Source organism: Lipophrys pholis (genome assembly GCF_963383615.2).
Source record: "Lipophrys pholis genome assembly, chromosome: 19".
NCBI lineage: Eukaryota > Metazoa > Chordata > Actinopteri > Blenniiformes > Blenniidae > Lipophrys > Lipophrys pholis.
In genome coordinates this window covers 23,006,529-23,149,966 of record NC_137647.1, presented here as the reverse complement: position 1 = coordinate 23,149,966, position 143,438 = coordinate 23,006,529, and the positions used below count along the sequence as shown (strand labels likewise).

Here is a 143,438-nt window from a genome sequence, read left to right as displayed (position 1 = left end):
ACGCTGCTATGAAACGTTTGATCCTCTAAAAGTTCGACTTCCTGAAAGATGAAGCTGATTGTTCCACTATTTCTCTTTGGACTCTTTATTTTGGTGCGACGCAGTAAAATCACTCAGCAGTTCAAGGAAAAACAGGAAAAGTAATCCAACTTCATCGTGAAGTAAAAGTATCCTGATTGAACTATGTTGTTAAAAGAAGTCTCTTCCCTCATGTCTGCAGACGGTCATTAATCATTTAGTAAATACCCAGCACTTTATTTTGATAGTGTTCTCTGCTGATTACATTACTAAAATATTTCGGGTCTAAATTGTGGAAACTGGTAAAGAAGTTCAGAGTTCATCAGGCTGGATGAAAACATATGAACGTGCCCCTGTGAAGCCGCGGAGGCGTCCGGATTGTGAGCTGGAAGCAGGAACCGTCGTCCTGTGAGGGAAACAGCCGCAGACTCCTTGATGAGTCTCTTCAGATCAGATCCGATCCGGTCCCGGAGGAGGACAAAGGCTCAGAGGAACCAGCTGAGAAGCTTTGAGCGGCTCCGCGTGGCTCCGCGGCTCCACGCTGAGTCCAAAGTGTCCCGGTCTGCAGGCCGGCCGCCCCCTTAATTCAGTCTGACGCTCGCTGGACAGGAAAACACTGATCTGAGTCCTGAATTAAATCCTGACTCAACCTGCTGCTCCAACATCTTTTATTCCCTGTTTGATCCACCAGCTGACGTCCAATAACACAATAATCTGACTTTAGCCATCAGACACACCAGATCCCTCAAAATCAGAACGTGTTACTTCTCTGCTTGTTGAGAATAATCTCATTTTAATCTCATTAAAAACTTAGAAACAGACTGAAGCTATTTTAATAACCAGTCATCATTGTTATAATGTAAATGGAATATAATCAATATAACAAGAAGTGAAAAATCATTACTGATCATCAACGTGGTGTGTTTAAATTCCTCTTTATGTTGCATTTAATGTTTGGATCTTCCTTTTTATGTATTTCATCTTCACCTTTCACTAAAAGTAAAACACATAATAAGTAAAACACATAATAAGTAGTCACTGTGTTTTATGATCCAGGACTTCAGTGAACTGCTTTAGTTGTCCCACAAAAACATGTTTATTGATCGATAGGAAGACTTTTTATTTGGAGTGCTGTGTGAGCCACAGAACTGATATTGAACCTCTGGTCTCCACTGATTGACGATCATCCGTGGTAATGAAATGATGTGTGTTTCCCCTCAGTGAACACAGACAGCGAGACCGCCGTGGTTAACGTGACATACGCTTCCCGGGAGCACGCCAGACAGTAAGCCTGATTTATTTTTTTTTTTTTTATTCTCAAATGACCTCTGGACACTTTGTGAAGAGGGGGAAAAGGCCTCCAGTGTGGAATGAATAGAAGACGGAAGGAAAACTCTTGTAAACAGTCGTCACCAAAGAGAAACGCCTGAGAGAGAATGTGAAGCTTTTAAAAGCACATACAGTGAAACTTGTTAAGTCCGTGCTTCACTCCCCTGTGTGGAGAACACAGTCATTAAAACACAGTTAGATTTAAAATCAGAAGGATCAGTCTTTACTTTGCTCCAGTGTTTCTGCACACGTTCGCCCTCTGCTGTTCATTTCTAGGTACTACACGAGGATTTCTGGGTTTTCATTTACTTTAAATCAGAAGCGTCAAACTCGTTTCAGTTCATGATACGAAGATAAATCATTTATCAACAATTCAGAAAAATCATTAAAATACACATTTGTGTGGATCCTCTTTAATCTGCTGCTTAATCAGGTTCAACCTTCAGTTTTCTCTGGACTGGTAATGATGCTGTACAAGCCTTCAGATAATATCAACTCCAACATTTATTCAAGTAACTTAGTAAATAATCTCAACTAATTTTCAAATAAGTATAATTTCAGTTGAATCCCATTGTTGCAACACAAAATGTTGTGAAATCACCAAAGCTGCAGGAACTTGTGATGGATTGTTGGTGGATTTGGTTTTCTGAGCCGCTTTGACTGATGGTCTGATCTGATTGTCGTGTCCAGAGGCCAACACACAACAATAAAATGAGAAATAACAGCTCCGTCTACCGAGGAATTGAAGTCCTCACTGTGTCGGGTCCTCCTGCGGGCCTGGAGCTGCATGTTTCTACTGTACTCTTCTACATATCAGAAGAAGAGTTGTTCCTTTACTGTTCCGTCACTTGATTGGCCGTGAGCCCAGAAGCAGAGGTGACCTGCACGGTCCCACCTCAGGACGTCTTGGTCCTGCAGCCTGGTCACTGGGGGGGGGGGGGGGGTCAGTGTTCTGGGAGGAGCTTCGACCTGCAGTGACCAGGGTCAGCGTGGCGTTCCTGCAGCAGTAACGGTTCCTGTCCTTCCCTCCGCAGAGCCATCCAGAAGCTGAACGGATACCAGCTGGAGAACAACGCCCTGCGGGCCTCCTTCATCCCCGAGGAGAACGCAGAGCTGGAGGGGGGCCAGCGGGGGCCCGACAACGGCCGGCGCCCCGGGTACGGGCCCCGCGGCGGGCCCCGCGGCGGCTCCCCGAGCTCCGGGATGCCGGCCAAACCCCACACCGACATCCCCCTGAGGCTGCTGGTGCCCACGCAATACGTAGGAGCCATCATCGGGAAGGAGGGCGCCACCATCAGGAACATCACCAAACAGACGCAGAGCAAGTGAGTCCAAACCTGACGATAGAGGACGGGACTGAAACAATACTTTTACTCTGGAAGTCCAGAACTGAGGGACGTCATGCAGTTTGTACAGTTAGAAAACATAAAAGTACATTTTTAGTTATTCTTTCTCTTCATGCGAGCACACTATGTCTGCTCATTAATATCTCTGGGTATAATATCTACATATATATATATATATATTTATTATTCTGGACTTATTTCCCCGCCTTCATGGACAAATATTCCCTATCTTTGCATGTCTAGGCGAGTGTCTTTTTTTATTGATGGGATGGGACGGGGGGTGGGGGGGCAGTTAAGTTCATTGCATGTCTAAATGTATATATGTATATTTAAAAAATAACTAAAAGTCAATGTCAATTACGGTACAGATCCCTTGTACTATGCCTGTCATCATTTCGGAATGATAAGAACAGTAAAACAAAAAGACGTGAAGCATAAAGCAGTCTCATCCAGCTGAGCCTGACTCTCAGTCCATCTCTGATCTTTGGTTTCAACCTGCAGGATCGACGTGCATCGCAAAGAGAACGCCGGCGCGGCCGAGAAGCCCATCAGCATCCACTCCACGCCCGAGGGCTGCTCCGCCGCCTGCCGCATGATCCTGGAGATCATGCACCAGGAGGCCAAAGACACCAAGACGTAGGTCTCCGCCGTGGCGCCGCACGCCGAGCGGCGGCGGCGAACTCTGCAGTGACGACCGCTTTGTGTTGGCAGGGCTGACGAGGTCCCGCTCAAGGTTCTCGCTCACAACAACTTCGTCGGCCGCCTGATCGGGAAGGAGGGACGCAACCTGAAGAAAGTGGAACAAGACACAAACACCAAAATCACCATCTCACCGTAAGAAACGCACCATCAACCCAACACAACTAGTGCCGGGTGCCAAGTCTACACACTGTGTGTGTGTGTGTGTGTGTGTGTGTGTGTGTGTGTGTGTGTGTGTGTGTGTGTGTGTGTGTGTGTGTGTGTGTGTGTGTGTGTGTGTGTGTGTGTGTGTGCAGTCTGCAGGACCTCACCCTGTACAACCCAGAACGAACCATCACAGTGAACGGCAGCATCGAGGAGTGCTGTCGGGCCGAGGTGGAGATCATGAAGAAGGTCCGGGAGGCCTACGACAACGACGTGGCGGCCATGAATGTGAGTGCGCACGCTCCGAGGGTCGAACCGCTCCTCATCGGGGCAGCATTTATTCTTTATTTCTATCGGACTTGTATTTATTTGTATGCGGGACATGTCGTCAGTATTCCGATGTGTTCAGCTATGCCACTCCAGTAAGTCGTAGAGGATCCATGAAGCTGTTAGAACTCGTTTCAGGATTGTAAAATACAGATAAAATCCTTTTATTCAAACTAGAGACAAGTTGATGAATGTGTGCGATTCAGGCTTTTATTGTCTATGAAATGGTTTATAATCGATAAACTGACAATAAAAAGTCACAAAATTAATACAGCCTTTTCCCATCAGCGTCGTTTGAATTGAAAAGCCGTTGATCTCAGTTCCGCTCGTCACGGAAAGATTTCAGAGGTTTTCCTTCTTTCCAGCAACAGACGCACCTCATACCCGGACTCAACCTGAGCGCTCTGGGCATCTTCCCCCCGTCCTCCAACATGCCCCCCCCTCCCTCTGGAAACGCAGTGGGTGGCGCCCCCTATGGCTGCTTTGGGGTAAGTGAACGTTCACATATAACCTGAGGAAGTGGAGGACTGTGGCAGAGAAATGAGTGTGTGTGTGTGTGTGTGTGTGTGTGTGTGTGTGTGTGTGTGTGTGTGTGTGTGTGTGTGTGTGTGTGTGTGTGTGTGTGTGTGTGTGTGTGTGTGTGTGTGTGTGTGTGTGTGTGTGTGTGTGTGTGTGTGTGTGTGTGTGTGTGTGTCCAGGCTCCGGAGCAGGAGACGGTCCATGTTTACATCCCGGCGCAGGCGGTGGGCGCCATCATCGGGAAGAAAGGACAGCACATCAAGCAGCTGAGCCGCTTCGCCGGAGCCTCCATCAAGGTTCACGTCTTCTCTACGTCAGAGTCACGACTCCGTCAGTCTTCAGGGTGTCGGAGGCGTCAGAATCAAACTCTTCATGCTGGACGGTTGTGCCGTTTATCAGCTTGAGTCCATTCAGTTTGACCAGTGACATTGTTCTCCTCCAGATCGCACCAGCAGAAACTCCTGACTCCAAAATGAGGATGGTGATCGTGACCGGACCCCCCGAGGCTCAGTTCAAGGTGAAGACGCTCTGCTGCTCTGCAGCTCTGCTGCTCTGCTGCTCTGCTGCTCTGCTGCTCTGCAGCTATGCTGCTCTGCTGCTCTGCCGCTCACTCACTCACTCACGCCGTCTTCAGTCTTCACTCACTGTGGTTTATTCTTCTTCTACAGGCACAGGGACGCATCTACGGCAAGCTGAAGGAGGAAAACTTCTTCGGGCCTAAAGAGGAGGTCAAACTGGAGACTCACATCAAGATGGCGGCTGCTGCTGCAGGGAGGGTCATTGGCAAGGGAGGGAAGACGGTGAGCTGCAGCCGCGAGCTCCACAGCGTGTTACACAGCATGTTACACAGTGTGCTCCAGAGCGTGTTACACAGCGTGTTACACAGTGTGCTCCAGAGCGTGTTACACAGCATGTTACACAGCATGTTACACAGCATGTTACACAGCGTGTTACACAGCATGTTACACAGCGTGCTCCAGAGCGTGTTACACAGCGTGTTACACAGTGTGCTCCAGAGCGTGTTACACAGTGTGCTCCACAGCGTGTTACACAGCATGTTACACAGCATGTTACACAGCATGTTACACAGCGTGTTACACAGCATGTTACACAGCGTGCTCCAGAGCGTGTTACACAGCGTGTTACACAGTGTGCTCCAGAGCATGTTACACAGTGTGCTCCAGAGTGAGTTACACAGAGTGCTTCAGAGCGTGTTACACAGTGTGCTCCAGAGCGTGTTACACAGCGTGTTACACAGCGTGTTACACAGCGTGTTACACAGCGTGCTCCAGAGCGTGTTACACAGTGTGCTCCAGAGTGAGTTACACAGAGTGCTTCAGAGCGTGTTACACAGCGTGCTCCAGAGCGTGTTACACAGTGTGCTCCAGAGTGAGTTACACAGAGTGCTTCAGAGCGTGTTACACAGCGTGCTCCAGAGCGTGTTACACAGCGTGTTACTCAGCGTGTTACTCAGCGTGCTCCAGAGCGTGTTACACAGTGTGCTTCAGAGCGTGTTACACAGCGTGTTACACAGCGTGTTACTCAGCGTGTTACACAGCGTGCTCCAGAGTGTGTTACACAGTGTGCTCCACAGCGTGTTACACAGCATGTTACACAGCATGTTACACAGCGTGTTACACAGCGTGCTCCAGAGCGTGTTACACAGCGTGTTACACAGTGTGCTCCAGAGCGTGTTACACAGTGTGCTCCAGAGCGTGTTACACAGCGTGCTCCAGAGCGTGTTACACAGCGTGTTACACAGTGTGCTCCAGAGCATGTTACACAGTGTGCTCCAGAGTGAGTTACACAGAGTGCTTCAGAGCGTGTTACACAGTGTGCTCCAGAGCGTGTTACACAGCGTGTTACACAGCGTGCTCCAGAGCGTGTTACACAGTGTGCTCCAGAGTGAGTTACACAGAGTGCTTCAGAGCGTGTTACACAGCGTGCTCCAGAGCGTGTTACACAGTGTGCTCCAGAGTGAGTTACACAGAGTGCTTCAGAGCGTGTTACACAGCGTGCTCCAGAGCGTGTTACACAGCGTGTTACTCAGCGTGTTACTCAGCGTGCTCCAGAGCGTGTTACACAGTGTGCTTCAGAGCGTGTTACTCAGCGTGTTACACAGCGTGTTACTCAGCGTGTTACACAGCGTGCTCCAGAGCATGTTAGACAGTGTGCTCCAGAGCGTGTTACACAGTGTGTTACACAGCGTGTTACTCAGCGTGTTACACAGCGTGTTACTCAGCGTGTTACACAGCGTGCTCCAGAGCGTGTTACACAGTGTGCTCCAGAGCGTGTTACACAGCATGTTACACAGCGTGTTACACAGCGTGTTACACAGCATGTTACACAGCATGTTACACAGCGTGCTCCAGAGCGTCTTACACAGCGTGTTACACAGCGTGCTCCAGAGCGTCTTACACAGCGTGTTACACAGCGTGTTACACAGCGTGTTACACAGCGTGTTACACAGCGTGTTACACAGCATGTTACACAGCGTGCTCCAGAGCGTCTTACACAGCGTGTTACACAGTGTGTTACAGAGCGTGTTACACAGCGTGCTCCAGAGCGTCTTACACAGCGTGTTACACAGTGTGTTACAGAGCGTGTTACAGAGCGTGTTACACAGCGTGCTCCAGAGCGTGTTACACAGCGTGCTCCAGAGCGTGTTACACAGCATGTTACACAGCGTGTTACACAGCGTGTTACACAGCATGTTACACAGCGTGCTCCAGAGCGTCTTACACAGCATGTTACACAGCGTGCTCCAGAGCGTCTTACACAGCGTGTTACACAGCGTGTTACACAGCATGTTACACAGCGTGCTCCAGAGCGTCTTACACAGCGTGTTACACAGTGTGTTACAGAGCGTGTTACACAGCGTGCTCCAGAGCGTGTTACACAGTGTGCTCCAGAGCGTGTTACACAGCGTGCTCCAGAGCGTGTTACACAGTGTGTTACTCAGCATGTTATACAGCGTGTTACACAGCGTGCTCCAGAGCGTGTTACACAGTGTGCTCCAGAGCGTGTTACACAGTGTGTTACTCAGCATGTTATACAGCATGTTACACAGCGTGCTCCAGAGTATGTTACAGAGCGTGTTACACAGCATGTTACACAGCGTGTTACACAGTGATAGATTAGAAGAAGTCTAACGCCACCTGGTGGTTGTGCAGGTGAACGAGCTGCAGAACCTGACGGCAGCAGAGGTGGTGGTGCCCCGAGAGCAGACGCCGGACGAGAACGACCAGGTCATCGTCAAGATCAACGGACATTTCTATGCCAGCCAGGTACCATTGTCCCTTAAGCTCACACACTCACGCACGCACGCACTCACGCACGCACGCACACACACGCACACACACACACACACACACACACACACACACACACACACACACACACACACACACACACACACACACACACACACACACACACACACACACACACACACACACACACACACAGCTTTTCCACTAAAAAGAACCAGGTTCTAGTTCAGGGCCGGTTCTCAAATGAGCACCGCCAAAGAACCGCTTGTTTTTCCACCGTTACCGGAGCCAAGTGAGACCTACGTCATTGTGTCACTCCAAAACGTGATACGTCGCTGATTTCACCAATGTAGAGCTCATACAGGAACCAGGAGACGGACTGTAACATTGGTTGAGTCCGGGTCGCTCCATCTAGTCTGACCTGAACCTCGGAGCAGACCAAAGAGCAGAAAGAAAAGAAAACAATACGTCTCCTCGTATCTCTATTGGGTTTTTATTCACGTCCGTCTTGCTTTAACCCCGGAGTGGCCAGAGAGAACAACAACAACAACAATAATAATAATAATAATACATGAATGATCTTGGGTCTTATTTTCCACTATTCCAACATTCCATAGTGAAGTTCTGCTCCTTTCACTTTATTTCTGGACGTGTCTGAATCAAAAGCTTCAACATGGAGGAATGGAGGTGTAGAACGATAGAACGCTGCTCTACAGCCGTTTCCATGGTAACCTACATAAACACACTGATTAAAGTTCTGTTTCACATGAAGCCATTAAAAGGCTCATTTTATTGCAAAAAAAACTCCAAGCTTTCGTTTACAGTAGTTTGTAGTTTGTTTAGTAGTTCCTGATGAACCAGAAGTCTGGTTCATTATGAAGAAGTTCTGTGGGTAGAAAATAATATTGGAGCGTCTCGTAGCGAAGCGCAACGCAGCCTCATGCAGACCTCAGCCTGCGCTCAGAACATGGAACAAGATCTGGAAGTGAAGTTAGTTAAAATGATGAAAAAAAACAAAATAGAAAACTGCTTCTAAATTATATCCGACGTAGCTGACTGACAGCGGAGGAGCTCTGCAGCGCTCTGGAGAGCCGCAGCTCCATGATCGCGGATTAAATAATCTCGTTCCCTCGTGTATATTAAATTCAGGGAACGACTGATTATGTTGTTATTTTTATTTTTTCTCTATAACCACTCCGGGGCTCCGTGTTCGCTGTAGTTTTCAGAAAGCCGGTTCGGCGTCTCTTCCGCCTCATAGGCAGCGATACCTCCAGCGATAACTCCGCCCCCCGCTCTGGCCCCGCTCTGGCCCCACTCTGGCCCCACTCTGGCCCCGCTCTGGCCCCGCTCTGGCCCCGCTCTGGCCCCTGATAGGCTAAACCGGTGGTGGAAAGACAACAAACTGGTGCTAAAGGTGCGTTTCCACCGCACAAAAAGTGCAGGAATGGACTGGTATGGTGTGGTCCGGTACGGTTCGGGTTTCCACCGCAAGAATTTGGGATTTTCCAGAAAATCCCGCTCCAAAGGTGGAGGCTGTTCCGTCCCCCCCTCCATTGGGGTACTCAGGACCATGGAACAGGTCCTGTTTTGAGGAGCTGATTGGTCAGTGAGTTACTACACGCCCTCAGTATTTTAATATGTCGGCTGTATGAATCCTCTGTTGTTCACATATTCAGCTTTGCACTGGTGGTTTTTTTGTTTCGTTTTTTGCTGCTCAACTTTCATGTTGGTCCCTAAAGAGCAGACGTGAGGCAGGACGGAGACCGGGACTCTGGAGCAGACGCTACAGCTGTAATCGATGCTCTACCGAGTCCACTCGTCACGTCGCTGGCTGTTCCTCCATTGCGTGAACCTCCGCGTGCCGCCTGGGAGCTCCGGTTGCCCGGCACTGGTCCAAATTCCGAGCCCGAGCCCCGGTGTCTGTCCTGGCATCACGCCCACGATCTCTGCCTCCATGAGGAAGTAGCAGCCGTCACAACCAGCGGCGCGACACCGGCACCGACCGGCTTTGTGGCTCCGGGTCACAAAGCCGGGGCGACGTCCGCTCTCCGGGAACCAACAAGGAGGTTCAGCTGCAGCTCTGTGGCTGCAACAAATAAAAATAAAGTACCTAAAGTAGTGCAAAGCGGAGGATGTAAACAACAACAGAGGAGTCATAAGGTCCAGGTCTGTCGCCCCGGCTGAGATTACTGTAGCAACGTCACAGATCTGTGGAGCTCTAAACCCCGCCCTCATTTTAACCCCCGGCGGTGGAAACGCCACCCAAATTTCGGTCGGGGTCTGTTTTGCCGTACCGCTCCGAACCGCTCCGAACCGCTCCGTTCCTTCCCTGCACTTTTCTGTGTGGCGGGAACGTGGCTGAAGTCTGGCCCTGGTTCTGAACTGGCCCCTGGTTCTGAACTGGCCCCTGGTTCTGAACTGGTGGAAAAGGCCTCTCTCACTAAACCAGCGGTCTGAAACCTTCACGACCAAATGAGCCGTTTTCACAATCTTCCAACAACAGGAATTTGTTTGGAGCCACGAAACATAGAAATTCTCTGAAAAAAAAAACAACAAACAAAAGTTTCGGTGCATTCATGATGTGTCACAGTTTGATTTATTTCATTTCATTTTTAGCTGTTGAAGCTATTTTTAGAGATTTCTTCACTTTTTTCCACGATTCACAGTCGCTGTTTTTCCTTGTTTAACCATACTAGTGTTTTTTTTCTTTTCTCCCTCCATTTATCCTGATTCCTTTCAGTACCTTTAGCAATTTTAGCATGTTTTTTTGTAGCCTGGAGTTTGGACCGTTCTTGAAAATCAGTGTGGGGATGAAATAAAGTGAAGATGCTTCTGAAAGTGTCAGGGACCTGTGTTGTGCTCACCATCCTCTTCCTCGCTTTCCCCCCCCCTCAGCTGGCTCAGAGGAAGATCCGGGACATCCTGACCCAGGTGAAACAGACGCAGAAGGGGGGGATGGGCCCCAGCCCCCACCCTCAGGGCTTCACAGAGATGGGCAGCCCCTCACAGGGACTGACCCAGGACCACCAGCCACGCAGGAAGTGAGGGCTCCCGGGCCCCCCCCCCCTCCTTCTCACACACTATGGGGGCACGCCCCCGCCTGACGGACAGACACACGAGACATGCATGGACGGATAGACGGACGGACGGATAGAGGAGAGCGACACACGGACCCAGCGATAGACAGGGAGAGATATACAGAGGGAGCAAGTACGCCCGATAGTCACAGAGGAAGATCGGCATTTAGCCAGAAGTGCAAGGAAATGAGTCAAAATCTAAAGATGAAATGAATTTAAAAAGGAAAAAGAAAAAAAAAGAGGAATAGGACAAAACAAGTTGAGAAACGAGACCAGAAGCCAGGCCAGAACAGAGACTGATTGAGGATGGAGGGAGAAGGGAAGGAGGGAAGGAGGGATGAAGGCCGGCGTCCTGGTGTGTGGCGGCGCGGCTGCAGCGCCGCCCGCCTCCTGCCCCGACACACCCACAGCCAACTAGTGCTGGGCAGGACGGGATTCGAACCCACACACGGTAGCACGGGGCCCGGCGGGCCTTCTGGCGCCCCCTACAGACCTCTCCAACCATCTGCACTCAGTCCTATATTTTAAGGGTGTTTTTTTTAACACAGATATATATGTATAGAAATGTTTTATTCAGAGCTATTAATGATAGAATGCAGTGAGGCAGAGCCGGGAGAGAGAGGTGGGAGCTGCTGCAGCGACGGGGGGGGGGGGGTGTGGCGGGGGGAGGGTCCTCCACCCTCCTCCACCTCCTCCCTATAGAGACCAGAAGAGGGGCCGCAGATGTTAACACTGCTCTTTTAACAACTCTCTGGATAGCAGGGAGATTTGAGAAAAAAAAAAAAAAAGTAAAAGAAAATGGAAGGGAAAATATGAGGTTGTAAATATAAAATCTTCATGTAAATGTTAAGAAGCGCTGCGCTGGGGACGGCGGGCGGCGCAGCGAGAGACAGCAGGGGCGCGAGGTCGCGGCTGGTCCTGCAGTTCTATTGCAGCGGCTCAGCTCACACAGTCCTGGGAACAAGCCCTTCCAGCAGCCATGCTCGCTGGACAGCGGCCCGCACCTCCAATGGCATATTTTATATATATTATATATATATGATATGTGAGTTAGCCCGGCCCCTCAAGTGAACGTGTTGAAGGCATTGAGATGGCGACGGCGAGTCCTGCAGTGTTGGACGGCCCAGGTCACATGACGAGCACATCTAACTTTAACGTGCTCGGGTTGATCAGAATGTGACCGAACCATCTGGAGAAGCAGCTTTCGACTCGCCGTCTCCCAGAGCTCATCGCCTTGAGCTGTGCACCGGGAAAATCAGAGCGAAGGGCAGCAGCTCCCCGTCTCCCTCTCTCCTCACCTGCCTGAGGCCTGTGGGCGGAGCCTCCAGGCCCTGCCTGCGTATTATAATGAGGGGCGGGGTCACAGCCTGGACACTCCCGCCGCTATTAGAACAGATTAGAAAAGACATGAGAAGAAAAGAAAAAAAAAAACCTACCTCAGGGTAAAGTTACCTCAGTATTCCTAACTTTGTTTTTGCTTGCTGGTGTTTTTATATAAGAAGACAAAAAGAAAAGAAGAGCTGATAGTGCTGAATATTTTTTATTTTTTTAAGAAAAAAGTATTTTTTTTTTTAGGTATTGTCTTGTTGCTTTGGTTATTTTTTTCTGTTTTTTTTGGGGGGGGGGGGGGGGGGTGTAGGGTGGGGGGTGGGGGCGTGGTGACGGTTGAATGAGTTCAGGATGACAAGGAGCTGTGTTTTTATTTTAAAGGAAAGAAATGCATTTCTCCAGAGGAAAGTTGGTCTTTTTTCGGGAGAGGAAACGTGCTCTCTGTCCTCCTGAAGTGCGACTGGAGATGAATGGAATGGGAACTTGGCCAATGGGGGGGCGGTGTTAACTCGAAGGGGGTCTGCAGGACATGGGGGTGGGGGGTGGGGGGGGTCAATCAATGAGGAGCTTCACCAGGTTAGAGTGTCTCAGATGATTATCCCATCTTGACATGTGTGAGTTCCCTCATGTGGCGGCCCGCCGTGTGCCTGTTGGACCCCGTGACTTCAGTCAGAAGCTCCTCACAGGAGAGGGACGCTCCGGGGGGGTGTCATGGCGTCTCCCAGCTGGAGGCCGAGCGCAGCGCTGATCCGTGTGCAGCGACAGAGGAGGTTTATTCACACTACAACCAGCTCCGACTCTCAATGTGAATATTTATTACCTGTGCACTGACCGCCACGCCTCAGACGCTCCCTGTTGGCTGTGTGTGTGTGTGTGTGTGTGTGTGTGTGTGTGTGTGTGTGTGTGTGTGTGTGTGTGTGTGTGTGTGTGTGTGTGTGTGTGTGTGTGTGTGTGTGTGTGTGTGTGTCCACTCGATTTTGTATTTTTTTTTTTTTTTTTTTTTTTTTACACCTTTCGTGTCGTCGGGGGATGGTTTGGCGAAACCTTACGAGAAAAAAAAGCAGAAAAAAGTAGGACGAGAAGCTATGGCCACTCCGTCTGCAGAGACGGAGACAATCTGAGAACCTTTTGGACAAAACCGAAAGCAGGAGAGTTTCCAAACCACAACAACGACAACAACAACAAGAACAACAACAGAGCCATGCCATGAATGAAAACCTGTACATGAGATGTTTAAAAGGTGGTGGCGACACTTTTGTATTTTTGGAGAAAAACAAAAAAAAAGAGAGAAAAGGAAAGACGTGCAGGGAAGGACGAGGTGGTCACAAAAGGACACTGCCAGTTAACTTGTTAAGGTGTGGGCTTTCATCGGCTTCATTCTCGGCTCCACCGTGTCCCTGCTTCCATTTTGCCCCACGAGGACCAAACTTCAGGACGCGCTTGTCCCGTGAAGTTTCCACCTGGACGGATCCCGACCATAGAGCTCGGCTCACAGCCGCCAAGACGCACTACTTAGGAATCACTATTCAGCCTGCAGGAGCCTTTAGGATTGGGGAGGCTTCGTTCTGTTCGATTCGATTTTTGGTTTTCTATGATTTTGACAATACAGCAAGCTTTATTTGGACATGACATCTGGGGACGTACTGTTGCACTAATTGAGGAAAACATGTCAACAACAACAACAACAACAACGTCAAACTTACCAAAATGACTGAGAAACCTGATGCAAATCTTTGATGACAAAAAGCGGCGGAGCATGCTGGGGGGAGGAGGAGGAGGAGGTCGGGACGGGGGAGGGGGGGACCGACAGCCTCTCCTCTCTCGCCGCTTCCCGTCCTCCCGCCGCCGCGGCGACTCCTCGTCCAGCGGCTCCGCTCGCGGGAGAAGGACGACTTTACTTCCTTTTCTTGAAGACAAAAGAGAAAAGTCATTTTATTTGAGGAGTGGGTGGGAATGTCAGGGTCCCTCGCCCTCTCTTGCGCTGGTCTCCATTGTGTTCGTTTTGCTCACTTCTGTTCACGACATTTCAATTATTGTACTTTGTTTTTTTTTTTCTTAAATCAACTTTCCGACTGTCTTTTTTTGAAAACTGATAATAGAGATTTTTCTTTTTTTTTTTTTGCTTTTAAATACACGGATCTGTTAACAAAACCGCTACTAAATATGATTTATTACTAACGTGTAGCTCAGTACATGGCAGTACACGCTGTGCCAAACACAGAAGAGAGGCTCAGTCCAGGCGCAGTATCGAGCCTGTTACACTGAACTAACCTGGAGAAGCTCCGAGGACGTGTCCTCAGCCCGTCTCATCCTGGTTTTCCAGCTTCAGCAGCGACTCAGAGCTGAACGGAAACTCCAGGCTTCCTCATCCTCACAAATCTTAGCCACAGTTCCCACGACGGAGATTCTCTCGGCTGTTTTTGTGAAGTGAAGCGATCTGTCCTTTCTTTTATGCAAACCCAGTGATTGTTGAGAGTTTTTATGGCGCAGTGGACGGAGTCCGGCAGTGTGAGGCGCCGTCACGTCGATGCCGCGCTTCACAATTAGTCTCTAGCGGCGTAATAAAGACCACAGCAGTGTTTCTTTGCTTCAGGGTTCTAAATGTCGATTTGACATAATAATAGGAGGACGTCTCCAGTCCCGCCACCCTGTGGCGTCTCGTCCGGGGGTGTCAAACTCCCAGTGGGAGAAAGCAGTAGCATCAGAGCTGATGACAGTTCATATTAAACCCACTTTTTGCTGATTTAAACCTGAAATCGTCCCTGATTTTCTTTCGGCACTGAGGAGACCCAGCACCTTATGCAAACAGTGAAACCACCAGCTGCAGTCCCCTTCGTCCAGTAAAGAAGGGGTTATTGTGTCTTTCCAGTAGTTTTAGGAATAATCCATGTCACCCTGCAGCCGCTTTGAGCCGCATGTTTGACACCCCTGGTCTAGTCTGAGCTCACACGGGTCAACTGAGAGTCGTGAGGGAGAAAGTGATCAATGTTCACCTTTGACCTTCAAGCTGAACTGCTGTCGTCGTGAAATCGCTCGGCGGTCGGACCTCAAGCAGCCAACGTGCATTAAGAGGGGAACAAACACGCAAACGCCCCCGCTGGTACCGTCTCCGCTCTTAAGACTGAAAACGTAAATTCAAAGTGCCAGCTGAGTGGAGCTCGGCAGGTCGGCTGGCAGCGTGGAGCCGGGCGCCGACGCCGGGTCGCCGCCAGTCCGTCAGGTCACTTTGTACCGAAACCAGCACATCTCCTCCATGTGGATAAGACCAGCACCACCTCACTGCCTCTGCTCCCTCAGCGCCGGGCTCACGGCCCGGCTCAGTCTGAAGCCGAAGCGCCCCGGGGGGGAAGAGACGAGAAGCAAAAAATAAAAAAAATGATTAAAAGAATATTAAGAACTGAACAATAAACCTCTTGACACATAACTAGGAACGCTACCTCAAAGCAAACGCAAACTCAGCTAGAAGATTGTCACTGTTTCCTCGGACAGAATCACCAACGCGCTGACAGAACGGACGGACCGTCTGTGGCTCACAAAAGTTGATTTTTACACATTTTGAGTTTAATTTATTTTCTGGGTTTTCAGATTTTACCTTTGCAGCTGACAGGACTGTGTAAAAACAAACAAACAAAAAAAAAATGAATTGATAAAGACAAAAAAAAAAAAAAAAGACAGAAAAGAAAAGAAGACAGAAAGCGGATAGGACGGCTCGGGGGGGGGGGGGGCGAGAGCCGCCGGGGGAGGCGAGGCCAGACGGTCCTCGCCGGTTCAGAAACAGAGAAACAGGAGGTCCGGCTCCTTTTCACCTTCAATCAGAACGTTTCCCGCCGCGGCTCAGTCCATCCTCCCTCGGCCTCGCCGTCATCTCACCACACCTGTAACCATGTAATCATTTTGTTGATCTACCTCTTAGGAAAAGAAATAGGTAAATGGTAATTTTTGTTTTGTAAAAGGACACAAAAATAACAAAAAAAAACAAAAAAAGAAATTGCTCGAAAGAAATCTAGGTAAAGAATAACTGGGTAGCGGCATCTCCATATACTGTAGTGGATAGTCTATTAAAGGAAAAACCTTTTACTTCTTCCAAAGATGATTTTGTTTTCTTTCTCCGTTCTTTCGTTGTTTTTCAAAGGATTATGAGATGGAATGATATACTGAAAGGGGGAGACAAAACTTACCATCTGTTTTTTTAATTTTCTTCTTTTAAAAAAAAAAAAAAAAACCTACATAACTGAGATTTTCATTTTATTTTCTTTATTTCATTAAACTCTCATTTTAACTTTGCAATATTCTCCTTGTTTTGTTTATGTCTCTGATTTTTCTCTCTATTTTTTTATGACAGCAGATTGTATGTCTTGCCTTCGGGTGCAGTTCGCGTTATTTCTCTGTGACACGCCCACACGAGTGAGCGCGCCCAGCGAGGACCTTCTACACTGATCCACCGTCTAGATTTTCACTTCTGATGAGTCATTTGAAAAAGCAAAAGGACCTGTCGTTTTGTCTGCGGGTGGACGGAGGGATGGCCCCCGGACCTGGGTCGGGGGTCGGGGGTCAGGGGGTCAGAGCAGGTGCCCCGGTCCGGGGTCCTGGGGGTCCCTCCCTCCACCAGGCGGCGCCTTCAGTCTTTACAGTATATGGACTTTCACCCTCTGCCTGCTTGATTCCTTTAGTCCTTATCAACACTTGTTTTGAACTCCTTGTAAACGAAACAGAGCATAGATATGAATGTGTTATTAAAAGATGAGAAAACGGACCGTTTCTGCTGCGTGTGGTGATTTTGTGTGGCGGACATCAGGAACACACGTCTGTTTCATTTTCAATGGGTGCAATGGGAACTGGGTGACGGTGCTCAGACTGACACCTCCGCCACCCGGAAACAGGTAAGCGGGAGAAGATGGACGGATTTTCAATATTTAATTAATTAGTTTTTGTTATTTTGTATTATTCATATATTCACTTAAATAAGCTGAGACACAGAATCTATTTCTATTTTTTACACAACTTCAATAGGATGACAACCACATGGTGAATTAAATAGTTGAATTCAACATTGGGATGTTTTTTGGACATGATGACAATTTACCACATTTCTGATAAACAAGAAACGAAACAGCTGATTAACGATTCAGCTCAGAAATATGAAAAACTGTGTCGCCATATTTCATCACAGAACTTAAATGTTCATTGAAGTTCTATTAAAGAGAAGACGGTTTGTCACGTGTGTCCAGGCAGAGGTCATTTGTGAGTGAGACATTTATTCTGTGTAGAAAATATTGTGAAATATGATGATTGGTGAGACGCAGGGTTTCCTCCAGGACCTGTCTTCATAAGCGTCTCATGTTCAGTTCAATTCAACTTTATTTCTATTGGGCCAAATACAACAAATAGGGAGTGAGAAAGGAAAGAAGCTCAGTTTAGGTCCTCCAGCAGCTTCACTGGAAAAGTGTCCAGGATGTCCTCCAGCAGCTTCACTAGAAAAGGGTCCAGGATGTCCTCCAGCAGCTTCACTGGAAAAGTGTCCAGGATGTCCTCCAGCAGCTTCACTAGAAACGGGTCCTGGATGTCCTCCAGCAGCTTCACTAGAAAAGGGTCCAGGATGTCCTCCAGCAGCTTCACTAGAAAATGGTCCTGGATGTCCCCCAGGAGCTTCACTAGAAAAGGGTCCTGGATGTCCTCCAACAGCTTCACTAGAAAAGGGTCCAGGATGTCCTCCAGCAGTTTCACTAGAAAAGGGTCCAGGATGTCCTCCAGCAGTTTCACTAGAAAAGGGTCCAGGATGTCCTCCAGCAGCTTCACTAGAAAATTGTCCAGTGTCCCCCAGCAGCTTCACTAGAAAAGGGTCCAGGATGTCCTCCAGCAGCTTCAAAACCCTTTTCTAGACCCTTTTCTAGTGAAGCTGCTGGGGGACACTCTGGACTATTTTCTAGTGAAGCTGCTGTCCTGAACTGTTTTCTCACTCTCCATGTTTCACTGTTACAAGTTACTCGTGCTTTTCGCTCTGTCTCCGTCCTATTCTTGTCTTTCTTCCTGTCCTCTAACTCCCAACCGGAACAGCAGAAAGTCTTCACCTCGTCTGGTTCTGCAGGGTTTTTCCTGCTCAGCTGAGTTTTTCATTTCCACCTTGAGATGTCTGTGTTGGATCTGTTGCTGTTTGAACAAAATTGAACTGAATTTCCATAAAACCCAATGAGACAACATCAAATCTTTACTGGAGGACAAATGACCAAAGGCCACGTTATCATGCCAAAGCAACTGAACTTTATTTACACTTCTTTTCACCCGTAGTGCAATGTGTAGTACACAAGTATTCAAATCAAAGTGAAACGCCTAAACTGTGACAAACCACGTTATTTTTTCCACTATGATCTATTGTTCCAGGTAAATATACTTCTTCTGTGACACAGCTATACTCAGTACAGTACGTAGTAATCTAAACTTTTTGTGTCAAGACTCTCACAAAAGCTCGGCGATGAGCGATGATATGTCGACAGTGTCAACACAGTCTGTGCAAAATTTACAAACTATGCAATCACAAATACTAAAGTGACGATATTGATAGAAAATCAAGCTCACAATGGCGGAATTAAGTCTTTTTTTCTTTCTTTTTTTTCGTTTGTGGGACAAAAAAAATAAAAGATGCAGAAACATTACAAGGTGAGTCGCTTGTGCAATGAAGCAAAATGACATTTATATAGTAGAATAATATAAGTTATGCAACCGAGTGACGCGCAGGACTTTTATCTGAGAACAGTTGTGAAATCAAGTTTTAACCACTGTACTGTACAATACTGCAGCTCAGACCAGTGGAGTACTGGAATCCACATTAAAGTGGCTGTTTACACTTCAAGATACTTCCTACGGATGTAGAAGCTGAAATACGACCGTTTCTACAGACTGTCTGTTGTCTGCGTCCTAAATGAGTCTCCATATCGCCGTCCTGTGTATCTTCTACTGTCACTCCCATCAGTCTCTACCTTCACGTCCTTCACTCGCCTCCGTCTCATTCACACAGTGAAGTCCCAGGCTGGAGGGACGCTCTGCTCGGACACTGGAGGAAGAGGAGACATAAACTGCTCTGACACTGGAGGAAGAGGAGACATAAACTGCTCGGATACTGGTGGTTGTTATAAAATCACCCGCAATGATTTGTTTATCTGTAAACAAAAACGAACCATCTTCTGGAAACTGGTCCACAGGTGCATTTTGATCAAAGGAAGAAGGTTTTAACCTTTTGGTGGTTCAGGATCAAAAATAGTTGTTACAGTTGTTTTGTTAGACATGGTCACATGATCACCTGTCGCTTTAAAGGGGACATATCATGCTAAATCCACTTTTTTAGCCCTTAAATGCATGTTGTTGTATATTTAGAGTGTTTAGAAGTACAGAAAAGTTCAAAGTAGTCTCTTCAGGTGCTCCGTTGATATCTTTATATTCTGTTTTGGTCATATTTTGCGATCCGTTTCGATTTTTCTATTCTCTATTACGTTTTTTGAACAATGACGTCACAGTATTCTCAGCGGAACTGCCAAATTAGGACATCGACATTTCGAGCAATCCGCCATTTTTGTTTCTCGCTGCGATTTTGTAGTCCAACCGAAGTTACGAGAGGATAAGTCGAAATGTTCGGTTGTTGGATGTAGTAACCCACAAGCTTCGTTACACCGTCTCCCAGCATCAGAACCTTTTCGAAGTGCCTGGTTGAGTTTTATTTTTCACAGAAATGTACCCACATCTGTGGGTAAGGTCATTTTTGTGTGCGCGAAGCACTTCAAGGACGACTGCTTCAGCAACCTCCGCCAGTATAAAGAAGGATTTGCCGAAAGACTTGGTCTGATTGAGCGGTCAGTTCCTTCTATCTATGGAGACGACGAACAGAGCACTTCGGTAAGCTGTATATAACGCTAAAAAGTGTGATGATAAGACGTCCCTGTCATTGTTTTGTTAGCATTAGCAGTTGCACCGTCTTCATATGTTAGCGCTGTGTGCTCGTTTTAGATTATAATGTAACTTCTGTGTTAAATAGTCGTTGTAATACAGGCAGTATTGTAGTAGTGGGCATGGATGGAGAAGTTAGTGTAAATATAGTAACACACCATTGCGTTACATCCATATGAAGACGTTGTTCTGCAGGTGCATCATCGTCATTTTCATCTCGCTCCGCCGGGTCCGACTCTGGCTCCAACATGTATGGCTGGATGGACAAATCTTCCCTTGTTGACATTTTGTAAATAATGTGTGAATATAAAGTTTCTGCGCCGCTAGATAATTGTATCTGTTCTATCAAACTACAAAGATGGCCGAACAGGGTGGAGTTGAACCGAGTGTCACCTCTGCAACCTGGAGAGGAGGCGGGGTATGAAGTGTGTCATTTGCATTTGAAGAGAACGCCCCAAAACGAGTTGCTCTCAGAAGCACATCAGAAAAGGGGTTGAAAAGGGGCCTGTGGAGCTCTAATAATGAGGAATTCAGACCCAAGCATTGCAGTTCCGCTTTATATAGACCACAACTGTATGATTTATATGTAAAAAGGAAGGATTTAAAAGCATGATATGTCTCCTTTAAATGACAAGTGCATTGTGGGAAATGGGTTTGGAGCATGTTTTGGTTTTGAGAAGTGTAGTTTGTTGTTCCATTGTGTGTGTGTGTGTATGTTTCCTCCACCAACTCCACAAACCACAAGCATCTTTCCTCCACCAACTCCACAAACCACCAGCGTCTTTCCTCCACCAACTCCACAAACCACCAGCGTCTTTCCTCCACCAACTCCACAAACCACCAGAGTCTTTCCTCCACCAACTCCACAAACCACCAGTCTTTCCTCCACCAACTCCACAAACCACCATTGTCTTCCCTCCACCAACTCCACATCAGAATCAGACAGACATCTTGTTACCAGGAGACACGAGGCAGAAGTCAGTGAGTGAAACTCCATAATAATCCATAATAATTCTCAACTATTGTTTGGAAGAAGGTAACAATATAATCTTACCTTGTGTTCTTTGAAATTATGAACTAAACTCATGTAGAGTTACTAAATAAACTAAATAAATGACTAAAGGCAGTTGAACTGGATGTGGATTATGGAGGTCAGAAATCTCCGACTGCTCTTGCTGCTACGGAGGTGTAAACTGAGGAAGATGAGGAAAATGGCAGATTTGGCACAGAGATTGTGGCACTAGCACATGACAACCAGGCTGGTTTAAGTCTTTAACACTGACGTGTTCCTCGAAGCTCACAGGATCATCACGGAGACGTTCTTCAGGGTTGGAAAAGCCAAATTGAAAGGTGAGAAATCCAGTGAGACGTTCAGGTGGAGGTTAAAGAGCACTACTGAGAAGCTTCACATCACATCTACATTAACTAATCACAACTGTTCTCAGAGATTTATAAAACTCCTTTTTAAAAGGTACAACATGAACACTGACACATCCCTGTATCGTCCAGCCTGCGCTCCGTCCAGATCCGTGAGCACCGTCACTCAGACATTAGCCTTGTTTCTTGATACTTAATGAGCTTTAAGGTGGTTTTAGCCTGTTCTGAACTAAATCTTGTAAACGTGACACTGATGTTTGTATCATCGTACAACGAAAAGCTTCCTCACACAATGGCACAGACACACACACACACACACACACACACACACAGACACACACACACACACACACACACACACACACACACACACACACACACACACACACACACACAGAAAAAGCATCACGCTTTGGCACAAAACTGTGAAGCACCAGAGTTCAACAGTCGAATCAGTGAATGTGGAAACAAGAACGGAGGTGAGCAGTGCGGTGTTCGTGTGTAAAAACATCTTTTCGCCACATTCTCTCATCATGCCAACATCATCATCATCATCATCATCATCATCATCATCATCATCCTCATCATCATCATCATCATCAGCGGTAAACATGGCGGAGCCGCTCCACAACAACACACGTGCTCCCTGGATGTGGGTGTGGAAGAACCCCTCAGCTTCAAAACACACCCTGCAGGTTGGACTGAAGTACGATAGTGGCGTGAGTAGCACATTTACACCAGGCTGCGACGTGACGACATGAGTGTGTGTGGCGTTTAATTCTTGATCTCCAGGATGGAGGGGTTGTGGTCCAGGATGGCCAGAATGATTTTGTCCATGTACTGCCTCAGACGCAGGTTGATCTCCTCCTGCTCCTTCAAGGCGTCGACCAGCTGAGGCGGACAGGAGGAAGAACACGTTAGCGCCGCAGTCCAGCTGAACGTCCGCCAACACTCCGTCCAGCTGAAGGACTCACCTCGTCCCTGGACGCGTTGTCGATCTCGGCTGCCAGACACTGAGCCTTGGTCTGACAGGAAAACAGGTTTTTAGCTTCGTACAGACTCAGACTGAGGATCTGAGCGTTCAGGTCGTCGTTCTGGTCCCGCAGCTTGTAGTTCTCCTGAAAACACACACACACACACACACACACACACACACACACACACACACACACACACACACACACACAGACACACACACACGCACACGCACACATCATCACAAGGTTCGTCGCCACATTAATGTGAGTGAATGTGATCCTACGATCAACGACTAAAAATATTGGTTCAAGGTACTTTGTACTGAAATATGTGGGTTTTTTTGTCATAGTTTTTAAGTAATGTTAAGATAGTCAGGGTTCAGTAAGTTCGGGCTGATTCAGAAGTATCCAAACATTCATGACCAGCAGAGAAACTTTCAATCAAACTCTCAATCTATTGATATGAAGTTTATAAACGGTGCTAAAACTGGTGCTTTTATGACTCGAACAACATTTCAAATAGAAACTGAAAACATTCTATTCCCATTGTCAGTTATCGTAGTAGTATTTAGTATTTTCTTGTAATAAGTGTCTGCTTTCTAACAGTTGTTGGCTGTTTCACTTGTTTTCGTGGTGTTGGTTGTTTTCGCTGTTTGAGTTGTTTAAGAAACTTCGGCTGATTTCATTTAAAGTTGTTTTAGTGTCAAGACTTGCTCCAGTCCTGGTTAAGTTCCAGTTTTAGTTTGAAACTCACGTCTCATCTGTTTCAGGTCACTTGTCTTCCTGTTTGCCTTCCCTCAGTGTCATTATCTGACTCCTCTCTGACGTGTTTCACCCATGTCCCTTATGTGTTTCACCCATGTCTTCTCGTCCCTGATGTGTTTCACCCATGTCTTCTCCAGCCTGATGTGTTTCACCCATGTCTTCTCCTCCCTGATGTATATAAGCTCACTCCGTCCCATTCCTGTTGCCAGATAGTCTTTGTACCTTGGTGTCAGGACATCCAGTGTTTCTTCCTGTGTTTTCCGAGCGTTTCCGTGTGTACTGATCATTTTTAGTCTCTGTAACCTTCCTTTTGGACTACTGTTTGGATATCTTCACTCGATCTGTTTGAAAGCTGATTTTTCAAATTAAACTTTGGACTCTCAACCAATCAGTCACCCCTTCACGACAAGACGTGACTCCAATCAAGAAAAACATTCCACTTTTCAAAAGCATTGAATTGAAGCAATAAATACATATGAACTACTCCAGCTTTATTTTTAATATGCTCAACCCTGTTTTAATGCATTAACACTAAATAAAATAAAGTCTACACTGAGATGTAGTCCTAAATGCTGCTTCACTTTTGACTACTTTTCACTTTCGCTTTTAACTCTTCACTGTTTTTGTCCTCCACAGTCTTCAGAATAATTAAATTCATATTTTATAGTTTTACCCGAGTTGCGACATGGTCACTGCAATAGATCATCTGTTTTTGTTCTTATTTTAACTTATTTCTAAACGTTTTAAACGAAGAAATGTCTTTCATCCTGCACAGGTCTAACAACACAGCTCTACTTTTATCTGTTACGACTGAAGTGAAGCTTTGAGGAAGACGTTAGAATGAAGCAGAAGTGGAGCCGGAGCACTGAAGTCCTGCTCCGTCTTCCTTCTGATGCTTTAACATGTGAGACCGTCGTCAGAAGAGAAGTGCAGTGTGACACAGTGAAACATGAACGTGTGATGACCTGCTTCAGTCTCTTCACTTCATGTTCCATTTCCATCTCCCGGGTCTTGGCGGCCAGGCCTTTTCCTTGCCCAGGATGCTCCATTTCCAGCTTGAACAGTTGCAGATATTCCAGCTCCCGACGCAGATCATCAATCAGCTGCAATAAAACCTTCACTTAATAAACGGCCAAACGTTTGTGTCCGTTCCTTGATTAATCTTCAGACCACAGTGGAAACTCCATTTATCTCTATTAATTTCACCTTTAGTTTACTCTACTGTCTGATTGAAATCGACACCTGACCAAAGCAGCAGCTACGACACAACTCAAAAAACAACAACATAAAACAAAGTTTCCTCAATCTGACTTTCTCTAAACTACCATCCAAAGTAAAGAAGAGCTCCTCACCTCCTGCATGGCCTCTTTCTCTTTCTTAAACTCGTGGCGGTTGTGCCAGAGTTTGTCCATGATCTTCCTGTACAGGTCCATCTCGTCGTTCAGCCTCAGACTGGTGTCCTCCAGCTTGTCCGTCATCCTCTGCTTCTCCTGTACACACAAAATAAATCCTTTTTATATTCAATTAAGTTCTACTTATTCAGCTCAAATTACGGAGACAGAGAGACAGAGAGAGCTTCCTTTAAATACTTTAATACTTAAATCCTGTGTAGATTCAGCTGTGATGAATGGATGAGGATCACACTCACCTGGTCCAGTTTCTCGGTCTGAGACTTCAGCCTGCACATGTTTATCTTCATCTCTCCGTTCTCATCTTCCAGCTGCTGTATCCTGCGTTCACACGTGTCAGGAGAGTTTGAAATGCAAACACTGTGAAACACAGACTGAACACTACTCTGAACGTACCTCGCACGACTACTGAAGGTGCACACGATTGTGTAAAATTGAATTCTAATGTGAGGTGATGGTGTGTTCACCTGTTGCAGAGCAGGTCGATCTCTGTGTTTCTGTCTCTCTCCATCTTACTGTAGGCCTCCCGGTGCCTCTTCATCTCCTCCTCCAGACTCTGATCGGCCTTCGTCTCCGTGTCCCTCACCTGCTCCTCCAGTTCGTGGATCCTGAGGAAAACAAACGTGCAGTCAACCCAAACAACGATTCCTTTTAAATGTCGACCTTTGATGTCGGGACAAAAGCAATGACGCAGTGAAGCAGGGACACCCAGTGTGGTCCTCATCAACTTCGGGCTTCATCCTGTCGGAAACGCTCGCAGACTCTGTCCTGCAGCTTCATCTTTCTGGTGGGAGCACTTCCTGCTTCTGTCTGTTAACCAGAGGCATGGAGAAACTGACGTCCTGTCCCTCTTTACTGAGCTCCGAGTACTGACTGAACCCAACCACGCAGAGACTCTGTTTCTGAAGCTGACAGCAGCTGAAGTCTTTCTGAAAGCAACCTGAGCAGCTTCACACGCTTCACACTGAACACACTGCAGGAGATCATGTAAAGACGCATTTCAGACACTGGTGGCACAAAACAACACAGGGTTCATAAGTGAAACATGATTCTGTCTGAAAAACAGGAACGTACAGAATCTGGTTCCTAGAAATCATGGAGAGAAAACTGTAACTGTTGTTTACCAACCTGTGGACCAGGTGTGTGTCGGGTGTTTACCTGTGGACCAGGTGTGTGTCGGGTGTTTACCTGTGGACCAGGTGTGTGTTGGGTGTTTACCTGTGGACCAGGTGTGTGTTGGGTGTTTATCTGTGGACCAGGTGTGTGTCGGGTGTTTACCTGTGGACCAGGTGTGTGTTCTCCTGCTTGAGTTTGGACTTCAGGTCTCCGTTGGCCAGGCAGTCACTTTCCAACTCGGTCACTTTCTTCTCCAGATAGCTGACCTACAGGAGAAACCCAGAATCAAGTCAAAGATCACAAAGGTAAAAAATAAATAAATATATAAAACTACAGCATTTCTAGCTGTTTCATCATATTTAGAATGTTATACCTGTTTAATCAATTTGAGTCATTTAAGACTTTTTAACTTTTGTAGCAGTCATTTTATCAGTTTTATACTATTTAGCCACTTCTTGCCATTTACTCCATTTCAGTTGTTTAAGATATTTTGGCCATTTTTCACTTTAGTTAGTATTTTAGCTGTTTTATGTCATTTCATCAGTTACATCCATTATTTGTGGTTTAATGTACTCTCACATATCAAACACATGGCTAATCCAGCATCAACACTGCAAGATATTTGGCACTTGCCAAGATTTTAAATCATATTTTTAGACAAGACAGGAAATTTGACTTGTTTTAAAAGTTATTTACTTCGTCGTTGATTTTTTCGGTATAATCCTGAATCTAGATTTAAAAAAAAAAAAATCTTATTTCAAGAATTCTTATCAAGTTTTAGGTAATTTTCTTCTCAAATTTAGTTTTTATATCTTATATTTGTGCTACTGTTTTTGCAGAGAAACATACCTAAAATAAAAAATGTACTCAGGGTGATGGTTCTGAGTGAATCCACTGTGCAGCTGATGAAGATTTTACTAGACAAACTATTAAGTCCACTCCCGGGCGGGTCGCCTCGGCGAAGTTGAAAGACCTGAAACACCCGATGGACTCGAGTGCGATCACTGACGATGTGTCCAAATGCATCTAAGGCTCTCTCCAACTATCAACTTTCTGAAAAGTGTCTGGTTAGAGGAGTCACAATTAAAAGTTTTTTTACTAATCAAATTAGAAATATGATAAAAAAAAGTGCATTTCCAGATAATTTAGTGAACTCTTCATGGAGCCACTGCAGGAGGACTGTAGACGCATGAATATGCATCACATGTGATCGAGACGTTGTTCTGTTCATTTGATCAGAGCAAAAAACAAACAACTGCTCTTCCTGTTTTCCACACAGAAAACTTTAACCATGAACGCAGTTCACTGTGTCATTTACAAATACAAAACAATATTTACTGAATACTGTTGATATTGTAAATATTATGCTACCATGTGTATTTTTCCCCCCATCTGGTTCTCCTGTATTTCCATGTCATATATACATATATATTTATCTAATTATCTACTGACAGTTTGTGTTTTTGTGTGCCACTATATTGACGATCTTTACTTGTAGTATTTGTGCCTTGTGAAGCTGCTTTGATCACCGAATTTCCCCATATGGGATTAATAAAGTCTGATCTCATCTAAATACAAACTGACATCTTGTCAACGCTTCACATGACCAACAACATGACAACATGAATGAGAACTCATGCAGCTGGAAAGAAAAATCTACAAGTGTAAGACCTTTGTTGTTATTATTATTATTATTATTATTAGTAGTAGTAGTAGTAGTAGTATTAATAATAATAATAATAATATTATTATATATTTTTTTTTAATAATAATAATAATAATACAGTTGTGTTGCTGATATTTCATTAATAAAAGTTGATATTATTCATTAGATGGTAAACGGTAGGTTATTGTGGGGTTGTCTTGTTAGAGAAAATACCAGCCATGATCACTGGTGATAAGATGGAAAAACTTGTATTTTTCACTTGTGAATTACATGTTGCTGTTTGAGGCTCAGGTGAGATGGGGAATTGAACCCTCAACCTCTCGACTGGACATGAACCCGCTCCACCGACAGAACCACGAGGCTCCAGTGAAAGGGTGCAGGTGGTTCTGAAAGCTCCGATGAGTCTTTATACCAACATATGTTTGAGAAGTCCGCTGATATGAGCCTCTTAATCTACAGACGTCGTCCTTAAGGCTTCATGCTGGGATGAATATTTCCAAACAGGAAGTTGTTTGTGCCTCATGACCTGCTGGTGTTTTTCCAGCCGTGTGTCGGTGTTTACCTTCTCGGTGATGTCCAGGTCGCAGGAGTCGATGCTGTCAGTGAACAAGTCCTCGGTGCTGCTGCCCTGACTGGAGCCAAACACACTGTGGTTGGCCTGGAACAGCTGACTGTGTTACAGAGAGAGAGAGAGAGAGGGAGAGAGGGAGAGAGAGAGAGAGAACCGACTGTGACCTCGACATCCAGCTTTGATTCAGACATTGTGCTTTAAACTTTGCGCTCACTCACCGGCCAAACGCAGTGCTGGAAATCTTCCTGTTCGGACTGAAACACGCAGAAAAAAAGCAGTCACTCACTTTCAGAAAACAATTAAATGTCATAGGTTGGGGAATTTGTTTATATTGTAGGGGTGGTTGTAAAAAGTGTATATACCCTACGTCCATGTTTGTTTGTGTTTAAATAATTGTTGTTGTCTTACATGTACGAGGACGACGGATGGAAAGTAGCTCATGGCTAAATCTGGCACATTTACATAAAGTAACTGTACTGAGTGTCTATTGATGTGCATTGTCCTCTCCAAATAAACTATTAAATAAATAAAATCAATAACAACAATACTACAAAGCCTTGTACATGTCTACATAGCGGTTGGGTTTTCTGTCAATGGCCTAAAATCTCCCAAACCAAACATATTAAGTTGGCACCCGAAGACTTTTCTAGTGAAGGCCAAATGAAGCTTCGTGAACCACTCTCTTTATTTTCTGAAGCCACTAGATGGCGCTGTCTGTTGAACAACTGTTTGAAAATACACTGCATTGTGCCAAGGCCTTCAGCCTCTATCTTAACACAAAGAGCGCCATCTGGTGGAGTCTGGAAATAAAGAAAGTGGTTCATGAAGCTTCATGAAGCTTCATTTGGCTATCACAACTTCACACCTCGTTATGTCAATAATCCACTGGACTGTTTCCATTGAAAACTCGATGAGTTGTTTTGTGAGCACGATATTGGTTAAATAAAGCAGTGTTAGCCGAGCAGACTCATCTCCTTCCCAAATATTTTACACAATGTCTTTTTGTGTTGTTCTGGATTTACTGTGCATCTGGCAGAGTGTTGAAGTTGACTCATCATTTAAAATGCAGTGAAATAAGTTTGTAAGAATTGTGAAAGTTAATTGTGTTTTATTAAAGAAATGGTCTGATGGAGCTGACAGTTTCAAATGTTTCGGGGATTAAAAGGCTTTTTAATTGTCGTCTTGATCCACAATGTGTTCTGGGAAAATAAATGCAAATGTTGTGCACCTTTCATCCCTTCCAATGATGAACAAACACACACAAAAACATGTTAAAATCTCATGGAACTTTTTGAAAAGAAACAATCTGATGACGCTGAGAAGTGACCTATGTTTACAGTTTGAACAGGTTGAGAATGTCCCTGTGTTTAGTGGATGAAAATGAACAATCCAGTGAATCATTTGGACTTTTATAATCAACTCTGAGTCTGGTTCTGCAGGAGTTTTACTTCCCACCGTCTCCTCGGCTTCATGTGGAATTGTTCTTTTTTTCTCTGTAAAAGTTCCTTGAAATGACTTGAGTTGTATTTGTTGCTTTAGAAATCAAATATGATTGAACATAAACTCACCGCAGTTTTTATTCTTATGTCCGACTGATTTAGTCATTTTGAGACTTCTTATTTGTTTTTGCCTCATTATATCAGTCACAGTAGAAGCAGTAATACTCAAAGGAGTACAAGGTGTGGAAACAACCTTAACACATTTTACATAAATATAACGAGAAATTGAAACTAGTCAAAGACATTTTGTGAAAATTTTTTAAAAATTGGTTTTGTTTAGTGTATGCGTGTGTGTGTGTGTGTGCGCGCGCTACCTGTTGCCCTTGAGGTTCCTGAGCCGAGCCTCCAGGTCGTTCAGCAGGTTGACCTTCTTGCAGCACTGAGAACAGTAGATATCCAGCAGCTCGCTGTTGTACAGCTGGTGGATCCTCTGAGGAGTCTGACCAGCGCTGCAGCCAAACCACCGCAGAGCAACACGCAGAAACATCAGTAAGTGTGGGGGCGATGAGCAGCTTGTGTTTTCCACATTCACAAACATTCCACTCTCTTCATTCCAGCTTCATCATTTCACCATTGAAACTCAATGTGTGATTTGCAAAGAGAAATGTAAACAACTCTCAATGAGGAAGATGAGAAGTATGAGCTGATCCTGTTTTAACTGTCATGGCCGTCTTTACAAGCTGACTTATGAAGGTGAAAGGTCAGACTTGTTTTCTGACCAATCTCCTCCGACATGTAGAGAAAATACGAGGCGTGCGTTCATCCATGTGATTCCAGCAGTGAGACACACCTGGAGTCTGAGAAGCCGTTGGTCCGGGGGTCTTCTTCAGGACAGGGGCTGCTGGGAGTGAACTCCACGTCTTCGCCCTCGCCGTAGTCCTCAAACTGCTCCTCCCTGGAGGAGGAGGACGACGGTGGGACACGGAACACAGAGGACAGAATGCTGCCGGCGCGCCGCTCACTCACCTTTCCTTCTGCGCCGGCTTCAACGAGGCAGAGCTGCTGCTGTTCTCCGCGCCGCTGTCCATGTCACACTCGCCGTACGAACTGCACTCCGGGTAGGGCCGCGTGCACATGATGATGGGGGGGCCCAGCTTGGCCTCGCCGTTCTGCACACAGACAGGATAGAAGTGAAGCTTAAGAACACGAGAGGAGAAAGAAAGCATCATCACCTGAACGCGTCACCCGGGGCTGTCAGCTCCTTAAGACCCGGCCAATGAGCGCTGATCTGAAGAAATGAGCCTGAGTGCGTTTGATTTACCGGTAATTCAACCGGACCAATGAAAGTAGTTTGATTAGTCCACTCTGACCTGTTCGCTGATTTCCTTGGTCTGATGTGACGAGGCTAAATGTATCGGCAGCATGAAGCTTGTTAAAGTAGAGACTTATAGTCCAGAAATGATGGTGACCCGAACCCAGGATGGAACTACAGGAGGAACTAAGTACCTGCACGGATACTTCTGGTGGAACCTGGTTGTCAGATCAGTACAGTCACAAGTGACAGACGTGTTGTTTCATCAGCAAAGAAAACTGCATGTTCTCCCTCAGCGGCCAGGTGGCGTCCCGACAGGAGTGGAAAACATCCCGGACAGGCTCCGGTTCGTCTTCTCATCTTAGCAGCTGTTTGTCCAAACTGCATCTGATCAGTAGTAATTACATTTTCAGACAGGAAGTGGGACATAGGGTGTCCTACATGTTCAGCTGTGCAAAAGTCGGGAAATATGAGACAGAGTCTCTGTCCACATGAGACAAAATGATCTGTTTTCTCGTTCTTAGAACAAATTCCGTTCACGCTTCACTACGAACACGGATCAAAACGATGTAATACATAGGCCAGGCCTGTAGGTGGAGCTGGAACTCCGCCACAGAATTATACTAAAAACAGAATCCAATTGGAGAAATCCAACATCTGGCCTTATTGAAGCAACTAGCATCTTGTTGTTCTGTGACATCACGGAGAGGGAGGCGGGGTTATCGGGTCGAGAGGTGGGGCGATGATATCATCATTTTCAGCAAATGTCCGTCCACTCGTCAAAGCCGAGGTGGCGTTTTGCTGTTTCTCCACTCTGGAACTCGTTTTCAAAACATCCCAAAGCGATGCGGTTACATGAAACGGCGTGGTGGTGCGGACGGAGCCAGACGGAGCCCGACGGAGCCAGACGGAGGCGTCGAGTCGAGCGTTCATTTGCTTCCAGCAGCTTCACATGCAGTGCATCAACCAGCGGCGGTTTGTAACGTCCACTAATCGTCCATGAGCACAGACACAGCGGCCAAAAAAACTAAATCCCATCAAACTGAGGGCCGCTGAACCACGGTCAGGAACCTGGTGCAGAAAGTGGCGGCCACTGCTCTGCCGCTCGTGACGTCGGTGTAAGAAGCCAGTAGGACGCTGCGCTGGGCGCCGGTATGTCCGGACAAAGTGTCTTCCATGAACATCGGCCGGTCCTTGTTCCCAGCGCTCACTGCCACTAGCGGGCGTTTCCCTGCGTGGAGAAGGAGCAGGGCGGTGTGCAGCGCTTGACTCTGAGACGCCACACAGCTTGCTGTCATCAAGCAGCAATCCCATGAATCCAGCGCAGCGACCACATGACGGAGCTCCGTGTCCTCAGGTGGGATCCCACCGAGGTGAAGCTGGAACCACGGCTCCGGATCCTGTTGCCAAAACTCTGGCAACTTGACAGAACCAGGACAAACCGTGGGGCAAACGGCTTCCTCGCCAGCCGCCATGGCGACGCTGTTAGCCTCCAAAACATGAATATTTGATGACGTCCCCGACTGGCTTCACCAAACTGAAGGATGGAAAGGTCAATGTTTCCTCTTTAGAAACTAAAGAGCAGCTTCAACACACTGAAGTCAGGTGTTTGTTTAACACGTGACGGCGTCCCGACACTACTGCGTTCAGTACGGCAAAGTACAGCAAAGGCTTTTCTACACACATTACCCAGAAGTACTTTCAGCGCGGGTACTGTGATTACTCAGTTTACCATCACTGTTCACCACAGAGGCCTGACCAGAAGGTTTCACTACGATCTGGATCACAGATTGGAGCTCCTGAACGAACTGCAGCAGTTTGAGGCGTAGCTGTGGACGGAGGTTCAGCGACATGAACAGGATTCATTCAAACACTCGGTCCTGATCAACTCGTCCGATTGGACTGATTCAACTCGTATGAAGACGATCCGTCGTCCTGCACATCAAACCAGAAACACTCAGACGGAAACATTCCTCACATTACACATGATTATACACACAGGCGACGCCACGCCTTTATTTCGCCCTTCCCCCAACGATTCTGTTGCTTAGCAACAGAAGAACAGTCAGTCTGATCTGTAGCTGAGACACACAGACCTGTACTACAAGGTTCTACAATGTACTACAATGTACTACAATGTTCAGCATGGATCAGATTTACTGTTAATTCCCCTCAGAGACACGTGATGCTGATCTGATCACAGATGACGTAACGTGCGGAGGTCGGTTATGAGTATTTAAAGGATTTCATCAGTCCAGTAAAGGATTCTGATTGTTCTATATCAGTATTTTAGTCAGAATCAGAATCACAATCCTTTTATTATGTATATGCTGCCATACACAATGAAATTGCAGTTGAAAGTCCAAAAAGGCATAAAATACTTTTCTGCCTTTTAAGAAAGTACAAACACATAAACTCACATAAACATTGTAGAGGAAACACTTTGAAAGTGCAATATGTCTTGTTACCATAAAGAGTGAGAGCAGAGGATTATAAGCAAAAGCACCAAAATATACCTGGTAAATATATCCGTTGTCGGTGACGGCCGACTGGCCGAGACCACGAGGACCGACAGACATCTTCAGGATGTCCTCACAACCTGCCGAGGGAGGAAGAGAGGAATCAGCTGAAATATACAAGATGTGAAAACCACCAACACATCAGACTGGGGGGGGGGGGGGATATGGCTCCAGTCAGTCCGACAGTCGGATGTGTCTCACAAGGAAAGGAGAGACAATATGAGGTCAGTCGAGGGGCAGAGGGGCGTCACCAAGCTGCCCCCATGTTGGAGACGCAGACTGAGGACCGGGTGACCTCCGGCGCACTACAGGTGTGTCTGGTCATCCGGTCTCCAGGTGGAAGGCCGGTTCGCTGTCCAACCACAGTGTTGACATGTCCATAACCAATAAACAAATCTGTATTCCTCACCTTTGATAGCAAACACTCCGTGACAAAAGTCCTTGAAGTTGATTTTTCCGTGACGGTTTGGATCCAGGTAACTCGTCAGCTTCTTCACCTGCGGAAGAAAAATACAAAGTTCACTAACCTGGTTTGTCTCAGTGACCCTGAAGACATGATCAGACCTGGTCTCAGCTGTGGGCTTTCAAAGCTGGTGAATGTTACTTACTTACTTATTTATTTATCTATCCATTCATTCATTCATTCATTTATTTATTCATTTATTCATTTATTTATTTATTCATTCATTCATTCATTCATTCATTTATTTATTTATTTATTTATTTATTTATTTACTGTACAGTGGAATCATCATTCATCACAGATATTGTGATAAGGACGTAGTTGTAGTACTAATCTACTTATTGATTGGGGAAATCAGAGTTTTTGGGGGGTAAATTCTGGACAAAACAAATTGATGATGAATAATTTTTTAACCGTAGTAGAATTTGTTGAGTTTCCTGGATGTGGTCGTGTGTAAATGACCCTGAAAAAGAAGCTGCTGGAATGAAACAGAAATGAAATGTAAATCCGAAGCTCCTGCAGAGCTCCGGCTCACTGGCTGCTTCTTACAGCTCGGCACAGCTTCTCGATAACAAACAATCAACCCCAACCGCTCTGCTCATTGGCTGGTGGCAGAGATCCGGTCGCCATGGCGACAAAGAGCACAGATCCGAGGGGAGCGACGCACTCAGGCCCACGATGATGAAGCAGCTTCATTTTATTTTTGGTATGATGTGTCCCGAGAGTCAAGCCAACGTGAAGGAAAACCCCCGGATGTTTTTAAATCAGAGTCAAAGCAGATCCAAGGAGGAAGGAGCCTCATCCGACGCTCCGTCACATTCCTCCGTCGTTCAGCGCTCCCTCTGCAGAGCGGCTGATCACACGTCACAACGCTTAATCCAGGATGATCTGGAGCCTTGATGTGGGAGAAACCACCGCATGGCTTTCAATTATAGCAGATGAAGAATCTGCTTCACACAGTTATAAATAAACATTCCTCCACTATATAGATAAATGTACCTGCACAGTGCGGATCAATAATAATAACAACGATCAGTTCCATTTAAAGGCCTGAGCTGTCCGTGGTTTGATCTTTAGAGCTTCTGAGGAGAAAACGTCTCAAAAGACTTTGACTCATTCGTCCAGAGAAGTAAAACTCATTTCCTTTATATCCAGATGAACTTTTCAATATGGGAGGATGTGATTTATGTTCTATGTTGTATGCAGCGTGTGATATTAATATTAACCTCTTTATCGCTCAGAGATACAGCAGGACGATGATGAAGAACTGCGGTTTGCTTCAATAACTTCAGTAGATGAAACGTCGCCACGATTCAGAGACGTCTTTGAGACGTGATAGAAATATTGGTTTATTCACATTTTGCTGATTATTTTGGATTATTCTCAACCGTTTTCCATGAAAATGTTTGATGCACTTCAAAATAAAATACAAGATTGATTCAAAGATTCATACTCCTACTCCATCCAACCACCCACCTTCTACATAAACTTTCTTTTTCTTTCATGTCAATGCAAAGATCACGACTGACAAACTGTTCACTGCTGTCACAAGTGTCTCCATGGTTCACAGTAACAGTCATTTCAGCTCTGACCTCTGGTCCATTAGAACCAGCAGTTCATCTCTGAGCAGAACAGTCAGGATGTAGTCGCTCTCTACTGTAACTCTACTGCACTTTGCTTCACTGGTTATCTTCACTGAGAGACGGTCCATGGACTCCTCCCATCATCCTTCACTTCTACCTGCACAGTCACAAGTACAACCGTCAACTTCAAACTCACTGAGGTTCAAATAGGAACTGACCGGCTTCTGCTCACTCAATCCTAGGATGTCTATACAGTACGTATGGAAGTATGTGTGTATATATGTATATACATATGTGTGTATGTATGTAATTTATATTAAATGACCTTATTACTCTATATATTTACATAAACAAAACTATATATTTCTAATACAGAAGGATTATCTTTAGTGTTGTGCCGATACCGATACCAGTATCGGGAGTGGGGGCCGATACCACACTAAAAGCTGGTATCGGTATCGGCAGGTACGAACTATTAACTCGGCGATATGCAGCGCCGTGTGTTTTTCTCTCTCCCGACTCTCACTCACTGCTGCCCCGACTCCTGATCCATGTACGGTGACGTAGTCAGTGCATTGCCAAGGAAAGCCTCATCTCTATATTATTTGTTATTTTAATTTAAATTAAACTGCGGTTGCAGTACTGCTTTACATGTATTTACCAGAACATGGATATTGCACTTATTGCATTTTTTGGCATTTGTGAGCTAAAACTCAGGTTTGAGAAAAGTTTATTGTTTTTTCAGTTCCACCCGTACCAGCTAGGAAATAAAAAAGTTGTCCTACATTTACTGTGTTGGTGTTTTTTTCCTGTTTCACAAAGGTTTAAGCAGCCAGATGAAGCCATGATAGTAATGATTTATACAACCAAGTGAGTATGCAGTTCTTAAAAATTGGAAGAAAAACAGGCCATATCTTTTTTAAAACACTGCGGTACAGGCAAAGTATCGGTATTTGCAAGTATCGGTATGGGCCGATACTAAGCAACCGGGTATCGGGACACAAAATTGGTATCGGGACAACACTAATTACCATAAAATGTGACTATGGAGTGTTGGAGAAGGGGTCGGATTAAAAAAGTTTAAAGATTAAAAAAGGCATGTCAGACTAGAAATACGACTTGTGTTTGTATATCAGTAATTTTAGGTGTGGGTACTCTTGGATATGATTTACTGTAAATATATTTTCATAAAAAACAAACGTAATTCTTTTTGTAGATGATCAACAATGGGGTTTATATATGTATATGTATGTATATGTATGTATATATGTGCTTGTGTTTGACATGTCTGAAATCAATTAATTAAAAAAAAAAATTAATATGGGAAAAAAGAAACATCCTTTGGAATATGTACTGCTACTTTTTTTCTCTGACCTTATTTAAAAGGTGATTTTAAACATGTTGGAGTAATTGTATTCATAAGCATGGTAGATGACCGGAGTAAACAAAAGTAAAATACAAAATCTACTCCTCCATCAGGGTGTAGAATCCATCCTTATTCTTGTACATCTTGTCTCTATGTCAGTATCACAGTTTTGTTTATTTTATTTTGAGACCTTGTGCAGGACCTGTTTCAGTGAACGTATGACCTGATTTGGTAGAAAGACTGTTGGAAGTAAAAAAAAAAAGAGCTTTCAGTCATCATGTGACTCTCAGAGCTGTGAGAAGGACAGTGGACTGTCGTAGGTTTAAACCATGAATACAAACCAGCATGAGTCACTGCGCATCAGAAACACAACAACAACAACACAAACATGCTTCTTGGAGTCACTCTTGGTCATATCATTAGTACTGGTCGTGTGGGTCTGTCTTTATAAGTAGAACTGAGCCCAGACGTTTGTGTCTCTGAATAATTTAAAGACCTTTGTGGTTCCAGTGTTCCAGAGCTCAGCTGCTGTCTGAGGTCCCGGGATCCTGATGATGGGAATGTGTGAACATTCATTCAGTCTGCGCTCTCTTTATAACTGTATAATAACGGTGTTGCTCTCCTTCTCTCAGGTCCTGCGGAGGTTTCTCACCCTTATTATTTTTCACTGACGTCACGTGATCACACTCATTATGAATTATTGAACTGCAAAGGCTCATGGGTGAATTCTGCCATTTATCATATTCTACAATAAATGTTAAACAGGCTTCACATCGGTGTTTTTGTCATATCGCGCGCGCGCGCGCGCGCACACACACACACACACACGCACACACACACACACACACGGGCCTGCAGTGTGTTTAATCCAGATGTTTTCAGATTGAGTGTTGAGATGTTGGATGATGCCTGATGTTCTCTCTCTCTCTCTCTCTCTCTCTCTCTCTCTCTCTCTCTCTCTCTCTCTCTCTCTCTCTCTCTCTCTCTCTCCCTCCATCCTCTCACCTCCTCTCCTTGACCGAAGCGCAGACCGAGGTCCACCAGCTGCTCCACCCGGATGAAACCGTCCGCATCCTGGTCGCAGACGTCGAAAACCTCCTTCAGTCTGTTGACGAACGTTAGGATGTGTTCGCGGTGCGGCGGCGCGAGGCCCTCCATCAGGGACGCCTTATTCCAGCTCGCTCTCACACACGGCCGCTCCGAACGCCACCATCACACCGCCGAACACCGGGCCGCCGAGCACTGACGGAAACCACCGAGCGCTGACGATCCGAGCACGAGGCACTGCGTCACGCGACAGGAGCTCATTAATAATCCAGGTGGGCGCCACGCGCCCCGTGTGTGACGTCAGCACGCTCCCGCCGAAGAGAGACGTCCTGAGTGGATCCGGTCATAATCCAGAGACAATATTTGATTAAATAGATATTAAACCATCCCTCCATCCTACATACCGTTTTATCCTGCTCAGGGCATTTTCAAATAAATAACATTAAAATAGGAATTATCGCTGAACTTTAATTTAAAAAAATAAATAAATAAACGAACATCGTTTTCTGAACAATAATTAAATTAAATCAAAATCAGCTTTGAAAATAAAGCAATTACTGACTATTATTATCATCATTATTATTATGGACTATTTTTTTTAATGGATTTTTCATTTTGATGGACTCCACTGAACTGTTTTAGAGTGATGCAAGGAATTCTTCTTATTCTTATTATTATTATTAGAGAGACAAAATGTTAGTGACATGTTATAGTGAAACATGGAGAGTGACAAAGGAAGAAGCTCAGTGTGGGTCCTCCGTCAGTCCAAACCTCCAGCAGCTTCACTAGAAAATGGTCCAGTGTCTCCTGCAGCAGCTCGAACTGTAGGATTTATTAAATAGAAAAGTCTTGAGCCTGACCTTAAAGAGACTGTGTCAGCCTCCATAACTGAAACTAGGATCTGGTTCCTCATGAGAGGAACCTGAGAGCTGAAACCTCTGCCTCCAATCTAATTTAGAAAACCTAGGAACCTCCAGGGGGCAGAACTCTGAGAACCAAGTGTTCTTCTGGGTGATATGGGACCGACAGTTCCTTAAGCTATGAGGGAACCTGGTTGTTAAGAGCTTTATAGGTTAAAAGAAGGATTTTAAATTCTCTTCTAGATTTAACATGAATCCACTGAAGAGAAGCTCATATTGTAGTGATGTGATCTCTCCTGCTGGTTCCTGTCAGGACTCTCGCTGCAGAACTTTGGATCAGTTGAGACTTTATAAACAGTTATTGTTTCACCCTGATAATAGGGAGTTAAAATAATCTACTCTGGAAGGAACAGATGCTGGGATTAGTTTTTCAGCGTATCTCTGAGTCAACATGATCCTGATTTTAGAAACATTACGCAGGTGAGAAAAGGCAGTCCTGCAGACTATACACACATATAGGAGTACAGCAGCCCCAGATGGGGAAAAATACATATAGTAGCAATAATATTTGCAGTATTCTGTGTTATTTGTAATGCAAATAATTATTATTAATAGAGTCTGAGCACTGAAACGGTTTGGATTATTTCATCATCTCAAACTCATTCCTGAAGTCCTAAATGTACACACACACACACACACACACACACACACACACACACACACACACGGTCTGCAGTGTTCCTCTGTGTGTTCAAACTCTGGTGATCGCTGCTTTGACCTCTTCTGAGTAATGAATCGTACTTTATTAATCCACTAACTAACCAACCATTCTTCTCTGGGGACACGTCTTTCACCAACTGGTGGGCGGCTACAGTATGGCGCTCTGGAGGTGGTGGGGTGTTGTGGGGTCAGTTGTGGAGATGGAACCCTCAAACTGATCCGGTTGTCTTGGACATCTTTCACTCCAGTACAGTTTTTATTTTGCTTTTCAAAAAGCACATGATGGGCTCACAGAAGTGTTGGTTAAAGCAGATTAATCACCATTACATTAGATTAAACATGTTTATTATGATCAGAAACTCGTCACTGTACAAACACATAAAAGCGGCGTCCACCTCGAGCAGCATATCAAAAACAAAACTGCAGGTATAAAACTAAGTTTAAAATGTTCAGCGTCTATGTTCATGTGTGGATTATTTCCAGGCGGAGGAATTATCAGATGATCAGCCTCGGTTCAAGCAGAGTCTCCCACTGCTCCGTCACCTGTGGGGAAAAGATCAGTTCCCATCAGCGAACAGGCCAAAGCAGGAAAACCCATCTCACCTTAAAGTGAACACGAGTCCAGTTTCTGGTGCAGTGATTGATTATGTGGTAGTGGATTGATTAACACGCATTAGATCAGTCAGCAGCCAGAGTTTCCCTCTGAACTGCTCCCGCGCTGCATCTCTCAGAACATCATTTCTATGGATTAAGTTTTATGAAGAATTAAATTCTCCACTTGTACACATAAACCGACAGTTTGGTCTCAGAGGAATTCTTGTGCGGGGTTTCCCTGCAAGTCCAGTTCAAAAAACCGACAATAGAACGGTCGAAAATAGAATTAAAAGTAAGAAAATCTACAAGAGTGACGTTTAAAAAAAAAAAAAAAAAAAAAAAAAACTACAAAAGAAAATGATCGGATGCTGCAGCTGAAGAACAAAGACGCTTTTGGCGTTAAAATATTAATTCTAAGAGTCGCTAGGTTTCCCTGTTTCTTGTCTGCCAGCCTCACCTCCACCTGCAGCCTCACATCCACCTGCTGCCTCACATCCACCTGCTGCCTCACATCCACCTGCAGCCTCACATCCACCTGCAGCCTCACCCCAACCTGCAGCCTCACCTCCACCAACAGCCTCACCTCCACCCCTCTGAGCAGGCTGCTCCCGTGGCCCCGCCCCGGGTTTGCAGACAAATAAGGCGCTTTTCCACAAGCTCCCACTCAGCCTTACTCGCCTTGCCTCTACTCCACTCAGCCTCGGTGGTTTTCCATTACAACATAGTACCATCACAGCATGGGCGGAGTCATCGGAGCTTTTCCCCGTCATGTACAGCGAATCACCCCCGATATGATGCGAAGCGAACGTCCATTGGATATCAGCTCAAATAATAATATAAATAGTAAAAATTTTCATATGTTTATTAATAATGTCACAAAATGTAGATCGTTATGATCGTGCTTCACTATCCAGTGTTTCGGTTCCACTGGTGCCCGTGTTAACTGGTGACTTCTGCCACCAGCCATTAGCAGCAGCTGATGTCAAAATAAAACAAACAAACTGTACGGTACTTTAAACTTTAATGGAAATGCGGTTAAACGGCGTTCGCCAGGGCAGCTATGGATTTTGTTCAGGTTTTTAACCTCTGCTGTGAAAAGGGGAAGCTGGAGGACGCCGGTCACCAGGTAGCAGGGAAACCAGTTAATCCAAGACACCTGATACTTGTAGCGGGTCTCTCTGTCTGACTCCTCCGGTCGGCCCCCAGACAAAGAAACGCCTGCACATGGCCGCTGCTCCACAGGGTGGATTCCTCTGCTTCTCTCTCCGTTTGTGAGCGTTTTGTTGTGATCGGGTTTTAAAAAATGACGAAGTGAACGACCCGCCTCCTGACTCATCTGTCGTGACGGCCAAACAGCAGCCTGCCGTCTGCTGACGTCATGAGTTCTACTCGACTTAGTTCGCTTGGAACCTCGGCGGTGCAGGTACCAGGAAGGTACCTCGTAGCGGGTACTAACACGTAGTGGAAAAGCATCAATAGTGAGCAGAGTCAAGACGGGTAAGGCGGAGGAGGAACTGTGTGTGAGGTGACGGTGTAAATAGAGATAGTCGACTCATTGTTATATTTGCAGCTGCAGCAGCACTAAAAGACTTTTTCTTGCACCAGTCCAGGAGGACACATCCTATAAAATTGTCATTATGTTGAAACTGCTCTTATTTTGAAGATATTACGTCGTCATGCATGTCCAGTATTCTGTTTGACACTGGTGCCAAAGAGAAAACGTGTGCACGTCCCTTAAACTGCTTTACAGTCTGAAGATTTCACTTATTGTGAATAAAAGGAAGTTTATTTTGCATCCAAATCATTCAACCTTTAGTTTCTTTACGTCGGCTCTTCCTCCTCCTGGGACTGAAAACCTCATGAACTATAATTATCTGTGTTCTGGAGAGTGGCGGTCTGATGAAGAGAGTAACGGAACAGTGAAGGAGGTAGTGAACTTCTGATCACACTGCAGGTGGCGGTACTTTCTTCGGGTAGAGTAACTTTAAGCAGCAGATACTCTGGAATCAGTCAGACAAGAGCAGGTCTTACCCGTGATCCTCTGGACAGGACGTACTCCACTCGTTCTGAGCCGTCCGGGTTCTGGTAGACCAGGTCGAACTTCCCCGGCTCTGACGGACCTGAAGAACCACGACAAGCCAACATTCCTCAGTGTGATCCACATCCGCAGGTAAACGTGCACCTCCTCGGCTTGCGCTCACACTTCATTAGACGGAGTGAGACACGGCGAGCGGGACGAGGGACGTTTCAGTGACGTTACCTTGAGAAGCTGCCAGGAGCTCCACCTCGATCTGTTTGGTCGTCAGGTCAAAGCTCATGATCTTCCCCTCCTGAAAGCAACGAGCAGGAGCCAAGAGCAGCTCGTCATAAACAACAACAACAACAACAACAACAACAACACAGCAGGAGGACAATAGTCAACACTGGCACTATCCGGGGGGGGGGGGGGGGGGGGGGGGACGGACGGACGCACACACACACACACACCTCACCTTGTACTCCGATACTTCTGGTGTGTAGTTTTCAGTGAGCTCCAGCAGCTGCACACACAGAAGAAAGTGCTCATATTATTATTATTATTATTATTATTATTGCACACACACATCAGACCCGCCAAAAACTTTGATGGTTAGTGGGAAATACACGTCATTGGCAAAATGGCTCAACAGCGCCACCTGCAATATTTTGAAAACCAAGCAACCGCATGGCGTTTTAACATACATCTATGAAATCCGGTACACAACTGAGACATGACAAGACGCACAAAGAATTCTCACTGGTTCTGATGCTCAATCCCAGTTCCTTTACTGGGATCGTTCTTTACATTGTACACACGACCTCTATCAGACTATCAGCCGTGTGAGCGTGAGAACCCACACCATGTGTTCAGGCTCCGGACCGCAGAGGTGACAGACGTAACTATGGATGACGCGCTGGTCAGCACCAGGGTTGCCAGTTGTGACTCACTCACAGGCCTCTATAATAGTAGAGGAATCCTGTTAAAACCACGTGTGATAAAGAACACGGCAGAAACACACAAATGCACGAAATAAACAGTTGAAAGGTGAGAGAGTTTGGATCCCCAATTGGGGGACACCCGCCAGATCTGGCAACCCTGGTCAGTGAGTTGATCCAGTGGTTTTTAAATACGAGCCGACAGAATCTAGACATGAGGAAGAAAGGGGAGAGCACGGCTTTTAACATTTTGGCAGAGCCGCCTCCTCCGGCACTTCTCCGTGACGTCAGTCACACGACAGCGATGACGCAGTCGCACGGAGAAAAATATCTGAATGGGTACGGCACAGAGCGAGGCCTGGGTCTGAGGTGAAACGGTCAGAATTGGAGTTTTGACGTGGCCACCTAACAGGCCGGACACGAGTCACTGTGACAAAGAAAAATCTGAATTGGGTCGATATTCCCTGCAGCGTGAACGAAGCCTTTAACACATACTGAAACCGCAACAGGGAGTCGGCCATTTTGAAAAATATGGCGGGTTTTGGCCCAAATTCATACATTTTCTAGAGCACACACACACACACACACACACACACACACACACACACACACACACACACACACACACACACACACACACACACACACACACACACACACACACACACACACACACACACACACACACACACACACACACACACACACACACACACACACACACATTCTCACCTTGAAGGCGATCTTCTGCCCCACCTGGGGGGGTGCAGCTAGGAGGGGCATTAAGGTGTAGTCCTGTTTGTGAGCTCCATTCTGGAGAGAAACACAACATGAACACATTTAGTTCACCTCAGCTTGACGAGACGATTGAAACTGGAACGTCTGAGGAAAGGAACCACGTCTGAGACTCTTAAAGAAACACGTTCACATGAAACCTGAGCCGAAGGAATATTTCCACCCTGACTGAATTTAAAAACAAAACAAAACAACATTTAGACAAGCTGGGAAGGTTTATTTCATCAACACTAGTTGAAGAAGTCTGAACAAACCAGAGACGAGAGAAAGAACAAGACTTCCTCTGAACAAAGGCTCGTATTCATCACAAACTGTCGTTATGGCAACAGGCAGCAACATCAGGTCTTTACCTGAAGTCCTGCAGCTTTAATTATAATAATAATAATAAAAATAATAATAATAATAATAATAATAATAATAATAATAATAATACGTTTATAACTTCACGTTCAAAACAATCTCAAAGTGGAAAAATTAAAAAGTTAAAAAGGTAAAAAAAATAAATTCAAACTTATAAACGTTAGCGTTAATGTGATTCATCCTGATGCTTCTTTCTTAGGACCGACACTCTCCACCCACGTGTGTGTGTGTGTGTGTGTGTGTGTGTGTGTGTGTGTGTGTGTGTTCCATGCAGACCTACCCGGAGGACCTCCGGGGTCGGGGTCGGGGTCTGGGTCTCAGGCTCAGATGAAGGCCGCTTGGCTCTGGACTCGAAGCGCCCGCCCCTGCTGCCCCCCCTACCTCCACCTCGCCACGGCTGCTGCTTGGGGGGGTGGATGACCAGCTGGATCTCCTCCTCTTCCTCCTCCTGGGGGGTCTGGGAGCTGAGGGGGGGGGCCGGCAGCGGTCCGTTTGTGTGAAGAGTCTGAGGACTGCACAGGCTCAGATGTGCGTGGGGGGGTCGGGCGGGCAGTGGGGGGTGGGGGTTTAGTCCTGGTGGACTCATCATCAGAGGATGAAGAGGAAGAGGAGGACAAAGAGGAGGGAGGAGGAGGGGGAGGGCGTCCTGCCTTCACCTCAGGTCTCTGAGGTCGTGGACTCTGGAGGCCTCCAGCTGGGGGGGGTCTGGGGGAGGCGGGGGGGCAGATCTTCTTCTTCTTCTTCTTCTTCTTGGGGCTTTTTGCTGGCGACTCCTTGTTGCCGTCTCGTCCCGGCGGCCCCGTAGCGTCTTGTCCTTCATCCTCCTCCTTCCTTTTGCTTCTCTTCTTCTTCTTCTTCCTCGCCGCTGCGCCGCCGTCTTCCTCCTCTACCACCAACTTCCTCTTCCTGTGCTTGACGCCGTCTGGAGCCGGACGACTGGCGAGACCGTTGACCTGAGACACACAGTCCACCTTCACTCTGACACACACACACACACACACACACACACACACACACACACACACACACACACACACACACACACACACACACACACACACACACACACACACACACACACACACACACACACACACCTTATCACTCTTGACTGGACAGATCGATGGGAACACACAGTCTGGGTGGGTAACAGGGGTAGAAACAAGACTGGGGGGGGGGGGGGTACCAGGAGTAGAAACTAGACTGGGAGGTAACAAGGGTAGAAACTACTCTGGAGGGGGTAACAGGGGTAGAAACTACACTGTAGGGGGCAATGGGGGCAGAAACTAGACAGGAAGGTAACGGGGGTATAAACTTGACTGAAGGGGTAACGGGGGTATAAACTACACTGGAGGGGGTAACGGGGATATAAACTAGACTGGGGGCGGGGGGGGTAACAAAGGTAGAAACTAGACTGGAGGGGGTAAGGGGGGTAGAAACTACACTGGAGGGGGTAACGGGGATATAAACTAGACTGGGGGGGGGGGGGGGGTAACAAAGGTAGAAACTAGACTGGAGGGGGTAAGGGGGGTAGAAACTAGACTGGAAGGGGTAACAGGGGCAGAAACTAGAGTGTGTGTGGGGGGGGGGGGGGGGGGGGGGGGACGTAACAAAGGTAGAAACTAGACTGGAGAGGGTACCAGGGGCAGAAACCATACTGAAGGGGGTAGCAGGGGCAGAAACTATACTGAAGGAGGTACCAGGGGCAGAAACCATACTGAAGGGGGTAGCAGGGGCAGAAACTATACTGAAGGGGGTACCAGGGGCAGAAACTATACTGAAGCGGGTACCAGGGGCAGAAACCACACTGAAGGGGGGTACCAGGGGCAGAAACCATACTGAAGGGGGTAGCAGGGGCAGAAACAAGCCGGGGGGTGGGGGGGTCTCCGGGGCAGCAGTCCTACCTGACGCTGTCGTTGTCCCGCACCACCAGCACGCTCTCGGTGTGCGGCAGGTAGCAGTCCTGGATGAAGAGGCTGAGGATGCTGCCGCGGCTGAACTCGAACTTGTCCCGGATGAGGCTCTCCAGGTCGGCCACCACCCGGCAGGAGTTCAGGTCCACCAGCAGCCAGCACAGCCGGCAGCCCACGGCGGCGGGCGGAGGGTAGTCGAAGCTCAGCCGCAGGCGGATGAAGCTACTCCCGCCGGCTGCCATCGCTCAGTGCAGCCGCCAACAACCAGCATGAGAACCGGCAAGGCGCTGGACGCTAGCACGTGACCACACCCGGAAGAAGAAGTACTTCCGGCTCACAGTGACTGTCAGTTTAAGAGTTTTGTGTGTTATTGTTCTCAGCGTTGAAGAAATCACTTTAATCACTTGTAAAAACATTGACAAATATTTATTGTGTGATTCTTTAAAGTGGCTTACACCGAACACTTACACCGAGTAGCTTATTGATTATTAATACCAAGTCCTCTTTTTTTTTTTTTTTTTCAAAATTTAGCAATTTATATTAAACATTACAAACAATAGAACAACACAAACACAAAGTCAGTGTAAACAACAAATCAGCCAGTGGGAGTTTCATATAGAAAATTACAATGCAAAGTACATAAATCAATAGTTTTAGCAGCTTTCTTATTATTTAAATCACCAAGAGTTTTAATATATTCTTTGGTTTCCTTTTCAAATACAATAAATTAAGACTTTGTGTTTCTAAATTTAGTCCTATGAATATGGTATTTTCCTAAAATAATTAATAAGTTAATAATATATAATTTTGTATGTATTTTCTTTTCATTGCACTGGATACCAAACAATACATTTTTCCAATATAAATGAAAGTCAGAGTCTTAATAACAATAAATCATAATATGAAGTTATTTTCAAAGTTACTGCACTAAGCGGATCACATTGACTCATCAGAATTTAATGTAGACTGAAGTCAAGAGTGGCGATGACTGTAAAAACATCTTATCATCACTTTGGTTACTGTTTACGTTTTGATATAGATGTAAGTTGTAGAATGAGATGTTTCTTGGGAAAAAAAACAAAACAGGGTCTTTTATTTTGACAGATTAGTTTTCAGCGAATGTGTGGTCTTGTTTGAGCACTGCCCCCTCTCGGCCTGGAGGTCCACAATCAGCTCCGTACCTCACTCTGCAAGCCTTGATTTCTCATTGTCCTTTAAAAAATGTGTCAAATGTGATATTCACATTAAAACTGGTTCAGTAGTTTGACAAATCTAGTTTATCCAACATTCCACTCAGTTATTCCCTCAGCAAATGTGCAAAAACAGCTAAATGGGCTCCAAGAGCTCCTCACAGCGCTCGTTCAACTTCCTCGTTGTATGAACACGTGACTGTGATGCGTGTGTGTCAGCTGACTGCTGCTGTGGTCACATGAGTGTTCACTGTCTGTACAGTAACACACACACACACAACCACACAGTGAGGATGGGTCTGCTTCAGGTGTGCAGTGTGTTGTGTTTCCTGACCTCTGTGATCAGCACAGGTAAGTCTTATATCCTGTGTGTGTGTGTGTGTGTGTGTGTGTGTGTGTGTGTGTGTGTGTGTGTGTGTGTGTGTGTGTGTGTGTGTGTGTGTGTGTGTGTGTGTGTGTGTGTGTGTGTGTGTGTGTGTGTGTGAGCTCGCTACAAAACCAAAGTCCTGAGGTTGTTTCTTTCTGTTCTCTAATCCTGGTAGTAAACGTGTAACTTGCAGTGAACAATGTCCCGTTTTATTGTTTATTAAAATGGATTGAAAGACTTTTTTCAAACCGTACAAACGCTCAAACTCAAAAGACTTCCTAGATTTTAATCCACTCTATTCAGCATTGGTTCACTCTATAATCGTTAAGTGGACGTTTGGATTAACACAAACTGTTTTAATGTTTTCAAGGAAATGTGTTTTTAATGTTCCATGAACTGAAATATGTGGATTTGGTCAAATATAAAACTTATTAATTATATTCCAAACCACAAAGGATTTTCTGTTTTCCTATTGTATGTGTTCAGTGTGTTCAATGTTTTGTGGTGGATCAGTGTGTTCAGTGTGTGTGGTGGATCAGTGTGTTCAGTGTGTGTGGTGGATCAGTGTGTTCAGTGTGTGTGGTGGATCAGTGTGTTCAGTGTGTGTGGTGGATCAGTGTGTTCAGTGGAAAGGTTTGTGAGCTGAAAGAAAGCTCAAATGTAAACTTAAAAAAATAACAACCCTGTACAAAAGACAAACCTGTGACCGGACCTGAAATTGATATATAGTATCAATCAGTGAATAATGAGATTATGAATGTATATACATAACATTTATGTTACATTATGTTACATATATGTAACATAATGTAACATTATGTAATACAATGTAATGTATGTAATACAATGTAATACAATTAAGAAGTTGGGGATGCAAAAAAGGGATCGTTGTTGTATATTAACTTTAAATAATGTCAGAATCTATGAACTTGAAGTTAGTGAAGGAAAACAATTATAGTTTAGTTTTTTTTATTCTAACATTTCTTTAAATTTGTGAGAAACAACGTCATTCATTCATTCAGAATTTCTAAAGTACGATCTTTTATTTATTAATAATTTGTCCAGAAAAACAGAAAAAGTTCAGTCTGGAATGAAGTGGTTATACAGAACAGGCATTATTTCTATAGCTATTTAAAGGTATTTTTGTGACATTCGTTGTGGAAAATGGATTATTTCCTTCTGTGAATCTGATTGTGTGTCTGTGGTTAGAGACAGATATGTTGCTATATGGCAGATTGTTTTCCTCCATCTTCCAATATATTTTAATCAAAGGGCATCTTTTAATATTTCGTGGTGTCAGTGGATTATGGTGTTCTGTGTGCAGGCCTCTGCAGCCCGCTGGCAGGTAAAGAGGCCTGGAGCTACGTGGAGGTGAGGGACGGCGCCCACATGTTCTGGTGGCTCTACTACGCCGACTGTCAGTCTGTGCAGAGCGACGACCTGCCGCTGGTCATGTGGCTGCAGGTAGGACTCCTTCAGCATGATAAAGAAAAACAGACGTTCTGTTTACATGAGCAATGTGCAGTGATTAGTATGTAATTAACAAAGTGTGGAAAAGACAAAGTTCCTGACCTGATGCCACAAACTGAACACATTCATCAGTCTCCTGAAGTTACTGAGCCAACAGAGTAGTCCCAGCTTGTGTTACCTGCAGCTCCACTGCACCGTACAAAAAGCAACAGCTGGAGGTTTTGAGTAACTGTGAAGACAGACTGGACTCTACAGTGACCCACAGCAGGCCCAGAAACACAAGCAAACCTTTACTGTGAAAATATACAGAGAGTGGATGGAGAGATTCTCTGTGTCAGTTTGGTAATAACTGAGGAGGAGGAGGAGGATGAAGATGATCAGGAGGAAGAGGATGATGATGAGGAGAAAGAAGAGGAGGAAGATTATGAAGAGGATCAGGAGGAGGAAGATAATGACAAAGATGATATGAAGAATGAGGACGATAATGATGATGATAAGGATGATGATGTTGACAAGGATGATGAGGAGGATGAAGATGAGAAGGAGGAGGATGATGAGATGATGATGATCATCATGATGATGAAGTTAAGGAAGAAGAGGAGTTGGATGAAGATGATGAGATGGATGATGAGGAGGATGATGGTGACGAAGATAAGGGGGAGAATGGTGATGGGATGAAGATTGTGATGAAGATAATGGCAAAGATGAGGAGGAAGATGATGAGAAGAATGGTGAGGAGGATGAGGAGGATGAAGTTGAGGAGCAGAATGATAATGAGGAGGAAGATTGTGATGAAGATCATGACTAGGATGATGATGAGAAAGAGGCGGATGAAGATGATGAGGATGATGATGAGGATGATGATGAGGATGATGATGAGGATGATGATGATGATGATGATGATTCATTCCTACAGCTCAGGACTGAAGAGAGGAACTGACACTGAGTTTCCATCAGTTTTGTTTCTGTATTTTAGCTTCAGAGGAACCAGACGACTGCAGTTTGAAAAGTGAAGCAGCACCTGAGTGAACCTGTTTCTGCAACATCCAACATTTAATCTTCTCCTGAACACAACATCCAACATTTAATCTTCTCCTGAACACAACATCCAACTTTTTGTCCTCTCCCGAACACAACATCCAAAATTTAACCTTCTCCTGAACACAACATCAAACATTTAATCTTCTCTTGAACACAACATCCAACATTTAATCCTCTCTTGAACACAACATCAAACATTTAATCTTCTCTTGAACACAACATCCAACATTTAATCCTCTCTTGAACACAACATCAAACATTTAATCTTCTCCAGAACACAACATCCAACATTTAACCTTCTCCTGAACAGATCATCCAACATTTTGTTATTCTAACATGAAGATTCTATCCAGCACGAACCAGCTGTTAATCTCTTTGTTCAAATGAGCGCCTGGTGTTTCTCATGAGGTCATGGTGTCTCTCATGAGGTCCTGGTGTCTCTCATGAGGTCCTGGTGTCTCTCAGGAGGTCATGGTGTCTCTCCTGAGCTCCTGGGGTCTGTTATGAGGTCCTGGTGTTTCTCATGAGGTCCTGGTGTCTCTAATGAGCGTTCACATGCAGAAGCCGTTGTGATGTCCACCGTGATTTAGAAAAAGAGACATGACATGGTATTGAGAGGAAGTGGCACTGGGAAGCAGCGACTCCACATGATGAAGGCCCGTCTGTCTCCAGGGGGGTCCAGGAGGATCTGGAAGTGGTTTTGGGAACTTTGAGGAGATTGGACCTTTGACCAGAGACCTGGAGCTCCGGAAGACCAGCTGGGTGAGACGGTTTAATTTACTCCTTATTTATTCCCCCAGTTCATCAACAAGAAGAAGAGAATGAACCTTTGAACCTGAAGCTTCACTTTTGGTTCAAAACATCAAAACACTTTTAATGGCCAAGAAAATAATCTAGAATATATGAAATTTACAAACAACACATGAAACCATATCATATTTCCAGGTTTTATTTTAATACAGTGTCCATGTGGCCAATAATTGATTGAATGAAAATAATCAGCATTTTTCTTATTAACTTCATGGCTCTTTTCTGTAGATTGATTATTGAGTTTATATAAGTTTTGTACTCATTTCCCATATTTCTGCACACAGTAAGAAATATTAGTGAAAAGGAGCTTTTCCTACTGAACAGATTTCATAGTTTCCATTTAATATATTCTGTGCAGCTTCTTATCTATAATCACTCCAAATAAATGGTTTCAGCTACTCGTTTTATTTCAACTCCACATAAAGTCTGTTTCAGTTCATCATTACAGGTCGCTCCTCCAAACACCATAAATAAAAGATATTCAATTAATATCAAACGTTTTTTTCACACAACTGTTTGTAATGATAAAATTGAGTTATATAATTTCCTGAACAAAATAAATGTGTGTCGTCAGCAAATGTACTAAATGTTTGTGTATTTCATGGTAAAGATGAAGAGTGAAGTATAAACAAGTGTGTGTTGAAATCCTAGCCAGCATGTTTCAGCACCGATCTACTGCAGTAATGAAACATGAGAATATCATTGGTCCTCTCAGGTCCAGGCTGCCAGCCTGCTGTTTGTGGACAACCCAGTGGGAACCGGCTTCAGCTTCGTCCAGCATCAAGACGCCTTCGCCACCGACGTTTCCACCGTCGCTTCAGACATGTTGGTTCTCCTCCGCAACTTCTTCAACGACAGATCAGAGTTCCAGGTACCTGCTCCTCTCTACTCCTCACTGCTCCTCTCTGCTCCTCACTGCTCCTCACTGCTCCTCTCTGCTCCTCACTACTCCTCACTGCTCCTCTCTGCTCCTCTCTGCTCCTCACTGCTCCTCACTGCTCCTCTCTGATCCTCACTACTCCTCACTGCTCCTCTCTGCTCCTCACTGCTCCTCACTGCTCCCTATAGCTCCTCACTGCTCCTCACTGCTCCTCTCTGCTCCTCACTGCTCCTCTCTGCTCCATATAGCTCCTCTCTGCTCCTCACTACTCCTCACTGCTCCTCTCTGCTCCATATAGCTCCTCTCTGCTCCTCACTGCTCCTCTCTGCTCCATATAGCTCCTCTCTGCTCCTCACTGCTCCTCTCTGCTCCTCTCTGCTCCTCTCTGCTCCTCACTGCTCCTCTCTGCTCCTCACTACTCCTCACTGCTCCTCTCTGCTCCTCACTGCTCCTCTCTGCTCCTCACTGCTCCTCACTGCTCCTCACTGCTCCTCTCTGCTCCTCACTGCTCCTCTCTGCTCCTCACTGCTCCATATAGCTCCTCACTGCTCCTTTCTGCTCCTCACTGCTCCTTTCTGCTCCTCACTGCTCCTTTCTGCTCCCCACTGCTCCCTATAGCTCCTCTCTGCTCCTCACTGCTCCTCACTGCTCCTCACTGCTCCTTTCTGCTCCTCACTGCTCCTCACTGCTCCTCACTGCTCCATATAGCTCCTCACTGCTCCTTTCTGCTCCTCACTGCTCCTCACTGCTCCTTATCGCTCCTCTCTGCTCCTTATAGCTCTTCACTGCTCCTCTCTGCTCCTCTCTCCTCCTCTCTGCTCCTCACTGCTCCTCCTGCTCCTCATTGTTCTTCATTGCACCTCACTGCTCCTCCTGCTCTTCCTGCTCCTCCTGCTCCTCACTGCTCCTCATTGTTCTTCACTGCTCCTCACTTCTGCTCACTGCTCCTCATTGTTCTTCATTGCACCTCACTGCTCCTCACTGCTCCTCCTGCTCCTCCTGCTCCTCACTGCTCCTCATTGTTCTTCATTGCTCCTCCTGCTCCTCACAGGACGTCCCGTTCTACATCTTCTCTGAGTCCTACGGAGGAAAGATGGCGGCTGCCATCTCGCTGGAGCTCACTAAGGTCAGCTGACTGCCGGTCTTTCTGCTTTTTATATATATAGAGAGATCTGTGTGTGTGTGTGTGTGTCTGTGTGTCACTGTGTCACTGTGTGTGTGTGTGTCAGTGTGTGTCAGTGTGTGTGTGTCTGTGTGTGTCAGTGTGTGTTCAGGAAATCCCCCGAGTGTCAAATCGGTCACATAAATGAGGAAACACACACACACACACACACACACACACACACACACACACACACACACACACACACACACACACACACACACACACACACACACACACACACACACACACACACACACACACACACACACACACACACAGGGATTGCTCTTCATGCCTTCAGGCAGTTCATAGGGTGGAGGTTGAGTGGCTCTGCTCTCTGTCTGCAGGCCGTCGCTCAGGGGACTGTGAGGTGTAACTTTGCTGGCGTGGCTCTGGGAGACTCCTGGATTTCTCCCATCGGTGAGTCCTTGGTCTCACTCAAACCCTCGTTCACCTTTCATTATAATTACCCACGAATGCTGGCTTCTGGCTACTCAGTGGTAATGAGGCACTCTGAGAAATGGTCCTAGCCTGTGATAGAGCTTGCTCTTCGTCCTCAGACTCCGTCATGACGTGGGGGCCGTACCTGTACACCACAGTGAGTTACCTGCTCCGTCATCTTCATGTCGTTGCCCCAGAAACAGTCTGCAACCTGCAGCTCGTCTCCACTGAGGCTCGTTCAAGACGACTCTGATTCTACGTTTACAGTAAAGAGAGGTTGAACAGTAGATCCGGTTGGACAGCCAGGATTAAATCCAAAAGAAGAAAAGTTAGAGGAAAATAGAGTTTCATTCCATGTGGACACACTCATTTCTTTTTACAAAACATCTTTTATAATGATAGAAAAAAAATACTATTAATAATGATGATGATGATAATAATAATAATAATAATAATAATAATAATAATAATAATAATAATAATAATAATAATTAGAAGTTATGATGAATAATCAAGCAGCTAAAACCATTAAAAGGGTCTAAAAACTACTAAAATGGTGTGTGTGTGTGTGTGTGTGTGTGTGTGTGTGTGTGTGTGTGTGTGTGTGTGTGTCAGTCTCTGCTGGATGATTATGGCCTGCAGGACGTCAACAACGCAGCAGCAGCAGTGAAGCAGGCGGTGGAGCAGCAGCAGTTCCTGAAGGCCACCGAGCTGTGGTCTGTGACGGAGACAGTGGTGGAGCAGGTCTGGAGTGCACGCACACACACACGCACACGCACGCACGCACGCACACACGCACGCACGCACGCACGCACACACGCACACACACACAGCTGAGGCAGTCTTTCTGGGTTTCCCACCAGAACACAAACGGAGTGAACTTCTACAACATCCTGACTCAGGAGCCCGACGACGACCTGACGTCTCCTGCAGAGGATTTTATCAGTGAGGCTCCTCCACCTGCTGAACTGATGGAGTAAAGATGGTGTCCTGATACCTGCTCTTCCTCCTCCTCCTCGATTTACTCCTTCTCCTCCTCTTCCTCCTCCTCCTCCTCCCCTCCCCTTTCTTCCTCCTCTTCCTCCTGCTCCTCTTCCTTTCCCTACTCCTCTTCCTCCTCCTCCTCCTCCTCCTCCTCCAGCTCTGCAGACCCGTCGTCACATACGTCGCCTCTACAGAGAATCGCTGAGTCAGCTCATGAACGGACCCATCAGGAAGAAACTAGGCATCATTCCTCAGAACGTCACCTGGGGAGGTTTGTCCTTCATCTTCTCAGAGCCGTGTGACCTCCAGGTGACCTCAGGTGACCTCCAGGTGACCTCAGGTGACCTCTGTTGTTGTGGCGTGCTGCTGTGTGTGCAGGCCAGGCCGAGGATGTGTTCAGCAGCATGTCTGGAGACTTCATGAAGCCGGTGGTGGACGTGGTGGACCAGCTGCTGGCTGCTGGAGTCAACGTGACCATCTACAACGGACAGCTGGACCTCATCGTGGACACCATGGGTAACTGAGCTTTGGGCATCCCTGAAAACTGCTTTCCTCTGGTGATTGTAAAGGATTTAACCAGGTAAAATGGAACGTTAACCAGGTGAGATGGAATCACCAGTATCTACTGGTCAACCGACACCCTAAGGCATCACAGTCACATGATGGATTTGTGCTGACGCAGCAGAAAGACACAGGCATGCCGAGTCTCCGTTGCAACTTGTCTCAAAAGTGCAGATTTAAAACTTTCTACCAGTTTCTAGTTGACAGGCCAAGTAAAACCAGAGTTGTGTTAAATGATAAAGGCGACACATTGGGCCAGCAAATTGAGCTGCAGACCCCAGAGTTTGGTACTTTGTGCTGTGAGAAGTAATCTGATCACTTCTCACTACACAACCTCAAAAGTGAGAGGTGAACTTCACCTCGACCGAGTTATGTATATTTCAGATTGTTAAACATCTGAGGCTGTTCTATTGTCACACTGACGAAAACAGGAAGGGATCATCTTTAAAGCTGATTTTAATATTAATAATAATTTTTAATATTAGTTAATTTCTAAATTTTCTCTCCAGTGGATTTTTTTCTTTTTTGTGATGTTATTGAAATTGAAAGGCATGGTTGAGTCACGTTCCTGTGTCATTGTCCTGATCCACCTGATTGGTGCTTTCACAGGTCAGGAGCTGTGGGTCAAACAGCTGAAGTGGGCGGGACTTCCTCTTTTTAACAAGCTCAGGTGGACGGCGCTGGACGACCCCAGCTCGCCAGGCGTCACCGGAGCTTTCTACAAGACCTACAAGAACTTCGCCTTCTACTGGATCCTCAAAGCAGGTCACATGGTAAGAGAGCGCCGGAGACCCAGCGAGCCAGCTGCAGCCCGGGGTTTGGTCCAGAGGCATCAAACCACATTTTACATAATAAGAAGAATAAGAACTAGAGCTGCAGCGCTTGTTGGAAACGTGATGCATGTTGAGGTTTGGTGTCAAAAATGACAATTTCCTGATACCACAAGGTGGCGCTATGACTGTGAATTGACATTAGAATGAAGATGTGATCAGGGAAGGACTGTGATGAAATGACGATCGGCATGTAGCACAGAGTTACACATCACTTCCTGTTTGATGGCGACACACACATTGCTTTAGGGAGTCGCCATGGCCACGCCGTTCGACTGTCACAACTGGTCACGTTGTTCATGCCTAATTTAAAGTCTCTTGGCCTTACCCCCTCGGAGGAATAGGTTACAAAAACATCCCAGTTGACGTCCTGTTGGGTTTAGAGCGTCGGGGTCCTGATGTGCTTCATATTCCTGCAATCTCTACGATGATGTCACAAAGTACTGAAAAATATATTGCCTTCAACTTCCTCTTACCAGTAGTTGGCGCTATGACTATTTCAGAATGTATGAGTGTGGATGTCTTCAGACTGGATCTGATCAGGATATGAAGTTTGGATCAGCTGAGATAGAAACACAACAATTTTCATGACAGAATATCAAAAATCAGCGTGTGTGTCACCTCATGTCGGCGAGCTGACGATAGTGCTTGATGAGCTTTATGCTCCGTTCCACTGCTTCCTGTCTTACCTTATTGAGAACTCTGATCCATCAGGTGTGTCTGACCTCACTAGAGACACCAGTGCTCTGAGAAATGCTCAGTATGTAATGCCAATATTAATATTCATACGTAACAAAAATAACTTAGTGTACAAACACAACTTTAGAACCAAATTGGAAGCAAATTAGTTATTAGGTAAATTTTGACACACAAAGCTGTTGACTGTTACAGCAGTGCCCCCTTGTGGCAGAAACATCACAGCTCAGCACACTCAATGGCACATCAGTTTTAAATAGGCGAAGCAGGAGACGCGCCTCCAGAATGGAGTGTAATGAGAAGTAAATGCAGTGATCAGGGCCTCGTCCCTGGGAGTTCTACTTTTCTTTTTATATGTTCTGGTTTAATGTGTTCACACAGCTCATGGACACATCTTTTTGTTTTTTAAAAGTACCTCAGCTTGGGTACAGACCTTCAGTATGTCTACATTATATTGATAGCCTACGTTAACGAATAAGCTTCGGCTTTGTACTTTAAATATACGGGGTTTCATAATTCTATAAAGCATAGGAAAGTACTTTGCTTCTTGAAAAACGAAAATGTAGATATATTTATATATTTATTACCACCTGTAGTTTCTAATGTACTTTCATAGTATTATATTTGTATTTGTTCTTTATCTTTACCTGGCTGCTGTGGCATTTTAATTTCCCTACTCTCTCTCTCTCCCAGCACTCTTAACCGAGAGCAGCTTCACGAGAAAATGGTCCAGTTGTTTAAATACAAAAGGGGTTTATTTTTGCATAGTTTAATACAAACAGTCACAATTTTATTCTAGATTCATAAAACTTCATTTGTGTGTGTGTGTGTGTGTGTGTGTGTGTGTGTGTCAGATCCCGTCGGACCAGGGGCCGATGGCTCTGCAGATGCTGAAGATGATCACACAGCAGGTTTAAACCTGCCGACTTCACTCCGACAATCAGCCACGATCACACGGAGCTTTTGTTCTGCACACAAACCAAATTCAGTGTCACCGTTCTTTGATTGTAACAGCGGGTGTGTAAATTTTATCCAATAAAGATGTTTTTTTGATTTGTACGCGCCGTGTCAGTGTGGTATAACACGAAGACGTGAATCTGAGCTGAAGGGAGAAGAAAAGACCTCATTCACCATCGGAGGTTATGAAGCACAAGCAGACACAAACTGAGGGTACAAGTAGATATGAAACACATGCGGAGGGCTGAAAAGTAAAATACTGGAGCTTCATTAACTTTGGCTTTACTGTTCAGGCTGGTAATAACATGTACTCATACCTCTTTGCCCTAAACAAAGAGACACTCTGGAACCAGTCAGAATGACCGTCTCTGACACACAGATTAAAAAAAGCTCCGGGACTATTTGGAGTGTTTGCAGTTACTTTTCAAAACAAAATGTGAATCCAGCATCACATGAAAATGAATCCTGTGCTGCAGATCTCCCCTTCGTTCCCTTCAGCATACAGCATGGACGGTGATTTTAACAGTGACACCGTCTAAAAAACAAAAAAAAGCCTTCCTGTGCAACTTCCAGAGGTATGAGGGTGATCAATCAATCAATCAATCAATCAATCAATCAATCAATCAATCAATCAATCAATCAATCAGGCTCATCCAGTCTCACCAGGACTGTGGCGTCTAGTCTGCTCTTATTCCACAGGAACACACACTGTTTAATCTGGATTATAGACAGAAGAGATGAATTCATATTAAATCATCACCTTCTGGGTTTAACAAGAGCTGAACGCTAACATAGCCAGCAAAACACACACACACACACACACACACACACACACACACACACACACACACACACACACACACACACACACACACACACACACACACACACACACACACAGCCAGGACATTTAGAGACACTGGGAGAACATCCTTCGTCATGACATAGAAGCACCGATGAGCCCAGTACAGGAAGTCCATATTCAGTCTGCTGGATATGAAACGTGCGCTTCAATTCAGCCGTAAACATTTTTTTTAATTCAACCAACAAGGTGTGAGCATGATAACGACAGCAGCCGACTTCATACAGAACAATGGGAGGATCCATGTGAGACGTTTCTACCTGCAGCAGACGGAGTTCACGAGTCAGACGGTATTCAGAGAAATAATGGGAGTTATGAAGTGAACATTAAGATGTGATGTGATGCAAACAAGAAGAGATGATTTGTACAGACTGAATATGATTGTATTCTTTGGTCGGCAGCTTCTTTTTCCTTTGACTTTGGTGAGCAGTGTGGTGGCCTCCTACTTTGTGGCCCGTGAGCCAATTTTCAAAAACTAATAATTGCTTGTTTTGTTTCCTCTGAAATGAGCTGCTGTGATTTCCATGGATTATGTTAGTAGAGGTACTGGGTCATGAGTCCACCTTCACAATCATCACTGAGTCCAGAGGAAGGACGGAGCTGCTCTTCATCACTGGACCCCCTCCTCAGTGTAGCTCAGACTCCTCCTGCCCCACTGCCTCTCCGGGACCCGGAAGCCCTCCCTGACCACCGGCTCCACCACCAGCTCCAGCAGCCCCGGCGGTTCGGGCACCGCCAGCTCCGTCACCCTGAACAGGGTGGAGTAGGCCCGGCCCACCAGGGCCAGCGGACCCGGGGGGATGCGGGGGTCCGGGCCTCGCAGCCGCCTCCAGTACACCCTGAAGTGACGCACCGTCTGGAGCGGGTAGTCCCAGCGGAGGGTGGCGTTGAGGCGTAAGCTGGAGTGGGAGGAGTCGGGGGAAGTTCCCACGCCACGCAGCCACACCACCTCATCAATACACACACCCTGGACCAGGTCAGGAGGCAGCTGCAGGCTGGCTGCATCCAGGACCTGACACACACACACACACACACACACACACACACACACACACACACACACACACACACACACACACACACACACACACACACACACACACACACACACACACACACACACACACACACACAGGTTTGTGAAGCTTTCCTCTTGGGCGTTGGGACTTCACCAGCCTCCCCGGTTCTTACCAGGAGTTCTCCCACCCTGCAGCTGAACGGGAGGTCCAGAGGTTCTCCGTCTCGACTGACTTTAACACAGATTTCCCTCAGAATGCAGCCGCGAACCTCCAGCAGTGAACATCTGCGTGACGAAACAGGAGACGTAGAAGAAGAGCGGCGAGTAAAGAGCGCCTCAGGGCGCGCTCTCGGCCGTACCGGTGCTGCTGCCTCACCTCAGAGTCCAGCCGGCTGCGTTCCAGCTGCCACAGAGCTCAGACATCTGCTGCACCACCGGGTGTCCATCGTCCAGCGCTGCAGGGGACACCTGAGAGACTACACTCACACACACACACACACACACACACACACACACACACACACACACACACACACACACACACACACACACACACACACACACACACACACACACACACACACACACACACACACACACACACAGAGGAGGCCTATATGACGACTCAGGATTTTTTCTTATCGAGGTAACTTCAAGGATTAACTCTGAGTTTTCAACTCTGCACCGGACCAGGTTATGTTCTGGATAAGAGAGGTAAAAGCTCCGCCTCCTGACCAATCAGATCTCTTGAAAAATGACCTGCCCATTCTTAAATGATCGTGATTGGTGGGCTGCTTCAATTCAATTCAACTTTATTTATATAACATCAAATACAACAGTTTTAGAGCGCTTTTCAGGATCGGGCATGTCTGGATAAGTCAACCTAGGTAACAGCGAGAAATCCAGGGTATGTTTATCCAGAGTTGTCGTATAGGCTCTATAATTAGTAATAATCTATAATCTATATTTATGGTTCTATAAAGACGCATTTGAAAGATGATGCATCCCACCCGACAAGAGACGAAACTCTTCTATATAAACCAGTTCAGTGAACGTTTTGCAGGAACTCAATCATTCCTGCAACTTGGAGAATTCTCTTTGTAACAATGTTAAATCAGATTCCTTCCCCCGTTTTAAGCCTGTGATAAGGTTTTCATCCTCTCTGTTGTTCTCAATGAAGGAGAACACGCTGGATTCTACACTGCAGATTCATTTAGAGTATTTACTCAGTATCTGTGTTCACATGGTCACTCTTTCTAGATCTGAATGAATTGTTTGTCACTAAGAGATCAGTTTGTTCCGAATCCATGAACACTGTCAGTGGATCAATCCCATAATGCTTTGATCACATCCAGCTTTACCAGGAAGTCCTGAAGATTCTCTGTTATTTATTGTGTTTCTTCCAATCAGGACGGATATATTATACTTGAGGGACAGTACTGTGTGTACTGTGTGCAGGTAGATGGTGACACTTCTAGTTCTGTCAGTATAAGTAAAGGTGTGCCACAAGGGTCAGTCCTGGGGCCTCTCCTGTTCATACTTTACATTAATTAAAATAAATCACAATTTATCGAATGCAAAATTTCACTTTTACACTGACGACAGTCATTTATACTCGTGCTTCCACGCCTCTCCTTGCTTTTAGTCAATTACAACTTTTAATAATGTCCAACAAACCTTTTATGATTTAAGACTTTAAATCCAGACTAAACCAAAGAATTATGATGTTCTCCAACTCACGGGCCAAACTCCCCATACAGCGATCGCTGCCCCGAGATCTCAGATTTTATATGTTCAGAGACTCAATCACTGGAGTGTTTTAATTTAAAAGTGTATTTCAGGTCTGCTCCCATCCAACCTTCAGACCTACATCAGTCACAGAAACACGGACTCTTATAATCTTTGCTCGCAGGTTCTTCATTTATTGTCTGTTCCTAAAGTCAGGACTGACCTGGGAAAACAGGCCTTCAGGTTTGCGGCTTCATCTGCTTGGACTGAACTCCAAAAAACCCTGAAACTCAAAAACCTGGTTTCACTGGACTCTTTAAAAAAAATAAAAAAAGTTGCTTAGAGACTTAATTTTAATTTGTGGGCAAATTTTTCCTATTTTTATTTATTTTTTAGTAAATGTGCATGTGCATTTTAACATATACATTTTTCAATGTTCTGAGTGTTTTATGTGCCTGGAACCTTAATGTACTGCTGCCTGTCTTGGCCAGGAAACTCTTGAAAAAGAGATTTTTAAAAGGTGGCTTAGTTACTTGTAGATGCAGATGTTTTGAATGATGGACTTCATTTTAATTTGTGGGCATTTTTTTTAAGCAAATGTGCATGCTTGTATATCAATGTATATCAATGTATTGATATTTTTCAAATATGTTTTATGTGTTTTATGTGCCTGTTTTGTCTGGAACCTTAATGTACTGCTGCCTGCCAGGAGACTCTTGATGAAGAGATTTTTAATCTCAGCAAGGGTTTTCTGGTAAAATAAAGGTTGAATAGAAAATAAATATATATAAACTGCCTTTCTGTTCAAAACTAAGTTTCTTCCGGAATCGGATCAGGATCTGCTGATTCAACTGTCGACATGAAGCTTCTCCTTCTGAGCAGACTTTACTTCACATCGTGTCCATGGAGACACAGAGGAGAACCTTGTTAGTTGTTTAATCCTAAAACATTAAAACCTCACGTGAGACTTCCTGGACGCTGATGTGAGTGCAGTGGCTGGTGTCTGTGGTCTGAAGCTCGAGAGACACGGAGATCCCCGCTGACGCCTTGAAGACCAGGGTCACGAGGGTTCTGGACGCCAGAGGGATGTGGAGGGAGAAGATCCTGACGGCCACAACACAGGAAAGGGTCTGAGGCGTGCACACGGGCGCACACAGCGGAGTGGTGGACAGGTGAGGGTCTGATGGAAAACACACACCTGGCACACAGAGGAGAGCTGTGAGCTGCAGGAAGTAGTCCCTCCAGGAGCAGAGCGCTGCCTCCGTCCCAGGCGTCCTCCGGACAGCCGCGGCTCCTCAGCCAGCCGCCGCCCGCCACGGGCACCTGGTAATACAGCGGCTGCAACTCCTGCGCCGCCAAGTTGAACCAGTTTCTGACCGCCTCAGGCTGCACACACACACACACACACACACACACACACACACACACACACACACACACACACACACACACACACACACACACACACACACACTGAATAAATGTGAACCTGATCCAAACGCATTCATACGAAATTAGCAGATGAATTGAAATGATTGATCAACGCTGACATTCACACGCGCTCCTCACACAGTCCAAAGACATGTGAGGTTAACTGGTGACCCTAAACTGTCCCTGTGAATGTGAGTGTGTGTGGTTGTCAGACTCTCTGTTTGATCTGTGGAGACCTGCCCAGGTGTACCGGGCCTTAACTATCCTCACCTGTCCAGGTGTACCGGCCCTCACCTGTCCAGTTGAACCCTGTCCTCACCTGTCCAGGTGAACCTGCCCTCACCTGTATGAAATAATGAAACTGCTCACACATTCACACTGATCTGCTGTCTGATCAGTAACGTTCCCTGGACGTTCTCTAAATATAAAATCACTATAGACACATCTGTAATGTCCATGTTGATTCTGATGATTAAATCCTTAACACACTGTTTCATCCACAAAGCAACTTCCTTGGTGTAAATTCTTTGTTCATATTTTTGCACACAGCTCAGCTTTCAATCAGAAATGTTCCTGTTTTATCCTCACACCTGTTAGCTGCTAATGTTAGCTTAGCTTCCTTCCACACTGATGCTCTGCAGCATCGGTGTTGTAGCTGCAAGGAGCAGAATCGTCTTCAAACAGGAAATTGAACCTGCAACATTCTGATTGAGAGAAGTCCACTCTGAGTGTGGGGGGGGGGGGGGGGGGGGGGGGGCTGGTGGAAACCAAAACAGAAGCGCTGGACCCTCACAGCCACACAGTGTTTGAGTGAGTGAGATATGAGCACAGGTAGTGAGAATTAGAGAGCACCTGTCCTCGACAGTAGATAGTCTTCCCAAAGCCCTGGCAGAAGGACGAGCCGAAGGGAAGAGGTGAGGCCGGCCGGTGAACAGGCAGGTAGTGAGAGAGAAGATCCCAGAACCTGCAGAGAGCAGAGGACATGTCACACACAAACCTGCCTGAAAGAACGTGGAGGCTGACTCACTCTCACCTGTCCTGACTCACTCTCACCTGTCCTGACTCCTGCAGAACTGACTGACTCTGATTCACACTCACCTGTCCTGACTCACTCTCACCTGTCCTGACTCACACTCACCTGTCCTGACTCACTCTCACCTGTCCTGACTCACACTCACCTGTCCTGACTCCTGCAGAACTGACTGACTCTGATTCACACTCACCTGTCCTGACTCACTCTCACCTGTCCTGACTCACACTCACCTGTCCTGACTCACTCTCACCTGTCCTGACTCACTCTCACTCTCACCTGTCCTGACTCACACTCACCTGTCCTGACTCACTCTCACCTGTCCTGACTCACTCTCACCTGTCCTGACTCCTGCAGAACTGACTGACTCTGATTCACACTCACCTGTCCTGACTCACTCTCACCTGTCCTGACTCACACTCACCTGTCCTGACTCACTCTCACCTGTCCTGACTCACTCTCACTCTCACCTGTCCTGACTCACACTCACCTGTCCTGACTCACTCTCACCTGTCCTGACTCACTCTCACCTGTCCTGACTCCTGCAGAACTGACTGACTCACACTCACCTGTCCTGATTCCAGCGGAATTCCTGCTTATCGCTTTGCGTCTCGTACACCCAGCCTGGAGCAAAGATGGCTGTGGAGAAGTTGTGCCTCCGAATGACCTCCAGAGCCTGCCGGAACCAAACTATGAGCGTTGCTCACACACTGACACACACCGACACAGACAGACAGACAGACAGACAGACAGAGAGACAGAGAGACAGACAGACAGACAGACAGACAGACAGACAGACAGACAGACAGACAGACAGACAGACAGACCTTGTTTGTCTCAAACATCCCTCCCACCACCTTCCCTCGGCCGAACACGTCCACTCCCACATAGACGTCGGCCTGGCGTCCTCGCAGGCCGTCGTAGCCTTTCATCCACTCCAGGTTCTGCTCTGTCCAGTTGTAGTTGGTGAACAAGCCATCACAGGCATCAAAAAACATCCTGCACAGACACATTGATCACAGCAGAGCCTCTCCAGCTGACAAGATGACAGTGCAAAGTGGAAGAATATCAAACAAGACATCAACTGTCATTTTTCAATCAAAATAAGTACCGTTAAGTTCTAAATGAGGGTCATAGTTTCTCAAACAGTAAACAAGAGCAATCAGAGATTTCAGACGAAGGATCCGGTTCCAGGTCACCTCTAACTTTTAAAGGAGATTTCACTGGCCTAACATCTATCAGTGGTGAAAATGTAGTGAAAATCTGTCATGACGTTCTCACATAGAAGCCTTAAAAGCCTATAAGATTAAATCCTGACAGGGAAACCGGATCCTGATCCAGATCAACTCCAAAATTGAAAGGAATCTTCCACCGCCTAATATCTGTCAGTGGTGAAAATTCTGACAAAACCTGTGCAGCAGTTTTGACGTAATCTTGTTAAAAGACAAACAGATAAATATATGCTGATGATTTTATTACATGCTTGGCCGATGTAATATGAGGGTAAGTTTGGCTTTTCAACTTCTTGAGCAGTCCCAGAGCACTTTACATTGTTAGTCACATTCACACACACATTCACACACCAATGGAAGCGGCCGCCATGCAAGGCGACTAATACAGCCAGTGAAATGGATTTGGGGTTCAGAGTCTTGCTTGAGATGTGGACAAGCGGAGATGGGAATCGAACCGACAAGCTTCTGATTGGGAAACGACCAAGTGAGACCCAGCCAACATCAACTTGTAGAAGCAACAACAGTTTCTAGAAGCTCGCTACTTTATTATACGCTGAACAGTGGCAAGTTTTCAAATTGGCCGTTTTTAAAAGAAAAACTTCAGATTGTTTAGAACAGGTCTTTTAAAAAGTGCACTAGATGTGAATGTTTATAGGACGTATCTACATTTCTTGCTTTATAACTACATGAAGCTTTAGAGTTCTTTCTGGTTTTATTAACTGGAGTCTCACTACACCACCTTGTGGAGTGAAGTGGATTTACATCTGCAGCACAAAGCGATCTTTCAAGGCCTTTACATGCTTTCTGTGCGTCGGCAAACCGATTTGACTTGCACACGCGCACTGCGGAATGCATTTCATTTATACTACATTTCCGTTTTCACGTCTATAACGCAACGATCCCCGAAAATATTTCCTCTTCTGTTGGCCGGCGTTCTCCTCCTTTCTTAAAGTTTTTTTATATTTCACTCTGGAATTCTGAGCCGTCTGGCTCTCCTCACACAAGCTCCCAGTCCATTGCTGTTGTTGCTCTGGTCAGTGCGCTTAGTCTGCGCGGTCACAAAAACTAGGTGGGCGGCGACCCTCGCGCACAGGATGGATGATGAAATATGGTTTGTATACGTGGCATGGACCGACCTGCGGACGCAGAACACATGAACCGGCCTTAAGGGTACCTGTTGTACTGGTTGAGCTCATTCTGCCATTTCAGCTGTCCGTCGTGGATCACACTGTCGTACCACAGGACCAGGCTACCGCCGACTCTCTCGTGCATCTGGTCAGTCAGGTATCGCAGGAACAGCGGCGTGTTCCTCACTGCGACCGCCTGCGAGCACCAGACACAGCTCAACAATCACCCACAGGCTCCGGTCGGCGCCGTGTCGCCAGCTCTACTCACACTCAGGGCGTTTTCGATGTTGATGAGCCAGCCGTCGAAGCCGTAACAGTGGCTGATCTGCACCAGCTTGTCGGCGACGGCGCGGTACGACTCCTCGTCCTTCAGGAAGGCCTCGCAATGGGACGCTCCATCCGTCCACTCCGTGATGAACGTCCCTGACAGCAGAGCACACAACCAGGAAGTTAATCTGCTGATCCAACAAACTCTCCTGTAAATTCACTGTCACTTATTTCTGCAATGATGATCAGGAAGCAGACGAGCACGCTGTGTCCTGTTTATTAACACCGGGGAGGACCAGGACGTCTCTCATGAACAGTTTCCACATCCTGCATCATGTTTCTTATCATTGTGCCATTTACAATGTGACAAGACGCTTTCAAGGGTCTCAACTACAAAAAATATTTTTTATTTTAATCTAGAGCAGAGGACTACCACCTTTATGATTTAAAGGCCAGTTTTAACAACTAAATGAAATTCATCTGGAGTCACAAAACAGGTTTAACCCTTAAACTCAGGATCACACAGCTCATTTAAATGGAAATACACTTCTGTAATTTTGAAAGAAAAACTGTGTTTAAAGTTGCATTTATGATGTTTCGGGACATTTTATTGCATTTTTATGAGTTTTGATGGCCTTTTCAGTATTGTTAGCTGTTGTTTAGTGGTTTTAACCATTTTGTCTTTTCATTTTAGCCGGGAGTCATTTTAAGAGTCATTCTGGAATGGAAAAGAAATCTTACTAAACTAGAGCTACACTCGGTAGAGCGCAGAACTTCGCCAACGCCACTTTTGTTTGGCAGAAGTTGGCAACATACATACATACATACATACATACATACATACATACATACATACAAACAAATAAATTTAGACAAAAACATAACCTTTTCGGCCAACTTCATTGGCTACATAACTTCGTAGGTAAAAAGTTGAAAATATGAAATCCCATCTAGTTTAGTGAAAGCCTCACAGAGAGGAGCCGTCCACCAGAGTATGACTACAGGTTCACCTGTCCAGGTGATTCCGTCACAAGACAAACACACAGTCACATTGCCACGCCCTCACCCAGAACCAGGACTCCGTGTCTGTGAGCAGCGTTGGTCCACACGGCCGGAGGAACCGTCACCATCTGGTGGCTGAAGTAGTTGAAAATGTCGATGTGGTTCCAGTGATAGAAGGCATAGGGCGCCTCGGCCACGGTGCCCTGCACGAACCTGAGCCACAAACACACACGACCAGCGAGCAGGTCGGGTTAGTGGGGAGAACTTCAGCTCCGTTATCTGGAGGCGGGGGGTGGGGGAGGGGGGGACGGGGTTACACACTTGTCATCCAGGTAGCCGCCCATCATGTCGTGCGACACCAGGGTCCGGTGCTGAACTCTGTCCAGAGGAGGCTCCCGGGGCGCCCGAGGGACCGATGCCACGTTGAACTGGCTGGCCTCACTGCGGTTCCATGCCAGCAGCTCCTCCATGGTCCTGAGGCCACTGCTGATTGGTTCGGTGGTGTCAGCGTCATAATGCTTGGCTGGAAGACAGCAGGTCAGAGCACATCAGCAGTCTGCGGCTGACACTGATGCACCCTGGGAAATCTTACCCGACCTCACCTGGGAGAAGCGACGGCACGTAGTTGATGACCTCTCGGACGCTGGAGTCCACAGGCTGGTCCATGCAGGACTCCGGCCTGCAGACACAGGATCAAAATACAAACACTCCATAATTATTGTGTTTATCTACGCAAACTGACAGACGTCTCCACTGCGCTCCGCTTCATTTCATCAAACTGTTCCAGGTAAAACCTTCTGAGACTGTGGACTGTGGACCCCACTGTGGACTGTGGACTGTAGACCCCACTGTGGACTGTAGACCCCACTGTGGACTGTAGACCCCACTGTGGACTGTGGATCCCACTGTGGACTGTGGACTGTAGACAGTGGACTGTGGACTGTGGACCCCACTGTGGAATCTCACCTCTTGTGGGCTGCGAGCCACATGTTTGACCCCCCGCCGGCTCTAACTGCAATCTGAGTCTGGAGAAAAACACTTTGTCTCTTCCTCTAAATGGATCTTTGCCCCAGTTGACCGGCAGCAGCTGTGTAACGGTCAATCTGACACATGTGTGGCGCAATCACACACACACACACACACACACACACACACACACACACACACACACACACACACACACACACACACACACACACACACACACACACACACACACACACACACACACACACACACACACACACACACACACACACACACACACACGCGAGCACTTTTTGTACAATGACTTTAAAAGGAAGTCGTGAGCAGATTTTGAGGAAGTTTTGTAATATATGCTGAGTATTCAATATCACATTTGTTATGTCAAATTTAAATAAAAAAGTGTGAGTCGATTTTGACCTGTCAATAATGTTTATGTAACATTTCACGGTGAACCACAAGGTTGCATTGCACTATTTATACTCTTCATGTGTGTTTTTATTTTATCATTTTCATGCTTCTCTTTTGTCGTATGAACATTAGTGTGCAACTCAAAGATGTAAATATAATCCCAAATCCCAAACGTTTGAGCGTAGCAAAGAGGTAAAGCCTCTCGACTTGATCTTCTCTGCGTCTAATGAAATAAATTAGCTGTCAGTTTATTCTAATATGTAACATTGAAGTGTTGTTATAATGGAAGAGAGTTTCCATTACAGAATCTTTGCATCAACGTTGGTAAACCTCTCTTCAGTGATTCATTGTGCGTTGAAAGAAGAAGTGGAGTCAGCCTGTTTTTTATTCTGCGACTCTCTTCTTAATGGTTTTTCATTCTTTTCACACATTGAACACTTTACAGTCATAAAACAGACTGAAATGAAAGGGAAATAGATAAATACAAAGAATAAAATCAAATATGCTGTTAGATTACTATACAGGATTTGCTATTACATCGTAAACATTTGCAGGAGAGAGGAGGCTTGAGCCTGTGCAATGGAACATTAAAAGAGTTACAATAATAAATCGTGCGGTCAGAATAAAGGGAGCCAAACATGTATTTTCTTCTATAAAGTAAGAAAAGAGGATTCCCTTTCGTAAACAGTTAATCCACCTATCATGTTGCAGAAAATCCAAATAGGAATCAACGCTGTAATAAGAGTCTTCAGTTCAAATGAATCAACAGAAAGGAAAAGATTATATGTTTAAGTCGGATCAAATGTCCACATCTTCGTGTCCCGGTAGCCAAAGTAATGCGTCTCCTGTTTTTCACGTCCACATTTATTATTGTGGCTTGAATTACTCACCGCGCCCGAGCAATAGATCACAGGTCCTTCGGTACCGTCACCTCAGCTCCCATCTATTCTGAGGCTGTCCAATAAAGCGTTGGCCAGGTGTCATGAATTCTTGTTCCATCCCGTTGTATGTCACACGAGGACGAGCTGGGTGGAGTATCTCAAACCGGACCCTGGAATCTCTCGGCGCCTCCGTCTCACGCCGTTCAAAGTGGTGGTTCTGCCTCCACACCCGAAACCTCCACCGAGAGTACATCGGCGAATACGTGTGGGGCTATATTCGCACTTTGGGGATAACGGTGCTATTATTACGGCCTGGTCTTGATTCTAAGCCCTTGCGTTTAGTTTCCAGTCTCACGACCTCGGCAGAAAGACGTTCCACGGTTTCCTGGATCGTAGTGAAGTCAGGTGGAAGGGCAATCATTTTCGGATTATTGAGCGCACCTGAATATAAGCAGCACCCACCAACTTCAAAAATTTAAAAAAAAATAAGAAAGTTCGGTTTTACATGATGCATCTGAACGCATCACGCATGTGTCTGCGGCATGAAGCTCGTGGGCGTCATCGTTTGAGCCGCAGAGTCCAGAGCGGTGAACAAAGTAGCGGCTTACAGTCCTGACATGTAGGTCGTAGGTCAGCCTGCATGTCCACAGTTTGTCCCAACACACTTACAGCGACAACACAAGTGTCAGAGTTTGGGAAAAAGTTTCCATTTTAATGATGAATATGAATAAATTCTGCAGGATCTCCCCGCGCTCGCTTTCTACGCCTTTGACCGCTACGCCAGACGTGCAAAGATTGGAGTGAATTCTTGACTTCGAAACACTTCGGTAACATTCACAGATTCGCTTCTTCAGGATCAGTAACTCTTTAACGAAACGTCATCAACACAAAGACAAAGCTTCTCTCCCATCGGCGTGAGGCAGGCAACACGCCACCAGCTAGATCCTATGTGAAGTATCAGCAGAAATAACATTGTCCTCTCTGACAGTGAGCAGGGACCGTCTGCAAATTACAAACTGCTGAAGTTTGTAATATATTATTACTGTATTATTAATATTATATATTCAGAATATTTAATCGCTTTGCTGGTGTTCACTGCAGTGTCACCAGAGTCACTCTGTCTTCACTGGTCTGCTGCTGATCAGACACTTTGATATATAAAAAGGCTTTTTTCACTATTTAAGGAACATTTATTGGCACTAAAAGTCAGGAGCGTCACTCTAATGTAGTGTGGATCAATGAAACTCTGCTTCACTATCAAAGGGATCCTGCTGATCATATAAAACACTTGGTTGAACAACGAAGACTAAAACCTTGTAAGAAGGAGCCTGTTTCTATTTCTTCTCATTAGTCAGTCTGAACAGTTCATTGGTCTGATTCTCTGGTGGATTCTAAGTTTTATTCCTAGACAGGATCATGGATTTAATCAAACTGCTGCACTGTGGAACTATGAACCTCATTTTATTTCCCATGTAAGGTTAGGCTCAGTATTCAGTGTCTGTGCTTGTGTGTGAATGTTTAAGGATTAAACCTGCTTTGACGGCACTTCTCTTGATGTATGTGATACTATAATTGATATAATACACAGTAAAAAAGGCAGGTCTACATCTCAAAGCACGTTTTGATTGTTGGTAAAAAGGTTAAAAGTTATGTCATAAGCTCTGTCTGTTCAGTGCAGGTCGTCTTTGTGCTGTGAGCTTGAATTAAAAGAGAATAAAAGAATAAAAACCGATAAAGAGATTGTGTGTCTTGTCACTGGAGGTTACATTATAGTAACTCTTACTCTATCGTGTTTCATTCAATTGAATATCTGCATCATCTCCATCATAACTTACTCAGATTCTTTGTCTGCATGCGTGACTCTGACGTTAATTGTTAATAATGAGCTTTTATTGTCGATTATATGAAGTAGTTAGAAGCTACAATCATGACGGTACATCACCTCCACTGAAAGTAGAATCAGCTACACTAAACTACATTTCACCCCTTTAGAAGGTCGAGTCGTATTTCAAAGGTTGTTTTTATGAAAGTAACACAAAAGTAATGTAAAAGGCATTTCTATTCTGAGACAGTAACAGTGTAATGTAACTAATCACTTCCAAATGAGAGTAAAATAGATAATGTATTACATTTTGGAAGTAACTTGCCAAACACTGGTTATTATGTATAAAGTGTAAAGAGCCAAGCTGCTTCATCTACATGTGTTTTTATGTGAGGGAACATTTCTAGTTATAAATCTTCTATTACAATATAAATCAGATTTTCACTGGATATCATATTGGATTTTTTTTTCAGCATTTTAATTCCATAATGTGAGACAACAAAATGTTCCAACGAATTCAAACATCTTGAAAACCACCACCAAGTGAAAAATCAAAAAGAGCAGGAAAATACCAAGTTTTTAAAAGTATAATGTTAATGTGAGTAAACCACAGCTGGAAACAATCCTACATGATAAGATAAGAATAATCCAACCTTTGTGTGTCACAGTACAATGTGTGTGTGTGTGTGTGTGTGTGTGTGTGTGTGTGTGTGTGTGTGTGTGTGTGTGTGTGTGTGTGTGTGTGTGTGTGTGTGTGTGTGTGTGTGTGTGTGTGTGTGTGTGTGTGTACCTGCTGTCCTCCCTCCTCAGCTCTGCACTGGACGCCATCACTTGTAGTTGAACAGAAACTGCAGCAGGACAGAACAACAAACTCCACTGGACTCTACTGCTCATCTACTTCCTATGAGCTTCTCCTCCCTGCACACACACTTCCGGCTTCACGATCATAGACATACACACGTAGATACAGAAGTATATCACTAGAATAGAGGATACTCGGAACACACACACACACACACACACGCACACTGGCCAAGATTAACAAACACTCCCTGTGAATAATGACATGGTGATTTTCCTCTCAATTTTCTAAGCCGCTTGCAGTGAGGTTCTCAAACACGGTACTTGGGTGGAAGTGCTTCGATTGTGTGTTTACGTGAGCAGACTAACACAAGACAGCAGCTGGACAAAGGACACTCTTTGTTATTGTGTGTCGTCTGACACTTTACACGCGAGGGAGTGGCCTGCTGTAGAAAACACAAGACCGACAACGATAACAATAAAGATGGCGGATATAGGCGGGGAATCTCTCTCTCACACACTCACACACTCACTCACACACACACACACACACACACACACACACACACACACACACACACACACACACACACACACACACTTTTTGTACTTTAACTGTTTTTTTTCTTGGTTTTATAGTCTCCTTATTTCCATTTACACACTCAGAGGACCCGCATCTCCAGGATTTGCGCAGCTACGTACCGGTGGCTTCAACATCCCACCAAAAGAAGCACTGCTACTGTTGCATATAGCGGGTTTGTTACCGGGTGTTGGTACTGGGGGTAGTTCCCGTTGTTTTCAGTTGGTTAGCGGAGGTTATTACGGCTGGTTGCTGATCGTGGCGTCTGCCGGACACCTCCTCTCACCCTCACGCTCTCGGGCTCACAGCAGGAACTGACGTCAGAGAGAGCTAACAGCTTCACTGATCGACAGGACCGGCTCCTGAAAGACATGAGAACCTGATCTAATCCATCGTCATCCGCCATCTATTAACCTCCATCCGCCTTCTAAACACCAGGAGCACAAAGTAAACATCCTAAGCTTTTGGACGAGCGTCGTATTGCCACACTATGTGGTTGTTAGTACTTTGAAACAGGAGGCGAAAGATAGTGAGAGCCGCCTCCGTCGGTGAAGAGACGACCGTCCGCTGCTCTGGTGGATTTAATTCTCTCCTCTGAGGTGGATTTTATTTTCCGCTTCGGCTCGAACACAATTTAATTTATAAAATCATCGGATCTGTCCCAGCGAGCCGCTAGCGAGAAGGCGAGCCCGACACGAAGCTGACATGGAGCTGCGAGTGGGGAACCGATACAGACTGGGCAGGAAGATTGGAAGTGGCTCGTTTGGAGACATTTATCTGGGTAAGTCTTCATCGGACTGTTTATTTACACCGTGTCCTCCGAACGTGGCAGAAGTAACGGAGTACAGTAACACAGTACAGTTTGTATTTCCGGGGTTCGGTGGCTGGAGCTCCGTCGATCAGCTGTTAGCTGCCAGGGGAGCTCCAAACCCCGCATCCTGCCTCTATTGTGCGACGATCAGCCTTCAAAGTCTTTATCATGATAATGAGTCTCGAGATAAAAGTGTTTTCTGTGTGTTTGGCTGGCTGGACGCAGCTCCTGTGTGTGTGTGTGTGTGTGTGTGTGTGTGTGTGTGTGTGTGTGTGTGTGTGTGTGTGTGTGTGTGTGTGTGTGTGTGTGTGTGTGTGTGTGTGTGTGTGTGTAAAGGCCGAAGGCTCCATGTTGAAGAGATAAAACAGTCTGCTGGGTTTTCTCTGTATTTAATGTAATGTAACGTTGGATTACTTCTGGGGGAACTTAAGAGTATGAAGACACCGGGCCTGTCACACGTTGTTTCGGGAGATGGGACCACTGCATGGATGAATAATAACCCTGAAATGTGTGATCTGAGCTGTCTGCTTGTGACTGATTTAATGTTCCTTTTGTTTTGGTGCAAACTGCTCGGAGTACATTTTGCTTTAAAAAAAACCCTCAACAGATCAAACATTATAGGGGAAAACGAATGCTGTGTCAGCATAAAACCACGGTCCTCCTGAGGACAAAGTAATTGTAACTCTTCGTAGATTTCATACTGGTATTACTTTAATAGCAGTGGAGTTCATTACCGACCTCTTGGCTCAGGTCTCAGTCCAAACTTATTTTTATGGTCAATGTCTTTGCTCGACTCTCTGCTAGATCCGTGCAGGACAAGTGACCGTGTGTTTGATAAGCCCGGCATTAATCTGGGCTTGACAGGGACACATGGAGCCTGTAGGTGAGGAAATGAGATGTGTGCATGACTTCTTTGAAGTCACGATAAAAGCAGCTGATCACGTCTCTGCGCTGACCTCCAGAGCAACAATGCAGTTAACTGATAAACTCATTGATTCGAGCCAGAAAGAGGACGTCCTGTTTTCTGGATCAAACTGAAGGAAAGGGACGGATCGCCTCACAGAACGTATTCACCATGTGATTGGTTAACATCGGATTCAGGCCTTGTCCACGTGGGCCATCACTATTTTTTCTCTCCTCGTTATTAAAGTTTCCCTCCAGGTGGCAGCGGTGCAGGAAATATCTGTGTCCAGGTGACACCATGAAAAAAATGACTCAAAACGATGTAGTAAATATGCCAGGCCTATAGATGGTGCTGTAACTGCCACAGAAATACACCAAGGATGGAGAAGAAGACACGGCGCATGCTGAAACGGAGAAATCGACGAATAGAACGTCTGGCCTTATTAAACCAGATAGCATCTGTAGCTTCAGCAGCTGGATCTGGGGGACGTAGTCCACCGTTGTTGTTGTTAAGCGACGTAGCTGGGTCATCGGGTCGAGGGGTGGGGCGATGGCATCGTTTTCAGCTCATGTCTTGTCCACATGTCAAAGTTGAGGCGGCGTTTTAAATTTTCCTCACCTTGGAACCCATTTTCAAAACAACTCCGGTTTCAGGCTCCTAAGACGTCGTGCCGTGTGGACGATCGCCTGAAAACGACGCGGTTACGTGAAATGGCGTTGTCGTGGGGACACATACACATGGTGAAAAACGCTGTAAGGGTTTGTGAGAATGACGTGACGTCACGCGCTGAGTCGGGCCGGTCACTGGAGCGCCGGTTGGTTTTCAGATGGTCTGAGGTGAACTGGTGCTTTTGAAAGGTTTGCTGATGTTTCTCCTGAAGTCAAGATGTGACTGTTGTTGGTGTGTTGGGAAGCCGTCTGACGTCTCACAGAACACCACTTTGTTCTCTATAAATTGCAATAAGTTCCAGGATCTTCAAAAGAAAAGCACCACAATCACATCTGAGTTCAGTCCTGAACGTCCAATGTCTTCACATTAAGACTGCTGACATCAGCAATATAAAACGAAAAGTTTAGATTCACTAATTTAAACAAGTATTAAACATTATCCCTCAGATATATTGTGTATATTAATTCTTTCACATTCTAACACCATAAATCAGTTTTTCAGACATTAAGACATTAAAATTCTGAGCTTAGTTTAAAAGCTGGTTTACAGCTACACAGCCTGGAACACTCCCATATCTCAGAGAAAATACATCATAACACAGGGAGGTTTGACCGAGCAGCAAAATAACAATTCACAATAAAAAATGTACTTCAAATCTTTTTTAAGATAATAAAACCAAAGTATTCATATATGTGTGTGTATGTCAAAAATGTTGAAGGGATGAGTAAATATGTATTTAAAAAACAAATGTTTTTGGAGCTCTGTATTTGAGACCCAGTGTGAATAAATATAATGTGCAGCTTTATTTTCTCTGCGGTAATAGACGAGTGCAGGATATTAACGTCACAGTGTTTTAAAGCAGCAGAGAAATGCTGACGGCCCTACACGTGTCCAGACGCTCACTTTACTGTAATTGGATCCAGTCGTTCTTTATGTGGACTGACGGTGAGAGCTGATTACATAACCACACTCTGTTTTCGTCCTGCTCCTCCTCTTCCTCCTCCTCTCCAACACTGTCGTAACTGTTAATCACCCCGATCATCTCCTCCAAAGGAAGCACGGAGAAACTTCACTGACAGATGCTTATCAAGCCATTTCCAGCAGCTTGTTGTCACGGCAGCAGGACTGTAAATGTTCGGTTGTGACTGGTGTGTGAAGCTGCTGGTTAGTGGATTGTGGAAGTGTGTCACACACTTAGTCTTTCATTACACACAGTCCACTCCAGGAGGCCATTTTTAAATGTTGTGATTTCTCTTTTCCTGCCTGCAGGAGTATCGAAACAGAGGACTTTAAACGGTCTTGTCACATTGGTGTTAATAGTGCCGTAGTGCTGCTCACTATCGTTGGATGATTCTTGTGAATCGGACAGTTGTGTGTTTCTCTGTGATGTTTGTTAAAGGCTGAAACACTCACCTGAGCCTTTTACCTGTCTGACTGGTGCTTGTGTAACAGGCGACCTGCACGTGTTGACTCAATAGGTTAGAGGTTTGGGATGATTCGGCTTACATAAGAGAGAAGTAAACAGTGAACCTGGAGAAGGTTCACTGTTTTGGGAAGTGGCGCCGTGCTCATACCTGACTGCTGCAATAAAAACTTCACTCATGGTTAGTCATCAGTTTCACAGAGGTGATGTTCTCCAGTCAAAGCAGGAATATCAACTGGTTCTAGTTGAGGGGCCCACACACACTTTAACCTCAGCTGGACCAGACCAAAGAAATGGTTCTTCATAACTTGTAGATCACAACAACTCCGAAACTCTGCGTCTGTTCCAAAACACTCAGAAGATGACTTGTCGCTTTTATTAAAAGTAAACCTTTCTTAGAGCAAACACATCTCCCAATACTCAATCTGGGATTACAGGTCAATTATTGGACATTTTCAGTGTGAAGATTTCACGTCATCAGAATATGCAGAGACTCATATTGTGTCCTCTGTACTCCCTCCTGAATACTCGGTAGAATTAAGTCCTCTGGATAACCGGTGTGATTTTGAACAGTGTCCGTATGTTGAGGAATTGCTTAAAGTCACAAAACAACGAATGTTTAGACGTCCTGATGGTGACTGGTTTCCTGCTTTATTGGAGGACTGAGGAGGTATTTCATGTACAGCAGAAAGTCAGAATGGATGCTACAGTCACTATCAGGTGGTTCAAAGTATTCAAGACGGGACAGGTTAGAACAGGCTTGTTGCCGTCATCATATTTTCCATCCACACATCGGACCATAATGTCACTCCCACCGTTTCCTCCCTCCGTTGATTCTTCGAGGTCGGTCTCATGAGGACAAAAACGCTGGTGAGACGTGTTGGGATGCAGGTCAAACATTCAGAAAGATCAATACTGCATCACAAAACAAAGCCGTTTACTTTTACACATGCGGCATATTTTCAACCGGTTGTTTGTAACAAGGTGACATCCTGTCTTGTTTTGTCCCATCACCGTCCTAACAGATCCACTTTCTGTCGCCTCATTGACTTGGAATTAACAGCCACGTCCTCCTCCAGTCAGTATACTGATGAAGGAAAGCTTCTCCGTCTCCACAGTAACCGGCATATATTACTTATTGCGAGAACAAAACAACCGTGCAGCTCCACGTGTTTGACCAGAGTGGGATCCTGACTTGTTCTGAGCTCAGTTAGAGAGGCAGTGATGGTGATGAGAAACGCTGCCACATACAGGCTTTTGTTACACGTCTGGATTCATTTCATGTATCTGAGGATGGAAGTTTGCGTGAAGGCTCATTAACTAAACTTCAGTTGTTGTTTTTTACCGTGGACATGTGACTTGGTAACGTTCTGGTGGTGCTGCTGGGCCTTCAGCACTGAGCTGCTTCTAGTGTGTGAATGAAACATGGTGTTGTGTAACCGGGTGTCTGGTTACTGGGTTTGTGTGGGGGGGTATGGACACCAGCTCCAAATTTGGAGAGCGAGCAGCTGGAACATCATCTGTCAGTTTCAGGGCAGTCCTTCATATTAAACTGGTTTGTGGAGGTGAGAGTTGAGACTCAATGTTCCCATGTCTGAGAACAATTCATCCTGCAGTGGGCATGTAGATACATGAAGCACAGCAGGGTGCAAAGTACACACTGACAGTTCACTTTTTAGCATGAGTCTGCCACCATACTACTTGAATTTGATTAAATTCAGGGTCCTGTGATCCATATGAGATGATATATCATAAGCTCATTTAACAATATGAATTACACTTATATCAACTCTCATAAAGAAACTAAAATATAATTTGACACTTTTATATCCGAGCTCTTTAGATATTCAAATAAAACAACTTTTTAAGCGAAAAGCTAATTTTGAAAAATTAATGATAATATACCTGCTCACTATAAAGAGCCACATTCAATGTAAAATTAAGTTTTTATCCGTTAACTTAAAGAGCCATTGTACTAACATACATGTAAACGTTGTCATATTTATAGTCTCATAAACAATGTTCTTATGGGAAAAAGCCTGTCGGGGCTGACGTGCAACCACCTGCCATGCTACTGTTAGCATTAGCATTGGCGTCAAAGTCGTGCTAAGCTTTTTAAATGTCCCGCCAGGTTCGTTGTGATTCCCGAATACTTAAACTCGTAATGTCATAGTTTGTTTGGGGTTTTGTCTGCTGACCCGGGTTTTCTCCAAAAATCCAAATGTTTCCGCTTGGGTGGAAATGACACACGGCGTGGATGTCGTATTTCAACATAAAAGTGTACTTGAAAGATGATATAAATCAGATATTTTCACTTTTCATTGATGACTGTTGACCAACAAATCGATATATATCGATGGATTGTTACACTCCTAGTGACCAGAGGTGTTTTTCTTAAAGCGTGCATGCTGTATATTAACAGTCAGACAACTTCTCTGTTTCTCCCTGTCTAGGCACCGACATCTCTGTTGGAGAGGAAGTCGCCATCAAACTGGAATGTGTGAAGACCAAACACCCACAGCTCCACATCGAGAGCAAGATCTACAAGATGATGCAGGGTGGAGGTACAGAACTACAGTCTGATCTGTGTTTACCGGCACCGGCGCCTGTTTAGCATCTATGTCTGAACCTGGAGTTAAATGGAAATAAATAAAATCCTGGTCAGCTTTTATTGTGGAAGTACCTTGATGAGATCCGTCGGATGGGTTCAGGTTTGTTCCCCTGCAGCCCATGTGTGCATTTTAGAGTACAGATTTAAAATGTAGATTTTCTGCATTTGTATTGCAAAATCCTCAGAATGATATGCAACTTTGAGTTCCTCCTGTGCAACCCGGAGTGTAACACTTTAAAAACAGCTTCTGTTTCTCCTTAAACAAACTTAACAAAGTGAATTTATACTGTCAAACATGACTTTCTGAGTTTGGTCTCTTATAGGGCTGCAGCTACCGATTATTCTAGTAATCTATTGATTATTATGGTGAATAATTGAGTAATCGGATAATAAAAAAGAATTTCAAGCTTAGTCTAACAGTAACACATGACGTAAAATAGTAACAGTTTAATGAACAACCAGTTAAATTCCTCTTAACATCAACAATTTTATTGCAGACTTTGGTGCCTGCTTCGTTAAAGAAAGACACCCCCCCCCCCCCCCCCCCCCGTGTCTCTCATGCTGAGCAGTATTTCCTGCCTGTAGAATGAAATAGCAGATGTCCTTCTCAGCTTGTTGAAGTCAGCAGTCTTCCAGTTGATCCGGTCTGTGTCCACGTTTAACTTGTGATACAGTATCCTCTGTTTTTTTTGTTTACTATTCACAAGTAAGCAAGTGTCAGGCAGTTTTAAACCGGTTAGACATGACTTGTTGTTTTCTCTACATTACTGGATAAACAGATATGTGTTTTTCAGTGATTAAACATTGTTTTCAGCAGGTTTAATTGTAGTTTGGTCTCATGATTTCTCCAGAACCTCAGTTGTGTGTCTTTAATCTCAAAAAGGCACTGAGGCCAATATCAGGTTTGCTCCTAACTGATCATTTCTTAGTGAACTCTGAACCTTTACTGACACCCAGAGGTGTGCCCAGCCGATACCCGGGTCGGATATCGCTGCAATAAAAACAAAGCAAGCAACAAAAACTGTGGATCGGATCGGACTGCAGTACTCCACTCCAGAACCTTTAACAATAACCGTGTGTATGCTAGTGCTAGCTCGCTCTGGCTGCTGGCAGACAGGAACTGCTGTCTGACTGCTCTGGAGCGCCAGCTAGTGGTGGGCAGCTGCAGGCTGTTAACTGAAACAGCAACTGGTTTAACAGAATAACATCTCTGGAGCTGACCAGCACAGGGACAGACCTTCAGTTGTTTACATAATTCATAAAAACAAAAAAGTCATTGCCACTGAAAATGCAACTTTTTGAAAACACGGCGGCCTCCAGAGTGGCGTTCTCATCCTAGTTTTATGAGTTTCACCCCTATTATCATCTAATTCATCATCTGACTAAACGGCTGTTGTGTACTCTCTGTTGTTGGTGTTTATAGTGTGATGTTCTTATTGGTCCGGCAAGCTAACTTCATAATTTTTCTTGCTGTTGCCGTGTCAAAGCACAAAAACGCACCTTTGTCACTTGAGGCGCTGTTGTGTAACTAGAGCCTGAGTTCACACTGAGCTTCTGCCCTCTCATGGTCCACTGAGGCAGCAGGTACATTCTGTACAACAGGGAATATCTGTGCTGGTGGAAGTTGGTCTGTGTTTAGAACACCATGTCATGAGCCAGCAGGAAGACGCCGTGTGCCAGGGTCTTCATGTTCCTCAGTGAACCTCCGTCGCTGCTGTTTCTGTGGTGACCCTGTGTGACTTTGTGCTGCTCTGTGATGTCTTCCAGTGGGGATCCCCACAATAAAGTGGTGCGGGGCTGAGGGAGATTACAACGTGATGGTGATGGAGCTGCTGGGGCCCAGTCTGGAGGATCTTTTCAACTTCTGCTCCAGAAAGTTCAGCCTGAAGACGGTTCTGCTGCTGGCTGATCAGATGGTGAGGAGCCTGCTGCCAACAACACACTCTACTGCTATTACTGCTCCTACCTACTGCTACACCCGCTGGCAGGAACGGTGCAATCACTAATATTGGAGGATGTTCCTTTAGTTGGTGTTTCTCAAAGTCAGATAGTTGCCATCATACATAACTTGAGTTTGGTTCTTTTTCTTTTCTACTAGAATGAACATCCTCCAAGATGGGTGACTCTATAAATTTAGCCAGGGTTGAGATGTCAAGGCTTCATGTGGCATCAATCGTGGAGTTTAATGTTAGCAGGTTTATTTATGAAAAACAAAGCAAACTGAAACTAATCTCCATTTCACTGCACCAAATCCCTCACCAATATGTAATTCCTGTAATTACTCTTTAATTTATTCAAACGTGTGACTGGTTTTACTTTGTATTTTTCCCCCACAAAATACAGATTATTATTTATATAAATACGTCATTTTATGTTATTTATTTTTGGGAAACCCGCTATGGATGTTTTGTGTTGATTCGGAAATTGGTGACGGAAGATTTCTGATAAGCAATAAATGACCGATGACATTTAATTAATGGCGCCTCGACAGCAATGAGTTGATCAGTAATGACGTCCGGTGGAAGTGGCAGCAGTGATGAAAGCACAACGGAGAAGGAGCTAACACATTAGTCCAGCGTGAATGACACGACGCTGCACGTTGTTTATTTCACAACTAGTTAACCCGTTCGGTTCAGTAAATATGCTGTCGGCTTTCCCCTCTGCTGTGTGGTGACTGGAGCGCGACATGAAAGCAGTTGGAGTTTCCTCTACTGGACAGATGTAACACAAGGACATCAGAAAAAGACCACATTCCCGTTATTCTCTCATGGCTATAATCGGTACATTAGTCCAGCGTTATTCGACCTTTCTACAAGGTTTGACTCCCATTGCAATGATTCATGATCCGCTTACAGATCAGCCGCATCGAGTACATCCACTCCAAGAACTTCATCCACAGAGACGTGAAGCCGGACAACTTCCTTATGGGTTTGGGTAAGAAAGGCAACCTGGTCTACATCATCGACTTCGGTCTGGCCAAGAAATACCGTGACGCTCGCACGCACCAGCACATCCCGTACCGCGAGAACAAGAACCTGACTGGCACCGCCCGCTACGCCTCCATAAACACACACCTGGGCATCGGTAAGACCGCAGGAACCAACTGCCGGGTTCAGGCCTTGTTGAAGCAGTGATCCTGATCCTCCCCCCCCCCCCCCTCTGTTTACAGAGCAGTCCAGGCGAGATGACCTGGAGTCGCTGGGATACGTCCTGATGTACTTCAACCTGGGCTCTCTGCCCTGGCAGGGCCTCAAGGCTGCCACCAAGAGGCAGAAGTATGAACGCATCAGTGAGAAGAAGATGTCCACCCCCATCGAGGTCCTGTGTAAAGGATACCCCTGTAGGTGCTCCTCTCCTGCCGCTGTACTGCACCTCTAATGTTGACCTCCAGGGTCTGACTCTGCTCTGCCTCCATGTCTCTGACACACAGCGGAGTTCGCCACCTACCTGAACTTCTGCCGCTCCCTCCGGTTCGACGACAAGCCCGACTACTCGTACCTCCGCCAGCTCTTCAGGAACCTCTTTCACCGGCAGGGATTCTCCTACGACTACGTCTTCGACTGGAACATGCTCAAATTTGTAAGTCCTCGCTGCTTTCTGTGAGTTTTTTCTCCGATACTCTTCACTGCTGTGTGGCGAAGCAGCGCAGTGACGTGAAGCTGGAGGTTGATGGGCGTTGTGGTTCCAGGGCGCTAACAGGGCCATGGAGGACGCAGAGCGGGAGCGTCGGGAGCGGGAGGAGAGGCTGAGGCACAGCAGGAACCCTGGAGCCAGGGGCATGGCCTCCGCCTCGGGCAGAGCCAGGGCAGCGCAGGATGTGGCGGCCCCGTCCCCACTTAACCCGTCCTCACACACTGGTCAGCGCACACACACACACACACACACACACACACACACACACACACACACACACACACACACTGCAGCTCTGAGGTTTCAGGGTTTAATGTAAATCACATGCTTGATGGTGTTGGACCGTCTCCATTCAGTTTCTCGGTGCTGGTGATTAAACTGTCATTCTGGTTCTTTGTTTCTCAGGTATGGAGAAGGAGAGGAAAGTCAGCATGCGTCTTCATCGTGGAGCGCCGGTAAACATCTCGTCCTCAGACCTGACGGGACGCCAGGACACCTCACGCATGTCCACCTCACAGGTAAATGCACAGTGTGAGGGGGTCGGGTTCAGTCCCTGGGGGGGGGGTCGGGTTCAGTCCCTGGGGGTCGGGGAGCATTATATGGAGACGTGATGCACGGAGCTGAAAGTTGTATTTACACTATTTTCTTGAATGAAGTTATAAATCTTAGTTTAAAAGACTCATGGGAGCCAGTTGTAATTTTCACTGCAATAATTGATTTAGTTTAAGCCATAGTCTTTTGTCAAACTGTGATTTAGTCACCAAAGGTATTTTAGATTTAGTCAAAGTAAAGATTGAAGTTGAGTAAATGTAGTGAATTTAATCAAGTAGAATAAAATGAAAACGTTAATACATTTTTCAAAAGTTCCAACTAATGACTTACAGATTTATGTCTCTGTGTTTAAAAATAACTTTATTTACTTTACTTTGCTGTTTCATATGAACAAAAAGAATGTAAACACCAAACGGTGTGACGCAAATATCATCGTCCAGTCGACTGCATGAGGTCCTGAATTTTGTGACTGTGCAGGATGGAACTGAAAACATTCTAGAATATGAACTGAGGGAAACTTTGTCACTGTGACACCTGCAGTGATGGACGGTAAAACGTTTCTCTGTAATTCATCTCAGAGGTTGAGAAGCTCCGGAGTGTTTATTTTACCGTCCGGTAACCATGACAACCGTCTCTCCTCCTCCAGGCTCTGTCCAGGGTCACGCCCAGCGGCCTCCAGTCTGCAGCGCCTCGGTGAAACACTCCACCTCCTCTGCACCACGGAGGCCTCCACGTGCACCACCGGACACACACACACACACACACACACACACACACACACACACACACACACACACACACACACACACACACACACACACACAGAGGACTGCCTACTAATGCACAAGATCCTTGTTGTGCTCCTGCTGTGTGTGTGCGCGTGTTTGCGTGTGCGCGGCAGGTGCAGTACAGTCTGGTTGCCTTACCAACCACTCTCGGCGTCGTAGCAGCCGCAGCCTCCTCTGTTCTTCCACCAGGGAACGTGGGAACGTTTCACCTCGCTGTTGTTGACGAAGCCAAGGTTTCACTCTTTCATTCATCATGTTTTGATTTACTTCCTGTTGTTTTAGCATTACTTACACACACACACACACACACACACACACACACACACACACACACACACACACACACACACACACACACACACACACACACACACACACACACACACACCAGCCGGTGGGTGAGAACAGTCGGTGGGCTCCTCAGAGTCTCACACCAGCTCCTTCCTGTTCTCTTCAGGTGTTGTGAGGTTTATTTACAGTCGGGGTGTCAGGTGGCTTACGATGTGATCCCTGGCGTGCGAGGCGGCGTTTCTTCAGCAGTGGTCCTCCTCAGGTGCTTCGGACGCAGGACTTGGTAGTAAATGAAACTAAAAAGACGTTGGTTTGAGTGTGTTGTGGGGAAGCTGTGAAAGGTGACGCACTGAATGGATGTTTTTAATGACGTGTTCCTCGGTGTGTTTGTGCTTCAGTCTTAGTTCCCCCGCCGCAGAGGGTAAGAGGGGGAAAATGTTTTTGTTTTTTTATTTTGAACTACTTTGTCTCGTCCGCCTCACTTTAGACCCTCGTTCGTTCCACTGCTTTCACTTTGAACCAAAACGTAGTTTACCTTTGTTGTGGTTGTTGACCTCTTGACTGTTTTCCACCTGACACTCTCCATACTCGCCGTGGATTTTCACCAGAACGACGCGGCATCACACATGCAAATAATCCAGGTTTGATGGTGAATGAGGGAAACATCTCTCACACTTCAGTTTCATTTAGTAAAAAATAAATATCAAAATGCATATCTTGAGACAACTGATGGCTGAGTGGTTTGTTTCACCCTTTGTGCTCACGCTGATTTTCTGTTCAATCCTCGAACCGAGTGACTCTCAGCAGTTCAGCTCATTTTTAAAATACTTCTAGATAAATCCATTCAGAAAGACGCTAAAACAATCCTGACAACGCAAGTCTTGTGTTTTTGAATCCTGAAGCCAGGAAGTTAAACTCTTTATAACACGGAGCTCTGGTTTGGTGACTTTAGACTTCAGTCCTGGACCTTCAGTAATTCAGTCCTGGACCTTCAGTAATTCAGTCCTGGACCTGAAAGCTGAGCTGAGGTGACGTTGTGACGGTCGTTAACGGTGAGAGGGTGAGTTCTGGTGGGAGACGGACGACGTGGTTCAACACGCGGCTCCTTTAAGAGGCGGGGCTCTGCAGGTTCTCCGGTAGAAACGTTGTGTGTAGACTGAAACTGTGTTTATAGGCCGTCGTTTGTGGTTAACGGGTCGTTTGTACCTTGGTTCTGTCGTGTTTAAGGTCGGGGGTCTGTTTCACCTGTGGGCTTAAAGTGGTGAATTAACTTGTGTCTCACTGATGATGATGATGATGATGATGATGATGATGATGATGATGAAGAACACAGGTACACTTTGCCTGGGGGAGCTTCTTGAGGCCGTCATGTCCACCTCACTTCACTTCCTGTATTTGTCTTTTCTTTTTTTTCTTTTTTCTTAACGTGTTCGTGGAGATGATTGATCATGTCCCACAATGCATCTTGGACTGTGGATTCATGGGGAAAATTTCTTTCCACACTTGACTTTGGACTTTGGGCTCCTCATTTGTAATGCCACTGTATTTGTGTATTTTAAAACTGTGTAAATAAATTAAGTACTTAAGTATTACATACTGGTTTGTGTGTATTTGTACTGATTTGACTGACTAGTTTTCCTTCTATAAATAGTATTTATGATTTATAGACTGAATAATGTTATTAAAATACATTGAATAGAGTGATGTTTCAGTTGGACTAACAGTTCTTTCAAAATAAAACAACCACAATAGTGAATGTAATCCTAAACTTCATTTCTAGTTGTGTTTTATGCAGAAAGGGTTTTGTTCCTGCTATAAAAATGATCCTAAATGAAGCTGCAGCACTAAATCACGTTAACCTGCTAAATAGCTCATTACATGTGGTCTGTTCACACGGTTTAAAAGGTTAAATGTGACACTATCTGGTAACTACTAGAGTACTATTAGTTTAACAGTAAAGAAATGATGATCTGCTGTGGTTCTGAAGGAGCTCTTGAGTATAAATTAATTGTTTTCTATTCAGATTAAGACGTTGGATCATATCAGACTGGAGGAGGAAGAGGAGGAAGAGGAGGAGCTTCTCTGGGTTTCCACCTCCTGATAATAGAAAAGAATAGAAATACTTGAACTCCAAAATGTTTTGCACTTCCAGGAAGCTGAACTGGAAAATAAAACCGGAGAGTATCTCCTGGAACACTTTGTAAATATATCAAGTGTTGTGTTTTTCGTGGTTGAATTGATTTGCCCTCAGTGGTGGTACCGTCATGTTCTACAGAATGTTCTCCTGAGGCCTCCGGCCTGTACTACAATGCTGGATTTTCTCTTATCGAGATAACTTAAAGGATTAATGCTGTGTTTTCTGCACTGCCACACTCATTCACTTCTTAAATCACCGTGGTAACTGACTCTGAACGTCTAGCCTGCTCCGGAGTGGCTGAGGTTCTGGATAAGAGGTCAGAGCTCCGCCTCCTGACCAATCAGATGTCTTGGAAAATGACCCGCCCATTCTTAAATGATGGTGATTGGTGCGCTGTTTCAATTCAACTTTATTTATATAGCACCAAACACAACACAGGTTCAGCCGAGAGGAGAGGAGAAAGTATTTCAGAGCAATCTTTTCAACATAAAATAAATCCTGGTCTCTGAGGCGTAGAAGGATGTTTTTGTTCTTGACTTGTTCCAGGTCAGATTTTCTCCACGAGGGTCGATCTGGAATAATGAGGTTCACACCTCACTGAACTGCAGAAACATGAATTTATGGAACCAGAACTACTCAAAGAGATCCTGGATACGTTTATCAGGTGTCGTAATACTGGCCTTACTCTCTCTTACCTAAACAAAGAAAACTTAAACCACAGCCTGACTGACTCATCTGCAAACTGCTTTGATTCGTAGTGCCTCTGTTCTACGAACCACGATAAACACCGAGAAACATCCTTCACAGCCTCAGTGACGAGGACTTACTTTATTATCTCAGAAAGATTGTTGTAAATACTTTCTCCTCTCTTCTCCAATGAACTTGTGTGGTATTTGATGTTGTATGAATAAAGTTGAATTGAATTGAAACGGCGCACGAATCACCATCACTTAAGAATGGGCAGGTCAGGAGGCGGAGCTTTTACACTCGTTGTGATCTTATGGAGAACTTATCCTGCTCCGGAGCAGGTTAGATGTTCAGCTGAAGTTACCGGGTGATTTATCCCGGTGAGAAGTGAGGGAGCGTCGTCGTACGGAAAACCAGAGTTAATCCTTGAAGTTACCTCGATAAGAGAAGATCCAGCATCGTAGTCCAGGACTCATCAACACCATTTAAGCAACATTTTAAGACTCTTCACATACAATTGAAGATTCAGTCTGTTAGCTGAGGATGGCGCTCTCGCTTCTCAGTGAGAAGGTTTGGGTTCATACTTTAGTTCCTTTCTGTGTGGAGTTTGCATGTTCTCTACATGGTTTCCTCCCACAGTCTGAAAACACACCTGAGGTAATTGGTGAGCCTTAATTGCCCCAGGTTGTATACTGCCCTGGCCCGTAGTGAGCTGGGATTGGCTCCACTGCCACAGGATGAAGGTCAAGTCATCCTCCATGAGAACAAGAAGAAAGTTCAGCACTGTGGGGTCCTGCTGGACAAAATGGCGCCTTTTCGGCTGTGCCAACGGCCCCGGCCGAACTGTGTCGGTGCCGCACTGCCGTGTGCTGCACGTGCGTGTTCCAGCTCGCTAATGACCATGATCAGTCATATCTTAATCATATTTAGCTTGTAACCTCGCTACTGCGTGAGTCCTGCAGCTCACCAACATGTCGGAGGGCGGAGTCACGTGATGCACCTGAACGCATCACTCCAGACCAACATGGTGGCTCAAACACAAACGTTCTCTTTTATTACTGAAACAGTTCAGAGAACTTTGGAAGTGAGAAATAAGCTGCCGTTGAAAAGTTAAAATGCTGCTTCACAGAAATGTCTGCAGCAAGGGGCGTGGCCTATTGTGATGGGGCGTGGTCTGCTGTGAGGGGGGGGCGCGGTCTGATGTGAGGGTGACAGCTTCTTCAAGGAGTAAAAACTTAAAAAGTAAAAAGCCTTTTTCGGCAGCTGGCTGACGTCACTGCCAACTTTCTTCTTGTTCCTACGGGGTCTGCAGGGGCCTTTAGAGCGACAGAGGGTCAAAGGTTCAAAAGTTGTTCTAATGTTAATTGTTCTAATTGTTCTCCTGTTCACTGTTTGTGCAGGTTTACATACACCAGATAAATGTTTTTGGGATCATCACAGTGAATCCGATCATTTATTTTACAAAGTTTTACCGAGTTAATCAAAGTGAACTTTTTTGAACGGTGTTTTCTTTTTTCTTTTTTTCTCTTACTTAACTATTTACGTCCTAGTTTTTCCGTCCCATTCTGTTTATTTATTTATTTGTGTTCCTTATCTAATTGTGTCCTAAAGTAAGTTTTTATTAAAGGGTGGGACGGGACAACGGACAATCATGGACTTTAGTTTGGCTGTAGAAGCAGATTGGACCCAACTGATTCAGTATTGATACTCTGTTTATTTTTCTTGTCCCCAACATGATTTACATTGAATAACCCTCTTATGCTTTATTGTTGTAAAAAAAAAAAAGTGAACACGCTAATAAAAAGCTTTAAAAAAAAAAAGGTGTTTGACTACAAATCAAACCAAGACTCAGATCACTTAAAAATGAAAGTGTTAATACTGCATTTAAATACTTTGTACTGGGAAAATTGGGCCCCGAGGTCAAAAGGGTTGAGAACTTCTGCTCGAAACCCGACATGAAATCAGCCACTTGGTGTTAACTGCGACATTCTCATGTTTGAACTCCTCCTACAGGGTAAATCCAGGAGACCTGAAACTTGTCCTGTATGTACTTGAAAGGGCGTGGCCGTGGCAGTGTGCCGGAAATCTGATGGTTCGCCACGAAACAGGAAGTGATGTGCAACTCTGCTCGAGATGCTGCAACGGGCCTAAAAGTTTACATGCTTGATCAAGGACTTCCCCTGATCAAATCCATATGCCAATATCCAGTCACAGACATAGCGCCACCTGCTGGCAACAGAAGATATTTTTTTTCCTTTATTTTTCTAGGTGAACGTAGTGACTTTACTTTGAAGGGTGTGTCTGAACTTTGTTGTGTCGGGTCTGACAGACAGCCACACAGGTCCTGCAGTGAGCTGCAGGCCCACACTGCTGCCCTGCTGAGTAATCTGACACAAGCTGACAAGCAGGTAAGCTGCCAGAAGTTAGACTGCTGGAGGAACGACACCGAGCTTCCTTCCTTCTTTCCACGTGGAACTGTGACTTTGTTGTATTCGGTGCTCTATAAATAAAGTTGAATGGATTCAGATTCCAATTCAGATCCCTTTATTTATTCATTTGTTGTTTTCCCGTGTGTACATTTACATACACGCATGCATTCAGTCATCAATCAATCATCAGTATGTCGGGGATTAGCATGCGACATAGGGACAGAACATAACAAATAAAGCCAGATAAGATAAGCACAAAATAAAGTCGTATAAAAGCAGTGAAACGGTATGAACAGCAATAAAAGCAATAAATAAGACGATGATAAATGTCTTCAAGGTAACGTCATTGAAGGTGATTTAAAAAGGGTGTGGTCTGTGTTTAAGAGCTTTATGGCAGAGAGGCAATGAAGGACTTTGAGTACTTGTTTAGTACCTGTTAGTTTTTCTTTGGGCCACATAATAACGTCTGCCTGAAGAGAGAGAGAATTCCTCAGACTGAACGTGGTCTGGTTGGCTGCTGAGCCGTTTTGCTTTTCTCGCTACTTGTCCCTCTGAGGAGTTCCAATAGATTTGGAGCGCACTTTGACCACATTATTTAAGCAGTTTTTGTCTTTCACCAGCAGGCGAAGGAAACTGAATGAAAGAACGGTCAAAATGTAGTAAAATTGTGTTGCAGATATTCGAAGAATCCAGCTTCCTCATTAAACTGATTCTTTGTTGACCCTGTTTTTCAATCAGCTCAGTGTTTATTTCCAATTTAAGATGTGAGTCAAGCACAGTGCCGGGATATTTACAGGACTCTACACTTTCATCATTTTGGTTGTGAATTCAGCTTCGTTGAATTGAATTTTATCTCTGGAGCTGCTATTGGTTGAACCCCTGGAGCCAATCAACAGCCTGTCCAGAGGGTGAGGCTTAGTGTCCAGAGGGTGATGGTTAGCGTCCAGAGGGTGATGGTTAGCGTCCAGAGGGTGAGGGTTAGTGTCCAGAGCATGAGGGTTAGTGTCCAGAGGGTGAGGGTTAGTGTCCAGAGGGTGAGGGTTAGTGTCCAGAGGGTGAGGGTTAGTGTCCAGAGGGTGAGGGATAGTGTCCAGAGGGTGAAGGTTAGTGTCCAGAGGGTGAGGGTTAGTGTCCAGAGGGTGAGGGATAGTGTCCAGAGGGTGAGGGTTAGTGTCCAGAGGGTGAGGGTTAGTGTCCAGAGGGTGAGGGATAGTGTCCAGAGGGTGAAGGTTAGTGTCCAGAGGGTGAGGGTTAGTGTCCAGAGGGTGAGGGATAGTGTCCAGAGGGTGAAGGTTAGTGTCCAGAGGGTGAGGGTTAGTGTCCAGAGGGTGAGGGATAGTGTCCAGAGGGTGAGGGTTAGTGTCCAGAGGGTGAGGGTTAGTGTCCAGAGGGTGAGGGTTAGTATCCAGGGGGTGATGGTTAGCGTCCAGAGGGTGAGGGTTAGTGTCCAGAGCATGAGGGTTAGCGTCCAGAGGGTGAGGGTTAGTGTCCAGAGCATGAGGGTTAGCGTCCAGAGGGTGAGGGTTAGTGTCCAGAGGGTGAGGGTTAGTGTCCAGAGGTAAAACCAACAGAAGGAAAAAGATAGTTTGAAGATGTAAGTATCTCTTAGGATTCAGACGTGTTAAAATGGCTGCACAGCGCCACCTACAAACTTTAATAAAAATCCTTCATTTCACATAAGATGATGATATTTGGTACAAAAATCAGGACTTGTCAAAATGTATGTACTTCATTGGTTTCAGACATGAGCGGGGCAACATGTTCAATGGTTTGACCTGGGAGGATGAAATTTGGAACAAAGATCAGGCCCTGTAAAAGTTTATGTATTTTATTGCTCTCAGACACGGGTGGGGTAAAATGTCTCCACAGCGCCACCCACAAACTTGGAAAAATTAAGGTGAAATCTATGATTTGGCACTCTGATCCACTCCACACCTCGCCATGCGAGGTCCCGTCCATCGCTGCTTACAGCTTTAATTGTTTCTTCTTTCTCTATTCTCATTATTCATTCTGAAGTTTTCATTATCTTCTATTGTTTTTAGTACATACCCATCAAACTAAGTGTTTTACAGTCATCATAAATTGCGAGCTGCAGGTGGAAGAAGTGTGCTCGCTCTCTTTGGGCTCTGAGCTTTTTACGAAAGAACAAATGACCACTTAGATTAAAAAGAGGCCTACTGCATTTTCAGTCTGGACGTTGAAGGAAATGCAGTCATTAATGTGTTCTTTAAATTGATGAAGGAACAGAAAGATATTGTTCACAATGGGTTTATTGATAATTACCTTCAGGCAGAATACATGGGATACAGCGAGATCTCGGGCTCAACCATCAGACTGTCCGGGAGGACCAGGCATCAGAGTGGAAGAGCCCCGAACCCCCAAAAACATTGGCTTATAAACATTTCTTTCACCCCTCCCTGCACATATGGTGTGGATGCCACAAGTTGTTTTTACCGAAACTGAACACATCTCTATTGTTCTGTCCCGGGAAGATTTGTGATCTTATAATGGTACCAGGCTTTACATCTTCCCGGCTTTAAACTAGCGACTTCTTGATTTACTACCTTCTCCTGCTGGTTTTCCTCTAGATAAGATTCCCTAACTCCCCTCTCCAGCATGGCGTTATCAGTTGTCTGCTTATTCCTAAGACTCAATAGTTCATTTGTTCTGCCTCACACACCGGATGGTTCTTACATATATGGTCATGTTATTAACAGTTCTGAGCAGAAGAGATACAAACGGATTATACTGCTATGCAAACTAATGTGTTGATCACTGATAACACTGGTTTCTTCCTTTAACGTGGAGGGGTTAACATCTCGTGTGCTGACCGCAGCTGGTCGGACCACTGCCAGTGAGTCCATTGTGTGGAAGCAAATAGTTAATAACAATGATAATTCATTTAGTGGCAGAAGAAGAAAATGTCAATTTAGTTTGGATGATTTATTTATGAAATGCTGCTTTATTCTGACAATGAAGACATTTCTGTTTCTACATTTTGAATTTATTTTTGATTCATATTCGCTTCCATATGAAATCAGCGTCTTTGTTGTTGTGAAGCCCTCCTGGGCGATTTGTGCGAGCTCCTGGTGCTCCGCCCATTTCACCAATACAAATGAGCACGCAGTGGTGGCAATCTAACAATCTTTCATCAGTTTGTGGTTGTGTTGAAACATTAGAAACATTGGACACACGTTTTAAACGTCACCCACCTCTGGCTCACTGTGTGAACACAGAAGTTCTTATGTTGAGAAATTATTAATAGTTATTTGATTATTTAAAAAAACATTTGTGTTTTTATTTGAACAAGCTTCTCTTCTGTATGCTGCAGGTGTTGGATGATGGAGATCTGACACACACACACACACACACACACACACACACACACACACACACACACACACACACACACACACACACACACACACACACACACACACTGCATGTATCAAATGCAGTTTATCTTTATTGATCATAAACAAACTAAACAACATTAATATCGTTTTTTCCTGACAGAACGTCTCCACTGTGACTCAGGTCTGCTGAGGACTATGATGAAGACTCTGTGGTCGACATGTGGTGATGAAGACGGTGTGATGAAGACTCAATGGTCTGGATGTTGTGATGAAGACGGTGGGATGAAGACTCAATGGTCTGGTTGTTGTGATGAAGACGGTGTGATGAAGACGCCATGGTCTGGATGTTGTGATGAAGACGGTGTGATGAAGACTGTGGTCGGGATGTGATGATGAAGACGTTGTGATGAAGACTCTGTGGTCGGGACGTGGTGATGAAGACGGTGTGATGAAGACGGCATGGTATGGATGTTGTGATGAAGACGTTGTGATGAAGATTCCATGGTCTGGATGTTGTGATGAAGACGTTGTGATGAAGACGGCATGGTCTGGATGTTGTGATGAAGACCTTGTGATGAAGACGGCATGGTATGGATGTTGTGATGAAGACGTTGTGATGAAGATTCCATGGTCTGGATGTTGTGATGAAGACGTTGTGATGAAGACTCGGTGGTCGGGACGTGGTGATGAAGACGGTGTGATGAAGACTCTGTGGTCGGGACATGGTGAGGAAGATGGTGTGATGAAGACGGTGTGATGAAGACTCTGTTGTCGGGACGTGGTGATGAAGACGGTGGGATGAAGACTCTGTGGTCGGGACGTGGTGATGAAGACCCTTTGATGAAGACCTTGTGGTCGGGACACAGACCCTTGGATACGAGGTCCTGGAACCTGTGTCCCAGGCGGTGGTAGCGGCGCTGGATGCCGGTGGTGAAGCTCTGTCCACACAGGTCGCAGCCGTAGGGCTTCTCTCCGGTGTGTCTGCGGACGTGGACATTCAGGGTCGACCTGCAGGAGAAACGTTCCTGGCAGAACTCACAGCAGAACTTCTTCACCCCGTTGTGCCGGTCCTGGTGGTTCAGCAGCATCTGCTGGGACGTGAAGGTCTTCCCGCAGGCCTCGCACCAGAACGGCCGGTCCCCGGTGTGGACGCGGCGGTGGACCGTCATGGACATATTGCTGCAGAAGCGTCTGTCACACAGGTCGCAGGCGAACGGTTTCTCTCCGGTGTGGACACGGCGGTGGTTGTTTAGAGTGGTGCTGGTGATGAAGCGTTTCCCGCAGTCCACACACTCGAATGGTTTCTCCCCCGTGTGCGTGCGGCGGTGCACGGTCAAAGTCTGCCGCGTGCTGTAGCTCCGCCCACAGTCCTCACAGCTGAACGGCTTCTCGCCGCTGTGGACGCGCAGGTGGATTTTCAGGGACGACGCACCGTTACAGCGACGCCCACAGAGGTCACACTGGTACGTCTTCCAACGTAAAACTCTACTGCGGTTCTTCTGAGGACGGACAGAGCTGGAACCCTGTAGAGACAAGTTGACACAAGGATTAAGACATGAGGACGGAGACATGAGGATTAAGACATGAAGATTGTGACATGAGGAGGGAGACATGACAGAGACATGAGGATTAAGATGTGAGGATGGAGACACTAGGATTGAGACATGAGGAGGGAGACACGACAGAGACATGAGGATGGAGACATGAGGATGGAGACACGAGGATTAAGACATGAGGAGGGAGACAAACAAAGACAGACACAGTAATTGTGTGTTTATTGATTTTCATGAAGTGAATTCACACTCACCTCCTGGTCAGTCGTCACACAAAGATCCTCAGGGGGCTGTTCCTCTTGTTTGTCCTCCTCCTCCTTCTGTTTGCCCTGCTCTTCCTGCTTGTCCTCCTCCTCATCCCCCTCTTCCTCCTGCACCTCCTCCTCCTCCTTCTGTTTGCCCTGCTCTTCCTGTTTGTCCTCCTCCTCCTGCTCTTTAGTTTTGAGCTCCTGTTTCAGGTTCAGCTGTTCCTGGTTGATCCTGGTTTGGATCAGTTCCATGAAGTCCAGCAGCTCTGGGTCCTGGTCCTCCTGCTCCACTGTGGTCCTGCTGTGGTCCATGAGGTCAGCTCTTCTCACTCTGTCTGTGTGTGTGAGTGAGTGTGTGAGTGAGTGAGTGAGGGAGTGAGTGAGGGTGTGTTCCCGCCTTTGGATCAAAGGAAATCGTCCAATCAGAACACAGGAGCAACTGAACCCCACCCCCTGAGGAATTGTACCACACCCTCTGAACTCTGTGTGTGTGTGTGTGTGTGTGTGAGAGAGAGAGAGAGAGAGAGAGAGAGAGAGGGATGTGATGCCCCCTGCCCCCTCCGTTGGAAAGCCTGTGATATACAAACACACACACACACTTAGAAGAACCCTCATGTACGGGTTTTAGCTGGGACAATGTTAATCTTCAGAGAGACCAAATAAAACAATACTATGCTGATAAAACAATCAATTTGAAAGCGTTGTTTATGTTTCTTTATATTTAAAGCAGATCTATGGCTTGGTTGGTAGAGCAGTCGTCTCCCGGTCGGAAGGCTTCAGGTTCGGTTCCCACATGGTGACGTGTCCTTGGGCAAGACACTGAACCCAGTGCAGTGCTCTGTGTATCGCCGTCTTCAAAAAGCTTCCTTATCATGTTTCAGTATTCCCTCTGTCTGGCCATGTTGTGTTTATGTTGTGTTGGTGATGTTGACTTTCGAAAAAATGGAGAATGACCCGTGTGTTTGTGTGTTTTTACAATCTTTGATTTGAGCACAAAATCAAACAGCAGAAAACGGGTTGTTTGTTTTTTCATTTTGGTTTGAGAAACGAAAACTGAGAAAACGATTGACCAAGTGATACACAGATTCAGGTTTTATTATATCTTCTCACTCTGTCTGTGTGAGTGAGTGAGTGAGTGAGTGAGTGAGTGAGTGAGTGAGTGAGTGAGTGAGTGAGTGAGTGTATATATAATTCACTTTATATAATTATATTTATATTTATATAATTTCTAATTATATATTTATGCTTTTTGCAGACGATGTGGTCCTGGTGGCTTCATCAAACCTGGGCCTTCAGCGTGCACTGGCGCGGTTCGCAGCCGAGTGTGACGCAACTGGGATGAGGATCAGCACCTCTAAATCCGAGGCCATGGTTCTCAACCGGAAAAAGGTGGCTTGCCCCCTTCAGGTCGGTGGAGAGCCCTTGTCCCAAGTGGAGGAGTTCAAGTATCTCGGGGTCTTGTTCACGAGTCGGGGGAAGATGGAGCGTGAGATCGACAGGCGGATCGGTGCAGCGTCTGCAGTTATGCGGTCGCTGTATCGGTCCGTCGTGGTGAAGAAGGAGCTAAGCCAAAAGGCGAGGCTCTCGATTTACCGGTCGATCTTCGTTCCTACCCTCACCTATGGTCATGAGCTTTGGGTCATGACCTAAAGAACTAGATCCCGGATACAAGCGGCTGAAATGAGTTTCCTCCGTAGAGTGGCTGGGCGCACCCTTAGAGATAGGGTGAGGAGCTCAGTCACCAGGGAGGAGCTCGGAGAAGAGCCGCTGCTCCTCCGCATCGAGAGGAGCCAGCTGAGGTGGCTCGGGCATCTGTTTCGGATGCCCCATGGACGCCTCCCTCGGGAGGTGTTCCGGGCATGTCCCTCCGGTAGGAGGCCTCGGGGCAGACCTAGGACACGCTGGAGAGACTATGTCTTTCGGCTGGCCTGGGAACGCCTCGGGGTCCCACCGGAGGAGCTGGAGGAAGAGTCTGGGGCGAGGGAAGTCTGGGCTTCCTTGCTTAGACTGCTGCCCCCGCGACCCGGCCCCGGATAAGCGGAAGAAAATGGATGGATGGATGGATATATATTTATAATTAACTTACTATAATAAGGCATCTATCTGGGATGAAAGCAGGTTAACCGCTTGAGGTCAGATTGTTACTACCTCTATGTCACGTCCTCCCTCCTCCTCCCTCCTCCTCCTCCCTCCTCCTCCTCCTCCTCCCTCCTCCTCCTCCTCCCTCCCAGGGAACTTCAAACAGTTCCTTATCACACCTCTCTACACCCAGCAAGAGACTTCCCCCTCCTCCTCCTCTTCCTCCTCCTCCTCCTCCTCCTCTTCCTCCTCCTATTGTCTTCAGCAGACCCCCATCCCCCGAATCTTTTTCATCTGAGCAGATAAGGCGGGAGGCCCTCTCCACCCCACAACACCGTATCATGTGGTTCACGGACAACTCATCCACCACTAATCTTTTCATTATTTTTGATTTCAATTATTTCAAAAGTGTATTTGACACATTTGGAAGGACTATTAATTGATATTAAAACATGCCAGTGTATTAAGCTCAACAATATCGTATATTTGTAGCGTCTCTGATGTGAAGATTGGTGATAAATTTATATGAATGTTTATGCTGCAGTAAATTGTCTTGGATTTCAAAGTATATTTGACACATTTGGAAGGATTATTAAGAATATTTGACACAATAATAAGCGGAAGTTAAAACGCCGCTTGATAGACGACGGCTTTGAGTGATCGTGAATATTAGAGAAGGGGTATATTAAATAAGTTCCATTTCTTCCTACCCATTTTCAAGCATGTTGGACTAGAAACATGACTCATGTATGTAAATCAGTATGTATACGTGTGTTCAAATATATTTTGATGAAACACAAATTAAATTATTTATATAGATTAAACAACAAAGGGTTTTGTATGGTTATGTATACGTGTGTGCATGTAAATATGTGAATCACTGTGCTTTTGAGGTTTTTGATATGCCTGAACCCACTGAGCAAAACACGTCATTTCTATACACCCAGAAGACATTTCTACACATCCTCCGAGGGGACTGAATGAACATTTTATATTCGTCTTTCTTGGATGTTGTCTGGATGACTTTTCTGGACGTGAATATTTGACATCCAGAAGACGTCCTCAGAGTTTTTTTCTTGGGCGTTGTATTTACGTCTTGTCTGTAAGTCACAGGAAATACGTTTAAAGCCAGAATAAGGACAGGTCATCACCCTACCACAGGACACGCACAGACAGACTAACAGGGGGCTAGTAATTACAATCACATGCATGTTTTTGGAAAGTGGGAGGAGTACCCAGAGGAAACCTACACCCACAAGGAGAACATGTAAACTCCACAAATCCCTCCAGCTGGATTTGAACCCACAACCTTGTCTCTGTGAGGCCAGAGCACCAACCACTGCACCATTAAGGCAGGTTTCAATGACAGTTGACATGTAGAAAGTTGTGATCTTGTGATCAAATCAGAAAATGATCATAACTCAGACGTTGTGCATTAAACTTCACATGCTGCCTCCTCTTGCCTGTCAGGATCTAATTCCCTCATTATTTTAATGACAAATCAATAATTATACAGCCAGTTGGACTTAACAGACAGCTTGTCTCTTTCAACTGGTTCTGGGTCTTAGATGTCCAGATCACGAGGTGACCAGAGAGTTCAGAGTTCAGCGAGTACCCCGCGACGCACCCCGTTGAACACGGCCAGGACAGACTTAACGGAAAGAAATTAGTACACATGAGGTGATAAACAATCACTGAACTTAAAAATGAACACTCATGTTATAATGTTTATTCCCACTGCGTTTGCCATCATTTGTTCCCCTGCAGCCACCGTTTCCGTGTTTAAATCCCAGCCTCCTGGTAGTACTAGGTAGTATCTTAGTAGTAAGCATCATAGTGGTGACAGACTTATAGTCAAAAAGAACTTTACTCCACGTTAGTCACTGATGTAACCTGTCCGTGGTTGTTTACATTTCAACTCGCTGTGCGTTGAAAACACAAATGTCACTGTTGTGCTGCTGCGAGTCCAACTGCAACTATATACATATATCACAGTACTCACTTTAGTTGCCCTGTGGCTAGTAGCTGCGCCGCTAATGCTAATAACTGGTAAGCACAGCAGCTACCGGCTCCTTAAGGTCACATGAGGCGCTCGAGTCAGCTCATAGGTGTAGTTCAGCGCACATGCCCGACTCAGCTCGAGACTCGAAAGAGTCGTTCACCTCTTCTGACTCGGTCAGTACGTAGAAGACGTAAGGCACGGTTCCACCACACCTTCTGTCGCGGAGCGTCGCGGGGCAGGGCGGGGCAGGGCGGGGCAGGGCGGGGCAGGGCGGGGCAGGGCGGGGCGGGTTTTCGTGCAGTCCGACTGAAAAGTTGTGGATGGTACGGAAAGAACCCGGGATCACCGGCTACGATTTTCCGCGACCCCTCCGTTGAGGTTCCGGGGACCGAGGAACGGGTCTGTGAGGAGGAGCTACAACGCAGCCGGGAAAGAACACACATTGTTTGTTTCACAGAGCTTGTAGAAATAAATACATGAATAAATAAACAATAGATAATGTTAAAACACGAACTGTAGAGTATATTGTGTTACATTTAATATTGTCCCCTATAATTAGTTCTGCCCTATGAACATCACGTTATATATTGACACTAGTAAAAAAAGAAAATCAGAAGGTTGGAGGAAAAAAAATTATATTAAACTATAAAATCATATGTCTATATTAATATATACTGTATGTCTGCCATTCTGGATGCCTGGTATTTATTCACTTTAATCATTTATTTAATTTATTTCCTGGTTCAAATAAACCTCAGAAACAACACAAATAATCTAGAATAAAGAGACCACTTCCACTAAAACTAGTGTGTACTTATTGTTTATTGCCCCCAGAAGTGTTTCAGCATTTCACTATGAATACATGATGCTCCCCTGTGGTTTGGGACGCAGTTCAGCTGAGCCTCCAGGTCCTGGAGTGGGTGGAAATGGTGCGCATGCGAATCAAATGACTCAAATGACTCAGACAACCGGTTCACTTGGATGAACGACTCAAAAACCCTTGAGTCAGTTCAAGGAGTCAGGTTTATCATCTCTATTAAAAATATATAGTTTTATATATGTAAACATATACAGTAACAATGTGTTCTAATGTAGAAAACATAACTATTTCTGATATATTTATAGTTTCCCATTCATATCTAGATACACATTCATTCAGACAGCACCCCTCCACAGCACACAGTCCTCGTGTTCAGTCCTGTTTACTGTCGCTGAGACACTAAAACATTTATAACCGATCTTCATCTCTGTCCTTGTTTGTGATGATCAGTCTGAGCCTTTTTTAAAAACAGTCACATGCTTGGACATTGTTTCAATTCCTGGCTCAGTTTGTTCCAAATCCTCACTAAAGTGACTGAAGTCCAGATCCTCCTCATTCTTGTTTTCACACTCTTGGATCTGAATGTAGCAGAATCAGGCTTTCCTTCATGCTGGGTGTGAGTTGGCTTGCCCTGCAGTAATCAATAAATCCCTGCAGAGGGCGCCAGTATAAAAACGGATTCGCTTCAGCAGACCTGTATTCTGGTGGCCTCCTGTCAGAGTGGTTTTAGGAGGGGAAGATGCATGATGGATCCAGTCCTGTACTTGGAGAACGATATAAGAAAAGCTCAGGGGACTAGAGAGGTGGCAGCAGCAGTTATTCTAGAGGTAGAAAAGGTTTATGACATGATGTGGAGACATGGACTGATGATTGAGTTGCATCAAGTGGGGGTGGGAGAAACATTCTGGTAAAAATAGCGTAATTTGGTTGTGATGACATGTTGGTATTTATCAGGTGACCGGCCAGATGATGCTCTGAGGAAGACTACAGATGCTGCTGAAACGTGTCAGCAAGGTAGAATCTTTCCTGCATCTACCTGTCGTTAAAAAAGAGTCTATAATATACATGTTTAGAAGGACAAAATGAACACAATGCAACTATCAATAAACCTCCTTTGGCATCACAAATAACTAGAGAGGAAAGGTTTTCTCTTTAGCTAACAGATGTGTTGTGGCTCTGTAGGAGGAAGAATTAGAAGGTGACACCATCAACAGCCCCAGCAGGAGGAAGAATTAGAAGGTGACACCATCAACCAGCAGTACAGCAGAATGCCTGATGACCAGCAGGAGGAAGAATTAGAAGGTGACACCATCAATCAGCAGTACAGCAGAATGCCTGATGACCAGCAGGAGGAAGAATTAGAAGGTGACACCATCAATCAGCAGTACAGCAGAATACCTGATGACCAGCAGGAGCATCAGTATCAACATAACGATGCTCCTGGAAACCCTGAAGCTGGAGTCACGACACCTCCAGGAGAGAAAGGTTCCAGGGTAGGAACATTATTGACCTGTGTATCACTGCAGGGGTTCCTGGGAAATAAAAGAAAGAACTTTAGAATTTTTAAAAACAATGTAGTATTTCTGTGTACATAATGTTTCTAACTTGTGTTTTTACTGTTGTAGGTTCTGCTGAAGTTAATTAATTAAAGTTTCCTTTATCTTCTGCTTGATATCTTTCTTTGCACTATAGTGTAAGCTATGTGTGTATTTAGGTATTTACTCTCTCACAGTATAAGTTATTTATGTATCTATTCTTAAGAGAAATTATTAGAGCTGATGATTGGAGAGCTTAACTGTAGGATGTATATTAGACAAATGTAATAGAGTACATATTAATGACATGACCAGAAGGATGACAACAAGCAGCAGGAATGTGAAAAGCTGGTTAATTCATTTAATAAACATCAGGGATCTTCAGTAAAACAGTAAAATACTAGTTTGTATTAGTAGGACATTTCTGATCAGCTGCTTTTATTGTTACTGAACTTCAAGGAGATGAAGAGTAAAATAAAGGCTTATAGGAGGTAGAAGTAATAGAAACACCGTACTATACACTGTACTATATACAGTACTGTACATGGTACGATACACAGTACTGTACATTGTACTATACACGGTACAATACACTGTAATATACACAGCATGTATGTGACAGAAAAGGTACTATTTTACAATAATGTTCTAAAATTTAGATCATCATATTAAATATCAGGTACAAATCCCCTTCCTGTTGAACCAGAGAGGAAACATGTTCCTCCTCCTCCTCCTCTTCCTCTTCCTCATCGTCCTCCTCCTCCTCCTCCTCCTCCTCCTCCTCAGCTTCAGGGTCCATCATCCAGCCATGACAGCCACCGCGTCATCAAGTACTCGTGTTCCAATTCTCCATTAACGCCGATGCGTCCTCGTAAATTTACATTTCCGCACTTCTGAGGGCGCCTTGGAAATAGTTACTTGTGACGTAGGCGAGTACACACTGGCGCTCTAACAATTGGAAAACGGCCTCAGTATCAACATAACAATGCTCCTGGAAACCCTGAAGCTGGAGTCACGAGAGAGAGAGAGTCTCAGGAATGTGAAAATCTGGTTAATTATTTAATAAACATCAGGGATCTTCAGTAAAATAATAGTTTGTATTAGTAGGACATTTCTGATCAGCTGCTTTTATTGTTACTGAACTCCAAGGAGATGATGTCATCACCAAGGTTGTGAAAAAGCCCAATAACGAGCCCCTCATTGAAATCAGGTGTGCTGCAACTGGGAGGAGCTAAACCTACAGGACGGAGGCTCTGGAGGACCGAGCTTGGACACCCTGGTGGAGAGATATCGTGTCAGACGGGAATCAAAATGCTAAAACTGAGTTCATAAATGAGAGAAACAAACGTACCTGCGAGGTTCCGTCTGGATTTATTGGTTTTGCCTGTTGTAAGAAACCTAATTTAAAAACAGATAATTAATGAAAATATTCTTTCATCATATACAGAATAGTATTTCCACAATATCCAAAGCTTACCTCTAGGAGCATGTTCTCGTTTAATAATTTCAACTATTCCAAATATTACAACTATTGAAACCAATAAAACTGGTCCAATCAACAATGGAACCGCACAGTTCCTTGTCCCAGGACTGCTCTGGGTTCCACACTGAGCATCAGCTGAAGTGGTTCCAGCTGTTATCTGCTGCAGGTGCAGCTTCTCACATCTGGATGGACAGAGTGAAACATGAGAGGAACGTCCCTGCTGCTGCCAGAATGGAGAGGCTTCACTCACTTTGTATGCTGCTGACATTTTGTGCCGGATCCATTGGAGAAGGTTCCGTCACTGCAGTTGGAGCACCTGGTGTCTGTGAAGGCTGTTCCTGCGGAACACAGTGATCAGTGACCCTGAGCTCCACTGACTGGGTGGAAGCACCATGAAGAGACTTCAAGCAGCAGGTAGCAGTGTGAAGAACCAGGCGTATCCATGGTGTGTCTGTAGCCTGCAGAGCTCCTGCTGTTAGACCTCCACCTCTCTGGCCTGCAGGACTTTGACCAGACCACAGCCTGCATCCACCTACTTCCTCCACCTGGTACCATTTGCTTCCTGGATGGTTAAGGGCTTCAGAATGTGTCTTAAAAAACAACGTCCAAGCTTCTTCTGCACTACTTTCTAGACTTTCAACACCTCCGTCACTGTTTTCACAGTGGGGTGGATTATCAGTCTCCTCTGTTGGTTCATGGTTCAGACAGAACCGAGGTCAGGAAGCCCGGTGGGTTTAGAAAGCAGTCCAAATGTGAAGCAATCCTGTATGAATCTACGGAAGGTTTCACAAGTATTTACTGACTCTAACTTGATGTTGCACACACATCTGACAGAAACCTAAAATCCAGTCAATGAAGCATGTTTGCCTTCATCACTAGTACTAATAAAAATGTAATTCTTTTCACTTCCTGACCCAGCACAGCGACAATCAAAGAGAATACCAGGGATACATGATGCGCCAACACCAACCTTTCTGATGGATGTATTGACCCGGCTCACAGCTCCTGTGCTTCTTTGTTGCTGCACAGCCGTTTGTTGTAGAGTCGATACACAGAAATCCTTCCAGCGGTTCACAAATTGCGTCTGATGTCACTGTACACGACTTCTTTACTGCCAAACCAGAACCTGTCAACACAAGTGGAGGTTACACAGAAGGCACACAAACAAAAAATCCAAACTTTTCACAAGGGTTTATTACTATTTTTTATGAATTCATCAAAACTCATTGTGGAAAGGTTTACAGTCGGTCCACACCGCTTTGCAGGGCAGGATCCCCACCGCTCCTGCAGAGAGCACACAGATGCTCCTGCTGGAGGACCACCAGGCCAACCTTCACCAAGCACCTTGAGTCTGACTGTACAGGTCCAGCGACCAGCTTCCTCTGGCCAGCACTGCAGGACAGAGCCACTGGACCGAGAACCACTGCAAGAACCACAACTGTCCTGCTTCTTCTGCCAGCCTCCACCCAATAGCACAGCCACTTAGCACAGATGCTAACTGCTAACCAAGGAACAACTAGCTTCCTCCGGCCTGGACAACAAACCAACACATTCAGAGACTCTGAGGAAACGCAGTACCTCCTGGCCATTAGATAGTGAGACAAGACTCTGCACAGAACAGTTGAACTTTCATGAGGATGTGTTGATTAGATGATTTACTTCTACTGGTGATGATATTAAGAGTATTTAGCCAACCTGGAACTCAATTGGGGTCTTTCTGTACTTGCCTCACCTTGCCTCAGTTTTTAGGCTTTTCCACTACGTGTTAGTACCTGATACCAGGTACTTTCATGGTACCTTTTCCACCGTGATTCCAAGAGAGCTGAGGCGAGCTGACAGTGTGACGTCAGGCCACTGATTGGCCGGAGCATGAGGACACAGAGGAGTCAGGAGAACGACCAGTTCATACGAGTTAACACGCTATTTTAAAACCCAATTACAACCAGAACGCTCACAGATAGAGAGACGCTCAGAGATCAGTGGAGCAGCGATGAGAAGCTGACGTTTCTTTGTCTGGTGGCGACCAGAGGATTCAGGAGCTGGACGGAGCAACCCGCTACGAGCAGATGGACACACACCAATACCACCGGTGTTTCGGATGAACTGGTTTCCCTGTTAACTGGTGACCGACTTCCAAGAGTGTCTGTCGTCACAGCAGATGTTAAAAACCCAAATGAAACCCCTAGCTCTCCTGGTGAAAGCCGGTCAACCACATTTCTAGAGAAGTTTAAAGTATTGTACCGCTTGTCTTCTTTTAACATCAGCTGCTGCCAACAGATGGTGGCAGAAGGTGTGATGACTCCGCCCACACTGAGCGAGTCGAGGCGAGGCAAGTCGAGTGGTGACAGAACTATGTCATGGAAAAGTACCTAATGGTAGCCGTGGCTCACACTAACAGGTCTGCAGGCTAATCTTTACTAACTTGTTAACTCGCAGTCCGACACAAAACACACCAAAGACCCATCATACATCGTGGGACTCTCGGGAAAGCTGATTTTAGATTTCTGTCCATCTTTATCATAACTGAAAGGCTGAAACATGTAGTGAAGTCTCCACTCTCCTCCATCTTTGTTCAGGATCTTGATTCATGTGTTGCTTTGTCCTCATGTTGACATCTGCTCAAGGAATAATTAATGTAATAATGACAGAAAGTTACCGGGATCGCAGGTGGTACAGGACAAACACCTCTTCAAGCCGTTGGGCTTTTCTGTGAAAGTTCGCTCCACACAGGGCAGACAGAAAGTGCTCCAAAACGCTGTGCAGTCCGTTTTCACTCGACTTCCTGTTCAACACAAACATGAAAATGTGTCTGTTAATAAACTGCACTGCTGTCACAACAATGTCAATACAAACAATACTTTCAAGATCTAAGCGTTTTTAATCGTACAGTCGGAGGATTAATACCCAGAAACAGGCTCTTCACCAACCGTTTTCACTTGTGAGCCTGAAGTTCAGCTGCCAAACAAGAGTGGCCTCACTCTGTTCTTACCTGCCCGACACATGGGACAACAGTCATTGTTCACTTGGTAGTCGGCTGGATGACATGTGAGGGAATCTCCACTGAAGATATTCACCACAATCACCTGTCCAGAGAAATGCAACACTTCAGTAACAGAGACGAGCAGCAGGTGGAAAAACACAACAGTTGAAAACTCTCATCGGAGGTCACCTTGTGAGCAGGACAGTGATGGAGAATGAAGATGGAAAAGAAAAGAGGAAGATCTGGAGAGGGGGCGAGCAGGGAGGAGACATCCTGGAGGACGGACCAGGGATTACAATCCACAGTAATCCCACTACATTACTCAGTAACAAGTCAGTAAGTTAGTAATTTCAGTTCCAGTTCCTGAAGCATCCATCTTCATGAAAAGCAAAGATCTGAAGATGTTTGACGTGTTTCTCATGGCGTACAAGGAGCTGCTCACCAGGACCGCCTCGGTCTCCTTCAGAGTTCTTCTGAATCCACAGCGCCTGAAGTGTGTGAGCAGCTTGGACTCTCCCTAACAACAGTCCTGATGTCTCACTCACATATTGATCTGCTACACCTGAGACACAGGGATTGTCTCGGCTCACTAACACACACTGAGACACATTTGGGAACCATATTCGAGAGAAATAAATCTTTTGTGTGCTTAGAAAAAAACTAAGTTTTAGTTCAGCTCATAAAAAATGGTTGTGTTTATATTTTTGTTCAGTGTATTTGAATGGATGAATCAGTTATTATTCTGACAGCTCAGCTAATATTATCACCTCCTGATAAGAGAGAACAACTAGTTACTTTGATTTTCATCAAGTAGTGAGAAACTTTACGACTGAAATCCAAACAAGGGTTTTTATTTGTAAAATATTGATTTGATTTGTTTTATTAATTAACTTACTGCTTTAATGGATTGAACCAGAACAATAAACACTTTATATTTTAATGTGAACCTTTGGAGGGTAAAGAGTTTTGTGTCACGCCTCAGATCTTCAGGACCAAAGTCCAAACAGTCGCAATTACAGTCGTATCGTAGCAACCTGCTAACAGTCATCTTAACCTCAGTGTGACCTTTGACCTTTGAGCTGCATGTGGCAAACATGCTCGTCTCCCTTGGGTCCACACCCACAGTAGACACGGAACCAGATTTCCAAAACGCCATTCTTTTATTTCTGAAATCAAAACACACACCTCAGACACACACTGCTGCTCTTCAGGCTCTCCTCCAGTGTGTGTGTGTGTGTGTGTGTGTGTGTGTGTGTGTGTGTGTGTGTGTGTGTGTGTGTAAACTCCCCCTGTTACCCCGTGTGTCCGGGCGGCTCCTCCTTTATGTGGCAGAGAGGTGAGGCAGCACAGCTGATTGACATCAGCTGTGCTGCCTCACCTCTCTGCCACACTGCTAGACTATCTATCCATCTATCTGGATAGATAGATAGATAGATCGATAGATAGATAGATAGAGGGACGAACGGACAGATAAAAACAAGTCTTGAAGAGCTTCAACAACACACATCAAATACTGAACAGGTAATGAAGATTATGGATGGCTCCACGTTAAAGGTTTATTTTTGCAGACTGACTTTATTCTGCCACATATTCAGGAAGAAACTACACTATCTGACAGAACCAACACATGTACACTATTTCTGTCAACTGGAAAGAATCTGAAGCTGGAACAGGAAGAACATGTTTTACATTCAGGTCACACCCTCATATGTCGCCCTGACTCTGGTAGTCATGAAGTGCTTTGAGAGGATCCTCCTGTCCCACATCAGAGACATCATCCCTGCAGACCAGGACAGACACCAGTTTGCCGACCAGAGGATGCAGCTCTACAGAGGAAGCGGTCTCTGCTGCTCTCCACTCGACCCTGACTCACCTGGAACAACCTAACACATACGCCCGGATGCTCTTTATAGACTTCAGCTCCGCCTCCAACACAATAATCCCCCATAAACTGCTCCACAAACTCTGGGATCTGGGACTCTCCACATGGATTATGGACTTTCTTACCTGCAGGCCACAGAACGGCAGGTTAGGAAGACACACATCCTCCACCATCATCCTGGATACTGGTGTGCCACAGGGCTATGTGCTCAGTCCAGCCCTCTTCACCCAGGACTGCTCCACCATCCACCCCTCAAACACTAGTGAAGTTTGCTGATGACACCACTATAGTGGGACTCATCAGTGACAACGAGGAGGTTCACTACAGAGAGGAGGTCAAACACCTGACTGGGTGGTGTTCAGAAAACAAACTGCTTCTGAACACCACCAAAACCAAGGAGGTCATTGTGGACTTCAGGAGGACCAGGAAGACCACCCCCTGTCCACTGCACATAAAGGGTGAGAGGGTGGAGGCGGTGACAACATCAAATTCCTGGAACTCCACATCACCAGGGACCTCTTCTTGGACCATCAACACCTCCACCTGCTGAAGAGGCCACAGCAAAGGCTCTTCTTCCTCAGGATGCTGAAGCAGGCTGGTCTCTCCCCTCAGCTCCTGGTGAAGTTCTAAAGGAGCACTGTGGAGAGTGTCCTCTGCCAGGGCATCACTGTGTGGTACTCCAGCTGCACTGCAGAGAACAGGAAGGATTGGGCTCGGGTTGTGAAGACAGCCCAGAGGATCATCGGAGCTGAGCTTCCTGACCTGGATGCTGTTTATGCTGGACGCCTGCAGAAGAGAGCCACCAGGATCTCCCCTCACTGCCAGGGTCCGAGGACAACCCAGAAGCAGACTCGAACACAAGACTGGCGTTTCCAAGTTTTCATTGAAAGATCATGGTCAACAGGTTTACCATCAGCATTCACAAAGGGAGTCCAGATCCAGGCAGAGGTTGTGAAACGGGAAAATCCAAAATGCAAAGAATCACACGAGGAAAGGGCTGGGGTCATGAAGCAAACAAACAATGAGGATCGAGCACAGAGACATGAAGGAGCAGGTTTAAATACAGGAGGGGCAAGTAACAGAGACGCAGACAGACGGAGGCTTCACAACAAAACAGGAAGTGAACACAGAGTGCGAGACGTGGACTTGACGACACACACAAAGACACAGACACAGACCCTTACACTGACAGGACTCACCCCGGACACCACCTGTTTGCCCCGCTCCCATCAGGGAAGCGATTCTGCAGCATCAAAATACAGAGCAGCAGACTGAGGAGCAGCTTTTTCCCCAGAGCTGTAGCCTCCATCACCCCTCCCCTGCCCCGCCCCCACCCCGCCCCCCACTCTCACACTCACCTGCCTCAACCACAGACTGAGACAAAACATTCCACTCTAATCTAAAACTGCCTTCACTTTACATTGTAAATAATACTTGCTGCTGTTTTTATGCACCTTGTGTTCCTACTAGGCACCTTACTTCTTACTTTTTATTTATTCTAGTTATTCTGCATTTGTAGTATTTCATTTCTTTTTCAGTCAACATCGCTGCTACCGACTGGCTGTCACCAACGAAGTTTCAATGTTTTATCACAATGACAAATAAAGTTCCTTATGTCCTCATATCATCATAAGTCCATAGAGGCAGACTTCAGCAGGCCTTCACAGATTTTCAGTCGAACTTCTAATTCTCTTCAATAAGCTGAGGCCAGAGTCCAAAACATAAAGAGAGACACACAAACATCCCTGCAGGGAATAAACCCTTTTACCATCAAGACCATGGTTGTTGGAGGCATTCTCCTGGGAGCCATTTTCTCAGGCTGGTTGAGGGTTTTCTTGTTGTGAAGCCATCATCTCACTGAGGTTTGGAGGACAGTTTAAACATCCAAAAGTCTGCAACAAAGCACAAGAAGACATTTTGACCGGAGCAGAAAAAAACCTCAAAACCACAAGTCAGAAACATATGACTCACATCCAGACGTCGTGAATATTTCTGACAAACTGTCACTGCTGAGCAAATCCCGTATCTGGACAGAAGCACTGAGATATTCTACACTCCACCTCAGACCTTCTATTATAGACCGCTGACATAGTATAGAATTATACAGTAACCTTGATAGCTTTCACTTTCTGGATGATTTCGACAAGATATTAAAGCACACACACACACGCACACAAGATCAGCTCCGTGTTTTCTTCATAATAAAAGCTCATTCAGAGTGATACTAAGACTTAAAGGGGACATATCATGCTAAATCCACTTTTTTAGCCCTTAAATGCATGTTGTTGTATATTTAGAGTGTTTAGAAGTACAGAAAAGTTCAAAGTAGTCTCTTCAGGTGCTCCGTTGATATCTTTATATTCTGTTTTGGTCATATTTTGCGATCGGTTTCGATTTTTCTATTCTCTATTACGTTTTTTGAACAATGACGTCACAGTATTCGCAGCGGAACTGCCAAATTAGGACATCGACACTTCGAGCAATCCGCCATTTTTGTTTCTCGCTGCGATTTTGTAGTCCAACCTAAGGGTGCCGAAGTTACGAGAGGATAAGTCGAAATGTTCGGTTGTTGGATGTAGTAACCCACAAGCTTCGTTACACCGTCTCCCAGCATCAGAACCTTTTCGAAGTGCCTGGTTGAGTTTTATTTTTCACAGAAATGTACCCACATCTGTGGGTAAGGTCATTTTTGTGTGCGCGAAGCACTTTAAGAATGACTGCTTCAGCAACCTCCGCCAGTATAAAGAAGGATTTGCCGAAAGACTTGGTCTGATTGAGCGGTCAGTTCCTTCTATCTATGGAGACGACGAACAGAGCACTTCGGTAAGCTGTATATAACGCTAAAAAGTGTGATGATAAGACGTCCCTGTCATTGTTTTGTTAGCATTAGCAGTTGCACCGTCTTCATATGTTAGCGCTGTGTGCTCGTTTTAGATTAGAATGTAACTTCTGTGTTAAATAGTCGTTGTAATACAGGCAGTATTGTAGTAGTGGGCATGGATGGAGAAGTTAGTGTAAATATAGTAACACACCATTGCGTTACATCCATATGAAGACGTTGTTCTGCAGCTGCATCATCGTCATTTTCATCTCGCTCCGCCGGGTCCGACTCTGGCTCCAACATGTATGGCTGGATGGACAAATCTTCCGTTGTTGACATTTTGTAAATAATGTGTGAATATAAAGTTTCTGCGCCGCTAGATAATTGTATCTGTTCTATCAAACTACAAAGATGGCCGAACAGGGTGGCGTTGAACCGAGTGTCACCTCTGCAACCTGGAGAGGAGGCGGGGTATGAAGTGTCTCATTTGCATTTGAAGAGACCGCCCCAAAACGAGTTGCTCTCAGAAGCACATCAGAAAAGGGGTTGAAAAGGGGCCTGTGGAGCTCTAATAATGAGGAATTCAGACCCAAGCATTGCAGTTCCGCTTTATATAGACCACAACTGTATGATTTATATGTAAAAAGGAAGGATTTAAAAGCATGATATGTCTCCTTTAACAGGCGAGAGACCATTACTTTCGATGGTCAAATCCACGTTTAACAGCAGTTTACTCCAGATTTCTACAGTAATTTCCTTTCATATTGCTTGTAGTAATAAATGAGCACATCTAGTATTGTACTGAAGTGAAATTCGGAGTAAACCTCGAAAGAATTCATTTTTATGGCTAATTGAAAACAGGCAAGAGACCATTACTTTCGATGGTCCGATCCAAGTTTAAAGGGGACATATCATGCTAAATCCACTTTTTTAGCCCTTAAATGCATGTTGTTGTATATTTAGAGTGTTTAGAAGTACAGAAAAGTTCAAAGTAGTCTCTTCAGGTGCTCCGTTGATATCTTTATATTCTGTTTTGGTCATATTTTGCGATCCGTTTCGATTTTTCTATTCTCTATTACGTTTTTTGAACTATTACGTCACAGTATTCCCGGCGGAACTGCCAAATTAGGACATCGACACTTCGAGCAATCCGCCATTTTTGTTTCTCGCTGCGATTTTGTAGTCCAACCGAAGGGTGCCGAAATTACGAGAGGATAAGTCGAAATGTTCGGTTGTTGGATGTAGTAACCCACAAGCTTCGTTACACCGTCTCCCAGCATCAGAACCTTTTCGAAGTGCCTGGTTGAGTTTTATTTTTCACAGAAATGTACCCACATCTGTGGGTAAGGTCATTTTTGTGTGCGCGAAGCACTTTAAGGACGACTGCTTCAGCAACCTCCGCCAGTATAAAGAAGGATTTGCCGAAAGACTTGGTCTGATTGAGCGGTCAGTTCCTTCTATCTATGGAGACGACGAACAGAGCACTTCGGTAAGCTGTATATAACGCTAAAAAGTGTGATGATAAGACGTCCCTGTCATTGTTTTGTTAGCATTAGCAGTTGCACCGTCTTCATATGTTAGCGCTGTGTGCTCGTTTTAGATTATAATGTAACTTCTGTGTTAAATAGTCGTTGTAATACAGGCAGTATTGTAGTAGTGGGCATGGATGGAGAAGTTAGTGTAAATATAGTAACACACCATTGCGTTACATCCATATGAAGACGTTGTTCTTCAGGTGCATCATCGTCATTTTCATCTCGCTCCGCCGGGTCCGACTCTGGCTCCAACATGTATTGCTGGATGGACAAATCTTCCGTTGTTGACATTTTGTAAATAATGTGTGAATATAAAGTTTCTGCGCCGCTAGATAATTGTATCTGTTCTATCAAACTACAAAGATGGCCGAACAGGGTGACGTTGAACCGAGTGTCACCTCTGCAACCTGGAGAGGAGGAGGGGTATGAAGTGTCTCATTTGCATTTGAAGAGACCGCCCCAAAACGAGTTGCTCTCAGAAGCGCATCAGAAAAGGGGTTGAAAAGGGGCCTGTGGAGCTCTAATAATGAGGAATTCAGACCCAAGCATTGCAGTTCCGCTTTATATAGACCACAACTGTATGATTTATATGTAAAAAGGAAGGATTTAAAAGCATGATATGTCTCCTTTAACAGCAATTTACTCTAAATTTCGACAGTAATTTCCTTTCATATTTTTTGTAGTAATAAAGGAGCATGTCTAGTATTGTACCGTAGTGAAACTGGGTGTAAACCTCGAAAGAATTCATTCAGAATGTCTAGGTCAATTAATCCAGGAAACAGATATCCTGGGTATGTTTGGTAATTGTGTCAGTAGTTTCATTACATTATATCATTATGATTACGCAGTCGTCACATTATATTTGCATTGCAGAGAACAGGTTATAAACCAAACATTAAGTATTAACACTTTCATATGTCGAATCTTAAATCCAGCAATTTGGATCGTTTCTGCCCTTCAGATTAAAACTTTCAGCAGTTTCAGTTCCAGGAAATCAACATGAAGAAAGTAAACGTCAGCCAGGTTTAACTAGAGCTACATGAGAGTTTTAATAACGTCCTCAACTTGAATCCGCTGTTTTTTCCAGGTTTTAATGTCCAGAATTAGAAACAATTAAAAGGCGTTTTTCTGTCGCTCCGAGTGCAAATGGCAGATACTTTAGGGACTGTTGGAAATATGAGGCAGCAGTCTGTCTCCAGCCCTGCAGAAACGGTAATCACGTGACAATCGCATGCACATAGACTTCTCTATGTAGAACCATTGACATATCTCACTAGAGTGGCCTTTTAAACTCTTAGAGGAAAAGACAAAATTCATGATATCTAATAATGGGAGAAGAACAGAAGGGATGGAGGTGAAAATATATGGGACTTGCTGCCATTCACCTGCTTGCAACAGTAAAATCTAAAGATCTTTCTGACTGTAGTATTGATAAGATACTTGAAAGGATTAATCTTGACCTGACTGAATTGTATAATGGTGTTGATGTTGTCACTGCAAACGTAAAGACAAAAAATGCATGGAGCACTTCTATCTGTGTGTGGTGATACCAGATCTCGCTCAACACGAAGTGGCTGGGTTCAGGGAAGGTGTCGGGTTTGCCTTCACTAAATTGTGAGCATTGTGAGTGCAACTTTGAAGATATGCCCAAACAATTTAATGGAGAACTCTGTTGAAAGAACGACAGCATGTCACATCAAGCAATGCACAGACATCGAAAAATCCAGCACTCACTTTCTAAAAGCATATTTAAAAACAACATATGGGATAAACCGAAGAAGCGAGTCGATAGGATTTCCTCACTTTGATATTATCAATCAAACCCCACAAGACATTATGCAGGTTGTTCTTTCATGTGAAATCAAGTGTGTTTTAAAGCTTTTTGTGCTTTCATGGTGTATTGATTAAGACATGCTTAACAGTGTGATTATTGGTTTCCCTTATCCTCCTCTGGATGTAAGAGATAAGCTTTGCCCTGCAGCCACGAATTCACTGTCATCAAATGACAATAAATTGAAACAAGCTGCTGGATAGATGCTGGTTTTGTTGAGGATCCTGCCGTTCCTCTTAGACACAACTGGAGAAAATGAATACCACAAAAATGCTGCTTGAGTTTTTAGAAATAGTCCAAATTCTATTTTCACCTGTTATTGCTGTCTCAACTCTCTGAAGGCTGAAGCTGTTATTAGAGCAACATCTGAAAGACTTCAAACTACTTTTTCCAGATATGAATATCATACCTAAACAGCATTATCTTTTGCATCTTCCCTCACAGATCCAAGCTCCTGGCCCCACGGTGAGACATTTCTGCATGTGCTTTGAGTCCATGCATTGTTTTTTCAAGCGGTGGGCTTTGAAAAGTAGTTTTAGGAACATTTGTAAATCCTTCGTTAAGCACAACCAACTATATGAATATAGTCTAAATGTGCATGAGAAGCATATGGGCCCTGTTTCTGAGGTAAACAATGTTAACTATGTTTGGGGGAAGATTAAAGATTAATTTAGAGCAGAGGAAGTGGATTACATTGTCTCTCTACCTTGGATTGTGCAACATGGAAATAAGAACATAGCTATATAGACTTTGGTTATTGATAATGTCGTCAATAAAGTTCCAGAGTTTGAACTTGTGAAAAATATCTATGTTGTGAATGGATCAATGTATTGTTTCGAATGCCAACCTCGTTCCACAATTGAATGGAATGAGAATTATTTAGCTTATGAGGTAGAAGTTCTCTGTCTTGCTCCAGCAAATGTTTTTGTCGAGGCTGAAAAACCTAATGATCCGACAGCATACCACTATTTCAATTTCAAACGGCAAGTACATCTCAATTAAGTATGAGCTCACTGACATCATTGCACATACAAACCAGTAAATCCTGCTCATTAGAAAAACTAAAATAAGTCTTCATTTCAGTGTTTATGTGTTCATATGGTTTGAGGATGTATATTTTTGTCTGACTTCAAAGAAATGTCTGTAAAGTGTAACTCATCATTTAAAAGAAACTTTGCTGTTTTCTCATGAATTTCAGGTTTTCACTTGAATCAAGTAAAGTTTATTTCTTAAATCAAGATTATCTATCTTATGCAAATCAAACCTCAGCTTCCAAAATGTACGGAATGTCAAATAAACCTGTTTTTCTTCTAAAACACGACTCAGAACAAGTTCATTTCAAGATTGTTTGACTGAACAAGATATCTAAGATGCATTGTCTGAAAACAAGTACCTCTGTCTTGCTGAAATTACTTGTTAGGTAAATTTCTCTTAAATCAAGTGGGATGAGACATTTTGACTAAAAACAAGACAAGTACACTTGGTAAGAGTTTGAGGTTTTGCAGTGCAGCGCATCTTGCTGCTGATGCAGACTCTGGATTTTTAAGAGAAGCAAGGCAGCAGGTTGACAGCGCAGCAGTGACACCCAATCAGGCAGTATCTTAAAGCAGACCCTGGAGGGGATGGGAAGCACAGTGACACAACAGCTCCTAACAGGGCTGGAGTGGGACTCATTTTCAGTCCCTGGAGTTTCATACCTCAGACCGGCCCACTTTAGATCACCACCTATTAAAATCAAAGAATTTTAATCTTAAAAATGTGTTCATAGTGCTATTCTGTAAAGCCTTGTAATTCAGTCCAAGTAAGGGTTGCTTCATAATGAAGATTTAGTTCAACACAAGTGCACCATTATACATCTTTTTTTTAATTTATAATTTCAGAATCTATATTTCAAAAAAGTGTTAACAGATATTCAAACGTTAAAAATGAAACAAAAACATAAAATATTAGATTCATAACGTAGAATTAAAAAAATACTGTCTTATAACACTATAATATGCTTTTCAAAGAAACATGGCCGACCCTAAAACAAGAATAAACCCTCAGCAGTGCACTGGTCTGTTGTTTATGACAATATCATTTTCCACAGACATGAGGATTTCATCCTCAGTGCTCATGAGCATAAATGCCTCAAGTTCCATCTGGGTCAAAGTGATCCTGAGTCTGTTTTTAGTGAAATGTACTGTTGAGAAACTTCTCATATATTGGAAGTACTGCTTGATTGTTCACACACTGTTCCAACAGCTCAGCTGTTCCTTCCATAGTGACGGGATCAATCCCCTCATCCCCACTGGCTCTGCTTCTCACACTAAATCACTTTTTAAAAATGATCTCAATTCTCAGCACAAATCTCCCTTTTTACAAAGTTCAGCTCAGTTTCATTAATGTAGAGCTGAATCATCTAGCATCTCAGGACATTTCTTATATGGAGCAGGTCTCCATCCTACTCTTCATTATATTGAATATAATAATCTGATCTATCCTGAGATCAGTCCGACCTGCTTGGTGCTGCTGGATCTGCTTTCTGAGGAACCAACAGACAAAGTGTAGCAGTTACGTGGCGTTACATCATACTATTATTCAAATTATATAATTTCATGTTATATTCCACAAAGCCACAGAACTCATTGGCTGGATGATTAAATTGAACAGTGGTTTGGAGGCAAAGTTAAACATCATCGTCCGTCGTTCCATTGTCACTTGTTGTTTCTAACCGTGAGGCTGGTTTTAATGAAAACGTCGCCAATCTTAGCACATTTAGTTGCAGCTGTTTCCAGAACTTTCCTCTTTTTAATTCTCGCCTCCTCTGCTCCACCTTGCTCTTGCTTTCTTTTTTAAAATATTTTAATATGAATTTTCAAAATGTAATTAACAGAACAACAGGTATACTGTGGTAGAGTTAGAATAGCAAACAGTGGGACATTGAACACGTTTTCATGATCAAGCACACAGTATTAAAGCTCAGACACAAAAACCAAAAGAAAAGAGAAAAAAAAAAAAAAAAAAAAAAAAACTGCTCAAAACAAAATATAAGTTGACATTCGGAGAGTCCCCAGTATTGTATAAAAGTCAGAGACCTGAAGTTACATTGACAGAGAGAAATGTAGATTGAACATCACCCTCACTGTGAGCACCTTGCTCCTTCTATCTATCTTTCAAACCAACTGACCGAGTGCACGGACGTGTTACGTCATCAGGGTGCGTCTGCAAAAGAAGAAGCTGCCAGTGGTAAACTTTAAATAAAGTTTATTTAAAAAAAAGAAGCTGCCAGAGGTAAACTTTAAATGGAACAGGAACAGCGGGAACATACAACAGGAGCTGCATAAGGAGACTTAGACTTGATGGTCCATCCTTTGGCCAGGAGATCTTGAATGTACTCCTTTACCTCAGCAACTAATGGTTCCGGGACAGAAGAGTAGGCTTTCTGCACCGGAATGTTGTCTTTGACAGTTAATGACATCTGCAGAGTTGGGATACAGCGCATATCATTAGAATCACTTGCAAAAGCTGATGACTCTTCAATAACATCTTTTTCACAGCCTCTTGCTGATCCTCCGGAAGGCGACTTACATCTACTGGGGAGTGTCACAATGAGGTGGAACAGCTTGGAGTCGTCTCTGAGGCGGTGGCACTCTGAGCTTTGATGGTTTCACCAGTAGGTATGTCAGTGTCGATAATCTTTTTGATTGGCTGAATGCAATCACTGGAAGATTTTCCAGGTTGGATAATGTCATGTTTTGTGTGGTTGCCTCAGGGTACCTCGACATGGAGAACCCTAGACCCTCTCCTACATCTAGCTGCTGTAGCTGTATGCTCTCTTCCTCTCTTCCTCAGGCTCAAACAATACCAAAGGCTCAGATGGATCAAGTTGAGGGGGTGTCCTCACTTCACACAGGTTACACTGCCTGCAGGAATGATTTTCTCCTTGTGACCTATTCTTAGGCGTCCCTGAGCTGTAACAGGTTTTTTGGTCTGCACAAAATGTACAATGTTTTCTGTTGTATCTCCAGGAATGGACATGGCCCTACCCAGCAGGTGAGCAAGAGTGGGGGCAAGTCTGTCTGGTTTTCCTTGAATTACCACTTCTAACACATTAAACCCTATTAAAGGCACATCAAGGGGGGCTGGAGTCACAATGAAGGGTGCACTGATTGAAAAGCTTGGATCCTCATTCCCGGGTGAGTTCACATTTATGACAATCCACCCCTCAAATGCTATGAGTTCTCCTTTCACTGTATACACTTCCAACTTTTCTTGATCCCCTATTAGCTCCACCAGTTCAGACAGTGGATGAATGTCAAGGTCAGGTAAGTCATTTTCTTTCCAGGGCCTCCCCACTATGCTGACTTGAGCTCCAGCGTCTACGAGGGCATCTACTGCTCGGCCATTGAGGACGCATTTGGCTAAAGCTTTCTTGCCTATCAGTTTGGTTACAGGTTTGTTTGGAGATGACAAAGTATCATGCAGGGTGTCTGTGGCAGTTTTGTTATGTCTGCTCCTTTTGTTTCCACTATTTGTTTCACCTGTTATTATTGGCGTGTGAAGTTGACACTGTCTGAAGCAACTTGTGCATGTACTTGGTGAGACTTTGAATGAGCTTCGGTTACTGGGTGTCCCTCCACAGCAACCGCTTCACATTCCCTGCTGCTCTGGGTGTTTTACACAACCTACAGCTCTGTGGCCAAGTTCAGCACATAAAAAACAGTGCTTACAATCCTTCAGAACATCCTGCACACACTTTAGGCATCCGTAACGTTTCTCTTTTCTGGCTACTTGTGACTGGTCAGGTGGGCAGTGACATGTGTGTCCCTTCTGTACTGTACCTGGTAGTGAATCGACTAACTTGGTGAGCATGTCTATTTTTTCTGACAGCTGTTGTACTGTGTCAGGTTTGACTTTCTGTCCACCTGTCTCTTTCTTTGCTGTTGGCTGCTCCACAGTTCCTACCTCAACTTGTGCTCCATGTGTACCTTGTGCGTGGGGTGGTCCCTAGCCTACGCTGACGCTCACTCTCATCGCTAGTTACTCTCATGACCTGGTTCAGGATGATCTCATCTGTAACAGTATGGTCTGAAAGTTGTGGTTTTAGCTCTGTTTATGTTTATGTCCTATTCCCTGATACACTGTGTGTAGGAAGACGTCTTGTACTGTGTCTGGGTTGTACTTTCTCCCACTATCTGGCTGTTTAGAACCAGAAAAGATCCTTTGCTTCAAACCAATGACATGGTGAAGAAATTGCTGAGGAGTTTCATGTTCATTTTGCTTCGCACACATCAACTCTTGAAATAGTTCAGTGATGTTCAGAAATCCCTTCAACTCTGCAACAGTCATGTCTTCCTTATTGACTAGCATGTCTTTGAAACTTCCAGGTTTTATAATCCTTAACACACTCCTCACTATGTCAGAATCAGTGAAATTATCCTTAACTCCCTCCTCCATCTGCCTGCACACACTGTTATAGGTAATATCCGAGGGGTGGTCCCCAATTTGACCAACATGAACTTTAAACTCATGGCGGTGGAGGTAAGGCAGGTTCCTTAGTGACACTCCTGGTTCGGGGGTAGAATGTGTGTCAATGTCTAACGGCGTTTTTCGTTGGAGAGTGGGAGGTTTTTCTGCTGTGGGATGTGTGGCTTCTTGTGCATGAGGAATGTTGGTAAGCGCACGCAGCTTTTTACCCAAATCCTCATAATCAGACATCATTTTACAGACATCATCTGCTGGAACCTCAGCATCCCTCAGCTCAGAACCCCCCGCTGCCCTGCTGATACTGTAAATGGTGGGTGAATTGGGCCAATTTAGGTCTGCACTGGCTGGGACAGTGAGTGGTGGGTTCGCTGTGACTGGATGGTCTACATCAGGTGTTGTAGCTGTTGTGAGTTTAAATTGTGACACAGTATCTTCACTTCAGTCAGTGGTTACTCTGACATCACTCTGAAAATGACCAATACCATCAACAGCATCTTTCAAGTTCAGTAGTCCTCCCATCCCGTGGTCTTCAGCTTCTAACAGCTCCTTACTGTACATGAAGGCGTTGATGTGTGCAAAACATCCCTCCGCATCTCCACGCCAAGGCTGTGCGGAGTCTTTGCCTGCCACTGGACCGATGTTAACAGCCACCAGGAAAAGATTGTCCACTGACAAGAGAAAACAGGCCCTGCCTGATGTTCCACACCAGACGCTTCCTCTCACTGTCAATCCATGGCAACGTCCTTCCACGTCCTCCGCTAGTGGTCACTCTCAGCTCCAGGCCAACCTCAGCTACAGATCTGCTGCTCACTGTTGCATGGAACCACGTCAGCAGCCTTTTCTGGCACCAGGCATAGCACCATCAGGTCTCGTCGCAGGTATGGTGATTTTATGGGATCAGCTGATAACAAGGAAGAAGAGCTGATCCCCGTACGGGCCACCAAGACTCTGTAAGAGGCCCCGGAGAGGGTGTCTGTTTAACAGATTCATTAGTCCTGTAGAAATCAGGAAAAAAAGTGTGAGACGGACAACGCGATGCCTTTCCTTCCCTCGCTTCTGCCAGTCTGCTTTATTTCTTTTACATATCAATGTTTTCCTGTTAAACACATGCAACACATATGTCTTGTCTCTTCTTTCAACCAATTTTAACAGCTTGTCTCAGATCAACCTGAGTAAGATTCACTCATCTTTCTTTCAATCCAAAGCTTTGCAATGATATAAACAAAATCTTTAACATCTGTTAAGCTGAAATAATGGGAAAACCCCTACAAACGCTGGCATTGCTGGTAAAGTTAAACAATGAACACTTTGAACACTAACAATAATTACTCAATAACATGGACAAATGACAGATTGTGAACTTTACATATATTTATAGGGATGTCACGGAAGAACGCAACGTTAAAGCAAAATGGAGCACAGAAATAAGGTACAGCAGTTATATTCTGCTTAAAGTGGCCTGCTAAGATAATGTTTATAAGCATGGTAACAGCGCGGACATTATTTCATTTCATTTATTTATTTAAAAGGGACCTTGTACAATTTAAACATAAATGTTGCCATTTGATGCATCGTACCAGATTTAGCCGGAGGCTAATTTGCATCTGCAGTCCCGTGGCACAATGTTTAACACACAGAGACCAAGACATAAAACAACACAAAAAATAAAATTACCCCGACTTATATAACATTTATAGTCAACAGAACACACGTTCTAGTAGCAGACCTACTTTAATTTCAACATTTATCAAGACACAACAAAGTTTAAACTTTGGTTGGGCGTCATTTGTGCTTTATGATGTGGACTAACCTGTAGAAATCAGGAAAACAGAGTGTGAGACAGATGCGATGCGTTTCCTTCCCTGGCTTCTGCCAGTCCGAAGAAGGGTCGTTAAACACAATATGCTGTCCCCAGGAGCCACCTACTGGCATAATTTGGGATTACATCAAAACAAAACTTTACAGATACATTTAAATTAAAAGTGCTCCCATTTGCAAGTCTTTACATTTTCCAAAACAATATGAACAACATCAAAAACAGAAATGTGATCACACATTTCTGTGGGTCACACAGGCCTATGAACCGGTTCCTGAGGCTTATAGGCAAAATTTTAAAAGTCGTGAGAGACATGTCAACCAGACCATGTGGAGTTTGTTCGCGAAAAAAGTGTTTTGTTTGAAGTGGTGTCAAGCATGTAATGTTAAAACTCAAAAAAATTCAAAAAAAATGTTTACCTGAGCGCATTGTTGTTTATCTAAATGAACAAAAAGTTGTTTCTGTGACGAAAGCAGTCGTCCTCGCTGATGAGTTCATCTTGACTCACAAAAGTGTCTTTTCTGCGCCGTCGTCTCACAATCAAAGTTTTGCGTCTGAGCGGATAAATGGATCACCGAAGCTCGCACGTAAAAAGAAATGTCTGCAGCTGCTGGTGACAAGCACGAGTGTTTCTACTGCCGTGAGCTGGGTCACTTAAATGCCGTTTGTCCAAGTCTTAAAAGAAAAGAAGGTTTGCGTAAAGCTAATAAACCGCCTGCAGGTGTGTGTCTGATTAGAAGTGCGTCTTCGTCTGAAGTGTGTTCTGTCCTGTGCGTAAAGTGGCTGAATTTCAAACCGTTGGTCACGCAGGGCTTTGTTTCTGTGTCTGCTGAAATAAACCAGAAGATTCCGATGACAATACTGCTGCTTATCATTCTGTGATGTTGAGTGACGTCCTGCCACTATCGAGGGAGACTTGTTGTGATTTTGTTGTGTTTTTCCTCTTGTTTATTTCAGGTGGGAAGGAAAGACTTTGTGTTTGTTTTCCTTTAGATTTTTAGGGAAGATTTACCCCTGACAGAATAGGGTTGTTTTTGGTTCGTTTTTTTTTTAGAATAGAGCTCACTCTTACAGTAATGTTAACAATTCTTAATTTGTTTGTTTGAACATGAGAGCACCTTGTAAATAAAGTCACTTTTGCACTGAAAACTAGTTTGTTGTGGCTGTTTGGACGAATGGAGTGATGACAATTTGATGTTGTTCTCCAGTAGCTCCGAGGCTGGGGCGGAACAGACGGTCCTTTATACAAGCATTTTGTTTCCCTTTTGTGATCATGGTTTATCTTTCTTTTTCTTGTTATTGTGGAGGCTGGGAATGATGAGACGGACGAAGGAGTCGAGTCGGCTTTCTTTATTGCCTCCAGCCACATGACAGTTCACCTGTCAAACATCAATACCTGTGCGTCACAGCACTTCCTCTTTTAACACCTCCCCATCACCAACACACCCCCGCACGTCACCGACACACCCACTCCATTCTGCTTGGGAGAACCTCCCTCAAGGTGCACACCACACAGGCCCCCCCCGAACAATCAGAATGGTACTACTATCAAAAAAACAAAAATACGCACCAAAAAAAATGTTTGCTTGTTTGTATGTTTTTTCTCTTTTTTAGTCCCTTTTGGGAGGTCTTAGCACCCGACCAAAACGGCTGCGTTGCACCTCCAATGGAGTAGGTGCAAGTACCGGCACCGGGTTTAAGGCAGGTGCAGGGGACATTGCAGGAGCTGATGACTTAGGGGGGCGCCCACGTCTCGGGGGTTGCGCCACCTCCACTGGCTGCTCTGGCATGACATGGGCAGGTTTCAGACGGTCCACTGAAACCCGGACATGCCTACCCCCCATGTCCACCACAAAGTTCTTCGGCCCTGCCTCGAGGACGTGAAACGGGCCGTCATATGGCGGCTGAAGTGGGGAACGATGAGCGTCATGTCGAATGAACACATATTCAGCTGCCATCAGGTTCTTCGGGAAATAGGACCGGGGCAGGCAGTGATGAGCTGGAACCGGGTTGAACATGCGGGCCGGCTCCTTGAAGACTGGTCGCCTTGCTGTAACCAACCAGGGTTCTGATGGTTCTGGCAGGAACTCTCCGGGAACCCGCAGAGGCTGACCAAACACCAGCTCTGCAGATGACGAGTGGAGATCTTCCTTCGGGGCCGATCGCAGGCCCAACATGACCCACGGCAGTCGGTCGACCCAGTTGCTGTCAGTGAGGGTGGCTCGGAGAGCGGCCTTCATCGTGCGATGGAAACGCTCACACAGTCCATTGGCTTGAGGGTTGAAAGCCGTCGTCCGGTGTAGCTGCACCCCCAGGCCTTTAGCCACCTCTGTCCACAGCTCTGAGGTGAACTGGGAGCCTCTGTCCGAAGTGACGTCCAACGGCGTGCCGAACCGGGCCACCCAGGTGGATATGAAGGCGGGTGCCACCTCCGCAGACGTCGTCGATGCCAGAGGAACCACCTCCGGCCACCTAGTGGTCCTGTCCACCATAGTGAGGAGGTGAGTGAAGCCTTGAGAGGGAGGAAGTGGACCCACCAAGTCCAGATGCACATGATCGAACCTCCTCTCAGGGATAAGGAATGGCTCCAGGGGGGCTTTGGTGTGACGGTGTACCTTGGACCGTTGACACGCCACACAGGAGGCCGCCCAGCTCCTGACATCCTTCTTGAGGCCCGGCCAGACGAACTTTGCCCCCACCAGCTTCACGGATGCTCTTACACCCGGATGCGATAGAGCATGAACCGCATCAAAAACCTGCCGTCGCCAGCCAGCAGGTACCATGGGGCGGGGCTGTCCCGTAGACACGTCACACAGGAGTGTGGTCCCACTGTCCTGGAAGACCACATCCTGCAGCCGTAACCCTGTGGTGGCTGTCCTGTAGGCCTGGATGTCACAGTCAGTCAGCTGGTCGCTGGCCATGGCAGCATAGTCCACTCCAAGGTGCACAGAGTTCACGTGTGCCCGGGAGAGGCAGTCGGCCACAGCATTGTTTTTTCCAGCTACATGCCGAATGTCTGTGGTGAACTCTGAAATGGCAGAGAGGTGGCGCTGCTGCCGCCCAGACCAGGGCTCCGAGGTCTTGGACATGGCGAAGGTGAGGGGCTTATGGTCCACAAAAGCAGTAAACTGCCGGCCTTCCAACAGAAACCTAAAGTGACGTATGGCGAGGAAAAGAGCCAAGAGTTCTCTATCAAACGTGCTGTACTTCCTCTCATTGTCACGCAGTTGTTTGCTGAAGAATGCCAGAGGCTGCCAGGCTCCAGCCACCCACTGTTCACATACTGCCCCCACTGCGTAGTCCGAGGCATCGGTGGTGAGTGCTACCGGTGCGGTTGGAGATGGGTGGGCGAGCATGGCAGTGTTGGAGAGCGCAACCTTGGCCTTCTGGAAAGCCAGGATCCTTTCTGGGGACCAGTCCACGTCCTGCTTGGCCTTCTTGCCCCTCAGAACTTCATACAAGGGACGCATTAGGTGAGCTGCGTGTGCGATGAAGCGGTTATAAAAGTTCACCATGCCCAGGAATTCCTGCAGTGACTTTATGGTTCTCGGACGTGGAAAGGCAGTGATCGCTTCCACCTTAACCGGTAAGGGCACCACTCCCCGTGAGGATACATGGTGGCCCAGAAACTCAATTTCTGATAGTCCAAAGCAACACTTCGCTGGGTTCACAATCAGCCCATGCTCATTAAGTCTCTCAAAGAGCTGCCGCAGGTGTAACAGGTGCTCTGCAGGTGAGGCGCTGGCCACTAGGATGTCATCCAGATATATGAACAGGAAAGGCAGTCCCCTTAACACGGAGTCCATCAAGCGCTGGAATGTTTGTGCTGCACCTTTTAGTCCAAACGGCATCCGCAAATACTCAAAAAATCCAAATGGCGTGATCACTGCAGTCTTGGGCACATGCTGCGGGTGAACTGGTACCTGGTGGTAGCCTCTTACCAAATCCACCTTGGAAAAAATCCCTTTTCCTGTCAGATGGACGGAAAAGTCTTGGATGTGTGGAACGGGGTACCGATCATGTGCGGTAATATTGTTGAGGCGCCGGAAATCCCCACAAGGCCTCCATCTTCCATCTGATTTCGGAACCATGTGCCAAGGTGAGGCCCAGGGGCTGTCAGAGCGCCGCACAATCCCAAGCCGTTCCATAATGGCAAACTCTTCTTTAGCGATTGCCAGCTTAGCCGCATCCAGCCGGCGAGGGCGAGCAAACACCGGCGGCCCAGTCGTGGGGATATAATGTTCCACTCCATGCTTGACAATGGAGGCTGAGAAGGTAGGGACCGTCAGTTCGGGAAACTCAGCCAGAAGCTGCTGGTACACATCCCCTGAAGCTAAGATATTGGCGAGGGATACCGCCTCCCCCTTCCCCAAAGTGCAGGAGTAAGAGGAGAACGAGACGGCGTGCACCAGGCGGTGATTCGACATGTCCACCAATAGTCCGTGATCGCACAGGAAATCTGCTCCCAGGATGGGCACAGACACAGCAGCCATGACAAAATCCCATCCGAACTGACGGCCATTGAATCCCACAGTCACGAACCTGGTGCCAAAGGTGCGGATGGGAGTCCCGTTAGCGGCGTCCAGAGGCGGCCCTTTCCCGCTGCTCGCGACGTCGGTGAAGGAGGCGGGGATGATGCTCCGCTGCGCTCCGGTATCCACGAGAAAACGCCTCCCGGATACAGTGTCTTTAATAAACAGCAGCTTCCCGGTGTTCCCGGCGCTCACAGCTGCTATCGAGCGCCGGGTCTGGCGTTTCCCTGCACAGAGAAGGAGCAGGGTGGCGTGCAGCGGTGGGCTCTGCTCCCGAAACGCCGGTGGAAGAAACACAGCTGGACGTCTTTCTTGAGTCGATCCGTAACTGCCCTGATCGTAGCCTGCGCTTCCTCCTCCGGCTGGTTTCCAAGCTGCGCCGGTAGAACTGTTTGCACTCCGTACGACCGCGACGCGAGCAGGATCCTGTCAGCCTCTTCCGCCAACCCACGATAGTCTTTAGTGCGCACGAGCGGAGAGCTGGCCAGAGCGGTGCGCACCTGAGCAGGTAGTTGACGCAGGAACAGCTGGATGAAGAGGAACTCAGCGTCACCTGATCCCCTCAGCGCCAACATGTTCTCCATCAGCTCCGTGGGTTTGCTATCTCCCAAGCCGTTGAGAGACAGAAGGCACTCCGCTCGCTCGGCGTCGGACAGCTGGAACAGCCGGAGGAGTTGAATTTTGAGCGCGGTGTATTTTCCGTGCGCCGGCGGGTCCCGAAGCAGCCCCATAACTCTGCGGGTGGTGGAAGAATCCAGCGCAGCGACGACGTGGAAGTACTTCGTGTCGTCTACCGTTACCCCTCGTAGATGGAACTGAGCCTCGATATGCTGGAACCACGGCTCCGGATCGTGCTGCCAAAACTCCGGCAGTTTGACAGCAGCGGCGTACACCGCGGGAGCTCCGGCTCCCGCGCTGCCGGCGATTGCACCGCTGCTGGTTTCAATAGACATGTTCAAATGTCAGGGTCACCAATGTGGAGGCTGGGAATGATGAGACGGACGAAGGAGTCGAGTCGGCTTTCTTTATTGCCTCCAGCCACATGACAGTTCACCTGTCAAACATCATTACCTGTGCGTCACAGCACTTCCTCTTTTAACACCTCCCCATCACCAACACACCCCCGCACGTCACCGACACACCCACTCCATTCTGCTTGGGAGAACCTCCCTCAAGGTGCACACCACATTATATGATTTTACAGTTTTTATTAAACAGCCTCCAGGGCTCTTAATGATCTGTTTCTGCTGGCCTTTATTATGCTTTTTTGTTTTATTCTACGAGTGTATCTAAGTACTGAAAAAATGGATAGATGATCACTGATATCAGTTATCAAAGTCCCAGTTTGTAAATATGTTCTCTGTTACATTGGCACTTTGAGATGAACTGTAACTGTGTTCGGTTTAGTGATCAGAGGGAAAAGGCCCACGCTGTTCAATGAGTTTAGGAAGTCAGTTGCCTTCTGTTCATTCACATTTTTTAAATTGACATTAAAATCTCCACATGTGATTTGCTTCTTATTCTTTGTATTCTCCAATCTTTCACTGATTCTTTCCATGAACAACTCTACACAAGACTCAGGTTGTTTGTAAACACAGCTTACCAAAATATTTTTTGCTGTTGTAGAAATTATTTTCACCGTTATTATTTCTCTCACATCATCTTCCATCACAGTCATCTCATCAGCCGTCTTTCATTTCAGATTTGAATTTACATACAAGGCAACTCCACCTCCTCTCTTGTTTATTCTGTTCAGTGAGTGGAGATCATATCCCTCCATCTCAATCTCACTCATATTATCTTTCACAAATGTTTCTGTAACCGCGATAACAGTCAATTTCTTTTCAAACTCAGTTAAGATAGTCTTTTATTTTGGTAAATTTACTGGATATACTTTGACAATTTAGATGGATAATGGATGGGGTTTCTTCTTCAACGTGTTTCTCGTTGAATGCTTCTTCATTATAATATTCACAGGTATTTGCAGTATTGGATATATTTTCAGCTACACGTGTATCAATGTCATATATTTTGTCTTCCTGTTGCATGTTGTTTTTTCTGGACCCACTTCAGTTTTTTAAATTTCTCTGACAATGTGACCTTTTTTGTTTTTCTGAGCAAGCAAGGACATTTTACTACTGATCTCAGGTTTTATATTTTGTAAGATCTTTTTACCTGTACTGCATTTGTTCCTTCTGTCACTCTTATCCATACTCTGCAGTTCCTGACCCATGTTGTCACAATATGATTTTTCTTTTTTAGCAGTCTTGACTCTTTTGCAATATCTGCATTTGTTTTCGTCAGGTGCTCATTTACATATACATTTGTACCCTTCAGCTTCTTAGCTTGTCTCTAGAAATCAGTTTTGTGTTTCCTGTTTGCAAAACTTATTATGATTGATGGCTTCATCTTACAGTGTTTGTGTGAAATATTGTGACATGCTGATTTTTTTAAATCTTTTTTTTTTAAATTGTTATTTGATAAAGATAACATAAGCTAAAGTTTTGGTTCATAAAGCATAATTGAATACAATACAAGATTCATTCTGAAATTTAAAAACGAGTTGGTTAAAGATTGTTAAAAGGTAAAAGCTGGTTACTCATGATGCTGTTGATGACTTCCGTCTCTTCCTGGATCAGACCGAGCGACGGGCTGCTCTTGTCCTGCACGTGGCCGTCTTGAGGCAGAGGAGACATGCAGGGAGTCATGTCTGAGGAGGAAGGACGCTGACTGACGTCAACACATCTCAAGTGAAGCTGTGTGTTTTACACACTCATTTCATGTAAACAATTGTGCTTTTTATTATTTTATTCATCATCACAACCTTGAAATATTGAAATACGTCACATAATGTTTCAGTAGCTTCTTATTTCTGCAGTTTAAAGGTGTGACAACCTTTCAGTTCAATGCAAATGAACAGAAAATCAATCAAATCTAACAAAATCAAAATGGTGGATCTAGATTCAGATAATTAGCATATTAGTGGAAAATGACTCCAAGTGTGTGAAAATTTAAATGGACATTTTCAAAATAAAAACTTTTATTCTCTCTTTGCGGCATCGCACCTGATGATCTTCAGACCAGTAGCGTTCCGTGGTTCGGTGGGTGGGAAGCTCTGCTTTCAATGATCCGTCACGTTCACACGTTTGAATCCCACACACAAAGAGGAGGTTCAGAACTCTTCCACACACAGACGGAGCGAGAAGGAGATGGAACTGCAAACCAGCGGCCCCAGTAATGTCCAAGACCGTGAGTGGCAACCAGTTCACATCCAGACCAACGACAACCTCCCAAGAAATCAGTGTCAACATGGACGAGTGATAGAGACTTTTCAAAGTAGTGATGGCCGAGTTCGTCGAGTTAAAGTGCAAGTTGGGGAGCGAAGACCTCATGAAAAACAAGACCCTCCCTCCAAACCCTGAGATATTGAGACCAATCCAGAAATTGGTACTCCTTCTTAAGAAGTGATTAGAAGAACGAGATTGATAAAGCCAGGATTCATTTTCATAGTATGAAACACACACACACACACACACACACACACACACACACACACACACACACACACACACACACACACACACACACACACACACACACACACACACACACACACACACACACACACACACACACTCAATCCACCCCTCAATAACTTTTTTTATGGCTACAAAAACCATGTTATCATGCAGAAATGCAGTATAAAAAGACTTTACCTTAAAAATATAATGGCAAATAACATAATCCTGAATCCTGCCATGGAAGTTGTAGTGAGCGCAAGTAAATTGCAACGGATCTCTGTGCTCTCGGCTGTGGTGCGTTCAAAGACCTCTTGGAAATGTCCGTCTTGAAAATTGTTTTGACAATAAATCTGCAACCAAATGCCTTCATCTTCTCCTTCAGCCACTGTAGGCTGACAAAACCGCTATTGAATCAACACAATGGAGTCAATGGAGAAAAAGGCGGTGGTTATCTGAGATTGACGGAGATTCAAATAACTAGAGAACAAAAGTTTTCTGTTTAGGTAACAGATGTGTTGTGGCTCTTTAGGAGGAAGAATTAGAACGTGACATCATCAATGGCCCCAGCAGGAGGAAGAATTAGAAGGTGACACCATCAATCAGCAGTACAGCAGAATGCCTGATGACCAGCAGGAGCATCAGTATCAACATAACGATGCTCCTGGAAACCCTGAAGCTGGAGTCACGACACCTCCAGGAGAGAAAGGTTCCAGGGTAGGAACATTATTGACCTGTGTATCACTGCAGGGGTTCCTGGGAAATAAAAGAAAGAACTTTAGAATTTTTAAAAACAATGCAATTGTTCTATGTACATAATGTTTCTAACTTGTGTTTTTACTGTTGTAGGTTGTGCTGAAGTTAATTAGATAAAGTTTCCTTTATCTTCTGCTCGATATCTTTCTTTGCACTATAGTGTAAGCCATGTGTGTATTTATGTATTTACTCTCACACAGTATAAGTCATTTATGTATCTATTCTCAAGAGAAATTATTAGAGCTGATGATTGGAGAGCTTAACTGTAGGATGTATATTAGACAAATGTAATAGAGTACATATTAATGACATGACCAGAAGGATGACAACAAGCAGCAGGAATGTGAAAAGCTGGTTAATTCATTTAATAAACAACAGGGATCTTCAAACGGAATTTCGTTGTATTTGCACAAGCTTCTTCTTCTTCTTCTTCTTCTTCTTCTTCTTCTTCTTCTTCTTCTTCTTCTTCTTCTTCTTCTTCTTCTTCTTCTTCTTCTTCTTCTTCAGTAAAACAGTAAAATAATTATTTGTATTAGTAGGACATTTCTGATCAGCTGCTTTTATTGTTACTGAACTTCAAGGAGATGAATAGTAAAATAAAGGCTTATAGGAGGCTAGAAGTAATAGTAACACTGTACTATACACGGAACTATACACTGTACTATATACAGTACTGTACATGGTACTAAACACAGTACTGTACATTGTACTATACACAGTACAATACACTGTAATATACACAGCATGTATGTGACAGAAAAGGTACTATTTTACAATAATGTTCTAAAATTTAGATCATCATATAAAATATCATGTACAAATCACCTTCCTGCTGAACCAGAGAGGAAACAGGTTCCTCCTCCTCCTCCTCCTCCTCTTCCTCCTCCTCCTCTTCCTCCTCCTCCTCCTCCCCCTCCTCCTCCTCAGCTTCAGGGTCCATCATCCAGCCATGACAGCCACCACGTCATCAAGTACTCGTGTTCCAATTCTCCTTTAACGCCGATGCGTCCTCGTAAATTTGCATTTCCGCACTTCTGAGGATACCTTGCAAGTAGTTACTCGTGACGTAGGCGAGTACACACTGGCGCTCTAAGAATTGGAAAACGGCCCCTGAGTCGCCAATATCAAAATCTGATTGGTTGAAGCAGCAGCGAATGACACTTGTTTTACACTGCAGACGCCTGCAGAATTGAAAGTGAAGGCTTCAGGCAGATTTCTTTACCCAGGCAACAGATGATGACTGAAATGTGATTGGTTAAAAGCCTTAATATGGAAGTACATGTCTGGAAGCAGCGCAGCCGGGGGAGGAGCTATGAGGGGAAGGGGACAGATCATTTGGAATTATTTAAGCAGTATTCAGATCTTTTTCTTAGGCCTGCAGAGAAGGCCTTGCAGGCTGTCAGGTCTCTGTGTCTGCCTCTGTGTTTCTCACCTCATGTTTCCAATTAACCAATGTTCCACTTGTGTCCACCCCTTCCTTGTGTATTTAAACTCCTCTCCCTTTGTTGTCCTGGTCGGATCGTCTTGTCAACATGTCTTGTCTCGCCTCTGGTCATCCCGTCGCTCCTCTCGTCTCATCGCCCTTGTGTCTCCTCGTGTTCCCTGGACTTTGTTTACAATAAACCTGGTTTTCACGGAACTGGCTGAGTCTGCGTTTGGGTCCACCCTGCAAAACCATGACAGAACGATCCGACCATCATGGACCCAGCAGACCCACCAGTTCCACACAAACCCTTCAAGGCTTCTTTGCAACCTGTTCCTGTCCGGCCTGCTCACCTGTGACCTGATCCAGCCCGGCTGGTGCACCTGTGACCGGATCCAGCTCCGCCTGAGCGCCAGGGACCCGTTCCAGCCCGGCCTATGCACCTGCGACCCGTTCCCCGTCTGGCCTGTTTGCCCCCCAGTGTCCTGTTCCCGCCTGGCCTGTTGGCACCCCAGTGACGTGTTTACTGTGTTTCCCCCCCAATCTCTTGTTTCCCGTGTTCTTTGACCTGTCAGTCCCTGTTTCCCCGTGGGCCTCCATGCCTTCCGAGTTTCCTATGACCCTCGTGCCCCTTGAAGGGGGGGTACTGTCAGGTCTGTGTCTGCCTCTGTTTCTCACCTCATGTTTCCAATTAACCAATGTTCCACTTGTGTCCACCCCTTCCTTGTGTATTTAAACTCTTCTCCCTCTGTGGTCCTGGTCGGATCATCTCATCAATATGTCTTGTCGCCTCGGCACTTGTCTCGCCTCTGGTCGTCCCATCGCTCCTCTCGTCTCGTCGCCCTTGTGTTCCCTGGACTTTGTTTACAATGAACCTGATTTTCACGGAACTGGCTGAGTCTGCGTTTGGGTCCACCCTGCAAAACCATGACACAGGCCCTGACGGCCCGCCACTGCCTTTAAACTTTTTTTTTTTTTCACACCTTCAAAAAAATTGTAGGCACGGTGCGTACAGGATTCCGGCTGGTGACTCCACAGGATGACACTGCATTTGTTTTTGTTGTATGATGCTAGAGTTACATGGCTGATTGCTAAATGCGTCATAATTCCTTTTGAGTCAAAAATCGTGTACAATTACGTTTGTATATTTGTTCATTCATTGTACTCGGATTTGGTGGGAGTATATATGCCTAATAGAATTTCAGTGAAGCTCTGCTCCGCATTTGAAAGTCACGTATCATTAGGATATTGTGGTCCAACAGTGCCACCTTGTGGTCAGCTATGTCATCATTTTAAGGAGAAGCAGTCACTTCCTCCACTGTTTTTTTTGTCTGTGTTGAACGTCGTACGTACTGCTCCGTCTTCATCGTCAAGCGGACCAGTAAAATCATTTTACAAAACTTAATTATCCGTTTGTTTATCTGCTGGACTCTGTCAGGAAAGTTTATATTGTTATTTACTTTATTGTTAGTTCATTTTAATTCAAGAGCTCCAAACCTAAGACATGTATATTGACGGCACTAATGGCTGAAATCGTGAATTAGCGCCCTTTGGAAAGCAGATCGAGGTATGAAAATGTTGCTAGGATGCTATGAAATGTATTGTTGTCAAATGATTTATGCATTTTATTTAAGAATGGCGGTATCAATTACTAGTGTATTGTTTGTGGAACTCCAGAAAGGCGTTTTGTTTTGCTTCTGTTTTCCTCTGCAGTTTTCACAGTGTTTCGATGATTGACTGAAAAATAAATCGACCAGACACCCTTTTTGAAATTGTTTGCATCTTCCAGTAACTACATCCGAGGGGCTGCTACACTGTACAGTGGGAAACAGGTGCAAATGGCTCTTTGAGTGTTGAAGGTTGCCGACTCCTGGTCTACGGCAACATATACACTTCCCCACAGATTCCAAAGGACACACTCTGGACCTGGTCTGCCGAGGCAGTGTGTTATAATAACTTTTAAGGTAGAAAATATACCCGAGAAGTTTTGAGAATGTTCATAGAATAATTTAATACAAATATAATTCAATGTCAAATATTTACAGAGCTACATTCATTCTTCCAGCATTCACACAGTTCTGTATAAATGTCTGTAAAGAGACTGAAAAGGAGGTGAGCACTGTTTCTGTCTCCATTCTGGATGGGGGCATGGCTTAAAACTGATGTGACATCACTGGCTGTGGCTCAGTTTGAGCGTGGCTTTGTCCCTCAGGCCATCAGGCTGTACAGCTCCTCAATGGGGGGGAGGAGGTGACAGAGGACAGAAAGGAAGGAGCACAAGCCGCTATCAACCTCATACACCTCACCATCCTCCATCTCACATACAATAATGCAAAACTGTGCAATACCTAATTGTCTATTCACTGCAAATGATCATACTTGTGCAATAATTCTGTCTGTAACCACAGTGCAATTCACGTCTTCGGCCACTTTCACTCAATTATTTTATTAGGAGTCTTATGGTTTTTGCCTAACTAAGTTAAGGTTAGTTACGAGTTAAATTATATTTATATTTTGCACTATATTTTGTGAGGAGTCTTATTCTCTTTGCCATTTATTTATTTATTTATTTATTTATTTATAAGTTAAGGTTAATGAAGAGTTTATATTATAATTTGTACTGAATTCTGTAACTTATCTTTGTTGTCCTCTGTGTGCTGCTCCTCTTTTATAAAGCTGCTGGAACTTAAATATCCCTGAGGGAGTCATCCCAAGGGATAAATAAAGTTGAGTCTAAGTCTAAGTCTAAGTCTAGTATGACATCATGGGCATGGCTTTCATCTTATGGCTTTCATCTTATGGCTTTCATCTTATGGCTTTGATCTTTTGGCTTAGGTCACAAGCCATGAGAGCAAAGTTCAGTTGGTCTATGTGACTTTAATGTGAAAAGACGCATTCAAAGTACATCTCAACTAGGAAGACTAGAAAAATATAGAACAAGAACTAGAAGTGTTGATAAACATTAACGAGTTCAAACGTAGCTGGAGATAACAATAGTTTTTAAAAAAGATCTCCAGATGATGGCTGAACGGTTGGAAGCAGAAAGACGGAAGACTGGGGTCTCCTCAGAGAGCCACCACCCTCAAAGAATGATGAAGGTCTTAAAACGAGACGTAATCGAGCTGAAGCTTGATAGAAGAGACACAGCCATTTCTGACCTGAAGACAGATGAGCGTCTTCCTACAAGGTTCCAGCTCACCTCTGAAGAGCTGCCTCACATAAAAAACCAGGACTTTCAAAAAGAAGAGGACTGGAGGCTGAAGTGCATAGCTCTTAAAGAGAGGCTCCGGAATGAGGTGAAGGAGAGAAAGAGGGAGCAGCATGAGAAGGAGGCTTTGATGGTTCAGCTTGAGGCACTGATGGCTGAAAAGAAGAACAAGAACGAGAGCTTGCTGGCTAAGAATGAGAAGCTGCTGGATCTGGGTAAGACCCTGCTGGCTGAGAACAAAGATCTCCACGCCAACAACAAGACCATGTTGGTTAAGAACAATACCATTGAGGCCAAGAATGAGAAGATGATGGCTGAGAATGAGAAGCTGCAGGATCAGAAGGAGATCCTGCGGGCTCAAGGTGAGACACTGCTGGCTAAAAACAATAACCTCCACGTTGAGTATAAGACCCTGTTGGCTGAGAATGAGAGGCTGCAGGCTCAGAAGGAGATCCTGCTGGATCAGATGGAAATCTTGCTGCCTGAGAACATAGACCTCCAAGCTGACAATGAGACCATGCTGACTAAAAACAAGACTCTCCACACTGAGAATGAGAACCTGTTGGCTGAGCACAAGACTCTCCACGCTCAGAATAAGACTCTGATGAATAAGAATAAGGCTTTCCAAATTGAGAAGAAGAACCTCTTGGTCAAGCGCAAGAACATGTTGGATGAGTTCAAGACTCTCCAAGCTAAGAAGAAGAACCTGTTGGATAACCAAGAGACTCTCCACACTACGATTGAGAACCTGTTGGCTGAGAAAAAGACTCTCTGTTCTCACGTTGAGAAACTCATGGTCCAGCAAAATACCCAAGTTGAAGAGCTCACGACTATCTACGCTGAGATTGAGAACCTCCTGTCTCAGAATCAGACCCTGCTGGATCAGGGTGAGACCCTGCTGGTTGAGGAGAACACTCTCTGTGCTAAGAACAAGAAACTCCAGACTAAAATGAAGAAACTTCAAGCTGTGCAGACCCTCATGGCTCAGAACAAGACCCTCAAGACTGAGAAGGAAACCCTCAATGATGAGAACAAGACCCTCAAGACTGAGAAAGAAACCCTCAATGATGAGAACAGGACCCTCCATGCTGAAAAGATCAGGTTAGAGGATGCCATCAAGGTCTTACAGGAGGAAATCCAGGCCAAGAAAAATAAGAAAAGAGGTTTCTGGAGGCTGTTTTCAAGAAGAAAGGAAACTCAGAAGAAGAAGGCCGGAGAAACAGACTAACAGCTGCCGACTGCCCGGGGAGGGTAGAGGGGGGAATGGGGGGGAGAGCAGGGAGTGAGTTGAGTCTCCTGACTGCTTGGGGGAAAAAACTGTCCTTGAGCCTGCTGGTTCGAGCACGGAGACTCTGCAGTCTCCTCCCGGATGGCAGCAGGCTGAAGAGGCTGTGAGACGGGTGGGTGTGGTCACCTGTAATCCTGGTGGATTTGCGGGTGAGACGGGAGTTGTAGATGTCCAGAAGGGGGGGAAGAGAGACACCAATGATCTTCTCCGCTGCTCTCACGATGCGCTGCAGAGTCTTACGGCAGGACACGGTGCAGGCGCCGTACCACACGGTGATGAAGCTGGACAGGATGCTCTCAATGGTGCCTCTGTAGAAGGGGAGCATAATGGAGGGCGGGGCTCTTGCTCTTCGCAGTTTGCGGAGGAAGTAGAGGCGCTGATTGGATTTCTTGTACAGTGATGTGGTGTTGTGGGTCCAGGTCAGGTCTTCAGAGATGTGCACACCCAGGAACTTGGTGCTGCTCACCCTCTTCACTGCAGCACCGTGGATGATCAGCGGAGCATGCTGGGTGTGCGTTCTCCTGAAGTCCACAACAATCTCCCTTGTCTTTTCCACATTCAGATGGAGATTGTTGTCCTTACACCACAAGACCAGCCTGCTGACCTCACTCCTGTAGCTTGTCTCGTCGTTGTTATTGATGAGTCCCACCACAGTCGTGTCGTCAGCAAACTTTACGAAGAGGTTGGAGCTGGAAGATGGGGTGCAGTCATGGGTCAGCAGAGTGAAAAGGAGGGGGCTCAGCACACATCCTTGGGTGGCCCCCGTGTTCATCATGATGGTGCTGGAGATGTTTCTGCCGACCCGAACTGTCTGTGGTCTCCCCGTCAGGAAGTCCAGCAGCCAGTTGCACAGGGCGGTGTTAAGGCCCAGGTGGTCCAGTTTGTGGATGAGCTGCTGTGGGATGATGGTGTTGAATGCTGAGCTGAAGTCGATGAACAGCATTCTGACGTGGGAGTCCTTGGTCTCCAGGTTGGTGAGGGCTGAGTGGAGGGCGGTGGAGATGGCGTCATTGGTTGATCTGGGCCGATAAGCAAACTGGTAGTGGTCCAGGGTAGAGGGGAGGGCGGACTTGATGTGCTGCATGACCAGCCGCTCGAAGCACTTCATGATGATGGGGGTGAGTGCGACCGGGCGGTAGTCATTGTAGCAAGATGGAGGTGACTTCTTCGGGACCGGGATGATGGTGGTGGCTTTGAGGCATATGGGGACAACAGCTTGGTTCAGTGAAGTGTTAAAGATGTTGGTGAAGACTTCTGTGAGCTCCTCAGCACAGTCTCTCAGGACACGACCTGGGATGTTGTCAGGACCTGCCGCTTTCCTTGCATTTGTACTCTTGAGGGATCGCCTCACGCTGTCCCGGGAAAACGTCAGCACCTGGTCGCCAGGAGAAGGTGGCAGCTTCTGTGCTGGGGAGTTGTTGTCTGCCTCAAACCGCGCGAAGAAGTCGTTGAGGTTGTTCAGCAGGGAGGTGGAGCTGTCGCAGGTCTGCGGGGGGGGCTTGTAGTCCGTGATGGTCTGGATCCCCCGCCACAGGTTCCTGGTGTCTCTGCTGTCGGTGAAACGGTCTGCGATCCTCCTGGAGTAATTCCTTTTGGCCAATCTGATGCCTCGTGACAGGTTGGCCCTGGCAGTCTTTAGGCCCGCCGCATCCCCGGCTCTGAAGGCAGCGTTCCTGGCCCTCAGGAGCCTGTGGACTTCACCTGTCAGCCATGGGTTCTGATTGGCCCGAATGGTGATGTTCTTGATGACCGTGACATCGTCCATACATTTTCCGATGTAGGACGTGACGGTCTCTGTGTACTCCTGGAGGTCGGTGGTGTTGTTGGTGGTGGCTGCTTGTTTGAACACACTCCAGTCAGTGGTGGAGAAGCAGTCCTGGAGTGCTTCAGTGGACCCCTTAGGCCATATCCGTACTCGCTTTGTAGCTGGTTTGGTGACTTTAACCAGTGGCCTGTATGCAGGCATTAGCATCACAGTGGTATGGTCTGAGGCTCCGAGGTGGGGGAGGGGGAGAGCTTTGTAGGCTCCTTTGTTGACAGACTAACCTTGTCCAGTATATTGTTACCTCTTGTGGGAAATTTGATGTGACCATGGAGTTGTGGCAACACGCTTTTGGGGTTTGCATGGTTGAAATCCCCAAGCAGGATGAGAAAAGCGTCAGGGTGGGCTGTCAGCTGCTCACTGATGTGCTTGTGGAGATCATACAGAGCCTCACTCCTGCTGGTGGTGGAGCCAGGGGGGATGTATGTTGCTACCAGCAATATGGCACTAAATTCTCTCGGCAGGTAGAATGGCCGGCATTTAATGACCATAAACTCCACAACTGGTGAGCAGCGCTTACACTCCACAACGACGTCACGGCACCAGGCATCACTGATGTAAACACAGAGTCCCCCGCCGCGGGTCTTCCCTCCCTCGACAAGCTCTCTGTCCGCCCGGTAGCATGTTAGCCCGGCTAGCTGAATAGCATTGTCCGGGACGCCGTCATGGAGCCATGTTTCCACAAAAACAAAGACGCAACACTCACTCACAGTCCTGGAAGTTGTGCGGAGTAAGCGGATGTAGTCCAGTTTGTTGTCCAGCGAGCGTACGTTGGCCAGAGTGATGGTCGGGATAGCCGGCCGGTGAGGGCTAGCCGCTAGCCTAGCCCGGATACCTCCGCGCTTCCCCCTCTTCTGCTTCCTCCTATTCCGACAGTGGCGCTTCCACCGTGGGCTGGGTGCAGGAGTGGGGGTCGGTGGTCGAGCAGACCTCCGGAGCAGATCGCAGACACGCAGCTCTTCCGCATCCGCTGGGTTAAACTCCGTACTCGTATTACTTCCGATGTCGAGCAGGAGCTCACGGGTGAATGTGCGTCTAGGTATTAATAGACGCGACGAGGACAGACAAATGCACAAGGATGTGCAACATAAAAAACATAAAAACGCAGGTTTGCAGGGAGAGAGAGGAGCCGCTACGAGTGTCCGCGCCGCCATCTTGTTACTGGTAAGTAAGATACCAAACATTAAGCATCCTCCCCGTGAGGACGTCAGGAGACAGCGAGGATCCACAGAGTTTTACCGGACGTTGCTGGAGTCGTGGTGGGTGAGAAGGATGGAGTTTTTCCCCTGCTGCCGGGTGAGACTGTGATTTCCTGCTGATTATCCCAAGGAGGGATTTCATCGGGGAGGAGTGTTTCACATTCGCCACCAGGGGGCTCTGCTCCCTTTCATATGAGCGCCAACGATAAGTGCACCAACTATAGTGAAAGCAAGCTTGCTTAAAATAACTTAGAAAAACAGTGCACTGTTCTAACCCAAATTGAGACTATAAAACATACTTTTACACAGGTTCTCTTCTGTTTCAAATATTTTTATCGAAAGCAGCAAGAAAATGTACAAGATCTCAATCACCGACGATTGAGTGTTCACACAAACGGCGTTCAAGATCACAGCATTATTATTCTTATTATAACATTGTGTACTGTGCTTAATTTGTTATTTTTATATGCAGGAAAAAAAACTGAGGAACATATGTGGAGAACAAAAGGAATTAAAAAAATAATAAAAAAATACAACCCACTCAATCCCTCCCTTGCCTGCACATTTCAAACGCCTCAAAGATAGGAGAACAATGGTTGCCAAATCTTTTCAAAATCAATCATATTACTGTACATGGCATATCTTATTTTTTCTAAATGGAGCGTGGTGGTAAGTTCTGTGACCCACATCTTTAAAGAAGGAGTATCTTTTCCTTTCCAGAGAGAATTAGTTTCTTTGCTATAATTATAGCATGTGAAATTAGACAACGTTGAGCATAATCTATATTTTCCATTCCCTGAAATTCTCCAAAAACAATAAGAATGGCGTTTGGGGCCAAATTTACTTTCAAAATGTTGGACAGGTCCACAAACACTGAAGCGTAGGGCAAAGTGCATAACTGTGTAGTAAGGTGCCTCGTTCTAATATACATTTCTCACACATGGGTGAGCTTTCTGGATAAATCTTATTGATTTTCACCCTTGAGTAATGTAATCTATGTGTGATTTTATATTGGATTAAGCAATGATGGGCATTTACGGAGATGGTACCTATTCTATGTAAAGCCTGTTGCCAAGTATAATCAGGTATGGGGTGACCAAGCTCATCTTCCTAATCTGCTTTAATATGAGCAGTAGAAGGATTGCTCGTCTCTTGCAATGAATCGTAAATAATATTAATGGCTTGGATTTATATAGCGCTTTTTTCGCGCTGACTCAAAGTGCGTACAGAGACCATTATTCATTCACACCAGTCCCACCAGTGATGCTAAGCTACGCTGTAGCCACAGCTGCCTTGGGGCTGCTGACAGAGGCGGTGGCTGCCATTCTGCGCCAACGGCCCCTCCGACCACCACCAACATTCATACACCATTCATACGCATTCATACTTTACGTCAGTGAAAGTGCCTTGCCCAAAGACACAACGACAATGACTTTGATAGAGTGGGATTCGAACCGCCAACCCTCCGGTTATTGAACGACTGACTCTACCACTGATCGTAAATAAGAGAAATCCTCTGTTCTAATCCTAAACATTCACTCAAACACTTGTCCAAGAGGTCAGGCTTAATACTCTTTGTGGCAAGTGGGAACGAACATAACTTTGAATCTGAAGATATCTGAAAAAATGACAACTTGGTAGCCCAAACCTCTACTTGTTGGAATGTCATAAAGGTATCGTTTAAGTATAAATCTTTCAATGAATATAAACCCGATTCTCTCCATAAGTTAAAAGCCCCTTCTACACAGGAATGGTGAAAAGAGGGATTAGATGAAATGGGTATATGTAATGAAAGTGGTTTAAGTTTGAAATTCTTTGTAATTTGTTTGGAAATTGTAATAGTACTGTGAATTACAGGGTTATTATTGTAAAGCGCGCTTGCTACAGGCATAGGTGATATCAAAATGGCACCTATAGAATAAGGAAGGCTGTCCTCCCGCTCCATTTGCAGTCCTTTGGGGAGCAGTGCTGATTCATCAAGTAAAATTGAAATGTTTTATATATTGGTAGCCCAATAGTAATACATAGAGTTAGGTAATGACAATCCTCCCAGTGACTTATGTTTGGTAAGATGCTCCTTTTTGATTCTATGTGATTTGTAGTTCCGTATAAATGGTAAAATAATGGCATCCAACTCTTTGAAAAAGGACTTTGTTCGAGAAACTGGTACATTTTGGAGCAAATATAAGTATTGTGGGAGAAATACCATCTTTATTGCATTTATTCTGCCTATTAGAGAAATTGGAAGCGTCTTCCAAAATTGCCCATTATTTTTAAGCTTCTCTAAAAGTGGGTTAAAATTTTCTTTTAGAAGGGAGGTATATTTTTGGGTTATTTTGATTCCCAAGTATGTAAACTTTTCAGGGGACACTTTAAAGGGGAGAGTTACAAGCCAATCAGGGTTTTCCTGTTTTACAGGCATTAACTCACTTTTTTTCCAAAATGGCCGACAATATGGCAGCTCCCTTGCGATCGCCGCCATATTGTTCCGCCATTTTGTTCTGAATCACCACCACAGCGCCACTCTCGGTGGGAGGTGGTAGTACATGAAATATGGTGTCCTGAAGCAGCTCTCACTGTAAACTTTAATAGACAAGTCTTCATCCTAACCTTAACATGAGAGGCTGTGTCAGACTCTTTAACTGAAACTGTGATCTGGTTCCACATCAGAGGAACCTGAAAGCTGAAAGCTCTGCCTCCATTCTACTTTTAGAAAACCTATGAACCTCCAGTAAGCCAGCACTCTGAGAACCAAGTGTTCTTCTGGGGAGATCTGGGACCAGCAGTTCTTTAAGATATTTTGAATTAGTCGAAGACTTTTTAAGCAGTGACTTGGACCCCCTGATAATAGGGAGTTACATTAGTTACTCTGGAAGTAACTGCATGGATTAACCTCTCAGTGTCACTCTATCAATACATTCTTGATTTTAGAGACATTATGCAAATGTGAATGTAAAGATTCCAATAGATAAGATGGTAATGAGCGACAGCAGTGCAGCTTCACTCTACTATCAGATGAACACAGGAAGATATAGGATTACTACAACATCACCGGATGTAGTAGGAAGATACAGGATTACTTCTACATCACCGGATGTGTTCAGACTCTCTTGTTCATCATGTACGGTTGGTTCCCCTGTGAGAGGATGTTAGAACTTTCTCCCTCTGGCTATGATGACCTCTGCCTCAAGCCTTGTAGGACCTTCGGCCATCAGGATGTTGATGATGATCTGAAAAACATTGACAAGGTGTATGTAGCTAGCTTTCCAAAAACTCAAAATATTGAGCACTCTACTTCTATGATGTCCTCCATTCCATTGATCATCTTACTTCTGGGAGCAAAACATCAAAAGGTAATGGACGAGTCTCTGGTCCTCCTTCTGGATTCCTGTGACTTCCTCCATCTCCTTCAGCATCTCCAGGATCTTCTGCAATACAGAGGAATAAAAGTAAACAAATCAAACTTATGTTAAGTAAAAACTCTCAAACTTGATTGATGAGATGTTTTCTTACCCGCTGGTCACTGAAAGGAAACCTCCTCAGTTTGAGGTGCTGCTTCAGGGAAAGTGATGCTGACGACATCTTCCAGAGGTTTATTCTGTCTGAACGGACCCTCGACTCCATGACATCATCATGGAAGATCTGAAGACAAAGAGCAAAGAGAGAACATATATTCTTCACCAGAGAATAGAATCACTAACAGCACAGTTTGTTTCACTCGCCTTGGTGACATTTTCAACGTCAATGTGTTTTATTGTTCGAGGTTAAGGTTTCTAATGCCAGTTCTTGGTGTTGATGCTCCATCTAGTGCAGCAAGCAAATGAACTCCTCCAGGATCCTGGATGAAGAGGTGAACTATAAATCCAACGGCCCCAGAGTCCCAGACTACAAATCTTATGTTTACGAAGTACGACCTCTGCCAGACTGATATTATTTCCCATCAGCGTGGAAAATCTGTTTCTTTGAAATACAGAGCGCCGACAGTCTGCCGTCGTATATCTGTTACTTAGAGCATCTTCCTTTGGTCTTCGCTGACAGAAAGGCCTGACTTACAGATGACAGTTGGTTTCTCCTTCAGACGGCTCTTGAAGCTCTCACATTCAGTTTCAGTAGAAGAACAGAGAGGAGGGGGAACGTTATTAATTCAATTTGCACCTAAAACAAGACGAGATTTCCAGGCTGCTTCACAGGAGAAAGACCAAGAATGAAACCCGACTCCGTCCTGATCCTTCACATTTCCATGAACTGATTCTAACTGAAGCACAAAGAAAGAAAATTCTGATAAAAACATAACAAGAGCAAACATTTTGACCTCTAAACGTCTCCCACAGAAAAGAAAGGCTGAGTCAACATTATGGCTTCAGCTTCTGGATCTTTGACTCGTAAATATGGAGAAAATTATGAAAGCTTCAAATACCAGAGAGTTTTTTCCCCCTAAAGTAAAATAAAGCAGCGGCCTTATAAAGACACTGGTTTAACCAACTAAAACTATTAATCCTTCTGTCTTTCATTTCTTTTCTGGTTTTTCTATGTCAGTGTGAGATCATTTTCTCTTTAGGCTCGTCTGTTCCTGTTCGGCACACGAAGCCTCAAAGCAAACAGCAGCGCCACCTTATGGCCCTGCATGCTCACGCAGTGTGGTCGGACCACGGTTTAGGAACGTTGCCATGGAAACACAAAACTTTTCAGAGATGAAAAGGTAAAGATGATGCACTGTGATGTGAACAGTGGTTCAATCTGGGTTTTCATTCGTCAGTTCGTCGAACAAGAAGCTTTTTGGTATTTTGAGCAGCGCTGCTCCCTCGGTTGGAGGCACAACGGGGCCACAAGACCACTGTTTGGGTAAGACCTCATCCACAACCAGCCCTCGTCTCACACAGGAACTGGACCGACAAAAGTGAGCCATCAGCTCCAACTGAGGGTAAAGACAACCCAGAGATGAGACTTTTAAAGGGCCTGAACCTGGTGGGAGGAGCC

General features: G+C 45.3%; 7 protein-coding genes across 8 annotated transcripts in view; 3 read left to right on the top strand and 4 right to left on the bottom strand.

Annotated features, from left to right (window-relative positions):
- The window catches only part of igf2bp1 (insulin-like growth factor 2 mRNA binding protein 1), a gene marked incomplete at both ends in the record, with an annotated part of 49,941 nt that extends 39,242 nt beyond the window's left edge, over positions 1-10,699 (top strand). The window contains 11 exons of the mRNA XM_080488727.1: positions 1,240-1,303; positions 2,382-2,672; positions 3,195-3,329; positions 3,405-3,527; positions 3,689-3,824; positions 4,229-4,351; positions 4,562-4,678; positions 4,825-4,899; positions 5,051-5,182; positions 7,556-7,669; positions 10,550-10,699. Coding sequence (XP_080344853.1) covers positions 1,240-1,303; positions 2,382-2,672; positions 3,195-3,329; positions 3,405-3,527; positions 3,689-3,824; positions 4,229-4,351; positions 4,562-4,678; positions 4,825-4,899; positions 5,051-5,182; positions 7,556-7,669; positions 10,550-10,699 — 1,460 coding nt within the window. The remainder of the gene's footprint in view (positions 1-1,239; positions 1,304-2,381; positions 2,673-3,194; positions 3,330-3,404; positions 3,528-3,688; positions 3,825-4,228; positions 4,352-4,561; positions 4,679-4,824; positions 4,900-5,050; positions 5,183-7,555; positions 7,670-10,549) is intronic.
- Positions 10,700-21,868: 11,169 nt separating this feature from the next.
- Positions 21,869-37,901, bottom strand: rab11fip4a (RAB11 family interacting protein 4 (class II) a). The gene is made up of 15 exons (XM_080487097.1): positions 37,564-37,901; positions 33,556-33,643; positions 33,144-33,226; positions 30,342-30,484; positions 30,166-30,270; positions 29,690-29,824; positions 28,095-28,130; positions 27,868-27,976; positions 25,802-25,905; positions 24,991-25,131; positions 24,763-24,844; positions 24,467-24,604; positions 24,080-24,217; positions 22,347-22,490; positions 21,869-22,263 (listed from the first exon to the last, which is right to left on the bottom strand). Exons 1-15 carry the CDS (start codon positions 37,714-37,716, stop codon positions 22,147-22,149), a joined length of 1,716 nt encoding a protein of 571 aa, XP_080343223.1. The 5' UTR covers positions 37,717-37,901; the 3' UTR covers positions 21,869-22,146.
- A 1,643-nt stretch (positions 37,902-39,544) lies between these two features.
- Positions 39,545-46,071, bottom strand: coil (coilin p80). Its single transcript, XM_080487183.1, is given in 8 exon segments — positions 39,545-39,728; positions 41,811-41,899; positions 42,040-42,109; positions 42,272-42,319; positions 43,467-43,547; positions 44,170-44,394; positions 44,396-44,867; positions 45,794-46,071. Coding segments are annotated over 8 exon segments (1,284 nt in total). The 5' UTR covers positions 46,045-46,071; the 3' UTR covers positions 39,545-39,680.
- A 1,137-nt stretch (positions 46,072-47,208) lies between these two features.
- scpep1 (serine carboxypeptidase 1) lies at positions 47,209-57,296 on the top strand. Its single transcript, XM_080488032.1, has 13 exons — positions 47,209-47,343; positions 48,684-48,823; positions 50,543-50,632; positions 51,396-51,551; positions 52,612-52,686; positions 53,073-53,145; positions 53,286-53,323; positions 53,782-53,910; positions 54,030-54,111; positions 54,308-54,421; positions 54,529-54,666; positions 55,321-55,484; positions 57,092-57,296. Exons 1-13 carry the CDS (start codon positions 47,232-47,234, stop codon positions 57,152-57,154), a joined length of 1,374 nt encoding a protein of 457 aa, XP_080344158.1. The 5' UTR covers positions 47,209-47,231; the 3' UTR covers positions 57,155-57,296.
- On the bottom strand, positions 56,977-71,928 carry engase (endo-beta-N-acetylglucosaminidase). Of its 2 annotated transcripts, XM_080488030.1 has the most exons (15): positions 71,780-71,928; positions 67,494-67,570; positions 67,213-67,414; positions 66,956-67,104; positions 65,891-66,045; positions 65,670-65,818; positions 64,091-64,262; positions 63,833-63,939; positions 63,086-63,197; positions 62,001-62,188; positions 61,764-61,906; positions 59,451-59,550; positions 59,248-59,359; positions 58,620-59,068; positions 56,977-57,205 (listed from the first exon to the last, which is right to left on the bottom strand). In XM_080488030.1, exons 1-14 carry the CDS (start codon positions 71,881-71,883, stop codon positions 58,667-58,669), a joined length of 2,172 nt encoding a protein of 723 aa, XP_080344156.1. In that variant the 5' UTR covers positions 71,884-71,928; the 3' UTR covers positions 56,977-57,205; positions 58,620-58,666. The 2 variants fall into 2 exon arrangements, with proteins under 2 accessions (XP_080344156.1, XP_080344157.1); XM_080488031.1 differs by lacking the exon at positions 56,977-57,205 and having other exon boundaries at positions 57,415-59,068.
- A 746-nt stretch (positions 71,929-72,674) lies between these two features.
- csnk1da (casein kinase 1, delta a) lies at positions 72,675-85,643 on the top strand. The gene is made up of 9 exons (XM_080488029.1): positions 72,675-73,151; positions 78,631-78,741; positions 80,556-80,704; positions 81,644-81,872; positions 81,958-82,128; positions 82,219-82,367; positions 82,477-82,645; positions 82,827-82,939; positions 83,620-85,643. Exons 1-9 carry the CDS (start codon positions 73,076-73,078, stop codon positions 83,668-83,670), a joined length of 1,218 nt encoding a protein of 405 aa, XP_080344155.1. The 5' UTR covers positions 72,675-73,075; the 3' UTR covers positions 83,671-85,643.
- A 7,111-nt stretch (positions 85,644-92,754) lies between these two features.
- Positions 92,755-94,797, bottom strand: LOC308124112 (uncharacterized protein). The gene is made up of 2 exons (XM_080486931.1): positions 94,469-94,797; positions 92,755-94,184 (listed from the first exon to the last, which is right to left on the bottom strand). The coding sequence occupies exons 1-2, from the start codon at positions 94,772-94,774 to the stop codon at positions 92,952-92,954; spliced, it is 1,539 nt and encodes a 512-aa protein (XP_080343057.1). The 5' UTR covers positions 94,775-94,797; the 3' UTR covers positions 92,755-92,951.
- Between the last annotated feature and the right edge of the window lie 48,641 nt (positions 94,798-143,438).

Excerpts from the sequence above, each read along its gene's own strand:
- rab11fip4a (XM_080487097.1), bottom strand. The coding sequence starts at position 37,716 with ATGGAGGGCCTCGCGCCGCCGCACCGCGAACACATCCTAACGTTCGTC. Across the intron at positions 24,218-24,466 it reads AGAAAGAGGCCATGCAGGAG|CTGATTGATGATCTGCGTCG; the intron begins GTGAGGAGCTCT and ends GTTTTATTGCAG. Across the intron at positions 22,491-24,079 it reads AAGTGAAGAGACTGAAGCAG|GAGAACTACAAGCTGCGGGA; the intron begins GTCATCACACGT and ends GTGTGTTTTCAG.
- scpep1 (XM_080488032.1), top strand. The coding sequence starts at position 47,232 with ATGAGTGTTCACTGTCTGTACAGTAACACACACACACACAACCACACA. Across the intron at positions 53,324-53,781 it reads GGCCGTACCTGTACACCACA|TCTCTGCTGGATGATTATGG; the intron begins GTGAGTTACCTG and ends TGTGTGTGTCAG. Across the intron at positions 54,667-55,320 it reads CCTCATCGTGGACACCATGG|GTCAGGAGCTGTGGGTCAAA; the intron begins GTAACTGAGCTT and ends GTGCTTTCACAG.
- engase (XM_080488030.1), bottom strand. The coding sequence starts at position 71,883 with ATGAGCAGTAGAGTCCAGTGGAGTTTGTTGTTCTGTCCTGCTGCAGTT. Across the intron at positions 62,189-63,085 it reads CTATCTACTGTCGAGGACAG|CCTGAGGCGGTCAGAAACTG; the intron begins GTGCTCTCTAAT and ends GTGTGTGTGCAG. Across the intron at positions 59,360-59,450 it reads GCAGCCGGCTGGACTCTGAG|ATGTTCACTGCTGGAGGTTC; the intron begins GTGAGGCAGCAG and ends TTCGTCACGCAG.
- csnk1da (XM_080488029.1), top strand. The coding sequence starts at position 73,076 with ATGGAGCTGCGAGTGGGGAACCGATACAGACTGGGCAGGAAGATTGGA. Across the intron at positions 78,742-80,555 it reads CAAGATGATGCAGGGTGGAG|TGGGGATCCCCACAATAAAG; the intron begins GTACAGAACTAC and ends GATGTCTTCCAG. Across the intron at positions 82,368-82,476 it reads ACTGGAACATGCTCAAATTT|GGCGCTAACAGGGCCATGGA; the intron begins GTAAGTCCTCGC and ends TTGTGGTTCCAG.
- LOC308124112 (XM_080486931.1), bottom strand. The coding sequence starts at position 94,774 with ATGGACCACAGCAGGACCACAGTGGAGCAGGAGGACCAGGACCCAGAG. Across the intron at positions 94,185-94,468 it reads GTGTGACGACTGACCAGGAG|GGTTCCAGCTCTGTCCGTCC; the intron begins GTGAGTGTGAAT and ends TTGTCTCTACAG.